This window comes from Uloborus diversus, chromosome 3, assembly GCF_026930045.1.
Source record: "Uloborus diversus isolate 005 chromosome 3, Udiv.v.3.1, whole genome shotgun sequence".
Lineage (NCBI taxonomy): Eukaryota > Metazoa > Arthropoda > Arachnida > Araneae > Uloboridae > Uloborus > Uloborus diversus.
Genome location: NC_072733.1, coordinates 94,720,468 through 94,863,695, shown reverse-complemented (window position 1 = coordinate 94,863,695; position 143,228 = coordinate 94,720,468). Strand labels below are relative to the sequence as shown.

The 143,228-nt window shown below is 32.8% G+C and overlaps 1 protein-coding gene across 2 annotated transcripts; it reads left to right on the top strand.

Moving 5' to 3' along the window:
• The first annotated feature begins 36,011 nt into the window (after positions 1-36,011).
• LOC129219290 (V-type proton ATPase subunit C 1-B-like) lies at positions 36,012-127,947 on the top strand. Of its 2 annotated transcripts, none has more exons than XM_054853627.1 (11): positions 36,012-36,075; positions 37,474-37,606; positions 52,027-52,180; positions 59,475-59,661; positions 59,828-59,926; positions 110,275-110,343; positions 110,419-110,511; positions 111,586-111,679; positions 113,894-113,991; positions 118,447-118,573; positions 122,149-127,947. In XM_054853627.1, the coding sequence occupies exons 2-11, from the start codon at positions 37,481-37,483 to the stop codon at positions 122,254-122,256; spliced, it is 1,155 nt and encodes a 384-aa protein (XP_054709602.1). In that variant the 5' UTR covers positions 36,012-36,075; positions 37,474-37,480; the 3' UTR covers positions 122,257-127,947. The 2 variants fall into 2 exon arrangements, with proteins under 2 accessions (XP_054709602.1, XP_054709603.1); XM_054853628.1 differs by having other exon boundaries at positions 36,020-36,080.
• Positions 127,948-143,228: the final 15,281 nt, after the last annotated feature.

The following is a 143,228-nucleotide window of genomic DNA, read 5'->3' as shown; positions in this document are numbered from 1 at the left end:
GTAACTAAGGTGGGGCGGAGGGGTTGGTCCGCCCCGGGCAGCATTTTGTTGGGGGGGGGGTGGCAATTTCATGCTCTTGATGTGAAAAAAGTTCAACATTTGCCAATAGGGAAATCATGCTTCTGATCCATTACTGGAGGCAAAAAAAATTTTTTTCGTTATAATATGAAACTAGCACTTGATTTTAAGAAAGTTACTCGAAAACTACCTTATTAAAAAAAAAACTATTTTTTGAGGAAAGTTACAACAAGAGTAAGAAAAGAGGGGTCTGAAATGGTGGGCAATTAATTGCTCATGTTTGGGGTAGCATTATCTGTTTCAGAAATTGCTTTAATTTGTCACTTATTACAAAACTTTTATTCAGAACAGAATTAGTTTTATGTTTATCTTATAAAAGTACTTACTCACAACTCAAATAATAACTGCGACTAATCTTACTGCTTTATATCAGTAAAATTCCTATAAACAGCGAGTTTCAAACTGAGACATTCATTAAAGCAGAAGGTTTTTAATTAGTGAATTGATTTCTAAGTAAACCTTTCACATTCAAATGGAAAGTAATGATTTTCGATGCACAACTTTTCCTTCTCATGAATCAGTATGGTTAATCGAACTTATAGGGCTCATTAATCTTATCACCCTGTATCAGTGAAAAAGAAAACCACTCAAATTCTGTAATATAGCAGTATTGGATCTAGGAAAGCGGCAATTTCCGAGTTTTTCAACATTAAGGCAGGCACCCCAGCACGGATCCGAAAGGATGTCATTACCCCCTTTGACAAGACCAAAGAAACCATAAAATTGCATACCTAGATCTTTAAATTAGGAAAATTTCCTGTGCAGAGCGTCGGCCTCTAAGCTCCTGCCTATTGTCACCAAAAGGTTAAAATGCATTCTTAGGGCTAATTTAGAAATTTTTCCTGAATAGAGCATATTCTTTATTTTTCTTTGTAATTAAGTTCTTATTTTTCCTTTAAATACTTTTGACTGTTTCTCAACCAAAGGGCGGCAAATTGAGGAATTGCCCCGGGCGGCAGAAAATGTAGCAACGCCACTGCCTCTGCACAAGATTTGATAAACTGTATTTGTGTAAGGAACCCCCCTCCCATGGTTGTTCACCGTGGGGTGAAACCCCTCATGTAAATTCTCAGGACCTTTGTGACAAATTTGGCAAAAATCTGGCCCTAATTGTGGATTTGTATAAGGACATAGCACACACAATCACTAACATACATCATATTTTGTTTAGATATATAGATTTTACTTTTATTGTTTATTTAACTTTTTCCATGATTTAATTGAAAAAAAATCAGTTTAAATTTTGAAAGAAACCACAATTTAAAAGTTACCTGAAAAAATCCAGGTGCTCCTTTAAAAATCCAGTTGGGGTTTTTACAAATGCTAGTTTTTACCGACCGCCTTGTCTGGTGGTCAAAGAAGTGACTATGGATGGGAAGTTACTGGGGGTCAAGACGCAGTCTGCACCATAGAAATGTTCAGAAGTGTATCTTTACGGTTTTTTTGAGCAATCATGATTGCTTATTGCTTTCATTTGACTGTTTTGATGTCCTATGATTTTATTTTCCCACCAGCACCCTCTGCAGCATCACCGTCGACCGGCTCTTCACGATGCTGCTCCCCTAGCGAAAACCGTCTCCAGGTTGCATCCATGTCATACATACACAACTACACGCACACATAAATACCCACACACTCATGCCTGCACACAGACACCACGCACACACAGACAGACTATACACACACCCATACACTCATGCCTGCACACAGACATATACACACACGCACACATTCACACACATACATACCCACACTCATGCCTGGACGCAAACACAAACCCCTACATACACACTCGTGATTGCGAAAAACATAATTCGAATTCAAAATGTCAAAATTCAAATTATTATTTTTTTTTTTTCGACTCTCGCTACTTGCAAGCACCAAAGGAATTGAATATAGAAACAACAAACACGTAGATAAATGTTTTACCCTCAGCTAAAGTTGATTAGCAAAACCAGAGGTTTAATTGTGAAGGATGTGAGAGGAAACTATTTTAAACATTGAAATTTTAGTCAGATGAAAGATGTTTATGGTTAGTTTTTATTCAATGATGGCAAGGGAAAAAACCCCTTGAAGATACCCCCTCCTGTATATAAACAGAAAAATATCAGATAAATATAGCTTAAAATGAACGTGCGTAACATGCATTGAGATTGTTTTCCTTTCTTCCACCCACCTTTCACTCTAGTTTGGCGCTCGCAAGTAACGCCTATCCTTTTCCAATGTTGATGTAGCTTTGGAAAGTAAGATATTGAACAAAGTTTTTGCATTCAATATTCTTATTATGAAGCCATCAAGCGAGTAATAACTTTCTTTTCAACTTCTGTTGAATGCTCATGAAAAACATTTATCAGGAAATTAAATAAAAAAGTTGTAGTTAACTTGTACACATTGTATTTAGTTTTATCATTATCATTAAATGTAAAATTTATACCTGTCTTTTTTTTCCGTAAACTCTGATTTTTAATAGAAGACCGCATAAACCGAAAACTATGGATGCACTGAATACCGAACATTCAGTTAAAATTCTATTCTCATCTTCAGCTGAATACTGAATATTTTGCCAAAATTTGTTGTTGTTTCAACATTAAGTACAATTGAGCAATGATTAAAAATAGGAGTGGAACAGAGCTTCAGCCCAGCCAAATCATGAACTGTTTCAGCACATAACAATTTCTCGTGAATATTTTTTTTTTACAATAACTAGCACATAATATTATGTTCCATAATAAGTTACGCACAATTATGCCCAAGAATAAAACACAGTAAATTTATTGTTACCATAGAAACGAAAGCATGTGACATCAATAGCCAATCACTGCACGTCGGACTTCGCTTTTCTGACTTGGAGTTGTGGACGATCCACAACCCATTCCCGACGAAGTCAGGCAGGTTTTGGAGGCGCGAAAACTGGTTTTCGAGCTCAAAATGACGTCACATGTCCGAAAGCGGGAACCGTGTAAATCGGCACTACGGCACTGATTTCGATGAAGTAAATTTCAAAGTGCAACTTCGAAATTGAACAACTACGTAAATCGTTGATAATCGTTCGAAACAAATGAGCCTCTTTTTTTATGAAGGACCATCATGCACTGGAAAAAAAAAGCGATTTTACACATGCTAGGAACTGCAGCGCAGCATCTATACGAATTAGCTGGGTAATTCTTATCGGCAGGATCATTTCTGTATATTCTGTCATAAAAATTATCTTGCTGGCAAAAAGAAGATATTATAATTTTATTCTTGCTTATGGAGGCAATGAGAAGATTTACTGGATTTTCAATGTTACACATAAAACCTTTTCAAGTAAGTATGATTGTCATTGTTTATCATACAAATACTTTGTGATATTACTTACACCTAGTATGTAATAAAAATTAAGACATTATTGTTTTCATTAGTAGCTAAAAGTGTTTAAACAATGTTTTATGCAATATTGTAATAGCTTCATTTCATAACAAATGAAATCTTTAAATAATAATCAACAAAAAATGTTGTAAAGTCACTTGTTTCTTAGCAACTTCCAAGTATAGGTACGTATTCTCAATTATGGGACTGCTTATAGTTCAACGTATTCTTATAAATTTACTGTGTTTTATTCTTGGGCATAATTGTGCGTAACTTATTATGGAACATAATATTATGTGCTAGTTATTGTAAAAAAAAAATATTCACGAGAAATTGTTATGTGCTGAAACAGTTCATGATTTGGCTGGGCTGAAGCTCTGTTCCACTCCTATTTTTAATCATTGCTCAATTGTACTTAATGTTGAAACAACAACAAATTTTGGCAAAATATTCAGTATTCAGCTGAAGATGAGAATAGAATTTTAACTGAATGTTCGGTATTCAGTGCATCCATAGTTTTCGGTTTATGCGGTCTTCTATTAAAAATCAGAGTTTACGGAAAAAAAAGACAGGTATAAATTTTACATTTAATGATAATGATAAAACTAAATACAATGTGTACAAGTTAACTACAACTTTTTTATTTAATTTCCTGATAAATGTTTTTCATGAGCATTCAACAGAAGTTGAAAAGAAAGTTATTACTCGCTTGATGGCTTCATAATAAGAATATTGAATGCAAAAACTTTGTTCAATATCTTACTTTCCAAAGCTACATCAACATTGGAAAAGGATAGGCGTTACTTGCGAGCGCCAAACTAGAGTGAAAGGTGGGTGGAAGAAAGGAAAACAATCTCAATGCATGTTACGCACGTTCATTTTAAGCTATATTTATCTGATATTTTTCTGTTTATATACAGGAGGGGGTATCTTCAAGGGGTTTTTTCCCTTGCCATCATTGAATAAAAACTAACCATAAACATCTTTCATCTGACTAAAATTTCAATGTTTAAAATAGTTTCCTCTCACATCCTTCACAATTAAACCTCTGGTTTTGCTAATCAACTTTAGCTGAGGGTAAAACATTTATCTACGTGTTTGTTGTTTCTATATTCAATTCCTTTGGTGCTTGCAAGTAGCGAGAGTCGAAAAAAAAAAAAAAATAATAATTTGAATTTTGACATTTTGAATTCGAATTATGTTTTTCGCAATCACGAGTGTGTATGTAGGGGTTTGTGTTTGCGTCCAGGCATGAGTGTGGGTATGTATGTGTGTGAATGTGTGCGTGTGTGTATATGTCTGTGTGCAGGCATGAGTGTATGGGTGTGTGTATAGTCTGTCTGTGTGTGCGTGGTGTCTGTGTGCAGGCATGAGTGTGTGGGTATTTATGTGTGCGTGTAGTTGTGTATGTATGACATGGATGCAACCTGGAGACGGTTTTCGCTAGGGGAGCAGCATCGTGAAGAGCCGGTCGACGGTGATGCTGCAGAGGGTGCTGGTGGGAAAATAAAATCATAGGACATCAAAACAGTCAAATGAAAGCAATAAGCAATCATGATTGCTCAAAAAAACCGTAAAGATACACTTCTGAACATTTCTATGGTGCAGACTGCGTCTTGACCCCCAGTAACTTCCCATCCATAGTCACTTCTTTGACCACCAGACAAGGCGGTCGGTAAAACTAGCATTTGTAAAAACCCCAACTGGATTTTTAAAGGAGCACCTGGATTTTTTCAGGTAACTTTTAAATTGTGGTTTCTTTCAAAATTTAAACTGATTTTTTTTCAATTAAATCATGGAAAAAGTTAAATAAACAATAAAAGTAAAATCTATATATCTAAACAAAATATGATGTATGTTAGTGATTGTGTGTGCTATGTCCTTATACAAATCCACAATTAGGGCCAGATTTTTGCCAAATTTGTCACAAAGGTCCTGAGAATTTACATGAGGGGTTTCACCCCACGGTGAACAACCATGGGAGGGGGGTTCCTTACACAAATACAGTTTATCAAATCTTGTGCAGAGGCAGTGGCGTTGCTACATTTTCTGCCGCCCGGGGCAATTCCTCAATTTGCCGCCCTTTGGTTGAGAAACAGTCAAAAGTATTTAAAGGAAAAATAAGAACTTAATTACAAAGAAAAATAAAGAATATGCTCTATTCAGGAAAAATTTCTAAATTAGCCCTAAGAATGCATTTTAACCTTTTGGTGACAATAGGCAGGAGCTTAGAGGCCGACGCTCTGCACAGGAAATTTTCCTAATTTAAAGATCTAGGTATGCAATTTTATGGTTTCTTTGGTCTTGTCAAAGGGGGGTAATGACATCCTTTCGGATCCGTGCTGGGGTGCCTGCCTTAATGTTGAAAAACTCGGAAATTGCCGCTTTCCTAGATCCAATACTGCTATATTACAGAATTTGAGTGGTTTTCTTTTTCACTGATACAGGGTGATAAGATTAATGAGCCCTATAAGTTCGATTAACCATACTGATTCATGAGAAGGAAAAGTTGTGCATCGAAAATCATTACTTTCCATTTGAATGTGAAAGGTTTACTTAGAAATCAATTCACTAATTAAAAACCTTCTGCTTTAATGAATGTCTCAGTTTGAAACTCGCTGTTTATAGGAATTTTACTGATATAAAGCAGTAAGATTAGTCGCAGTTATTATTTGAGTTGTGAGTAAGTACTTTTATAAGATAAACATAAAACTAATTCTGTTCTGAATAAAAGTTTTGTAATAAGTGACAAATTAAAGCAATTTCTGAAACAGATAATGCTACCCCAAACATGAGCAATTAATTGCCCACCATTTCAGACCCCTCTTTTCTTACTCTTGTTGTAACTTTCCTCAAAAAATAGTTTTTTTTTAATAAGGTAGTTTTCGAGTAACTTTCTTAAAATCAAGTGCTAGTTTCATATTATAACGAAAAAATTTTTTTTTGCCTCCAGTAATGGATCAGAAGCATGATTTCCCTATTGGCAAATGTTGAACTTTTTTCACATCAAGAGCATGAAATTGCCACCCCCCCCCCCCCAACAAAATGCTGCCCGGGGCGGACCAACCCCTCCGCCCCACCTTAGTTACGCCACTGTGCATAGCTCGTGCAATGCTTAGGAATACACACAGGAGGGTATTCGTCTACCTATGGGGGAGAAAGCCCCATAAGGAGTTTTCCTTATACAGCTCCATAACTTACAACAGATCTTTGCAAAATTTGGCGTCTTTTTGCGATTTTTAATTTGTGGTAATTCCTCTGCTTCATGTTATCATACATAAAAAATAGTTTGCTCATTTGTATATTATTTAGATGTGCGTAACATTTACTGTGAAAGACAAACATCCGTTTTACAGCCAGAAATGGACGAATCTATTATTTTTTATCGATGCCAGCTTTTGCAGAAGCAGATTCTCATTCAAATGAGTGGAATACGGGCATTAAATTTTTACTTTTCCCCCTTATTCACATAGGTTCGTCTTATCTGGACGTATAAAATTCCATGCAATCCATGGTTGGACAGTATGTACTTCGGAAAATAATTTAGGTTAACTTTTTAGTTTCGAAAAGTAATGACTTGACCATAATTATTCAATTCCCCTCCCCCTCCCTTTATTTCTTTTGCTAGTTGTGTATTAAAAAAAAACTTTGGAAGGACTACATATTTGTTTTAGATATTAAATTCAATGCCTCTTGTAACGGTTCCGTATTCTTGTAACGGCTGCATATTAGCCATTTCCCATTTTTCAAAAAAGTACTTATCAGACTAAAGTAAGCAATAATTATTTCAATCAAATTCCAAGATGTTTTTTTTTTAATTGTTGGGGGGAAATGCTTTGATTAACTGAAAATGGCCATCTTTTTTTATCAACAGCTCAATGCAAGGTTTCCAAGAGAAAAAGCCAGAATTCAAAAGTCAATTCCGATCACCCCTCCCTTACATCACCCTTACTCGAAACAACTTCGAGATGAAGAGATAACTAACTCCTGCTCAAAGGTAAAAACGTACACTGTGTTCCAAAATGAAATATATATATACATTGCTTTCCTTTTGATACATCAAATAAATGCCAAACGCATTTTTTCAATACTGCATTTGTCTATAAAACCTCACCCTAGGAGTTTACTAGAATTTTCTCGAACGTTAATGCATAAAGGCGCTCAAAAGACATTTGCACGATGGCGCCGATCAGGCTTGGTGCGGGCCTGCATACACGTAGATTTGCACATGTGTTAAATGTAGCCTCCCCCCCCCCCCGAAAAAATATTTCAACACCACTGTTAGTATTATTCCACAATAACATGCAAAGCAGTTCTAAAAAAATATACATTTTTATACATCACTACAAGCATTTTACTATACAGTGAAACCTCTCCGAGAAGCCACCCCTTCGTTCAGTGAAAATGTGGACACAGAAGGGGTGGCCATACTTAAGAGTTTTCATTATTGAACTCGAGCTGTACTATGAATTATATAATTCAACATTTTTTAATGATGTTTCAAGAAAATAAAGGGGTCAACATACACAGGTTTCACTGTATCACTAAATGAAAAAATGCTCCTCATCGAGTTCTGAAAATGTAATAGCAATAACACAGCAAAAATTATCAACTGTTGTTTTCCGAGCGGCTATCAGAAAGAAAAACTTTTGCACACTGAGAACAGTTGTGTTCCCATAGGGTATATTCCATGTATGCCGTATATTCTCAAATATTTTTTAGACATATAGCATATACCTTCAAGTTTCAAAAATTTCCATATAAAGACATATTATGTATATCGTTGCCTCAGAGCAACACTAAGACATCTAATCCCCGAAATAACACTAAGATATCCTACTGTTGCTCTGAGGCAACGATTTGATCGCATACAAATATTGTGCGTAATGGAATACTGGGAGTATACCCTCAGAAAAATAGATGGGAACATCACTGTATGAGAATAATTTGCACAAGCCAAAAACCTCATTTTTGAAATTGATTAAATAAGCAAATAAATATATGTTTCAGTATTCTAAAAATTGTTTTATTTATGAAATCCTTGTGCAATTTTATTTTTTCATGCATACAACAGCAGCATGATGTGATAAGATCCTAGAACATACACCATTCTATTTTTTAATTTAATCTTTGAATTTCAGGCGGGGGGGGGGGGGGGGGGGCGGGAGGGAATGCTTGTTCGATGAACCCAGAATTATCTTCTATTATTTTTTTAGCCTGGCTTAATTGTGCACATGTTATGTATTGAATATGCACACAGATTTAAAAAAAAAACAGCGGTAAACCATTACCGCGAAACACGGGAAAGCACTGTTTGGCAAATTTAGAATTTTTTACTTCTATTTTTTAGCGTGGCTCAAAAAAAGATTAAAAAATAAATCAGCGCTATCCAAGACATGTTTTCTAAAAAATAAACCTTCAACATTTACGGAAAACACTTCAATTCTTTAACAATTAAAAAAAAATAGTAGGAAATGACAGAAGATTCAACGGAAACGAATATAAACAAACAGGAGCAGACGCCCTGTCAAAACACCGAACCGGTTACGAAATTTGCATACGCATCCCGCTTTCCGCCTTCGTGTAAATGAGCAACGATTTTCTTCTGACTTGTGACGTCACATGTCTGCCGTCCGATGTCCGAAAGCGGGAATCGTGTAAAAGGGGTCAAAAAGTTAAAACGCTCGACACAGCTAGTTCTTTGAAAGAAATCGGCTTGATTTAATTAAATTATATACATTTTTAATGCCCTGTAGTCATAAGTTGGCTCATTAAAGATTTATAGATGGCTGATGCACCAAAAAAGATGCAGGAAGAGATGGTTAGGGTAAACTCTTCTATCATCAACTTTTAATGAAAATTTGACTATGTTGGATTTTAACGTGATTATTAATTAAATGACCTTCTCAAATACATTTGGGACATAATCTCAAAAATCGAGGCGGATGGCCACAGTAGAGTCCCTCCTTCCATTTCAATTTGTATAAAATTACATGAGAAAAATGTAAAACATTTGTCTGTTTTTTTCTGTAAACACAATAGTCGATCTGTACTTTTATTTTATGATTAGTTAATAATTGTGAACTTAGAAAAGTGGAGGCCAATGCCTCTTTACTTTTGAAAGTTTGGAAGCATTCGCTAGATAGAAAAACAGTAAGTAGTAACTGATTATCTTGATTATTTGTAGTTAGGTAATTAATGTGAAATAGTTTTTGCTCTCATGCATCACTAAAATCTCCCGCATAGTGCTTAAAAATAATGATTTCTGTAGGTTTCAGTTGTTTTTTTCGTTTTGAATGTGTTATTTTTTTTTTATTATTCATTTGCGAATGTTGATTCGAAAGTTTGTCAGCTAATATATTTTTCAGCTTGATATTTTCTTTAGACTTATGTTTGATTTTTTTAAAAAAAGGAGGAAATAATCAATGGTTTTGAAGAAAAATTATAAATTTTTTGCTTTGTACGAGATGCCTCGGAGATTAATGATTTTATGGTACATGTGGGGGCAAAAGGGGCAACTTTTTATCCACTTGGAATCATGAATTTTCAAAAAAAAAAAAAGGATTCCGATTTCCTTAGTACACAAGGTTTACCCTAGGTTAGCCTAGTACACAAGGCATACCGATTCACGCTTTTGGATTCAAGTTGGCACTGGTTGCCTTTGTTCACAGTACATGAAACTTTTTTAAAAAATGAAGCTTTCTACGCAGGCAATGTCATGAAAATTCTACAAAATTTGAGCGAAAATGAGAGTGTTCTGATTTTAAAATGTTGTATAAGTAAATAACACCATTGCTGTTGCTAAATAAAGAATTGTCTGCAGTAAAATTTGGAAATTGAAATTTAATTCCTTATTGATAAAATCTATATATATATATTTTTTTAACATTCTTTCGACTATTTATATTTTAGTAATATAGTCTTTTATTTGATGTGTGCAACTTTACACCACCTGGCAATAAATGTTCACTTTAAAAGATTAATGTATATAAATGCTGTATGAATAAACTTATTTTGTTATTACGAGAATTTTTCTTATTTCAATCTATGTTTTTTTCTGTAAAGCCTGTACCTTCACAAACACACACAAATAAAAAAAAAAGAAAAAAAATCAAAAGCATTTGCTTTTGAACAAATAAAAGAAAAATAATTATCATTAATATTTTCAGAATATTGACAATTAATGTTTTTAGTTTTCTCTAAAATTAAATTGTGTTTATAGAATTGACAGTGCTTCCATAAATCTCATACTGAAAATAGAACAGTGCTACAGTGTACAATTACTAGTGAATTGCCGGATCATAAAAATGTAGATCTGCAGACAATCATATAGATCATTCATGTCTAGATCCGCAAATACATATATGGACCTTGAAATTTTAACCCAATTTGATCCTTGTCCAAGTGTAAAATTTGTGATGAAAGGTACTCCCGTAAAGGTAAAAGCATGATTTATTTAAAAAATCAATCCGTAGCAGAAACATAATCAGGAATTTGATTTATTCTGAAAATAAGTTCTACGAAGAGAAGGGGAGAGTCGGTAAGAATGAGACTGCATTGCATTTAAGACGAAGTAAAATGTGAAAAATTATTTCTAGCTTGGTCTGTAGCTATACTAGTAGCTGCTACATCTGCTGGCTAGAAATAATATTTCGGCATATAAATGCTGTTGTTCCATTCCTTTTGACCTGCCCTTACCGACATAGCACTGCCAAGAACATCTTTACCAAGAGTAATGGAGAATTCTGTCTCAATTTTTCAAAGAATGACTGGAAAAGTCGATAGGAGGAATAGTACAATTCCTAAATTGGTATTAAAAAAATTGCTGAAATGCTACCTTATAATATCTTTAAAAAATGTAAAGCTAATTCAAATTTAATTGTATGTTATTTTATAGTTATTCACATGCAGAATTTCAAATATGTAATAAGAGTTTATGGCTAAAAATCCATTTAAGATCTACTAATCATGATATGGATACAGATCTTTATTTTCTTTTGGATATCTGGCACATCGCTATCAATTAAAGACATACAGTTAGGGCAAACCTAACCTGGCAGTATTGTAAAGGCTATGCAAATCTCAATCCTACCATTTCATTGCTGCCAGGTAAGGTTTTTCATAACTGTAGTGCTGCAAAGAAAGTCTTGCCCCTTCTCCTCCCCCCCCCCAGGAACATTTGGTTTTGATATATATTGTCATTCCAAAACTGTTATGACCAAAAAAAAAAAAAAAAATCAAACTGCACTAGTGCAAAATTTATAGCACATGTTTTTATTAAAATGAAAATATGCACTTGCTTATTCATTTAATTGCAAGAACTTAATAAGATCTTTGTAGGAAAATTTAGCTGAGTGCTAAGAACCATCAATATCTGCTCTTACTATTTATTTCAATGAAATCTTTATCACTAAGAAAAAAGAATTCATATTGTTTTGTTTGTGTTCAAAATATTAGAATGACTTTCTTTTTTTTTCTTTGAATTCAAGAATTTAGGCATGTAGGATTGTTTTTTTTAATTGATGAAACTGAAACGTATCAGAATATGCAGTTTTTAGTGCAGCATTATGTAGCACTAAAAAATGCTTACATTACAGTTATGAAAAAGATATTTAAAGTATGCTGTAAAAAAAAGTCAGCTTTAGTAGTTACTAACTAAAGTTGATGAACAGATACGTATAAAATTTTTAGCTTTTTTCTTTTGACAAGTATGAATAATGTGCTGCACAAGTTGGTTTTAGCCATATAAAAAAAAACCTCACCTTGAGTACAATCTATTGAATCTAACAACTGTTAATAAAACCTATTTATTTCATATTGTTACTTTTATAGGCTCTAATTTTTGAGAGTAGTGAGATCATACGAGTTAATCTTTTTCATTTCCAATTTCTTGTTCTCCTACCTGTGTTTACGAAACGCATTTTCACAAACAGTAATTGGTTTAAATAATACTGCTTTTATTTTACAATTTAAATTAAAAATTCCCTAAGTATTATTCAGTTGTGAGAAAATTATTGAAAAATCTTTGACCCTTGTCAGATTCATTCTCAACGGATGATTGTCATATTGTCTGCTTTCCTTTAAACATTATGCGTTTCATTCAAAACAAATACAATATGCATGTAGAACATATAACGCATTTCTTAAACGGCAACATTTTTACATTTAATTTGCTTTCTTTTCCAATTGTAGAACTAAAAGTTGAAAAACACAACCATTACACGAGAGAACATGATTTTATCAACAAAAACAAATATTGCATCACGATTTTCACCCCTCTGCTGCCTCTCAAACCCAGGGAGCTCAAATCTCATTGGTTGATATCAATTAGTCGCTTCAAGTACATGCGATCTCGACTTCCCACTCTAAGCGGGTTTTCACATTCACGATGCGATGGAACGGTCGAAAATCGGCGCGGTGCGATGGATTAGAGTCCCTATATGAAAACGTAGTTTTCAGAGTTGCGACAATAGCTACGCTCGGAAAACGCAACCGGTTACAGGGGGGAAGATAGGGTTGCCGCCGAGCTGCAAGATTGGCTCCTTGTTCGCTTTCGAGTTTCGTTACAAAAAATAGTCACAAGCGGGAGCGGGAAGAGTGGCTGAAACGGGTTCTGAAGGATGTAAAAGCACGCGGATTCGAAAATGCATGCAGTCAATCAATGAAACGCTCGATTTTGATTCAAACATTAAAAAAAGACAAAATGGCCCTATGCTAGCAAAATTAAGAGCAGATTTTTTTTCTTAAACCTTATTCTCTTAATACGATCAATTTTAAAATAATCAAAAGATTCCGAGACAACGAAAAATTATATTATAATTTTAATTGATTCAAAATGAATGAAAGAATAAAAACTGATTATGAAAATTAAAATAAATAAATAAACAACAAATAATGAACATAAAAAATTGCTTGTTTTTGCTACATTAAATTAAGCTTTATAAAGATTTTTGAACATAGAAATATTTCTTGTATTGATATCAAAAGCATTACTTATTTTTTTTCTATAAAAGGAAAAATATACACTTTTCTGATTTAAATGGAACAAAGTTTAGCATTAGCTTAAAAATTCCGAAAGGAAATATATGCCTAGGGTGCCCACTTACGGGGGGGGGGGGGCGGGGGTGCTGTTAGGGGTGTTACACCCATGTATATGCAAAGGAAAGTTTGAAAGAGTAATAAAAGATATGTAGAAGCTTAAAACAAGGTATCCTATCCAGGCCAGGATCCCATAGGCCTCCCTGCAACAAAATCTGTATAGCCCCTCCCCAGAGGCCATCAGTGTATATTTGTAACGTTAAATAAGTCTTAGTGCTAGGTTTTTTCAATTTTTTTCTTTAATTTCAGAGGCCGTTGGACCCCTTAAGACGTGGGGCACCCCACGCTGCTGGGATCCTATCTCGCCCCAACTCACTCCAAAAATAAAAAAAAGAGATTAAGAACCTCTGAATATTTTAATGGTTTAGTGGGCACACCTAGTTAATAGATTAATTTGTATAAAGTTGAAAACTGAAATTATATTAATCAGAGGTCATTTTTATCTGAAACTAGATGCAGATAGAAATATTCAGAAATAAATTGGGAAGTTAAGGAGGGGGGGGGGGGTGTATTTTGACATATTTTTTCAACATTCTTATATGCATAAGAAACAGATGTCTCCATTATTTTATATTTATTTCTTGAAAGTACACTATCTATTATTCAAAATTTTCAACAATATTTTTATACCAAAACAATACTAGAATGAAAGGTAGTTAGATAGTAGACATTTTTTTAATGAAACAAAATTAAAACAATTCAGAGCACTAAAAAAGGACTTGTACTTATTTTGAATTTTTATGACAAAGCAAAAACTAAAAACTGAAAACAATTTAGCATGAGTAAAACTCATTTATTTTATGCAAGTTTTCAGATCAATAGCATGATCTTATTGTTGTAATCTTGTTGTTGTTGTAAACAACATAGATCTCTGTTGTTCAATTTACTTTTTGGTTTTACTGTATCTATAAACTTTATTTAAAACACAAAATTTTCAGCATTTTCATTCGAAAAAGAAAACATTAGTTTAATTAAAAACTTCAGTCACTAATGGGCTAATCTTCAAAAAGTGCAACTTTGCTGTCACATGCCTTTTACAGTTAAAACAAAGGAATAATTTATTATTTTTTAATTTCAGCAAAAATATATCCATTTAAATCTGCCGATAGTTTTTTTTTTTTTTTTTTTTGTAATAATTTTTATTTCTTTTTTTTGGTTCGCAGCATGTGAATTCTCACCTCCATGTGTTAGAATTTAATTGATTGAAAATAAAAAAAGAGATAAAAAAAGGTAAGAAAATGAAAATAAATAAATGAACGACAGATAATGCACATTAGAAATTGCTTGTTTTTGTTTCGGAAAGGCAAACGTTGTAAAGAGTTTTAAATCTAAAAATATTTCCTGTAACCATCTAAAAAGCAATATCACTAATTAAAATGGCTTGCTATTAAAAAAAATGCTAATTAAAATTGAATGTTTAAGTTTACGCTGTACAATTTTCTGATTTAAATGTGATTAAGTTAAACATTAAATTAAAAATTTGAAAGAAAAAGATGCAAAGGAAAATTTGAAAGTTCAATACTAGAAATAGGTAGATGGTCAAAACGAGGTAACAGCCCCTCCCCCCCAAAAAAAAGAAAGAAACAATACCAAGAACCTCTAAATATTTTAGTGGTTCAGTAGGCACTCTTGGTTAAAATATTAATTTGAATAAAGTTGAAAATTATTACTTTAATTTGATGTAGATAGAAATATTCAGAAATATATTGAGGAGTTGAGGGGGTGTAATTTGAAACATGACTTATTTTCAACTCATATGAATAAGAAACAAATGTATCTATTGTTATTTATTTATTTCTCTGCATCACATCATGCATCTATTACTTACATTATGAACAATATTTTCAAATCAAAACAATATTATAAAGAAAAGAAAGTAGACAGTTTCTTAATGAAACAAAGAAAAAAATCATTCCCAGCACCAGTAGATGACTTGTACTTATTTTCAATGTTTGTGGAAAAGCAATGTTTACATTTAATTTTGACAGAGATTTTAAATACAACTTAGCATGAAGAAAACTCATTCATTCCATACTAACAGTTCAGGTCATTACCACATAAAGATTACAACAAAAGTCTCTAATGTTCAATTTATTTTTTGATGTGGTTACATCTGTAAACTTTATTACAAACATAGAATTTCTAACATTTTTGTGTTTTCTGAAATGCAACGTAACTTTAAGATATTCACATGTTCAAAATGTGGTTATTATTATCAAATTTTTAAAAATTATTTACTCCAAAGTATCATTTCCTAAAACTAATAACTATGGACAAAACACAAGTTTAATCAAAAATTTCAGTCGTTTATAAGCATAGAAAAATAAAGAAAATAAATTTTGTTATAGGCTTTACTCCCATCTACTCAATTAGGGAGTTTCGATTAGACAGGGCAAAATATACTGATGCTTGTAATTTATTTTCTTTTATACTATTTGTGAAGTGAATGTTTGTGGAAAAAAAAACCTTGATTGAAATAAATTGAATTTTTGTTCAGATTTTTTCATATAGATTGCAATTCCATTCATTACCCTGTATCATGGATGGATGAATATGACCTATATTCCAACATGCTGAAAAATGCTTCCAGAATTTAGTCAGAAACAGAGAAGGTGCATTGACACTCGGAAGTGGACTAAGAAAACAGTTGCTACCTATCCTTTCCAAAATTGGAGTTATTTGCAGTTATTCAAATCCTGTCCTGTAGTTTAAGTGGGGAGAAAAATCTCTTCTTGAGAGGGGGGGGGGGATTTCTGGATAACTACACAAAGAGAATAAGCATCAATGAACTGTTCATTTAATGCTGAAATAAACAAACCTAAATGTATCTTTCATAATTTTATGTATACCTGAATTTTTTAGCCTTGCATTGAATACCGAAAAATTTATTAAAAATCTAAATTGAAAACAATATTTTTACATGACAAACAAGCATAAACCTTAATGCATTTGTTTTACAAAACAAATTCAAAACTCTAAATTTAGAGACTCAAAACAGAATTCCAGCTATTTCTCAATTTCTGTTGCAAAATTATTGTTTGTTTTACCTTTTTACATTTCAATATTATTATACAAATGAATGATAATAAATATGATAATAAGCGTGACAAATCAGAAATACAGCACTGTTTGTATGAAGAAGATCAAAATTTCATTTAATTACACTATTTAGCATTTAAACACAGAATTTTTGTTGGTTTGCATGTCATTGCGGAAAGTCCAAAGACCATTTTAGCAACAAATTTCCTGAAGTCATCAGCATAATAAGAAGCATAACAAACATGAATGGCATATTATGTATGGAAGTTCATTATTTTTTTTAAACAACTTCATTAGTTTTGATAAAGCTGTCACGCTAAGAAAACTTGGAAAATGATTTCTGGACATCCTTGTAAACTAAATATTGGAGATCATCCTATTATACAATTCTTTAAGCGAACAGTACAATACTATCATGAGTTTTCTAGAACATCTGCATCAGGGCTATAGTTCAGCTAGTAGTTGAGCTTTCTTCAAGTTGCAGAATATCTGGAAGAAACTTAAAAAAACATTAAGGGTAAATAAATTTAAAAGCAGAAGTAAAACTCTTCAAATGTGCTAAATCATCAATATGGCTGAACACAAATTGGCAGGAATGTTTTTTTTAAACTAGTTCATAAAATTATAACTGGAAAATAAATAAACACACTTTAATTGAAATAGAGCTGTATTTCAACTACTTTGCATTAAGTGTTTTGTAAAATTTAATTTCAAATAACGGGGTGTGTTTTAAAAACACATATTACAGGGGAATATTTTACATAATTCATCAGTCTCTTTTGACTAGCATAGATTGTTTTTCATTTAATTATGTATATAAAATTATGTACATATTTGTTACTGTGCATCATCTTTGCCTTTAAGAAGAGAAATCATCAGTTTATGATGACTAAAATAAGTAATGAACGTTCGTAATTCTAAATTTTTTAGGAAACGTGAGAAAACTTGCTTGTTTTTTCTGCACCTCACTTAGGAATATTCACAACAAAATTGTAGAGGGAGGTGGGGCACGTTGGACAAAGGGACATGTTGTACGGGTTCCAATTATTTGAATAATATTAATATTTTTATTTTATTTTTTGATCAACAAATAGCTCCTATGGTCCTACAAATCCTATAATGAAATCACATGGTACAGTTATATTGAACAAATTTTATTCCAGAAAGTGTTATTTCAGCAGTCCGGAGTACTTTTCAGAAAATTATGAATTAATTTTTTTGATGGTTTTAGTCAAGATTGCGGGGAAAAAAAAATTGAACTCCTGTCTTAAACTTTTACGTGAATGCTACTACCTCATCAAAGTGCTTACTTGTGATTGTGATTGAAAAAATGTGAGTGCATACGAAAGAAGTTAATTATAAACTGTTTTTGTTTGTTTTTAATATATAAATTTAAGTGAAGAAAAAATATAGAGAATGCAATATACTGATGCTTGAATTTAAATTCTTTAAAATAAAGCCACATTTTTTAGTAAATTCATTTATCTATACCTGATATTTCAGCTGGCCACATGAATCAGTTTTGAAAGCCACCACTGTTTTAGAGCATTTGAATTCCCCTTTATTTCAATGTTCTATTTCCTGACAAAAGTATTGATTTTCTAAAGACTTCAACAAATTAAGATAAGCTCTAATAAATTGAATATTTATTTATTTATATATTTATTTTTATGAGTGGTTGAAATGAACTCGGATGCAATTGAATTACTTTTTGAGTGGGTGAGGCAAAATAATGAACATGTAATAAATGAATATAAATAATGGAAGAAAAATTACTTTTAAAGTTGATGCATTATAATAATAATATAAGAAAATAAATAACTCTGATTTAAGGAAGCAGTTACTAAACACTTTATTTTGCATTGGTTGAAAACATCGGATGAATATCAAAATATCCAATATACAGTCGACTCTCGCTACAAAGCGATCCGACTTACGCGAAATGGCTATAACGCGATTTTTTCAACAGTAAAGAATTTTTGAGCTAGCGCGAATTCCTCGCCCGCAACATGAAAATTTTCGGAAAGGAACTGCGGTGAGTCGTGAACGGACCTTCATCCCTTTAGAATCACTGAGAACAGAAGTGCCCACACTGTACTAGTCTTTTATCGCTTATATAAATAACTACTTCTCATTTTCCATTTTTTTTTTTCATTCTAAATGCGAAATTTAACGAAATATAACGACACCTAGGAGCGCTGCTTTATCTAAAGTTGGTGAAAATAGAAAGAAAAGAGAACGTTTCTGACAATTAAAGAAAAGGTAAAGCTTCTTGAAAAGCTGAAGCTGAACCAAAAAATGCTTCGAAGGGTAGCACAACAATTAGGTATGATGGTATGAGTGAATCTTCCATACGTACAATTAAAGGTCAAGAAAAGGAAATCCATAAAAGTTCACCGAGTAATAGTATCCAAGCAAAATGCAAAAATTATGAAAATGGAAGCTGTTTTTCATTGTAAATTAAAGAAACCAGGAAGAGGGGTAATGCCATAGATGGAAACTTTATAAAAGAACCAATGAAGCAACTGTATTTAAAAATAGGCAGTGGTTGCGGCACCGACCGCCGAAAATGCAATGAAGTACCGACCTCCTTCTGCGCATGCGCAGAGTAGAAATTACTGCCTTGGGGTCGGGATTGTTTTATGAACCCGACCAAGGGGGCGTTACGATGGGCGGGATCTAATTTCAACAGCCGACCAATGATATTCTATGCGGTCGGACGAATTATGTATGGCCGACCACACAAATTAAGATACTTTCCCAATGACCATGCTAAACGGTCGGACGAAATATGTATGGCCGACCACACAAATTAAGATTCTTTCCCAATGAGTCTAAGCGGTCGGACGAATTATGTATGGCAGACCACACAAATTAAGATACTTTCCCAATGACCATGCTGAGCGGTCGGACGAAATATGTATGGCCGACCACACAAATTAAGATTCTTTCCCAATGAGTCTAAGCGGTCGGACGAATTATGTATGGCAGACCACCACAAATTAAGATTCTTTCCCAATGACATTCTAAGCGGTCGGACGAGTAATATATGGCCGACTACGCAAATTAAGATATATACGCCGAGCGAAATGATAGTTCTGAAATTAATATAGATATTAAAACGGCATACACGATCTGTAATTATGCTTTAATCATAATTCAATTATTCGATGCGATACATCGACCATCTCCGACCCATGCCCTCGAGTGCCGCTGCTTTGGGTCGGACATGATTCAAATAGACCTTATGAAATTCTATGGAGGTCGTATGTATAATATGAGACTTAATATGAATTTCCAGTGAAATACTATATTTAGCAATAATTTAATAAGAATTAAGGTAGATTTACGGCGACTAACCGATGTGTGTCACCGCCGGTCGTATAATACGGCAGGAATTCTTTTCCGAAGTCTAACTCATGCCCTCGAGCGCGAAATTCTAGGGAGGAAATCCGTAAAGCTATTCATTTTGAACTCTTTTAAACAGTTTTCGAATATTCAATGTACGCTTTGAAACTCGCACCGCGTTCCATGATGCTAGCCATTTTTACACGAACCAAGCACGCACGCACATGGTCGGAAGTAGTTGGAACTAGTGACGTCGCTGGTGGAACCGCCGCGCCACGCGAAGCGAAGGAGGCGTGTCATTCCGTTGAAAGTGTCAGATTTGCGCATGCGCAAGTTTCTAGGTCGGATGCCGAATCCAGCTCCGACGGTCGGTGCCGCAACCACTGCGTTAAAGGCATATTACAATAATTGCAGCATAAATCATCATTTTCACTTTTTTCAAGTTACAAAAATCATTACTGAATCAACTGTACGGTACAACTATAGGGCATTTGTTCTCCTTACTACATGCCATACGTACAGTACTGGTTAATTTTATGTCTTTCTTTCCCATTGATCATTGTTTTTGTGCATCATAGCAGTATTTTATGTTGAATAAAACGGCTTTTTTTTAAATACAAATAAAAATTTAGTTCTTTATGTAAGAAACAGTAAGGTATGGTTAAGAAAAGGTTTTTAACTGTTTAAGGTTGTGTTTACACGTGTCTAAAATGATTGGCTATATTTATAAAAGTTTTTACACATACCTTTTTCCACAACGCGAAATTTCGACTTACGCGAGGTGTCTTGGAACGGATCCCTCGCGTAAGTCGGGACTCGACTGTATATCAAAATATCGGATATTTTCGAACCCTGATCTTTACAGATAATCTCAAAACCCCACGATGAGTCTTTATTTTAAAATGCAATTATACACTAATTAAAATTTAACTCCACATTAATTGAGATAGGATTATTTAAAAATCATTTTCCCACCAAATATCGAAATTTTTACGAACTTAATGTGGGGTGAGAGCTTCATGTACTTTATTTTTCTGCTGATCTAGAAGAGTAGAATTCTTCTAAAGTTTGATTCCAAGAAACAGGTTGTGTCATAATGACACACGATAGACGTGAAACATTTTAACTATTCATCAAATACTTTTGAACAGATTGTGTTTCTTATTCATATTTTTACATAAAATTATATACATGTGTCCACTGATAATGATCATCTTCTTCCTTCTTAAGAAGAGAAATGATCTGTTTGCGACAAATGTACATATTGATCTCCGTGCTGCCTGAACGCAGTACATGCAACCATACAAAATGAGAAAGGAAGCGAGAAGAGTGTAATGTCTCACTTTTCTCCAATACCTGAAGGCAAGCAAGCCACTGCTTTCCTTCGAACCGACATTGCTTATCCCCACCACTTTTCGTCACACAAAAAGATTGGATCATAACTTCAAAGCCCTTGCATAAAAAGTTTCACTTAAAAAACCTTTGATTCAGCATTTTATCATAAAAGTATTGATATTTCAACATGCAAAACTTTAAATATACCTAATTTCTGACAAACAAGAGCTGTGGCTGGGAGGACTTTTACAATCTCAAAAGCCCATGATAACGGTCCTGATCTCAAAGGTAATTCAACCCTTGTTAAAACTTAATTATGTATCAATCATGGCCATAATTATTTAAAAATCATTTTCTCAATAAAAATAGAAATTTTTACTAACCTGAAGCGGGGTGATAGCATGCACTTTATTCTTCAGGTGATAAAGAAAGAGTAGCATGTAAAGGAAATAACAAGGCAACCTAAAAATTAGTAACCCTAATTAGAGCATAATAAAAAGTACCAACACACTACTTGAAACGAACTTAGAACATCTCAGTTTTCTGTTTATGATGGATCACACAGAGAGTGACATGCTTGTTGAATAAAAAAGAGTAAATTACCAAAATAACCAAAACTGCCTACAATTCATTAAATTTTTAATAAAATAGTACATTTTAAATTGGCTCGCTCAACCTTAAAAAATCGATAAAAACTGCCGTGTGTCAAGCAAGTGTTCTACTTCATATCCACCTCAAACGCTTTTGCAAATTCATGTGGTGACATTAATTTCATAATTGAATTGACATTTTTTTAAACAATTTTTAACTAATAAATATTTGGCAGAAAATGATAACAAATCGTTTTTCCTTAAATCTAAATGTTATTACAAGATACTGCCAGCAAGCATTGAAAGTTCTATAATTTATAAGCATTTTACTTCCTCTGCATCTCCTTTCAAAAAACAAAAATTTGACACTGTAAATACTTACATTGCATAAAGAGAAGATTTAACTTGGAGTTTTATAGCTTGAAGGAATATTAAAAACGATACATAAGTCAATTTTTGTCAATGATCGGCAAAAATAAAAGCCCTAACATTAAAACATAAGTTAAAATGGGTTTTAATATCAAGTCACATTTATTTAAAAAGAAAAAATCTGCAACATACAGCATTTATAATACAAATCACATGCTAAGACATCCTCACGAACATCACAAGTGTGTGTTTTGTTTACTTCCACTCGTCGCCAAGCACGAAATTGATCGCGCCAAACCGAATACAGAGATCCATCGTTAAAAAAATTTAATTTACACAATTTAAACTTTTGCCTTGTCTTAAAGTGTTGTTTTTCAATCACGTTGTGATTGGAATAATCGATTTAACAGGAAAACTAACTATAAAAGACCATAATAAAGTGTCAGAAGGGAATTTTAGCACACCGGAACACATGTTCTTGATATAATTACGCATTAGGTAAAGAAATAGGAATGGACTCACTCAAGTAAAGCTACATACGTATAATTTGAACATTATAGAACAGTAATATGAGCATTAAAATCTTGGACTCACCTTTAATTTTCCAGATTCTGGGTTTTTCCACAGCAATGTCATTCGCTCCATGTTAATCCTACGGGAGAAGAAGAAACACTGCCTCAGGCGGTCTTCGACCAATAGGAAAATGATGCCGCGTTGTCGCAACTCTGAAAACTACGTTTTCATATAGGGACTCTACGATGGATTTCAGCTCGGCTGGATATCCAGCGAGCCGCGCCACGCCATCCAAATGGATGAGGCGTTCGGCATTCACGACCGGATTTTGGAGTGGTGCCGCGCCATTCGGATGGATGGAGCGCCCGTGAATGGCGGCCCTAGGATTAACATGGAGCGTATGACAGTGCTGTAGAAAAACCCAGAATCTGGAAAATTAAAGGTGAGTCCAAGATTTTAATACTCATATTACTGTTCTACAATGTTCAAATTATACGTGTGTAGCTTTACTTGAGTGAGTCCATTCCTGTTTCTTTAACTATCGCGTAATTATATCAAGATCATGTGTTCCGGTGTGCTAAAATTCCCTTCTGACACTTTATTTGGGTCAGAATAAAGTGATATAACTTTATAGTTAGTTTTCCTGTTAAATCGATGATTCCAATCACAACGTTATTGAAAAACAACACTTTAAGACAAGGCAAAAGTTTAAATTGTGTAAATTAAATTTTTTTAACGATAGATCTCTGTATTCGATTTGGCGCGATCAATTTCGTGCTTGGCGACGAGTGGAAGTAAACAAAACATACACTTGTGATGTACGTGAGGATGTCTTAATTTGTGATTTGTATTATAAATGCTGTATGTTGCAGAAATTTTTTTTAAAAATAAATGTGACTTGATATTAAAACCCATTTTAACTTATGTTTTAATGTTGGGGTTTTTATTTTTCCTGATCATTGACAAAAATTGACTTATGTATCGTTTTTAATATTCCTTCAAGCTATAAAACTCAAAAGTAAATATTCTCTTTATGCAACGTAAGTATTTACAGTGTCAAATTTTTGTTTTTTGAAAGGAGATGCAGAGGAAATAAAATGCTTATAGAACTTTTAATGCTTGCTGGCAGTATCTTTTAATAACATTTAGATTTAAGGAAAAACGATTTGTTATGATTTTTTGCCAAATATTTATTAGTTAAAAATTGTAAAAAAAATGTCAATTCGATTATGAAATTAATGTCACCACATGAATTTGCCAAAGCGTTTGAGGTGGATTCACCAAATTCCAAGCCACGCTTACTCTTTTGAACACTAGGTGGCAGGGCTGCACGGGGTCACTCAAAACTTCCGGCGGAAGTCTTATTTGTATTACTTCTTACGACGAATTGCTCTGTTTACGTATCTGTAATTTGATTGAATTTTTTAAATTAATCATGAATTTCAAAGGCGCAAAATTTTCGTAAAAAGAGGGGATGTTGTTCTGCTTTCGGGTACAGCATGAGGACAGGAGCAAATAAGATGTCAGAAATAAAGATGTTCAAATTTCTAAAGGTCCTGATCGTCGAATCAAAGCCAATGCTTTAAAGCGAAAGGATTGAATCTTAATGAATATTATGTAGTAAACACACTTTGTGCGAGGTATTTACGAGCTGGAAACATTCACCTCAATTTCATCAGCTTTGTATTTTTACTGTAATGTGTGAAGATCTATATTGATCTATATTAAATTGATTATTAGAAAAACTCAACCTGAACAATTTTTTATTTGCTTCCTGCAAAGCTGAAAGTTTCCAGTGTTTTGACGGGTTTCAAACAGTTTGATATATGTGATTAAAATAAAGAACCACTATTCATTACCTCATGAGAAAAAAACTTCCCATAGCTCGAACTATCAATAACTCGAACCATTTAGCCCGTCTCTTGAGACTTCGATTTATTGACGGTACTTTAATATTAGGCGCTCTAATTGTAAACAAATTTAGATATTCGACAATCGGTAAACAAACACATTAATTAAAGTTATAGCATAGTATCATAGTACAGGTATTGGTATTACATTCAAAGCAATTTTAACGCAGGAGAAAGCACTCGGAGATTAAATTTAAATTTTGTTATCTTTCAATTTTTTTTATGCCTATCAATCTTGCTACAGAAGCAAGTTGATTAAACAAAAAAAAAAGTGATGAACAAATATGTAATAAAATATATTAAATATCAAACCTGAAAATTAGGTAGCAACTGTAATAAGTGTGTGTGAACTGAAAAGCTACAACAGGAGAATTGATTGAATATGACACCAAAACTCCCTGTCATAGCCATTCTGTGTTAACACAGTGCAGAAAGCTTCCATCTTTGAAAAAATAGCTTCAACTTAAGAATAGGAATTACAATTCACAACGTACTTGCAATCCAGTAGATTTGTGATTTTTGAAAGCAGACTTTGTATCAACTTTATTTCTGTTTAGGAGGTATTCATAAATGCTTATCATTGAAATCGCGGTAATGATCGACAAACGAAGACTCGTTTTTTTTTTTTTTTCTTTTCTTATTTCTGTATTTAAAGGATCAGGAAAATCAGATCCGTTGATCGACAATTTTTGAGAATAGCAAAGCCTATTATACTCATTTCATGCATTAAAATACGCAAAAGACATGATTCTACCTAGAACTGAAAGAAAACAAAATTGCCTGAACACTGTAAACATCAATCGTTAGCAATAGATTCGCCATCCATCTCTAAAGGATCGGTAAGGTCACAGCCATTGAAAGATAATTTTTAACAATAACTAAGTTTGTCTTTCTTATTTAATGCATTGAAATACGCAGAAGACATTATTCTGCTTTTTAAAGAAGCAAAACAAAATCGCTTTCGCTATGAACACCTATCTCTAGCAATGGAGATTGGCTCTTAACCGGAAATAAGACTCGCTACTTCCGGTCTAAGTCAGTGGTTTGTTTGTTTATTTAGGATATTTGGTGAATATATGAAGTAGAACACTTGCTTGTCACATGGCAGTTTTTATTGATTTTTTAGGATGAGCGAGCCAATTTAAAATATACTAATTTATTAAAAATTTAATGAATTGTAGGCAGTTTTGGTTATTTTTTAATTTACTCTTTTTTATTCAACAAGCATGTCACTCGCTGTGTGTTCCATCATAAACAGAAAACTGAGATGTTCTAAGTTCGTTTCTAGTAGTGTGTTGGTACTTTTTATTATACTCTAATTAGGGTTTACTAATTTTTAGGTTGCCTAGTTATTTCCTTTACATGCTACTCTTTATCACCTAAAGAATAAAGTGCATGCTATCACCCCGCTTCCAGGTTAGTAAAAATTTCTATTTTTATTGAGAAAATGATTTTTAAATAATTATGGCCATGATTGATACATAATTAAGTTTTAACAAGTGTTGAATTACCTTTGAGATCAGGACCGTTATCATGGGTTTTTGAGATTGTAAAAGTATTCCCAGCCACAGCTCTTGTTTGTCAGAAATTAGGTACATTTAAAGTTTTGCGAGTTGAAATATCAATACTTTTATGATAAAATGCTAAATCAAAGATTTTTTTAAGTGAAACTTTTTATGCGAGGGCTTTGAAGTTATGATCCAACCTTTTTGTGTGACGAAAAGTGGTCGGGATAAGCAATGTCGGTTAGAAGGAAAGCAGTGGCTTGCTTGCCTTCAGGTATTGGAGAAAAGTGAGACATTACACTCTTCTCGCTTCCTTTCTCATTTTATATGGTTGCATGTACTGCGTTCACGCAGCTCGGAGATCAATATGTACATTTGTAATTACTTACTTTAGTTATCGTAAACAGATCATTTCTCTTCTTAAGAAGGAAGAAGATGATCATTATCAGTGGACACATGTATATAATTTTATGTAAAAATATGAATAAGAAAGACAATCTGAGTTCAAAAGTGTTTGATGAATAGTTAAAATGTTTCATGTCTATCGTGTGTCATTATGACACAACCTGTTTCTTGGAATCAAACTTTAGAAGAATTCTACTCTTCTAGATCAGCAGAAAAATAAAGTACGTGAAGCACACACCCCACATCAAGTTCGTAAAAATTTCGATATTTGGTGGGAAAATGATTTTTAAATAATCCTATCTCGATTAATGTGGAGTTAAATTTTAACTAGTGTGGAATTGCATTTTAAAATAAAGGCTGTCATCGTGGGGTTTTGACATTATCTGTAAAGATCATGGTTTGAAAATATCCGATATTTTGATATACAGTCGAGTCCCGACTTACGCGAGGGATGCGTTCCAAGACCCCTCGCGTAAGTCGAAATTTCGCGTTGTGGTAAAAGGTATGTGTAAAAACTTTTATAAACATAACCAATCATTTTAGACACGTGTAAACACAACCTTAAACAGTTAAAAACCTTTTCTTAACCATACCTTACTGTTTCTTACATAAAGAACTGAATTTTTATTTGTATTTAAAAAAAAAAAAAAGCCCTTTTATTCAACATCAAATACTGCTATGATGCACAAAAACAATGATCAATGGGAAAGAAAGACATAAAATAAACCAGTACTGTACGTACGGCATGTAGTAAGGAGAACAAATGCCCTATAGTTGTACCGTACAGTTGATTCAGTAATGATATTTGTAACTTAAAAAAAGTGAAAATGATGATTTATGCTGCAGTTATTCTAATATATTTTTAAATACAGTTGCTTCATTGGTTCTTTTATAAAGTTTCCATCTATGGCATTACCCCTCTTCCTGGTTTCTTTAATTTACAATAAAAAACAGCTTCAATTTTCACAATTTTTGCATTTTGCTTGGATACTATTACTCGGTGAACTTTTATGGATTTCCTTTTCTTGACTTTTAATTGTACATATGGAAGATTCACTCATACCGTCATACCTAATTGTTGTGCTACCCTTCGAAGCATTTTTTGGTTCTGCTTCAGCTTTTCAAGAAGCTTTACCTTTTCTTTAATCGTCAGAAACGTTCTCTTTTTCTTTCTATCTTCACCAACTTTAGATAAAGCAGCGCTCCTAGGTGTCGTTATATTTCGTTAACTTTCGCATTTAGAATGAAAAAAAAAATGGAAAATGAGAAGTAGTTATTTATATAAGCGATAAAAGACTAGTACAGTGTGGGTACTTCTGCTCTCAGTGATTCTAAAGGGATGAAGGTCCGTTCACGAAAACAACCTTACTCACCGCGGTTCCTTTCCGAAAATTTTTATGTTGCGGGCGAGGAATTCGCGCTAGCTCAAAAATTCTTTACTGTTGAAAAAATTGTGTTATAGCCATTTCGCGTAAGTCGGATCGCCTTATAGCGGGAGTCGACTGTATATTGGATATTTTTATATTTATCCGATGTTTTCAACCAATGCAAAATAAAGTGTTTAGTAACTGCTTCCTTAAATCAGAGTTATTTATTTTCTTATACTATTATTATAATGCATCAATTTTAAAAGTAATTTTTCTTTCATTATTTATATTCATTTATTACATGTTCATGATTTTGCCTCACCCACTCAAAAAGTAATTCAATTGCATCCGAGTTCATTTCAACCACTCATAAAAATAAATATATAAATAAATAAATATTCAATTTATCAGAGCTTATCTTAATTTGTTGAAGTCTTTAGAAAATCAATACTTTTGTCAGGAAATAGAACATTGAAATAAAGGGGAATTCAAATGCTCTAAAACAGTGGTGGCTTTTTCAAAACTGATTCATGTGGCCAGCTGAAATATCAGGTATAGATAAATGAATTTACTAAAAAATGTGGCTTTATTTTAAAGAATTTAAATTCAAGCATCAGTATATTGCATTCTCTATATTTTTACTTCACTTAAATTTATGTATTAAAAACAAACAAAAACAGTTTATAATTAATTTCTTTAGTATGCACTCACATTTTTTCAATCACAATCACAAGTAAGCGCTTTGATGAGGTAGTAGCATTCACGTAAAAGTTTAAGACAGGAGTTTAATTTTTTCCCCCGCAATCTTGACTAAAACCATTAAAAAAATTAATTCATAGTTTTCTGAAAAGTGCTCAGGACTGCTGAAATAACACTTTCTGGAATAAAATTTGTTCAATATAACTACCATGTGATTTCATTATAGGATTTGTAGGACCATAAGAGCTATTTGCTGGTCAAAAAATAAAATAAAAAATATTAATATTATTCAAATAATTGGAACCTGTACAACATGCCCCACTGTCCAACGTGCCCCACCTCCCCCTACAATTTTGTTGTGAATATTCCTAAGTGAGGTGCAGAAAATACAAGCAAGTTTTCTCACGGTTCCTAAAAAATTTAGAATCACGAACGTTCATTACTTATTTTAGTCATCATAAACTGATGATTTCTCTTCTTAAGAGCAAAGATGATGCACAGTAACAAATATGTACATAATTTTGTGTATATAAATGAATGAAAAACACAATCTATGCTAGTCAAAAGAGATTGATGAATTAAAATATTCCCCTGTAATATGTGTTTTACTTTTTCAAGTGTTTTTAAAACACATCCTGTTATTTGAAATTAAACTTTACAACACACTTAATGCAAAGTAGTTGAAATACAGCTCTATTTCAATTAAAGTGTGTTTGTTTATTTTCCATTTATAATTTTATGAACTACTTTAAAAAACATGCCTGCCATTTGTGTTCAGCCGTATTGATGATTTAGCACATTTGAAGAGTTTTACTTCTGCTTTTAAATTTATTTGCCCTTAATGTTTTTTAAGTTTCTTCCAGATATTCTGCAACTTGAAGAAATCTTAAATGCTAGTTGAATTATAGCCCTAATGGAAATCTTCTAGAAAACTCATGATAATCTTGTACTGTTTGCTTAAAAAATTGTATAGCAGAATGATCTCCAATATTAAGTTTACAAGGATGTCCAGAAATCATTTTCCAAGTTTTCTTAGCTTGACAGCTTTATCAAAACTAATTTTAATGAAGTTGTTTAAAAAAAATATATATACTTCCATACATAATATGCCATTCATGTTTGTTATGGTTCACATTATGCTGATGACTTCGGGAAATTTGTTGCCGAAACGGTCTTTGGACTTTCAACAACGACATACAAACCACAAAAATTTTGTGTTTAAATGCTAAATAGTGTAATTAAATGAAATTTTGATCTTCTTCATACAAACAATGCTGTATTTCTGATTTTTCACTCTTATTATCAAATTTATTATCATTCATTTGTATAATAATATATGTAAAGAGGTAAAACAAACAATAATTTTGCAACAGAAATTGAGAAATAGCTGGAATTCTGTTTTGATTCTCTAAATTTAGAGTTTTGAATTTGTTTTGTAAAACAAATGCTTTCTTAAGGTTCATGCTTGTTTGTCATGTAAGAATATTGTTTTCAATTTAGATTTTTAATAAATTTTTTGGTATTCAATGTAAGGCTAAACAATTTAGGTATACATAAAATTATGAAAGATGTATTTAGGTTTGTTTATTTCATGATTAAATGAACAGTTCATTGATGCTTATTCTCTTCCTGTAGTTATCCAGAAATCCCCCCCCCCTTTCAAGAAGAGATTTTTCTTCCCACTTAAACTACAGGACATGATTTGAATAACTGCAAATAACTCCAATTTTGGAAGGGATATAGGTAGCAACTGTTATCTCAGTCCACTTCCGACTGTCAATCAGGGTTGCCAGATTTTAGATCCGTAAATACGGGACAGGCATACGGGAGTAAGAGGGGGGGGGGGGGTGATATTTTTCAGGTTGAGGGCAGTTACTGGTTATGGTGCATTTTTAAGGGGTGATAAACAACCATGTTTTAATAGCTTTCGGAAGATTCCTTTCAGTATGTTTATGAGTGAACACATTTTTGGAGGAACTCGAACTCAAAGAATAAAGCAAGCAACAGAACGGATTTCAGTATTCAGATTGACGTTGATAGCAATGGTTTTTGAGGACGGATCAATCCTATGCCTTCAAAAACCATATTTGCTTTTTAATTTTTATCCTGTAACAATTCTTTTCAAAATTTTGTCTTCAAGTTGTTGTAAAATTCCTTGCAACTTGCGTTCAATGAATTGATAGCCAATATGTTATGCTTTAATTAACCGAACAGAACACCTGTTCGTACGTCAGTCCACTTCAAATTCAGATGCGAAAATACTCGTTCAACAAATGAATAAGATGGTGGAATGCTAAGCCAAAAGGAAAGAACTTTAAACAAAGACAGTGGCGTAGTTAGCAAGAGTGACACCCGGGGCGATATTTTTTCGTGTCACCTACAAAAGCAAAAGAAAAAAATATTTGAAAACATAAAATTCGTGCAATTTTCGGTGAAACAACTACATTTGTGTTAGAACGAAAGTTTAAGTGGGCTAATGTACAAAAAACAAATAAAATGGGGGTCGGAGGAACTAAATTTTTAAGACTTCAAATTTTTAAATTTGTAGTCTAAAAAATTATTTTAGCTTCATATTTTTCAAAAACTTGCAACTCCACTTTGGGTGTCACCCCCCCAGACAAGTGACACCCGGGGCGGAACCCTTAGTGACACCACTGGATATAGATCATCTACCGATACTTTATTTTCAAAATGTTACTGTTCCACAATAGCTGACGAGTCAGAAAACTTTACTTTAACCATTAAAGCCATTCGTCTTACAGCCAAAAGGGGATTTTTATCTATGAACTCAAACCACTTTCTTGCGGGTAATCACAGCTGTTTCAAGAAATTTCTGGTATCCCTCAGTACATTGTCTCAGTATATTACCAGTCAGACATTGTACGTTTCTACCGTTCAGACAGTGTTTAAGGTTTTAGTGCAGAACGATCCCTTCAAATCTGCTCTCTAGCTACTAAAAAAATTCACACAATTTTCTTTTTGGCTCCTTATTTCATATTTGCTGTTTTACTTTATTTTGTTCCGTTAAAATAATGTCTCGTTGTGTCAAATATTGTTATCAGCTAGAATACGGGACTTTAGCCGTCCCGTATGGGAGTTCCCCGGGACACGGGACAATTTTTCAAAATACGGGACTGTCCCTTGAAATCCGGGACGCCTGGCAACCCTGCTGTCAATGCACCTGTTCTGTTTCTGACTGAGTTCTGGAAGCATTTTTCAGGATGTTATAATATAGGTCATGTTCATCCATCCATGATGCAGAGTAATGAATGGAATTACAATCTATATGATAAAATCTGAACAAAAAATTCAATTTATGTCAATCAAGGTTTTTTTTTTCCTTCACAAAAATTCACTTTACAAATAGTATAAAAGAAAATAAATTACAAGCATTAGTATATTTTGCCTTGTCTAATCGAAACTCCCTAATTGAGTAAATGGGAGTAAAGCCTATAACAAAATTTATTATCTTTATGCTTATAAGTGACTGAAATTTTTGAATAAACTTATGTTTGTCCATAGTTATTAGTTTCAGGAAATGATACTTTAGAGTAAAGAATTTTTAAAAATTTGGTAATAATAACCACATTTTGAACAAATGAATATTTTGAAGTTACGTTGCATTTCAGAAAAGACGAAGATTAATCTTTGCTTATTTTGTTACTTAAGCAGTTGTTGACAACAATAGTTTGCCCCAAAATTTATAAAAACTAAAAATCCTGTATTGGTACCCTGAATTTGATTTTAATTGCCTCATTGAGAAAAATGTCTTCATTTCCTCTTTTTTTTCGTGTAAAAATGTTGGAAGTTCTATGTTTGAAATAAAGTTTAGTGTAACAACACCAAAAAATAAATTGAACATTTGAGACTTTTGTTTTAATCTTTATGTGGTAATGAACTGAAGACTTAGTATGGAATGAATGAGTTTTTTTCATGCTAAGTTGTATTTAAAATCTCTGTCAACATTAAATGTAAACATTGCTTTTCCACGAACATTGAAAATAAGTACAAGTCCTCTACTGGTGCTGTGAATGATATTTTTCTTTGTTTCATTAAGAAAGTGTCTACTTTCTTTTCTTTCTAATATTGTTTTGATGTGAAAATATTGTTCAAAATTTAAGTAATAGATGTATGATGCAGAGAAATAAATAAATAACAATAGATACATTTGTTTCTTATTTATATGAGTTGAAAATAAGTAATGTTTCAAATTACACCCCCTCAACCCCTCAATTTATTTCTGAATATTTCTATATACATCAAATTAAAGTAATAATTTTCAACTTTTATTCAAATTAATATTTTAAACAGGAATGCCTACTGAAGCACTAAAATATTTAGAGGTTCTTGGTATCTTTTCTTTCTTTTTTTTTTGGGGGGGGGGGGGGTTACCTCGTTTTAACCATCTACCTATTTCTAGTATTAAGCTTTCAAATTTTCCTTTGCATCAAATTTTTAATTTAATGTTTAACTTAAAATCACATTTAAATCAGAAAATTCTACAGGGTAAACTTAAACATGCAATTTTTTTAATAGCAAACCATTTTAATTAGTAATATTGCTTTTTCGATGGTTACAGGCAATATTTTTAGATTTAAAACTCTTTATAACGCTTTTGCCTTTCCAAAACAAAAACAAACTGTCGTTCCTTTATTTATTTTCATTTTCTTACCTTTTTTTTTTTATCTCTTCATTTATTTTGAATCAATTAAATTGTAATACATGGAGATGAGAATATACATGCTGCGAACCAAAAAAAAATTAATAAAAAATAAATAAATAAATAAATAAAATAAAAATTATTTAAAAAAAAAAAACTGTCAGCAGATTTAAATGGATATATTTTTGCTGAAATTAAAAAATAACAAATTATTTCTTAGTTTTAACTGTAAAAGGCATGTGACAGCAAAGTTGCACTTTTTGAAGATTAGCCCATTAGTGATTGAAGTTTTTAATTAAACTAATGTTTTCTTTTTCGAATGAAAATGCTGGAAATTTTGTGTTTTAAATGAAGTTTATAGATACAATAACACTAAAAAATTAAGTTGAACAATAGAAATCTATGTTCTTTACAATAACAACAAGATTACAACAATAAGATCATGCTATTGATCTGAAAACTTAGCATGAAATAAATGAGTTTTCCTCATGCTAAATTGTTTCTAATTTTTAGTTTTTGCTTTCTCATAAAAATTCAAAATACGTACAAGTCCTTTTTTGGTGCTCTGAATTGTTTTAATTTTGTTTCATTAAAAAAAATGTCTACTACCTAACTACCTTTCATTCTAGTATTGTTTTGGTATAAAAAAAATTGTTGAAAATTTTAAATAATAGATAGTATACTATCAAGAAATAAATATAAAATAATGGAGACATCTGTTTCTTATGCATATAAGAATGTTGAAAAAATATAATTTGTCAAAATACCCCCCCCCCCTCCTTAACTTCCCAATTTATTTATGAATATTTCTATCTGCATCTAGTTTCAAATAAAAATGACCTCTGATTAATATAATTTCAGTTTTCAACTTTATACAAATTAATCTATTAACTAGGTGTGCCCACTAAACCATTAAAATATTCAGAGGATCTTAGTCTCTTTTTTTTTTCGGACATGTGTTAACACCCCTCAAATTGTTTCAAACCGTTTCTTAGCTATATATTAACGTATGTTTTATAAAGAACTGACTTTTTACTGCATTTTAGAAAAAACATTACTATTTATAACATGATTACTCTGTTATGAGGCACAAAATCAATGATCAATAAGATACATGTACTTTTACAGTAGGGTACTAGCAGAAAGAACATTGCTGCATTATAATAGCACTGAACAGTAGATATCGTAATTTTAATTATAATTTTAAAATTAATGAAGTTTATGCAGTGTGGGAACACCACTATTTCTGGCCTGGCTTCCATTTTCATGATGTTTGTATTTTGCTCAGACACTACTCTGCGAGCTTCATTATTAAAACTAAGTTCTGTGAACTTTTGCGGATTTCCTTTTCTTGAACTTTAATTGTACGTATCGAAGATTAACTCATACCTAATTGTCGTGCTACCTTCGAGGCACTTTATAATTGTTTAAGTATCGAGAATCTTTACCTTTTCTTGCATTGTCAGAAACTTTCTGTTTTTCTTCCCACTTTTGCTAACTTGAGATGGAAGTCCTTGTTTGGGAACCATTCTGTTCTATCAACGTTCATAAGAAGGAAAAAAAAAACGTTCAGAATCGGAGCGGTAATTTGTATAAACTACAGCAAAGCGTTGTTTAGACTAATACAATGTGTGGACTTCCGCTGTTAGTGATGCTAAAGGAATGAAAGTCCATTCAAGAAACCAATATTTAGTGTCAACGTGTTTAAGTGAACCCATATTCTAATGCTCCGCTGCTCCTTTCCAAAAAATTTCATGTTGCAAGCGAGTAATTTGCGTCAGCAATAAAAAATTCGTTACTCATGAAAAAATCGCGTTATAGCCCTTTCGCGCAAGTCGGATCGCGTTGTAGCGGGATCCGACTGTACATGGGAGACCCCTAACAGCGCCCCCCCCCATCAGTAGGTAAGCATCCCAGGCATATATTTCCTTTCGGAATTTTTAAGCTAATGCTAAACTTGGTTCCATTTAAATTAGAAAATTGTATTTTTTTCCTTTTATAGAAAAAAAAATAAAGTAATGTTTTTGATACCAATACAAGAAATATTTCTATGTTCAAAAATCTTTATAAAGCTTAATTTAATGTAGCAAAAACAAGCAATTTTTTATGTTCGTTTTTTATTGCTTATTTATTTATTTATTTTTTTTTTCATTTTTTTAATCGGTTTTTATTCTTTTATTCATTTTGAATCAATTGAAACTATAATATAATTTTCGTTGTCTCGGAATCTTTTGATTAATTTAAAATTAATCGTATTAAAGAGAATAAGGTTTAAGAAAAAATCTGCTTTTAATTCTGCTAACACAGGGCCATCTTTTTTTAATGTTTGAATCAAAATCGAGCGTTTCATTTATTGACAGCATGCATTTTCGAATCCGCGGGCTTACATCCTTCAGAACCCGTTTCAGCCACTCCTCCCGCTCCCGCTTGTGACTATTTTTTTAAATGAAACTCGAAAGCAATCAGGGAGCCAATCTTGCAGCTCCGCGGCAACCCTACCTTCCCCCCCCTGTAACCGGTTGCGCTTTCCGAGCGTAGCTGTTGTCGCAACTCTGAAAATTACGTTTTCACATAGGGACTCTAGGGCGGAACAGCTGTCATTAGCCATTTCCGTACGCTCTGGGTGACACCGGTGCGATCATTCCCTCTTTTCGAACGTATCCTTTATCAAATGGTAAAATGAAGTGAAATAAAGATTCATTCTAATTTCATCAATAGGGAAAATAAAAGTGGCAACACTAAACATTGGCATTCCAAAACATCGGAGGACGGTGGTTTGTCAGTCACATGATTTGTTGAGCCCTTCTATCGGTGAGGTTTGTGCTTAATGTAAACTATTATTTTAGATTTCATGCCATTTTTACACTATGCTGATTTGTTTAAAGCTGTTGTTGTGGGATTTTCTGTTTAGAAATACCCCTGAAGAGATTTTGATCCGTAGTTAAATGTACAAGTTCATGTCATCTTTTAAAAACTAGCTCGATGACTTTGTGTCTATTGATGTTGAAATTACAAAAATAAACATCCATTTCTTTTCAGTATTTTTCGTGCTAAATTATGTTCTGATGATGTATATTTATGTATTTCCCCCTTCCACTGGTTTCAACCCTTTTCAACAGCTTCCGTTTACTCAGACAAAATAGTACTTTGATGAATAAAAGAATTCGCAGTTTCTAATTGGAAAAAGCTGAAGATATGTGGAGAACGTTTCAGAAAGAAACTAAATTAGTTTTAGTCATCTCTCAAATTTAGTCAATTTTATTAGTATTATTTTTAACCACAGAATCCTTTGCAAAATTCGACAGAGCATGCATTTTTAAAAAAAATCCAAATCAAAACTTTGTCCTAGATATGAGAGTTCACATCTATTTTTAAATGTACGAGATCATTAATAGCAGTAAAAAAATTACAATCTATAGGTACTTGTATTACGTGTTATTTAAATATTAACTCCTCTTCATTTGGCTTTAACTGGTAACTGTAATCAATGGAGCTCTGTATTGTTGTAACATAAACTATTCGACTTTGGTGCCTTTTGAATTGATAAAAGTTGCAATCGCATCTTTTTAAACTTTTAATTTAATATTATGGAAGCTAAAAAAAGACTTTGTAGTAAATAACATTTTTAAAATTTAGCAAAGCTTCTTTGACGCAAAAATGTTAACATTTATTCAAAAGAAATCACTAATCAATCTACTTACGTATTCAACCCTGTTTACCAACATTTTATCCGAAAAAATCATACAGAAATTTAAATAGATAAAAGTTGTAAAACCTTAATGTTTTTTCTTTTGAAATTTGGTTTTTGTGTGCAAATCTAAGAAAACTGTACAACACACTTTCATTTTTGTTTGTAAAGGGGTGGGGGGATCTCAGATTATATTTTGCATATTATCTCTTTCTTGAATTTCTTGGTCGTAATAAGAAAGAGAAATATAAAAAAGTTATATACCTGCCAACTATTACAAATTAAGAGTAAAATTTACATATTTTAGCTTTTTTTTTTCTTTTACACATTTTCCCCCATTTTTTACGCCTTACAAAATCTGATTGCATCTGTCTCAGTAAAACTTGCTCGTTCTTGTCTATTATGTGCTTCTACCACTTAAACATCTGTAAGTTTGAGTACAAACCCTGTTTTAAATTTTTGATGTTCCAAATGCAAATTTTGAGCTTGTTACGATTAAAAAAAAAAAATTTTTTTTCCAGTTCCAACATGCCTGAATTTTGGCTAATAAGTGCTCCTGGGGACAAAACGATTCAACAAACCTGGGAAAAGTTAAATTTAGCTACAAAACCAAACTTATCTATTAATTACAAGTTCCATATACCAGATTTAAAGGTGGGTACTTCTATAATTTGCTATAAGTAATGTCAATCTGCATTTTGTTGTTTTGAATATTTTGGGTTTGAGCAGCAAAATAGGCAGCCAAGTGAGCTTTTGCATTGCCACATTTGATGTAGTAAATTTACTGATGGTTCAATTCCCAGCCTACCCCTGCATGTAAATTTTCTCTCTTTGTGTTATAAATATTTCTATATATGTACTATTTGTATAAAGTAGTCTGCAATTATCAATAAGTTATTGTTACGTTAATGGCAAATATAAAAATTAATTTCATATATGAAGTGGCATATTTTTTGTTTGTCTGAGGAGGAAGCTTTTCTTCTGTGAAAAAACGTTTCTGAGTCATTTAGTACTTTTATCATAGTCGTCAAGTCATAGTGAAGTTCTGAATTTGACTTCCAGGTCTTCACCCTTGCTGTCTGACGACTCCACTAAGTTGGATATTTCTGGAACTTCTGTGATACTATTGCATTACAATCCTTAAATTCTTCAAAATTGAATTCAATGTTGAAAGAGTCATCAATATTTAATGAGTTAACCTTTTCTTCATCAGAGTCCCCATCCAATGTTAATGGAAATCTAGGCTTCATGCAACAATGAGCAATGCAGTTTTGAGTTAAATTCTTTCAGGCATAACATTGCCTCTAATGAATAATATACACTTTTCTCCATGCATTTCTTTAGTGGGATGAGAGAAGAGAAGTTATGACAGTGGTATGAACTAGGTTTTTGTTTTCAAAACTAATATAATTTTTAATTTGTTAGGGAAAAATGAGCAGAATCAAATTATCATTTATTTGGATTAAAACATTAAAGGCGGGAATAAGGTGAAAAGAATAATGTAATGAACGGGAAGAAATAACACTAACAACATTGAAGAAATTTGAGAAAAAAACCTTCAAATGTAAGAAAATATTAAATGCTGGAGATGTTAAATCAAGGACCAGCCTAGCTGGGCCCAGAGCCTGTTGCTGTTCGTCACTTTTGTATTTGTATAAGATTCTACTCTGTATGTATATATGTTATTATATTTTACATTACAGTATACTATGCAAATTGAATGTATATGTATATATATTTTTGTGCTAATAAGCTGTGTCAAACCTGTTAGTTCAAAAACAGAAATTGCTCTGCATTATCATGTATATTGGAATGCATAATATCAATTGAAATACTTTTCTACTGGAAAGGAGCTGGAAATTATACTTTTCAAGAAGACTTTTGCTCTTTATACAATTAAATCAGTTAGTACAATCCAACTAATGCATTCATGGTTTTGTTGCTTATTTTACAAGTGTGATGGAGGACTATCCGTGGGATTGCGTTGTCTAGATGTTAGCTCCTGCCATCACAGGTAAATTATCAGTTACGCTAAAGCTAAATCTGGCGTATAAATCAATTTATTTTGTCACTAAATACAGTACACTGATTCTGGGAGGAGAGGGAGTGTGGACTTACCCAAAACTCAACGGAGGAATACCTTCGACATCATTCTGCTGGAACTCCATGCTATGAGAGCAGCCGGTCACCAACGCAGAAGACGCACTACTCCAAGACCTCCTGGCTCACACCCTCGACTCCCTCTCAAGGGGTCTGTGTAGGGGGCAAACCCCTGATCAGTTTGGTGTGCTTCCTTAGCTGCTGGCGCCATCTATCGAGGTTCTCCTAAAACTTACTTCAATTACGGATTTCTCCGCCACACTCCTCCCCCCCTTTCAAAAATAACCACTCAACATGAAACTGGTTACACATAATACAAAATAGTTCAAAATGCTGTAAGTACATTTCAAGCGAAGTTTCTGGAATATATCATGCAATAATGTGTTAACAAATAATTATTAAAATACAAATGACTAAAGTTCAAAATCTGTGGATGAGAAAGTCATTTTTTTTCTTTCATAAAATGTCATCCATGTGTTTTGATGGAACATCAGCACTATTATAGTAAGGAAACCCACATGATGCCTATCTTATGTGAAAGTTCAACGTGGACACAGTAGCTTAGAGTGAATTTGTCTGAAGTCCGCTCAAAGATCTCAATATTTTCACTCGTTTTGAAGAACCAAGGAAATGTAACCTTTGTACCAATCTTTTCATAGAATCCAGTAGAGCAACTAGAGTCCGTCGGATGTAATAAGGCACAAGAGGTTTTGAAGATACTTCTGCGTTGATGTTGGTGTCAGTTTCTACGGCAGCACTCACTATAATGAACTATATTTAGGTCGATATAGCTTCTGTATCAGAGAGCTGGGCAGATGGAAGTCACAAAAAAAAATTCTTTTCGACGAGATTCACAGTTAAAAATTCGCAGTGGTGGGAAGTTTGCTTCTAAATCCAAGAGACTCACAACTCAACTTTGAAGACGTAGGTGACCTTCTCACTATTTTTCTGCAAGTGAGAATTTCCTTTTTTTTTTTTTTTATAATCTCTGACTTTTGCCACGGTAAGTCCACTACTCCCCAGTACATTTTTTTTTTTTAAATTTTACTAAAAATATCTAACATTGTAGAAAAAATCTAACATTGTAAACCATATGCAATTGGATGCTATTGTGAGAGTATTCGATTTTTTTTAAGGAAAACTACTAATTTTGCAATTAATAAAAAAAACAATGAAAAACATCTGTTGACTTTTTTTTTTTTTGAAGGAAGATTTAATTAAACAAGTTAAGGAAAACCTGCCACGCGGAGGCGAAAACTGAACCCCTGGCCCTGGTGATCAATTCCTACCTACAATGAACAGATTATTGACAAAAATTGACCAAGACAACACCAAGTGGCCAGCTCGATGAAATCAAAATCCCTATCTGTCAATCCCTCACATGTTTACAATTCTGCCATACTTAAAATTAATGAGCATGTACATGTGCGAGGAAAAAAAAACGCAATAACAATTTTAAAAAAAAATGGATGAATGAATGAACGATAAACATATCAACGAATGGGCAAAAATTCTACCTCGGTCTTAGGTTATACCTTTGCGAATGATTTTCTAATACATTTCTATCATGAGAATCACTTAACAAATTACTTGGCTGAACATCGCATGGTTTCTCTACCTGTGTGTCCTGAATAATGTTTTCATCTCCTGTCAAGTGTAAATAGCTAAACCTCTGAGTGTAAGGAATTAATCTATTGACATGGACCCTTAACACTTTTCTTGTATTCTCAACATGTCTAACCTTATAGTTAACATTTGTGTATCTCTCAATAACTCTGTATGGTCCCTCATATTTGGGTCTCAACTTAGCAGAAATATTTTTCTTTAAATTTGGGTTCTTTACAGAACAAAGCGACCCTACCTGATAATTGTAACATTCCTCTTTTTGACCTAGTCTGCTTCTATCTATATTTTTCTTCTCTTGCTCGTTCAAATTATGTAACGGCTGACTTTTGGAAAAATTTTATCCAATGACTCAATTAGGTGTGTTATATACTCTGACTGTGTGTCAAATTTTGGTGCGTTCCCCAGTGTATATGGGAGCCGAACATCCCTGCCATGTTCAAGAAAGAAGGGCGAGACCTGAGTGACTTCATGAATCGCGGAATTCATAGCTAACATAGTCTGAGGTAACTGAGTGTCCCATTCTTCACTGTCAGAAGACAAGGCTGCAAGGATATTTGCAAGGCTCTGGATTGTCCTCTCGATTTTTCCGTTGACGTTAGCGGAATACGCAGAGATGTGTCTTTTCTTAATACCCTGAGTCTTACAAAAATCTGAGAATTCAGAACAATAAAAATATTTTGCGTTGTCGGCTATAAGAACATGCGGGCAACCTCTATGTACTATGTAATTTTCGAAAAATGTTTGTGAGATTGTGTGCGCTCTCAAATTTGATAGGGGAGCAAGGTGTATGTATTTAGAGAATGCGTCAATCATAGAAAGCACATACATATTACCTGCCCGAGTGGTCTTTAATGGACCGAAAACATCGATGTGACATTTCTCTCCGGGTGACTCACTCTGATCTACCTGTTGTAACGGCGCAGAAGGTATTTTAAACGCGTTTCTCCTAGACAAACAAGTAGTACATGATCTTACGAAATTTTTTGTATCTCTGTACATGAAGGGCCAAAAGAAATTCTCAGTTAACCTGTTGTAAGTCTTTAAAAATTTCAAATGACCTCCCACTTGAGAATGAACAGACTCGAGAACTTTGGCTTTGAGCGAGTGAGGTACACAGATTTGGTGTTTTGGATCCCTTCTTGGTGATCTATTGTTGCGTGGTGAGACGTGAATTAGGACATTGTCCTCATTAAATATATAATTGGGATATCTATCACTCTCATTCTTTTCTAGTGCATGGATAATTTTGATTAATTTTGGATCTTCCTTTTGCATTTGTATTAGCTCGGCGTTATTTGGGAAAACGATGGTTACTGTGTTCACACATCTTGATAGGTGATCCGCGACCGCGTTAAATTTGGCTTTCACGTATTCTATGGAATAATTAAACTCCTCTAATGCTAATTTCCACCTGAGAATTTTAGAGGAAGAATTTTTGTTTGAAAGAAATCCTTCCAGTGGCTTATGATCGGAAAACACTTTGAACCTCCTGCCAATTAGAAATGCCCGAAAGAAAGACAAAGCACAATAAATAGCAAAAAACTCTAAAAATATGCACTATACTTTGATTGAGATGGGTTTAACTTTTTGGAGTAGAAATATAATGGTTTTACTTCCCCATTTTGATACTTTTGTTCAAGAACTGCCCCAATACCCAAAGCAGAAGCGTCTGTGGTGATTTGCAACTGTGCATTTGGGTCTGGCAAAGCTAGCACGGGAGGGCTTAATATCCTCAAAAGCATCTTGAGCCGCTTTATCCCAAACAAAGGGAGTATCTTTTCTAAGTAAATTAGTAAGAGGTAAAGCCCTTTTTGCGAAATTATTAATATATCTACGGTAAAAATTACAACATCCCAAAAATGACTTTACTGACCCCTGATCCTTAGGTGGTAAAAACTCATTTATAGTAACAGTTTTGTCTTTATCTATGTGCAAACCCTCGGGAGTTACAATAAATCCCAAAAATTTACAAGATTTAGTGAAAAATTGACATTTTGCTGGATTAAATTTTAGTCTAATTTTCTCAAATCGATGAAGAACTTCCTCAAGGAGTTTTAAGTGATTTTCCTGAGTTTTTGAATACAAGAGAATATCATCTATGTAGACTAGTGCTCCTTTGTGTAGTAAATCTCCTAATACATTTGTGGCAATTTGTTGGAACTCTTTCGGAGCATTTCGGAGACCAAAACAAACGCGATTAAACTCATACTTATTTCCGTCAGGAGTAGAAAAAGCTGTTTTGTGCCTATCTCTCCGGTCAATTGGAATTTGATTGAATGCAGTTTTTAAATCAAGAGAACTAAAATAATTAGATCCTGAAATTTCGTGCAAAATGTCGTCTAAAGTCGGAATTTCAAAGTCATGCGTTTCAGTAATTTCATTTAACTTTCTGAAATCAAGAACCATTCTCCATTTATTTGTTTGCCTAACAAAAAGAGCTGGGGCGTTATACAAAGATTTTGATTTTGAAATTATGCCAGCTGATTCTAAATCTTGAATTTGTCTCCTAAATTCTTCCCTTAAATTGAATGGAATTTTGTAAATGGGACATTTGATGGGGTGATTATGATGTAGCTGAATCTTATGAGGTTCTGTTCGTGCTTCCTGTAACTCCATTGTCGTCCTAGCAAAAGCAGATTCATGATCTTTTAAAATACTGAAAATTTTTGATTTTAAATTTGCACTCAATCCGCTCATGTTGAAATCTTTTTCCGTCAATGGTTCAGGTAAATCCCTTGAAACTGGGATGTCTGAGGGGAGCTCCTCAAAATTGCTTACATAGCAAATGTTAGTGTGTTTATTTAGAAAAATGCCTGAATCAGTGGTGTTATTAACTCTGATTGCCGCTTGTTTATTACTATGGTCAATCTTAATTTTATCACTGTCAAACGAGACACCTTTTAACTTGGAATTCTTCTTAATACTAGCACTAATGCAATTGTCTGTACAGATGGGCATTTCAACGTAAATAACTGAGCTCGAATGTGGCGGAATTAAAATTTTCTTATTAAGTTTTAATTTAATTTCCTCTCCCAAATCAATTATATTAACAACTGTGTTTCTCGATGTAATTGGTATCTTTGTGTTCATGATTTGCAAAGTGTTATCGTATAAGTTTAAATTTGCAGTTCTATATTGTAAAAAATCAAACCCTAGGATTCCTTGATAATTTTGGTTAAAGTCATGCTTAGTTGTGTAAAAAATTTGCTCTAAAGGTAAATTTTGAACTTTCAAAACAACTTTAAAACAACCCTGGATTTCTAAATTCCCCCCATTAATAGTTCTGGCTGAAATATTATATTTGATCTCTTGCAAATCTTTTTTCTCTAATTTTTCAAAAATACTGGGTCCGAGTAAAGAAATTGAGGCACCCGTGTCCAAAAGCCAATTATATTTTACACCGTTAATTTCGACATCAATCGTCGGCAAACTGTAATTAGGGTATGGGTTTGAGGAGGGAGAAGGGTGGACCCTGTAACTGCTAAAATTAATTAATGCCTTCTCCCCCTGAAGTTTAAATTTTGATTATTTCTCCCACGATAATTATTACGATCTCGTGAATTGGATCTATTCCTTGTTTGCCTTTGTTGTCTCATATCTCTATCTTTGACATAACACTCAGATAGCTTGTGATTTGCGCCTCCACAATAATGACATCTGAAGTTAAACTGGCCTCGTCCCCTATTGTGGGTAAACGAACCCCTACCTGTATGTGCGATGGTTCTGTAGGAATTCCCCCTAAACTCTGGATTACTATTCCCTTGCTCCTGCACATTAACCGCGTTCGTTTGAGCTCTTAGTGTTTGCACTTCGGTGCTTAATTTTGCTAATTGACTGGTCAATTCACTGATAATTTCGTTTTGTACTCTGTGTACATCACTAATTTCTGTTTGTTTTACTGACGCCTCGTGAATTTTATTGTTTTCCTCCTCTTGTGAAGCGATTGATATTGCTTCATCTAACGTTTGCGGGTTCTTACTCAAAACAAATCGCTGAATGTCTGCTTTCAATCCCGCTAGAAACCTTGCAAAAAGCAAATTCTGGCTTACTTCTGGCATTAGTACCATATTCCCTGCGCTATAAACCTGGGCTCCAACTTTCCTAATTCTTAGACCGAAATCAAATGCGTTTTCTGTTGGCTTTTGGGAGCATGTTGCCAAATCATGTAATGCACCTGTAATTGAAATTTTTCTTTCAAACCGTTCTATTAGCAAATTCGCAACCGTGTTGAAATCATTTTCTCCCGCGACTGTCGAAATAAACAATTCAGCTGCCCCGGTGAGTTTAAGTTTCAGAATGAACAATTTCTCTTCGTCCGACCAATCGCTTAACTGTCCTACTTCATTTATTTTGCTCAAAAATTTCTTTACGTTAATAGTGTCGTCCCCGGAAAACTTTGGAACTAAATCTATTAATGCCATATTTGCTGTATTGTTTTGAACAATTATGTTCTGTGCTGCTCTGCCCCTACGATACATTATGACACTTAACCTAACACACAATTAATTATTAGTAAGCTTCAGTAAAATTGAGAAATTAAATAAAAATTCCCACATCACTTAGCAAAGATTTTTCGTTACCCCAAAATGCACTTTATATGAAACATTTTGCGATTGCTTTACACAAAATAAATGCATTATAAAATAATAAATAAGTGAAAACAACCAAAAGCATGAGCAATTTATAGGAAAAAAAAACCGCTTAAATAAATAACTGTAGCGCAGAGTCAATTCAATGATCATTCAAAAACAATGCATGAAGCAAAAATTTTCAAACTCTTCTGAATCGTAATTTTATGGAAATATCTCAAAAATAATTGCATATTAAAGTAAGCGTTCACAAAATTGTTACAAATCTAAATTCAAATAAAACATATTTTGAAAACTCTCACAGATGCATCCAGATCGCATTAGGCTTAGAACCGGCATGGTCGACGTTCGATACCAGCATAGAATCTTCTAAACTATCTATTTTTTTTTCTCAAAAAAACGTATCGAACAACCACGGCGATTACTTTTCAAAATATTTTAGATTAAACGGCAGGAAAAAATGGTCACTGCACCAATGTGATGGAGGACTATCCGTGGGATTGCGTTGTGTAGATGTTAGCTCCTGCCATCACAGGTAAATTATCAGTTACGCTAAAGCTAAATCTGGCGTATAAATCAATTTATTTTGTCACTAAATACAGTACACTGATTCTGGGAGGAGAGGGAGTGTGGACTTACCCAAAACTCAATGGAGGAATACCTTCGACATCATTCTGCTGGAACTCCATGCTATGAGAGCAGCCGGTCACCAACGCAGAAGACGCACTACTCCGAGACCTCCTGGCTCACACCCTCAACTCCCTCTCAAGGGGTCTGTATAGGGGGCAAACCCCTGATCAGTTTGGTGTGCTTCCTTAGCTGCTGGCGCCATCTATCGAGGTTCTCCTAAAACTTACTTCAATTATGGATTTCTCCGCCACACAAGTTTTGATATTTCAGACATTTTGGATGTTGGAAAAGTTATTCCCCCCCCCCAATTTCCTCCCTTCAGATACAGTTCTACATTAAAAAATCTGTCCCTAAAATTTTGAAGTGGGCTGAGAATACTCCTTGTATTTAAATTTATTGTCATAAAATAGGCTTCTCTAAAATACCTGCTATTATGATAAAATTGCCGGAAAGCATTGTTGGGGGATTGAATTAGTTAGGAGAGCAGTCAGTGGTTGACATCCTCTTTGCGAGACTTGCAAAGCTCTCCCTGCAGATGGTAGAGGATTTAATAAATATTGAAGTGTTTATCATGAGTGTGTACACTTCTGAATATATAGTAGAGCACCGTTTATATGTTTTTGAATGGATTGTATGAAAAGAGCGTATAAATGAAAAAACGTATAATAGGTAAACGTTAATGTGTATTAGACTCTGCAGGGACCAATTTGAAAAACGTGTAATTGATAAAAACGTATAAAAGAGAAATGTATAAATGTTGCTACACTATGTATAGTTTTAGTGATTTTGAGTTTGCATTGACCAGGGCTGCAGAGTCGGAAGGAAAATGGCCGACTCCGACTCCTGGATTTTGAAACGCCGACTCCGACTCCCAATTTTTTAAAATTGTATTTTTCAATTCCTTCTCTCCCTTTAGGAGAAAAGGGAAAACCTCTAAACAGGAATTAAAATTTTAATTCCTTTTTATGAAAATTTCGCATTTTTTTTTGTAAACCCAAGACGCATACAGCGTTAGAAATTCAATTTAAAAATCAAATTTTCCAATAGTTACGAGTTTAAAAATGAGATGACTTAAAAATCCCTTCAAAAAAATTGAAAAGGATTACCTATAATTTGTCCCCCTTTAACATTTAACAAATAGATATTGATCAAATCGTGTGCTTTCAATTTTTGAAAGTTGTAATTTGAGAGAAAAAAAGCTTTTTTTTCCCTAAGTCCAAGTTCCTGAGATGGGGTGGTTTGCCCCGGGTGACACCCATGTGGTAGATGACACCGAAAGTAGATTTCAGAGTTTATAAAAATTATAAATACTTTAATTCTGAAAATGTTCCCTATTATATTTTAAGATATATTTCATCAATAAAATTTCAACGAAAATAATGCACATATGCATCAGGAGCAAAGTTTACACAAAATGTGGTGGTATACAGATTTGTACGAATAGTTTTTTCTATACCTATATTTCTTCTTTGCTAAATTTTTAATTTAAATTTTATTGGCTGCTTTAGAATTAACCTTAATATGAAGATTTTAAGATTAACTGCAATTATTGAGTATTATAATCAAGAAATCATTTATACTTATTTTGGGAACTGATGTGATATACCCCACCCTTGGCGACTTTTTTCTGTTGGCGCCAAGAAAGCGTAGCCAAGAAAACAATGTATGACGACATATGTCATACATCGTTCTTAGCGATGCTTTTTTAGCGCCAACAGGAAAAAGTCACATAAAAAAATATGATCAAAGCACTTCAGAACACAATATATATAAAAACAACATAAAACCACAACAAAAAACATCACGAATATACGCTTCAAAAATACCAGAAACCCACAAAGCAGAATTCTACTAAATTTGCGACGTACGTCGCAGAACAGATACCTCAGCTGCAGAACAATCCTGTTCAAATGTGAGAGGAAAACTGACATATTTTCTGCAGAAATGCTGCAAATTTCAGTGAAATTTCCACAGAAAATCTGCAGAAACCGCGGTGCAGAAAATCTGCAGAAACTGCGGTGTCCAAAATCTGCAGAAACCGCTGTGCCGAAAATCTGCAGAAAACGCTGTGCCGAAAATCTGCAGATACTGCAGTGCAGAAAAGCTGCAGAAACTGCAGATTTTCTACAAATATCTTCCAACTCAAGATAGAATTCTGCAGATTTCTTAAAATTAGAAGAAAATCTAAAATTCTAGCAAATTACGATAAAATAACGATAATATCTCGCAAATAACGATAATTTGGTGGAAAGCTTGCAATGTTGATTTCGATAAGTCCTTTGTAGGATTTTCCCAATCGATTTTCATCCACTGCAATTTCCGCCATACTCGTACATTTTAGAAACATGCCAACATTGGAACACGTCCATCACCGGAAATTGCCTGTCTTGTTTGAGATTTCAATCCCTTTGCATCCAGAAAATATTTAAATTATTCAGAGAGTTTTGAATTGTTTTATTATATGCAACCCAAACTCGACTCATTTTATTTATTATTTCAGTAATTTATTTGTTTAGTAACATTATTTTAATTGCTCCTTCATGCCATGCAAAATTAACCAAAAAATGTGGTTTGATACTTACGTTCGAATTTTTATAAAATTTTGTATCTTTGCTCTTTCTATGCATTTTAGAAAGCATATAAACTATTTTTGGAGAATCTCAATCGGTTTAGGTTTGACACCCTGTTAAAGTTTTTTTTTGATTTTATATAGTTTTCATGATCAACTAATTTTCCAAATTCAGTGCTCTTTAATTAATCATTTGGTTGAAAGCTGTGATGTTTCCGGAAATATCTCAATTCCACAGAAATAAATAGCAACAGACCAGTTAAAAAAAAAAAAAAAAAAAAAAAAAAAAAAACCCTGTATGAAACAATTTTGAATTTGGCACCCAATTTGTGGAAATGTCACGTTTTTTCGCGCACAATGCTTGAAGTGCTTGCAGAACAATTTTTGTCAAATGATTTTGCATTGCAGAACATCGTAAAGTATTCTGCTTTGGGGCCAGAAACTAGAAAGTTTTGGACACAAAGAACAATTACTAGAAAGTATTTAAAATGCTTAAATTGACAAATTACTATAACAGCTCACCAATGAAATATGTACCAATAGAAATAAAAGCTATTTTCCATCATGCATCTCATCGAACAAAAACTTTTCTAATACTCTGCTAAAAAAGAGCAAAGCGATTCAAATTGTGATGTTTAAAGCGGAAAACATCCCCAAAATCAATAACTATTTCAGCCAAAAAAAGCGCTTCGTTACTCAAATTTCGATGTATGAAAAGTAGAAATGTCTCAACAAAACATCCTAAACATAAACAGTACAAAAATACCATACAGTTATTTGCTATGCAGACATGCTTTCAAAATACCTATTATATTTTACATAAAATAACACCTTTATATTTTTATAAAATGCTGGAGTCAACTTATTTTCAGAAATTCAGTACCTAAAGTAAGCACGTTAATAGAATGTCTAAATAATTCGTGGCATCGATAAGAATTAACTTTTAGAACAAAATAACCGTACTATTTTTGTAAAATTAATTTACACACAGTAAAAATAAAGTTAAAACTACAAGAACCCCTCAAGGATTTGTAAAAACAAAGAATTTTTCATAATTTTGTTTTACTGTAAATCTCTGATCGCGCTTTGTTGACTTTGCTGGTTAACCTTTTCCTACCTTGTTTTCGATCCAATTCTTTTCTTTAAAACATTTTATCAAGCACTTCACTATAGAATGGTATAAATCAACTAATTTAAAGACATTTCGTACCAATTTACTGCTACTGTGAGCAAAAAAAATCAAATTTAGAATGATGTTTGTGGTTTTTACGAATACCAGTCATTTTAAAGTAATAAGCACAATATTCAGGAATAATTAAGCAAAAAATTAAAGCTAAATGACTTTTAAGGGTCAACACAATGCAAAAATAATAAAAAAAGACATATGATAATCTTAATCATGAATTTATTCGAAAATATTTCAGTGCACGATCGACTTTTGTGTCATGTTATTTCTCTGTCTCTTTGTTATTTGACCCATTTCAAAAAAAAGGATCCGTCAATATTTTGAAAAAACTACATGGTTTTATTTAGAATGACATAGGAATGATGTGAAAAAATATTGGACTTCATATTCAAATTCAGTTTTGCGTTATTTTGGTTTTACTAAACACTTTCAAAGTGTACAAACACTTTTGGGAGGCACTGTATGCTGAATTTTGAAATGTTCAATTATTGAAGTGCTGATTTTCTAACAGCATAGCATATTAAGAAAAATGGAATGTTAGAGCACATTGTGTTGATCCATTATCCATTAATATCGACTCTTTACACGCATGTTACATTTGGTTGCAAAAACAGTCGAGGAGATTGGAGAGACAATGGAAAATTGCGACTCCACTGAGAGTCAAACATATATGATCTACATTTTTAATTTCCTTCTTTACAGCAATTTTTTCTAATTAAAATCATATATTAACTGCCTGGTTTCAGATGAGATAGGAGGACAGGGCCCTTGCCCCTCTAAAAATGATGGCTCCAAAATCCAAAATGTCTTTTCTGGGGACAGCTGTTCCTACCGTCATCAAAAATTGCTCAATGACTTTTTCAAAATATTTGTGGTGAAGGGCCCCCGAAATCCATTTCCTAACATTACTACCAAAGATGGTCTGAATTAGCGTCTCACTTAACTTATTCAAAAACGAACTAAAATTACGTTTTTCAATCATCAGTTTCGAAGAACTTTTGGGGATGTACCCCGGATCCCCTTTTTCTCCAACATAATCGCTATAGTTCAAAATTTCGTTTTTAGACTGTTCCGTAGAGCCACCAACCCCTTCTGGCCTAAACTAGCCTGAAATTGACTGCAGTTTCAAAATACAGTTCATGGGGGCACACTGAACCCCCGCCAGTTTTATAACATCGTTATCAAACAATGCCTAAAATACGATTTTGGGACTTCAATTTCTAAAAAGTTCCGGATGGCTTTTGTAAATTTTCAAGCCGCTGGGGCATCCAGCATCCCCCATCAATCGCCGAGGAGGTGGAGAAAAGTCTTTAGTTGTAATTTTCAAATATTAATATCAAAAAATATTCAGAAAGATTCGCTGAAGCTTCCCAGTTTCCTTAATGTCACAAAAGATAGTTCAAAATTGAGCTTTTAGAAATATCCGCTTGGGAGCCCCAAAACCCTTCCTTCACAAAAAATAGCCTAAATTTGATTTTAGTTCCCAAAAATATTTCAGTTTGGAACATTTTCCCGTTTCCCCTATCGTGTACAAATATAGCCAAAAATGTGTTTTTGAAACAGTAGTGTGATAAATTATTGTAGGAAAGATGCCAGACCCCCTACCGTCACCAAAGACAGCCTAAATTAGAGTTTTAAACTTCAATTTCGAAAACTTTGGATGTTAGACGACCCTTCAGCAACGTCAACAAAGATAACCCAAAATTGTGTGTTTGAAACTTCTGTTTTAGGAAATTTTTGTGAAGAGTGCCAATCTTTCCTAAGCTAAGGTCACAAAAAATAGCTGCAAACTGAGATCAACTTTGAAAGAATTTTAGGACAGAACTCCAACATTACTTTCCCCTCAAGTCTCGAAAAATTTCCTAAAATTGAGATTTTTGACAGTCAATATTGAAAATTTCTCCATGGACCTTGAATGTTCTCTACTCTTTTGTCCTTGCAACCAAACACAGCCAAAGATTAATTACAGTTATTTTTCATACGCCAATTTCAAATATTTTCTGGGGGTGATCCCCCAACCTTTTTGAACCTTTTCCCTTACTCCTTTAAATTAAAGTATGCTGTTTTCTTGATTAAACTTCTGCCCCCCCCCCACTTCTATCTATGGCTGCAAATGCTCATTATGGAGTTCACAGCTTACAGCGTCTCTCCTCTTATTCTATACTTCTTGCATCTTGTAGACCATTTACTTCACATGATGACATCCCTTTCATGACACTCTTATGGTTGAATGTTGATAAGAGGATATGTTTCTTTATGGGGGGGGGGGAGGATACTTGTTATTAATATTGTTAAATACTTTTTGTGTTGCTCGTCTCATTTTGAACACTGATTGTTGAATTTTAATTTTTAAATTTTTTAATTCATTACCCAGGTTGGTACTCTGGATACACTTGTTGGACTTACTGATGACCTACATAAATTAGATTCTTATGTTGAAGGAATATTGAGGAAATTAGTATCGTACATGGAAGAAATTTTGGAGGAACAAAAAGACAAATTGAAAGAAAATCTCCTGGTGAACAATGGTAATAAAAACTTAATTTTTAATGAATCTTCTCTTCATATTTTGATAAAGGACAATCGAAAAAGATATTTTGTGCTGACATTCAGCTGCAATAGCTTTTTTCCCCAGAACAATATTTTTTGCCTGTATTTTATGATCTTTTTGAGCAACAAATTCTAGATGAAAAATCTATAACATTATTCTTTAAAATAACAGATGTGGTACCTGATAGAACTGAATGATACATTTTAAAATATTGATATCACATTATCATTACCACATTTATATTTGTGGTTCATCCTGAACCTCATCAAAATGTTGCATAATCATGGTCGTTTAGTCGCTTATAATTGATGCTCCAATAATGATTGTCATAGCTGTGGCTATTCCTCATTTGTTTTGAGCAATTGAATGTTTCTCTCTTAAAGTTTTTATCTTGGCAGAGCTGTAGATGAAATTAAGGATACCTTACCAATGATGTAATATATTCAGCTGAATGTCTAAGAATTGGCCACAAGTTATACTTTAATTTCAAATTAGAACTGTTAAAAATATAAAAATAGGTTGTTTTGTATGAATTTCAAATAAGGATGTTTGGACCTCTATAAACATTTAAATGCATGTAGAAACTTTATTTTTCAATGCACACATAAACTGATTTTTTGATATCAAATATATAGTAGTTACTAATTTATTATATGCAAAAAGTTAAAAAACAAGTTTCACTATTCTCTGTCAATTTTTCCCGTCATTTCTTGTTAAGAGATATTTTTTAAAAAATCTCATAACAGTATTTGATAATGTGTACTAAAGTATTTAAAGTTTTTTCTTAATTGGTTTCAATCATTCCTAAATGCTCATGTATATACTTCTTTTACAAAATATTTGGCTAAAAATTTTAACATTTCCTTATGCAAGCTATGATTTCATAAAGCTTTCAAAATAACTGTTTAAGAACATTTAACGTTAAGAAATGCATACATTATTAATATGTACATTTAAATTATTAAATTACTCTTGAGTAAAAAGCTTGAATTTGCTGATTGGAGGAATAACAATTTTACTATATTACTGCGCAAGATTTTTGTTTCAAAAATTCTTGAATTAGTGTAAGGAAATTTTAATGCTAGTTGTAATATTCTTGAATTACCTAAAAAAAAAAACTTTTTGCCAAACTAGCAATTAAAAAAATATATATTGCAGTGAGGAGCAGTTCTACTTTCCTTTGTTAGTTATATACATCAAGTTCAGCATAAAAAGAATCCTTTCTTTATTGTACAAGAACCTCCTTTGTTTATTTGATACATTTTTGTTCATCATAAACAGTTCTTTAAAACATACTCAGTTTTTATGGCAAAGTGAAGCATTATTGTTTCAATTGAAGGTTTGGCATTAGTCTAAAGGAAGACATTTTAAGAAACTTTTAGTGTTAAAAATGTGCTTTTTGAATACTCGATAAATTGTTGGTGTTGCAATTTATGATATATATCCTAGAAATTTCCTGAAGGCAGAGATCTCTTGGATACTAGAGATGCATTTGGGCTCATTTTTGAAAGCCTAAGCCCCGGTGATATTGTCAATCACCAATTAAACTGACAACTGTTCCTTGCCACCAAAATCAGAGCCTGAACAAAACTCTCTTGCATCAAAAACCGTGTTCACTATAGTCCGATATCTATACTTATATTATAAAGAGAGAGAGTGGATTTTTTTCTATGTTCATATGTTCAAGGTAATCTCCAGAACGATTGCAATTATTTGGGAAATTTTTTCACTATACAAAAGGTGTATTCTTACTGAGTGACACAGTCTATAATTTATGCATATATGTATTTATACAATTTTTTGATACCAATAGTTTGTCTTCATTACCCATTTCTGTTTCATACTTATATACGTAAAAACTAACTTCCATTGCCCCGTATCCGCAATGGCAGAATGGTTAAAAGCTCTCTTTGAACGAAATGCTGAGGGATGGGAACATGTGAAAAAAAAATAAAATCACGATGTGAATATGAGAGCTGCCAAAAGCTTTACATGTATTTAAGCTGCTGGAGAACTGTTCTTCATGATGACCGTATTTCAGCATTTAAAAACTATATACTTAAGTAATATAGCTCACAAATAGCCCATCAAAAAGAAAGTACCAAAAAAAAATGTGAAGGCATATGAAAAAAACAAGTTTTTCAACGAGTACAAGAGGTTGAAAGACATCTCAGGATTGAGAAAGAGTCGCCTCTTAGTAGAATGTACAATATTCATCCTACTATCCCTTTGGATTTTTGTCACATAAGAATTCATTTGGAACATTTTCATGGTCCTACATACTTTCAAAGTCGTTTGACAGTCAAGGATTCTGCCAGCCTATCAAGCAGCATGTAAAGAACTTGGTCTTATAGACGACGACTAACCTTTGGAACTAACTTTAGTTGATACATGTAACTTTCTGACTCTGCTCCTAAACTCAGAGAACTGTTAACAACTATTTTAACTTTTATGTCAACTTTTGATCCTATTGCTTTATGGCAAACATTTAAAAAAGATCTGTGACAACATATTGCAAGGAGAGCGTCAGCAGAAATACTATGATTGTTGTTCAATATTAAGTGGTATCACAATTAAAGGCAAAATTTTTTTAATAAAGTGGACACTCAATAGGGGACCTTTTCTTTGCCACTGCCGCAGAGAATAAACAAAACATGATTGGCACATGAAAACTAGGAACGTAAATTAATGTTGATTGTGGAACTGGAAAAAATTAATAAACTCAACGATATCTAAAACTCAATCAACAGGCTTTTGCAATATTTTTTTACGCAACTGCCAGGAATTTACTTAGAGGTGTAAAAACTGGCCATTCTACATTTAAACTACTTTGAATATCTCCTTGAAAGACTCTGTATGTTTAACAAGAGAAAGATGGGCAATTGGAAGAATTTCTTCAATAGGGTACTTCTCAGGACTTTGTTTCATAATTTTAAAATTAAAGGCACTATCCCAGTAATTTTATTGCACAACTTCAATTTGTCTAATCCTAATGTATGCAATGGAATTCAATCCCAATTGAATTCACTACGGAATAATATGATTTCGAGCATTGTTCTTACAGCACCAGCAGCAGATCAGTTGGCTCATAATTCTTGAATCCCCATGGTGTCCCTGTATATTTCCTTTTCCAATTTAAGTGATAACAATATACAAGAAAAATTTCTTATTCCATTGCCATCATCAAATCTGAAGCTCAAATGTACAACTATACAATATGTAGTAAAAGGTTACATACAGGAAAATTGTATTGTTCAGTGATAATTATGTTGGTCTCTTGATCAGGAAATGAGGTAAATCAATTTGTTTCAAACCTCATAAAAACGAAACAAAAGATGTTGCTTGCTATTAATTTTCAAATAAAAAATACCTTTGTAATATTTATTTAAGATATTTTTTTTACCCAACTGGGTCGGGATGAGCCTCTAGTGATTTAATGAAATGTAAGTATTAGCTGTTGTTTTACGTCAACTGAATATGGGTACTTATTTTGCAACTGTGATTGGTTCAATTTTTTTCTTTTTATAAATCTTTCAATGAATAAAGAATATTTTATTAAAATTTTTTCAAAATGTTCCCCTTACTGTATGATATAGTGTAATAGTAATTGAAACAAACCTATTATGAATTAGTGTTAATTTATTTTCTGCTTTTATTCTTATTAAATTATCGTGTGAGGTAAATATCCATTCAAATATCTTAATATTAAACCTCTGAGCTACCTACTGTCAGACCCGAGCCAAGCTCGGTTCACGCCTATTGGATACACAAAGAATAATCTATAAAAGCATTGATAGAAATGTTGTATAATAATTCAAAACCTAAGGTCATTACAAGGATAGACCAAGAGTTCATTCTAATATCCTCTGGGTATTTTTATAACATAGTGAAATGTTCTGGAAACCAATGTGTTTGCCCTAATCATAACCTATGCACTAGGGTGGGCCGAAAAAACAGTTTTTTCTAATCAATTTCTAATAGTGCGGAAAACTTGTGCATTGGCATCCTGATAGCGGGAAAAATAATTGAAAAATTTATAATAAATTTTTGAAATGGCGCAAGAGCCCTCAAGTTGAGAAAAAATAGAAAAAAATCGGCAATTTTCAAAGATGTAAATTTTTTTCAAAAAGCAATTTACTTCATTTCTAATAGTATAAAAAACACACTTTGTAGTTACTGAAATGTGTAGAAAAAACTTGGAGGCACATTGTTGATCATTTGAGTTTGTGCAGAAAGCCTTAAAATACATTTTTAAAGTAAAAGTCATATCATTTCAAAAAATTCTTAAGATGACATAAAGCTATAGAAATGTACCATTAAACATACGTTTTAACTTTTTACATACATTCCAATTATGCTGAAATGACTCAGGACTCACCATGGTGCATGCCCGTCATTTCAAATTTTTCCAGGGGGGGGAGGGGCTCAATGGGTGCAATTTCAATGGAAGTTTCAACGGAAAACAGCAAAAATCACGCCCACACAAATGTAAATACATTTATTTTTCAAAGCCACAATGGAGGGCAATAAACCATACTCTGATCCCCTAAATGATGAGTCTAATCAGGTAGCGATAGCAGCAAGTCGAGTCCAACTCACTACCCTACGCAATCAACCAAACAATTTGAGTGTGATTCACTTTAAATTTTGACTTTGTATCAAATGTTCTTGCTCTGATTGTTATTTACTATGAAAATCTTCTGTGTTTTCATGCTTGCAACAGTTTCTCGCAGCCTCTGTCACAAGTTTTGCTCATTTCTCTACCGATTTAGTGTGGTATCAAATATTAAAGCTATGGCAGGGCTTTGACTTTCAATGAAATTCAAATTCTTCTGTTGCCATAGTTGACAACAACGGTAGTGGTATCAGCTTACACTTGAGCTGATCAATGACCTTTATATTATCTGAATGACCTTTAGTATATGCTTCAGACCATGTTTTACGGTGTAATGCACCTTAATATCAAACCAAACAGGAGCGTAGGTCTTTGCTATAAGTTTTCCGGTATCAGCATTACGCTTGTTGGAATAATTTGGGATATATTAAGTCCTAACACGGCAGTTAGCGCAGTTAACTGTTGAGAGTACCTGAGGAATCTGGGTTTCTTGACAGCTAATTCTGGATCACTTGTTGGAATGTGTTCGAGGTATAGAAATTTCAACGAAAAGATGAAATTTCCATGCCGTACTCAATCAGTAGAAAGATGTGTAAAACTTGTGACAGAGACTGGTGGAAAAGTTTGCGAGCGTGAAAACACACATGGTTTTACTAAGTAGACAGCATTCAAGTGAAGATCTTGGATGAAAAATTTGATACTAAGTCAGAATTTAAAGAACTTTAACACAAAACTCACACATAAATTGGTTGGTTGGGTATTTGCGGGGAAGAGGCCGGGAGGGGGGGGAGAGAGAACGGGAATTGCTACTACCTCCACATGGTGGGTCCTAAGATATTTTAACAAAATGGGAAAATAAGTAAAGCATTAAAACGGATGTTTAATATTCATTGAAAGCCAAAGCCCTGCCGTAACTTGAATATTTGATACAATGCTCAATCGGTAGAGAGATGAGCAAAACTGGTGACAGAGGCTGAAGGAAAATGTCGCAAGCGTGAAAACCGAGAAGGTTTTCATAGTAAATACGAATCAGATCAAGAACATTTGATAGGAATTGAGAATTTAAAGAACTTCAGCATAATGAATGACATCTAAATATGTTGGTCGATTGGTTAGGGTGGTGAGTGGGACTCAACTTGCTGCCACCGCCATGTGATTAGGCCTGTCATTTAGGGGGTTGGGGTGGTTCATCCCCCCCCCCCGCATTGAGAAATAAGTCTTTGAAATTGGTTGGGAGTGATTTTTGCTGTTTTCCGTTGAAATCCATTAAATTTGCACCCCATTGCATCCCCCCTGGAAAATTTCAAATGACGGCCTGCATGTGGTGAGCCCTGAGTCATTTCAGCATAAGAGAAATGTATGTAAAACATTAAAATGAATGTTTAATACTACATTTTTATTGCTTTATGTCAGCTTAAGAATTCTTGAAATAATATGACTTTTACTTTAAAAATGGCATTTAAAGCTGTCTGCGGGAAATCAAATGGTTGACAACGTGTCCCCAAGTTTTTGTATACATTTAGGAATTAACAAACTGTATTAGAAATGAAGTAGATTATTTTTTGAAAAGAATATGTCTTTAAAAATTGCCGATTTTTTTTCTATTTTTTCTTAATTTGAGGGCTCTTGCGCAATTTCAAAAATTAATTGTAAATTTTAAAATTATTTTTAGGATGCCAATGCGCAAGTTTTCCGCACTATTAGAATTTGATTAGAAAAAAAGTTTTTCAACCCACCGTACTATATGCTAGACATCGGTAAACAATATTCGACCACGTTCTCATTCCTAATGTAATGTAAAATCGACTTTATTCAGATTAGATTAACTTCTCAACTCTTTCGGCATGAGTAAAGTTTCAGTTTTAGGTTGGCATCCTTTGATGCCCAATCATATGCAAAAAAGGCAAGTATAAATAGTGAACGATTCCAATCGTTCTCTCTCCTTTTTTGCTTGTCAACCTCTTGTGTGTTAGGTCTGGTAGGTGTTGGGGAGTTGTGAACTCTTGTGGTATTATTTCTGCTTGAATAAACATGTAATATTGTTGTCTGACTTACGAAACTTAGCCTTTCAGCTTTTCGTTTAAACATTGTAAGTTATCACTATACACATAGAAAAGGTCCTAGAAATCATTCTAGAACATCTTTTGGGCGCTCTGATATATTGTGCCTTTAATGCCCTGCTGATCTCAGAATAAGTGTCCTCAAAAGATAGCCTAAGAAGTACTGGATATTCGTTAGATCTCTTAAAATTTCTTTAGGGCACTTTGTTTTTTATTTTAAACATCATGGAGACCATACAATGCATGTATCCTAATGAGAGCCCAAACTTGAGCACACAAATTCACTAAAACTATTTACAGACAGACAATTTCTTGGCATTTACTGAGATATCTTTTGTACATCATGGGATCAAAAACACGTGTTCCTCAGACAATCTTTTTTTTTTTTGACAGCGCTCATCATTTTTGTATACAAAAGACAAAATTGTGTTGTCTGCAATTTTTGCTTTTAATTGTCTCCATGTTCGTTCCCTTTGACTGGCAATTTTTCATAATCACGTGATTATCAAAAGTGATGATTATTTTTGTTCATAGTATTAATCATTAACATCTTTATACTGTTTTTTTCCTTTGTTTATTCCCAACTTGTTTTGCAGTGGATGTGTCCACCTATTTAACAAAATTTACATGGGACATGGCAAAATATCCATCAAGGCAGCCTTTATTGAATATATCTGAAATAATCCAAAAGCAAGTGCAACAAATTGAGACTGATTTAAAACAAAAAGCATCTTCATTCAACAGCCTTAAAAATAGTTTGCAAAATTTGGAGCGGAAGCAAACGTAAGTTTTCAAATATTATATTTTTATGGCAGTTGAAAGATGTCTCAATATTTTTGTAGTGGCTAACTACCTATTACATTTTATATTTTAAACTTATTTATATTTATTTGTATGTACATGTATTTCTTTGTCATCTGACTGAAAATCTGTTTATAATTGCTTTTAGTGGCAGTTTACTTCTCAGGTCTTTGGGTGATTTAGTGAAAAAAGAGCACTTCATCTTAAATTCTGAATACCTGACTACCCTTTTGGTTGTGATCCCAAGGTAAGAAGTCTGTCTACATTTTTCATTAATAATATTAAAGCTATTCTTTTATTATCAACTAGCTGCAAGTGGCTAGATGCAGTTTGCTCTTTATGTCATTCACCTTTGAACGCCAAGATTGCCACCTTTGATGGCTGTTTAAATAAATCTGGCAATGCTATTAATCAATCGACATTTTCTATATCTACATTAATTTGAATAATTTTTTTTATATATCTATCTCCAATCCTCCAGAACCAAGTAGTGGGGGGAGCAAGGAGTGCAAACTCAATGTAAATTATTATGTGAAAGCATTTTTTCAAATGCAGGGAGGGAGGGGGGCACTTGACCTCCTCTGTATATTTTTTACTGTCTTTCTTCCAATATCAATCTCCATATTCATCTATCTATTAATTTTAGCTTACCGCCCTGACAAAATCAAAAATAATGCAAAAGACATCACTTTTTATTCGTTTAATTCAAATAGAACAAAAAAGAAACGAGAGCTGCCTCTGTGTCCTCCATAGTATGTAAGAATATAGTGTTTGCAAGGAGAAAAAAAAATCACTGCTTTTATTGAATTAAAATGCGCTAATGTTTGACTTAAACTAAATGTAGTAAAATGCCCAAAAGTAAAAAAAAAAGTTGGAAAAAATAAAGAAATGAAATCTTTAAATGTAAAAAAAAAAATAATAATGAAAAACAAACAATGCTAGTGAGATGACATGGGCCTGACGTCATGAAGTAAGATTGTAAACCTTTCTGGCAAAGCGTATGGCTTGTTTCCTTGTTCTGCTGAGATAACATTGTAAAAAGTAAGCTATTACACCTTTTGGAAAACATTTTTTTCTGAAGAGGGTGAGGAAAAACATGAAATCTTGGGAAAAATGCAAAATAAAAGTTTTTTTTTCACCTATTCGAAAACTTTATTTTCCAACCTTTTTTTCCCCATCATGATGGAAACTAAATTTTCTACTCTGGGATATGAAAAATATTTCTGTGACACGATTAGCACAGGGTCTGTGCGTGAAAAGTTCTAAAATTTGCCAAAAATTACATAAAATATTAAATAACTTTTTTAAAATTAACTTATCAAAAATAAGCTCTGGGGTGCACAACCAGAGCCAAATTAGCCATAGAGCAGTAGTAGCAAGTGCTACGTTCCCCGCGCTTCTGGGGGCCCTTTTAACATGTGCAAAGTATGTTCAAAGAAAAAAAATCTCATTTAAACTTATTTCTTCACTTTCTCACTTTTTTTTCGGATACAGCTTTTCTCAGCAAAAGTAAATTTCCAGATGAATTTAAAAGTATTTTTTCTATAAAAGCGCAGATTCGTAACGCCTGTCAGATAAAACCATCTTGACCATTTCCATCAGCTCTGGGCGACGGTGCTTCTTGTGTCTTGGAGACGAGAAGAACCTTCAAAATAACAAGGATTGAGAACATGTCTCGCATTCCTTTAACTATGATGTGTATGTCCTTTTACCCTTACATAGGTCTGCTGAAACCCTTGAGAGGATTGACCTTTCGGTGTGGGCTTAGGACTTTGACTTAAGGTGGAGGGGGTGGTCAGCCCCAGGTCGCACTTTTTTTTTTTGGGTGGTGGGGGCATCACACCTTTGATGCGAAAAAATTATACGCGTTATCCCAATCAGTAAATCATGCTTTTGATCTATTGCTGGAGGAAAAAAAAAAAAAAGTCTTCAAATTATAAGGTTTTAGTACGACTGTGATAGTAAAATTACTCTAATACAAAACATATATTTTTTCTTATGATACATCTCAGCACTGCTGTTTGTTTTTCTCTTCCTTTCTCTGAAGCTACAGACTGAGGGAGGTGGTAGTGTACAGTCAAGGGACCATGTTTTATTCATTTATTTAATTTTTTGCTGTTAAGGTAAACTGTTATGAAGGAATCAATAAATTTCATTACCTTTCATTATATGATGAAGCAACCACTTGATTTTAAGTAAGTTCTGAGGAAACCACCGTATTAAATTAAAAAAATAATTAAAAAAAAAGATTTTTTCAAAGGAAAGTGACAATAATAGTAAAAGGAGAGAGGTCTCAAATGGTGGGCGATTTCTTGCTCATTTTCAGAATAGCATTATATGTTTAAACAATTGCTTAGATTAGTTATTAAACCAATGACAAAATTATCATTAAGACAGGATGAATTTTATGTTCTTTTTATTAAAAAATTATTCACAACTCGAATAATAATTCCTTGTACTACTGCATTATATCAACTAATTCCTTTACACAATGAGTTTCACATTTAGTCATTCATTTTAAGGAAAGGTTTTGAATTAGTAAAATAATCTCTAGGAAAAACCTTTCACATTTCAACCTCTATTAGTGAAAAAGAGAATCATCCAAATTTGGTCTCGAAACATTTCTAAGGAGTAATGCCCACCCCATCCCTTCACATCTCATCTTTTAGCCTAATATTGATTATTGAGTTTTTATAACATCAATACCAACAAATTCCTGAGGGCGGTCAAACCCATGAATCTCCCTGTATAATGATTAAAGATAGTCTAAACTGTGTATTTAGAACATCATTAAACTTTAAAATCCCCATCTCATCTAATGTTTCCAAAAATAGCTTAAAGTTGGATTTTTGAAATTAAAACTTCAGAAACATTCTAAGACGCGTGAACGACGTGCATGAAATTACCTAACCTCTCTCATTACAGTGGGCTCCAAATTTCATTTTTAGAAATGTCTGAGGGAAGACCGCAAACCTTTTTTTCTCTGTGGTTAAGAGCTTAAAATGAGCAACAGTTTTTCGAAAAAGATTTCGGGTGGGAAAGTCCCCTTCGAACTCTCTCTCATAGCATTGTCAGTCAAACAACGGCCGAAGCCGCGTTTTTAGGACTTCATTTTCAAAAAGTCTTAAGGGGAAATAGAAAAACCATCTGACTTCCCAACATTTTTGGAAACATTTGGAAAACGTCAGAGATAGCCTACAATTGCGTTTTTGAAACTTCGGCATCGGAAAATTTCCAGAGTGCTCCTGAACGTTTCCTATTCTCTTTAACGTCATCAAAGATAGACTAAAATTGATTTAAAGTTAAAAAATATTTCATGAGAAAAATCCAATCTTTGTTGGAGTTAGACTCTTACACTACTAGACCTACATTTACGTGTTTTTCAATTTTGTTGAAACGCTTTCCGAACAGCGCTCCTGAACTTTCCCCAATATCTTCACGTATCCAAAGATAGCCTAAAATTGCTTTTTTAACACTTCAGTTTCGAAACATTTTCTTGAGAAGACCTGACCTCCTAACGTCACCAAAGAATGCATAAAACTAATTTTAATTTTGAAAAAAAAAAAAAAAAATGGAGGGAGCTCTGGTCATCTTTTCTATAAGCGTCACTAAAAATTGCTTAACATTCTGAATTTTGATTTAACATTTGGAATGTTTCGGTGGGGCTCTGAGTTACTTTTTTTTTTCTTCTGCAATAAAAATAAGAAGAGAAAAAATTTTTTCTTTTCTTGTTTATGAAAATATTATTAAAATACTCTTGACTCTTTAATGTGTTAACTATTTTACATCAAAAAGGCCGGCAAATTGAGGAACCGTCCCTGGCGGCAGAAATTGTAGCTACGCCACTGCTTTATCATCCTCAAATCATCATAGATTTTATAAAATTGCACTTTTAGAGCCTATAATTTCGGAAGTTTTCCAGGTGGTCCAAAAAAGGCCTTTTTAAAAAAATTTCTGATTTTTACTATTCTTAGCCTCCCATTTGGTTCCACTTATGTAAAAAATAAATATTGTGGAGTTTCAGCTCATAATTTTAACTTTTAGAGGTAGCTCAATATCCTTAAAGTTCTGTTAATAATTGATTTAACTCAATAAACGCATATGGGAAGAAAGAAAAAGGCTGAAAAAAGCAATACAACTATACAGTCGTCCCTCTCTACTTTGCGCTTTGACTTTCGCGGTTTCACTACATCGCGTTATTTTTTTTCAATTATAGCAATGAGCCTTTTTTATGTTCTCGTGTAAACTTTTTCTTACAAAAGAATTTACAAATTATGTCTTTTAAGTAAGGTAAGCTCTTCTTAGGGACTGTAGTTGTACTAGTTGAGGGAGTGGAGGTTTAAAATCACCTAAGAAAGTTTATCTCTATTTAACCTTAAACGCAAACTGTAAAGTATAAATCACTGTATTTTTACTAGGGGATAAATACATCTCTAATGGTGTTCAACAACGTACTACTAGCTTTTTAAACTGTATGCATACTACCTTTGAGGATAAATGTAGAGGAAGAAAGGGGGTACATACGGTCACTAACTGGAAATTAATTCATCATTGAACAAGTTCAAGTTGAGCTATTTTCATAGGTTAGTAGTAGTGTGAGAACTGCATGTGTATGTGTGTGTGTACTTTATTTCCCAATATATAATTAATGTGATATGGATTCCGTCTAATATATCTCGTTTTCTCATATTTTGTGCAATATATTAAGTAATACAAATGTAATGCTGGATAAGGGTGTTGTTTCATGTCTAGGGGGCTCTAACTTTGCTAAAAAATTATTTAAATTGTCGTCAGTAAGTTTTATGCCCTCTAATTAGGAAAATATTCGGCATTATTGAGCATTATGTTAAATTATTTTAATTATAAATTAATATTAATGAAAAACGTAATCTCAGCTGTCTTTTTTAATTAGATTATATAAAAAAACTATGTTGTTATTTTCTACATTATTATAACACAGACAATTTTTCAGTTTTTATAAGTTTTATTAGGTTTTCTCCAGTTTTTGCCACTGTCCTGGAAAAAATAAAAATAAAGCATTTTGCGGAAAAAACAACCAACCCAATCGAAAATTTAAATTAGTTGATTTTTTTTCTGATTTCATTTAGATTATCATTTTTAAAAAAACTTTGTCAGAAGTTAGATGAATAATATAGAAACTAACTATGACTTTTTTCCTTCTAAAGAAATAATATGCATTTTTTCTCCTTAAGTAAGGAAATAGATGTCTGAGGAAAGTATTTGAGAAAGGTACATCATAGGTAGGCTTTCATTGAGCTATAAAAATTCAAAACGATCTGAATTATCTCAAACAGAAAAAGACATGAAAATTTTCATGTCCATCTTGTATTTGCATCATGTCTAAATAAACTAACAAACATTTTCTTTTAAAAGAAAGAAAAATCATTTTTTGTAACTACAATAATGTTTAACATAAATAGTGCAACTTATAATTTGAAATTAAAAAAAAAAAAAAAAAAAAAAAAAACAGGGTTAGAAAACTGATTCATAAAACCATTTTCTTTCCTTCGTAACCATCATAATATTTTGCAATTTTGGCAGTGAGAAGCAAAGAGATGTTAAATGCCAAAATTAAAAATTTTGAAATAATCTGATCAAATGGTAGAAGAACCTCTCCTCTGCTTTGGGACAAGAGACAGAACTAGTATCCCTAGTAGGTGCTGCTATACAGCAGGATTTAGAAAAGAATTTCAATTTAATTAAAATTCAGTGAGTTTTAATTCTTTTCTTATATATATATATATATAGAGAGAGAGAGAGAGAGACGTTCACCGAGTTTCGAAGCCACGGAGAAGTTCACCGCGTATTGAAGCCAGTTTTAAACGGCTTCATAACGCGGTGAACTTCTCTGGTTTTTTTATATACAAAGACGTTTACCGCGTTTCGAAGCCAGTTTTAAACGATTGCGCTGTATAAAGCGTTTGCAAACCAAATTCGTGAAATAATTCTAAATTACTGTTTTATAGTCAGAAGGAAATATATCGTTACATTTATGCTGTTAATTTTGCTAAAATTGCTCACTGCAGAATCAAAACACTACATAAAGTTATACATAGGCGCATCGGTTAATGTAATCGTTTTAATATAAAGGTACACCGTTTATTATACTCACAAAATGGATCATGCATTGACTTTTGATTTTTTTTTTGTTGAGGTGGTATAGAGTTCGCCTGAAAAACCTGAAGACATGTCATATTTGATGAAGTTACAGTGAAATAAATTCACGTGATAAATTGATACGACCCATGGTTTGATATAATCGCTTTAACATAAAATCACATCGTTTATATATGACGCCTCAGTGGCGTATTTGAATGAAAATATTGGCCAAGAATATTTTCGCGCGTTTTAAGCTACAATCTTTTTTTGTTGAGTTTCGCTCGCTTTATGTTTGTCATTACACTTGATTTATTATATCAGTAAATAAATAAACGTATTTTTAATGTATACACATTGTTCAAAAACGTTGTTTTAGTATTAGTGAACGCAAGAAAAAGATAGGTGATGTATGTAAGATTGCATACGTGTAAAATTTTGACGGAGTATTTTTGAGTATTATTCAATTTTTGAGGGGGCCAAGAGTCAGGTGAAGGAAGGATGAACACTTTACTGCTACCTTTCAATAAAAAAACATTACACTATAGAAATCTCTTCGCTATCTTTCGTGCCGAAATCCGTGCGTTCTTTAACTATAATGTTGAAAATGTTTTAGTGAATTGTTGAGTAAGTTTCAATCAGCATCTGGACACTTGGTCATACTAGCAACTTAACTCTCCAAAAATTCAAGCTTTTATCGATTGAAGCAATTCGTACAATTTTAATCTCATGAATTCTTTCTCCATTTTTACAAATAATAAATCGGTTTGTTATGAGTAGCTCTCTTTTCTGCATGAACTTGGTCTGAATCACTTGATCCCCCGATCCTCGATCTTTGACCGGATGTACATTAGGGTGGGCCGAAAAAAAAAAAAAGAAAATATATATATATATATATATATATATATATATATATATATATATATATATATATGTATATATATATATATATATATATTTTTCGAAATCTGTTTTTGGATAGTGCGGAAAAGTTGCTACATGGGCCTGTTATTACCCTCAAAACATTTCTCTAAATGTGTTTAATATTTAGCCAGCCCTATTAGGCTTTGAAAAACTGAAAAAAAGGGCAAAAATGCACTTTTTTCAAAAAAAAAAAAAAGGGGGGGGTGGTCAAAAATAAAAGTTTGAAACTAGTTTTAGCAAACAGTAGAAGTATCTGTCAGTGAATTATTTGCAACCCTCAAAGTCTTTTATACATTTCGTAGAATATTTAGCTATGCTCCTTTTAGACTGAAACAAGGAAAAAATGATTTTTTTGAAAAAAGTAGTTTCGAAATAAGTAAATACTGAAATGTTACGTAATGCGTTATTTAGAAAACACTTTGAAAATTCAATCAATTTTATGCCACATTTGTTCGCCAATTTTTAAAAATGCACACACTCAAATAAAAAATAGTTATACAAGATGCTAATGTTTTAATCTTTGGTTCTAATTGTTTCTCCTGGTTAATAAACGGCGCTCAACTGTTTTTTTTATTCCTAAGATTATGGTATAACTATTTTATATGTATTTGACAAATAGAGCCCTTGAGTATTAAAAAAAATGTAAATCCTCTGAAGTCCTTTAAACTGACCAATTGAATTGAAAGTAAATATTCCTTTTCTCAAGTCATTTCTTCCTCTCGATTTTACGACCCACTTAGAGACGAAACCCCCTGACAGGAAACGCTGTAATTCTACACCTCCACAGCTGGGAGTATTAGCAATTAAAGGGTTCCTCTCTTGTGTCCCAGTGTCCATCTTGGGGGAAAGAAGTTTCCCGACCGGCTGTGCTCTGCGCTTCAATCAGAACGAAATTCTGAGCATTCAATTGTTCACTGGAGAACGTTTGTTAAAGAGAAATTCTGAATGTCATTGCATTATTATTTTTTTTTTGTTTCGGGATACAACACGACTGTTATGGAGAAACGTGTGAAAAAGAAACGCGAGCAAGCACAAATGGTTTTCTATTTGGACCTGGAAAAGATTTATCTCCTCCCGATGCTTTATTTCTTCCAACATTTTAGAACATGATTAGACGCTGATGCTATCAGGTCACTAGAATGCAAATAAATAGGGTCGATCCTAGCAGGTTTGCGGTGTGCACCGCTCGCGGGCGGTCAAAGCAAGGGGCGGCTGCAGGCTGCATCATATAATTCTTTTAATCAATCAAAATTCCTCAAGAATTTCTCACAAGATAACTTATAATAAGTCGAATAAATATGCTGAATTTTAAATGTTCAGTTATCAAAGTAAGTAAACCAACAGCAAAGCATATTGAGAAAAATGGAATGTTAGAGCACATTGTGTTGGTCATTCATCCATTAATATCAACTCTTTGCACACATGCTTCATTTGGTTGCAAAATTTGTGACAGAACTGGTAATCAGGCATGGATACAAGGGAGGCGCAATGACGGAAATCTCCCCCCCCCCGAAGCATGAAAGGGTGCCTTCTAATGCTTACCCCCGCCTCCCCCAAGCTTTTATTGACTCTTAAACAATGAAGAAATATTTTACATAAAAAATACTATACTGATAAGATACTCTCGCAAATATTTCAAACAACAAATTATGTGTTCAACAGTCGTGGATGTGTGGAGACTAGAGAGACAATGGAGAATTGCGACTCCCCTGAGTTTCAAACATATATGATTTACGAACTAAAATTTTTAATTTTCCCCCTTTACAACAATTTTTTCTAATTAGAATCACGAATGAACTGCCCAGTTTCAGATCAGGTAGGAGGACAGGGCCCTTGCCCCGGGTAATAAATTTAAGTTTGGCTCCAAAACGAAGATCAAAAAGGATGCCATCACCTCCTTGACGAGACAAAAGGAGGCTTCAAACTGTTTGGAAAATTTCGCTAGTTGAGCCACAGATCTTGAGGATCCAATTATGTCTTTTATTCATCCTTTCTACCTTATTTTAATCAAACATAGCTTAAAAAGGATGGCTCCAAAATCCAAAGTGTCTTGTCTGGGGACAGCCCTTCCTAACGTCATCAAATATTGCTCAATGGCATTTTTCGAATTTCTGTTTCAAAATTTTTGTGGTAGAGGGCCCTGAAATCCATTGCCTAACATTACTTTCAAAGATTGTCTGAATTAGCATCTCTAGAGAGGCCAAAAAACTCATCCCCTCTCACTTAACGTATTCAAAAACAAACTAAAATTGCATTTTTCAATCATCAGTTTCGAAGAACTATCGGGGAAATACCCCGGGTCCCCCTTTTCTCCAACGTAATCACTATAGCTCAAAATTTCGTCCTTAGATGGTTCCGTGGAGCCACCAAACCCTTCCTGCCTAAACTAGCCTGAAATTGACTTCAGTTTCAAAAAACAGTTCGTGGGGGCACAATGAATCCCCGCCCGCTCTTTGTACCTTCAATATCAAACAATGCCTATAAAATACGATTTTGAGACTTCAATTTCTAAAAAAAATTCGTTCTTTCTAAAAAATTCCGACAGGCATTCCCCATCAATTGCCGAGGTGAGGTGGAGAAAAGTCTTTAGTTGTATTTTTCAGACATTAATATCGAAAAATATTCAGAAAGATCTGCTGAACCTTTCCAGTTTCCTTAACGTCACCAAAGATATTACACAATTGCGCTTTTAGAAATATCCGCTTGGGAGCTCCAGAACCCTTCCTTCATAAAAATAGCCTAAAATTGATTTTAGTTCCGAAAAATATTTCAGTTCGGAACATTTTCCCGTTTCCCCTATCTTGTCCAAATATAACCAAAAATGTGTTTGTGAAACAATAGTGTCGATAAATTAGCGGATGAAAGATGCTAAACCCCCTACTGTCACCAAAGACAGCCTAAATTTGAATTTTTAACTTAAATTTAGAAAACTTTCGATAGGAGACGACCGAATCTCCCTCCCTCCAGCAACGTCAACAAAGATAACCCAAAATTGCGTGTTTAAAACTTCTGTTTCAGAAAAAATTTCGGGAAGAGCGTCGATCCTTCATAAGATAAGGTCAAAAAATAGCTGAAAATTGACATCAATTTTGAAAATTTTTTTTTAAAGAACTTCAACATTACTTTTCCCCTCAAGTCTCGAAAAATTTCCTATAATTGCGATTTTTGACGTCAATATTGAAAATTTCTCCATGGACCTTGAATGTTTCCGACTCTTTTGTCCTTGCAACCAAACACAACCAAAGATTAATTATAGCTATTTTTTATACGCCAATTTCGAATATTTTCTGAGGGCGATCCCCCTACCCCGTTTCCTCCCTTATAAACACCCCTCAAACTACTGTAAAGCATTCCTTAACCATACACTACAGCTTCTTGCATAAAGAACTAAATTTTTACTGCATCTAAAAAATAAATAACTGTTATTCAACATGAAATACTTTAAGATGCACAAAACGAATGACCAATGGGAATGAAAGACATAAAATAAAACACGGTACGCACAGCATGTAGTAAAATCAAAATGATGCACTATAATAGTACAGTAGATAAAGCAACAATATTTAAGAGTTAAAAAAGAAAGATAGGGATTTATGCTCCATGATCAGATCGTTATTCTTTTTTAATATATTTTTAAGTACGGTTGCGCCTTTTCTTTTATAACGTTTCAATTTGTGGTTATTAATCCACGTTACAAGAGCAGTTAAATTTTCATAATATTTACTTTGTTAAACTGCTCTCCAAGCTTCAATATTAAAACTAAGTTATGAACTTTTACGGATATCTCTTTGTTTTGACTTTTAGTTGTACGTATGGAAGATTAACTCATACTTATTGTCGTGCTACCGTCGAGGTTTCGTAGTTGTTCAAGCATATCGATAATCTTAGCCTTTTTAAATTTTTTTATCAGAAACTTTCTTTTTCTTCCCACTTTCACAAACTTTAGATGAAGGTGAGATTGTTTCATAAACTTTTATATTTAGAATAAAAAAAAAAGATGATAAAGATGATGAGTGGTTATTTGATGCACTAGACTAGTTTGTAGCGGGAACTTTGACTGTCAGTGATTCTTAAAGGGATGTAATAACATTCACTTAATCAATATTTAGTATCCAATAACGAAACTGATACTTCCTTCCAAAAAATTTCGTGTTGTAGTCGAAAAATTCGCGTTAGCTCTAAAATTGTTACACGTGAAAAATTCGCGTTATAGCCATTTCGCGTTATAGCCGTAAGTCGAATCGAGTTGTAGCAGGAGTCGACTGTAGTCAATAAAAACAAAGTAAGGAGGGAAGTTGATAAAAAAAAGAACGAGCTAAGAGAAAAAGTTTTAAGAGCAGTTAAAGGGGCAGTTATAAAGAGTTTGTATTTTGACGGCCACAAAGATGACACCCTTTTCAAAAGACATCTGGCCATCAAAAATTAGCATATGAAGCACATGTAGTACTGATAGAAGAACCAGGTAGCAAATATATCGATCATTTATCGCTAACAGTGAAAGTGCTAAAGAAATTTCGCAATTTATAATAGGCTTTGCAAAAAAAGTATAATATGAGCTTGCTTAACTTATCGGTTATTGGATGCGACGGAACAAATGTAAATACGGGATGGGTATGTGGGCTAATTCGTTTACTTGAGACATATCTCAAACGACCTTTACAGTGGAACATACACTGTTAAAAATTCAGGAAGATTTTTCTGGTAATTGTTACTGTAAAATGGCGGACTTAACGCATTGCTGATTTATGCCGGAAAAATAAGCGATCCCAGTTCCAATTGGTTGCTGTGGCCTACCGAGGAAACCGTAAAATTTTACAGTAACATTCGATTTTTACGGTAATAGTTACTGGCAACATGGATGCCAGAAACAATTACCGTAAATTTTCCGGAAAATTTTTAACAGTGTATTTCTGCTGCATACTAATGCGTTGCCACTGAGGTATCTTATTCTGGAATTTGACGGTTGCACAAAGGGATCACATTCATATTCTGGAGCTATTGGACAACTTCTTAGAGATTGTAAAGAAAATCCGGTGGTCAAATTTAATAAAATTGACTGCAATCTTCTGGTTTTGGACATGAAAGGTATACAAAATTTAAGTAACTGAACAACAATATTTGTATAGAATCTGTCTTGCCGTAAAAGATGGTAGTTGTCCTTCTAGCGTGGCTGACAGTAGCCCAGGCAAACTCAGTCATGCGCGATGGTTGACAACTGCAAACCGTTTGTTACGCTTGTATATAAGCACTCCAACTCCATCAGAAAATCTTACACTGCTTGTAAAGTATGTAATGTTAGTTTATGCTCCAATGTGGTTTGAAATAAAAATAAAACCGAACTGCCAGTATGGTGCCCATCATTTTTGAAAAATTATTTCTCTTGCAAGGCAGTTTCCAGACAACGTTAAGGAGAAATTTTCAAAGTTTTTTTCAAATAATGCATATTTCGCTCATCCCGAACAATTACTGTTGACAATGTTGTTTGACTCAAGAAAATACATTCGGGAATTAGCTGTTAGGCGCATTCTGAACTCTAGAAATAAGAAGACGAAGAGCACGGATGGTGTACGATGTTTTAAGCGTTCTAAACTCAATTTTGAAGCAGTTGATTATGTTGATTTAGTTGATTGGGCAAACTGTGTTGTAACAGAGTCACCTTTTACAATTCATCTAAAAGACCAAGACTTGAAAGAAATGTGCAAAGAACAGCCTACAGAGTTAACTTTCGAGAAATTTCATTGTCACACGCAAGCTGTGAAACGTTGTGTGAAACGAATAACCAAAGCTGCAATAAAAGTTTGTGGTGAAACTGCACGAGATGGACATATTCGTGCCAAACTTCAAGCTAGGAAAGAACTTCCATCATTTGATAACAAGAGACAATATTATTAGAAAAAATAATATTCATTATGCATGAGGTATTATAAATCAAATTTTTCTTTAATTTTTGATGCCAGAAAGGTGCGGTTAAATGTTCATTAAAATCAGTTAAACATTTTATAGGCATGAACTGGCTCATTATATAACAGTTTCGATGCAGTCCAGCAAAATATTTGAAATGTATTTAAAAAAAAAATTTTTGACAAAAATTCATTTTTCCTTTTTTTTTTTGATTTTTCAGTGTCAAATAGGGCCATCTAGAAATTCTTTAATGTCCAAGAAATTTTTCGTGAGTGCTAACTAGCTCATTACTCAACTTTTCCGTGCTATCCAAAAATTGATTTCGAAAAAAAATTTTTTTTTTGGCTAATTTTGGCCCACCCTAATGTACGTACCAGATTTCTTGAGGGTGGGGTCGAGCGTGATTTAAATGCTTGGAAAAGTTTCGTATATGTCTTAAAATATTATGCTGCAAACTCTAGCGGGTTGCTAAGGCCCCAATTAATGCCTGAGTGTATATATGCGTATTAGCTTTATTATATGTAATGCATCTTAATCCATTAAAAATAATATTGCTACAAACTTGGGAGTAAATACCTATTGTCATTGCTAAGCGAGCACAAAAATTATCCCATAACTAATAACGCACCCACGATTTTATTGTTTATGAAATCATGATTGTGTGGTAACATTACTAGAAACAATATTTAAAAAATGCTTATTATTTGATTATGCCACCCTATTTCACGAAAGAAAACCTCTTTAGTCAATTACTTCTTATTTCCAAAAGTAACAATAAATTTATTGAATAAAATATGTACTAGCCTGCAAATAAAAAAAAAAAATACATTTTTTGAAATTACGAAACCACATAAATAACTAGTGAAAAAAATCTACTTATGAACGCGAAAATAAGCGCATAAAGCAAAATAAAATTGCAGATATTTACTTTACGAGTACAAAAGGACATTTTGTCAATGCATTAAGATGTGAATTATAGAATAATTTTAAAATTGTTATCTTGATTTTCACATATGAATTCATCTATTAAGCATTGATAAAATGGTTTCTTACAGCCCAAAAAACACGTTTCCTCATCTTTGTTTTCCATTGATATGATAAATAATGTAATACTTCAAGTAATACTTTGTATGTAAACATAATTATCATAAGTTTAGTAGATCTTAAGTACTAAATTTGCTTAAAAACTCGATCTTGTAGTAAGATTTTCAGATGCACACTATTTTTAATTATTTATTTTTTAAGGGGGGGGGGACAAGTTAGGGCAACATTTTTTTCTTGGAATATAATTCTTGAGACTGTATACAACAAAACCCTTGTCTCCAAATAGCTAGCATCGGGAGGCAACACGTTAAAATGCTTCCTCTTTTAAAATGTTACATAAAACTTCTCTTAAAAGTACTTCCATAAAAGTTTTATTTATTTTTATAGCATTAAAAAAAAACTAGTTATGTAAAAACAACTTTTAAAACAAAGATCATACTTTATTTAGTACGTAGAACTCATTTACTGTTAAATTATTGAATAGTAAATTTGTAAAAAGTCTGCATATAAACATGATAATTTGGCAGAAACGCAAAAAATGTCCCTAACTCGCTAAAAAATTTCAACTTCCACTCTAGCCTGTTCACATTGTATAAGAAACATGTTTTCCAAAGAGATGTTTCCAATGAGAGGTGGAGAAAGAGATGTTATCCAATGCTCTAGAGGGGTTCCCAATCAGTGGGTTGCGACCCCCAAGGGGATCGTGACATTATCCCTACATTTAAAATATCTCATTGCATAGTTTAAATATTAAAATGCATAGGGGAAAAAAGTCCCATTTTAGAGTAGCATCAATACTTGAGTGCAGGGGCGAATCCAGAAGAGGGCCTAGGGAGTTGCAGGAGCCCCCCCCCCCTTATACCAGAGTACCTTATCCCCCAACGTCCTCAAAGATTATTCTGCATTTTGGTTTAGGGACTTCCATCCCTGCAAATTTCTGCGAAGGAGTCTAACCTCTAACATCATCTAAAATTTCCTTTCTGGAACTTCGATTTGGAATAATTTCGGTGAGAGATTCTGTAAACGCCAACGCTTATCATCAAAGATGGGCTATAATTGCGTTTTTCAGACTAAATTTTGGAAATATTCCCGGAAGAACCCCGAACCCCATCCTGTCCCTTAATTTCATCAAAAATAGTCTAAAAATAAGCTTTTAGGAGTTAATTTCGAAAAAAAATTTCAGTGGAGTGCCTACTATCCCCTTCACGCAATTAAAGATCGCATAAAATTTCGTTTTTAGAATTTAAGTTTCAAAAAAAAAATTCATGAGTAGTAAATTCATCTCATTTTGAGATGTTTTTTTTTAATTTCTAAAATCATTTTGCGTTACCCCCATTAAGCATAAATAGAATAACGCTTCAAGCATCTTGTGTTATTATCTTTTTACTAATAAAAAAGCTAAAAGTCTCTCTGTCTGGATGTCCGGAGGATGTCTGGATGTCTGTAGGATGTCTAGATCTCTGTGACGCGCATAGCGCCTAGACCGTTCGGCCGATTTTCATGAAATTTGGCACAAAGTTTTTAGCGTGGGGGTGTGCAACTCGTAGCGATTTTTCGAAAATTCGGTGTGGTTCTTTTTCTATTCCAATTTTAAGAACAAAACTGTCATACGATGGACGAGTAAATTATGAAATTATCATAACGTGGAACCGTAACATGGTCACAAGCCAATTCGCGAGATACAAAATTATCGTAACGTTGAACCGTAACATGGGTACAAGCCAATTGGCGAGAAAATTCACCACACATTATTTGTAAATATACAGGCGAACCAAAAGACCTTTTAATTTTTCTATTACGGGAAAAGCCGTGCGGGTACAACTAGTGTGAAATATGCACAATGTCTGCGCATTCTCAACACACATATAAATATGTGCCGAACACATAGGGTCGCAGGCTGTTTAGTTGCTGAAAAAGAGGTTATGACGTGAAAAAGGTTAGGAACCACTGTTCTAGTTAATCAGTTATTATAAAATGCACTTTTCACAAGTTTTTGGCAAATTTACATTTTAGGACTCTTTTGGCTGGATTTTCACCCAAACACTTCACAGTGACGCAGAGAGTAGGTAACCATATTTTAGTAATGTAACCATATTTTAAAAAACTCAAAACGGAACGTCGGTTTATTTACGCGATTTAATTGAAATGCGGTAGGGAAAAAATTAAAATTTTATTTTATTTATCAAAGTAATATTTATTGGGAATTAAAAGGTTATAAAACATAAATTCAATAATTTTTATATTTGTCAGAGGAGCAATTTCCTTTATAACAGCAAGTGATTGTTGAAAATGAATCCTTTCAACGTCTTTATTTAAGTACTTCATTTTTAATAAATTTTTGTAATAAATTATTAAACTAATTCACATACTTATTAGCAATAAGCACGTTAGTAATAATGATTATTTTTCTACTATTTTTTTTTTTAAAGATTATACTCTAAACCCAACTTATGTACAAAATTACGAATAACATCATCAACAATAAGAAAAAAGTACAATTACATCAACGTTGAAAGCATAATTACACAACATATCTGATGACACGTGTTTTGGGGTTACAAGGAACCTTTTCCAAAAAAAAAAAAAAAAAAACAGAGCTTATGAATCATGCATAAGTTATTTCTTTATATATATTTTTTTCATTGAAAAAGGTTTCTTGGTAACCCCAAAACACGTGTCAGCAGATCTATTTTGTATTTGTGCTTTTAACGTTGAATGTAACTGTACAATCTCAGCACAAAGGTATTTATGTTTATTCCGTAGGAAAATAAGTTTTAAACTTTGTAAAAGGGGACAAAAGGGCACCCAGAAGCTGTCTGTTGGGGCAATGGGACAAACAATTCAAAAACGGGACAGCCGCGTTCCAAACGGGACGTCTGGTTGCATTTGTTCTGAGGCTACTTTTCATATTTGTTAGTGGGGTGGGGTGGGATTAGTTGGAAGAACCAGTGTACGTGTAATGGATTACACTGAAATGGAGTAATTCTTTTTGCGGGGTGGTCAACATCTGCGATATGTTTCATTGTTACACTGCAATTAAGCATTATTTACTTATTAGAACACATCCTGTTTTAATTTTTGTTTTGCGTTGTTTCGCTTAAGCTTCTCCTTACCCGTCTCAAGTATATCTTGGAGAAAAAAAGAGTAAAAACATTTTAAAAGAATTTGACTAAATTTATCGGGGGAGGTTAAAATGATGAGACACTTGAAAACTAAGGAAAAATCTGCAAAACTTCAGCATCAAAAAAAAAAAAAAAAAAAAGGAGGGGGGGGGGGGGGGGTACAAGAAGGTTTCATTTAATTTACTTTCTGCATTTATTTTCCCTTTTTTTTTCTTTGATATTATTACTCATATAAACGATGCTCCACGGCAATTACAAGAAAGTCATATTTAATTCCACAGTTCAAAATATAACGTTAATGTCATCCTTGGTCCCCTTTTCTTAACAGACCATTTTTGTTAACAACTTTTTGAAACATAAAATATATTCATAGAATTAGTTTCATTTCTCAAGGATTGAAAGAAGAGGTTTTTAATCTTAAACTGTATTTAGATTCTTTTAGTTTAAATAAAGAATATTCTATAAAACATGCTTGAAAAAGACATCAAAATTTGATTTGGGTTGAAAAAATTACATAAAAGACTGCATGAAAGAAAAAATAGATGAATGCATTTACTGAATTCTCATAATAGGGTAATAAGTTTATGGAAAACAAGAGTCTGTAAAAAATGGCAACTTTTAATTTAAATGTGTATTTAAAATGTTAGCAACTTAGAGGAGTTTACATTTTCTTGAATTGCAAAATGTTTTCTTTCTAACAAAATCTTAGACATTAAGTATATACAGTAGGTCGGGCCGAAAAACACTTTTTTACATCGCTACTTTAATAGTGTGTAAAACTGTTCTTGCTGGGTAAAATAGTTTTTTGATCGAATAATATCTTCTGCCCCCACATACCATTAGAATTTTGGAAGTTATAGTGAAAAATAAATTTTTTTTCTCTCAGTATTTAGGAAATAATTATTCCTTAATATTGCTATTGCAATGGCGAAGAAAAAGTTTCTACTTAGTTTTGTGGTCGTGTCCAGAGATTTGAACAGCAGTCCAAGTCGGATAAAATTTATCTCAACGCCCATGAACAGTTTTTTATTGATCCAAACGTATCAAAAGTAGTTTCGTATGGAATTTAAACAAAGACCATTGCTTTATTTTTGGGTTTATAGCATAACGCTACAAATACGTAACATACAGTTACACTCGGAAGCATGATTTTTTCGCCTAAAATTTCATAATGCAATCAATAATTTTTGTCGGAGTGTTTCTTTGGCTTGTTTCCCCGGACTTCCTGTCGTTTCCCCTTTTGACCATCTGTATGCTATAAGCTATAATTGAAAGGGTCCGACAATTCCTTTGGTCTGTCCACTATCTTAGCGTTCGGATAGATTTGTTGAGCGGTGCTTGTTCTTAAATTTCATTTCCGTTCGGTACGGCTTCTCGTGCAGCCGATACCGCACGCGCGGCGGACGATTCCTCATTCCCTTCTCGTTAAAAAAGAGTGACAAGCGGCCGGTGTGCGGTTCTTTTTCCATGCGGTCACTCAAAATAGAACGGATGCGCTTCCGCTGCGGGAGAGCTCTGCCCTGAGGAACCCTTGCTTTTAATCGAAAATGGAGACATCCTTCGTGATACATGAGAGGGGTTAGGCAATAAACTGTTTTACCAGCTGGACCGGGTGTCTTTCTGGACACATACCCTTAACTAAAAGCGGGATGTTTCTTATCGGGTAAAGATGCCGCCACGGAATTGAGTAAATAAGGGAGAACGTGTTTGTAAATTTTCTCATAGTACAGGGGTAGCATAAAAGAATATCCCAGTTTTCAAAATTTATATTTCATAAAGTATTACACATACCACTATAAATGATACATAAAATAAAGATAAACTGTCCCTTTTTTTTAAATGTATGTAACTACTTAAACATGCACGTTCCGCACTAGCGCAGCCAACTATTCCTTCTGGTGGGGGGTTTTTTGGTCACGAGTCCTTACACGTTGTATTAACTACTATATTAAGATTGGCAATAATGTTAAATCTAAGACCTCTAAGGGTTAAATCTAAGACCTTTAAACCCCCCACTTTGCTGCGCCACTGACGATCCACAACGCTAGATTGGCCGTGCAGGTGATGATGATTTACCCTTTATGCGTTCGCTAGCCAGATCACCAAACCCCGCGTGATTGTTTTTAAGGGGTTTCGTCAAAGACAGTGTTTATACACCACCATTGCCGACAACATTATACAAACTGAAAGTTCACGTAAGTGTAGCAATACGAAAAATTGACAGTAAAACACTCCAAAATGTATGTTAGATGTGTGTCGCGTTGTGAAAGGGCACATCTTACATTTGTGAGTGAAAAGAAACTAGGGCAGTTTATGATCATTTATAGTGCTAAGTGTACGAGTTTATGAAACATAAATTTTTAAAACCGGGATGCTAACCCTGTATATTGCCTTCGTTTTTTAAGGCTTTCTATGCCGCATCCTTGGAGCTCTGCCAGTATCGTATTTCTGGCTGTATTGTATTTTCCTTTTACCAAGCAAAGGAAATCCAAAGGATGCATTTAGCTCCCCCCCCCCCCCCCGCCCATCCAATCTTCCATACTGATATAGTATATGGGCATAATCATTGCTGAATTGACTTTTAATTTTGATTGTTTACTTGTTAAAAACCAGTAATTTGTTTGAATCGTTGTTGGTCTTGGTCTAAAAAAAAAAAAAAAAAAAAAAAATCCAGCGTAGCACCAGTGAGGTTGTTTCCTTCAGTCAAAAGTGCTACCTACTTTTAGTCACTGAAATTGATAGAATAAGCAAAAAAATAAATAAATAAATAAATAAAATTTAAAATAATAATAAATAAATAAAGAAATAATATGGAACGAGAAAAAACTTTCCTTTCCACACGCTTAATTTTAAAGTTTATTTTTAAAATTTCCTATTTTGAAAAGGCGTGGTTTTTAGAAGCGTATTAAGTATTGTGCTCTACGCTTGCTATCAACCATATTGTTGCCAACACATGCGAGTAAAGAAGCTAATTAAATATTGTGCTCTTTGAATGTCATCAGTAAATAGCACTTCATCATTTGTGATGTCATCGGCAGAAGCATAAGCAATGAAAGTGGACTGATTAAAGTAATTTTTTTTAAATATTAAACTTAGTGAAGTTATTTAAAAAAATAGTCAGATCCAATGTTATTAAACATGCTCTTTTAGAAAAAAAAGCCTTTTAAAATTACGGAAACGACCCCATTACAAGCTTGCCAGATGAAGAAAATTGAAATAAGAGCCAGACGAATTTTTGACCATCCTCATATATATAATAGGAATGATCGAGTAACGCTCCTGACGTCATCAACAATGAAAACTCGTGTCACAGCATGATAATTTGATAATATTGTTTTGTAATTTTGACATGCAGGGAAATCCTTTACTTTGATAAGGCTGTTTTGGATCCGGGCAACTTAACTGTTTTACTGGTAAGACTCATTTTAGGAGAATGAACGTTATCTACTGGAGTTTTAGGGTTAATTCACTGGAGTTAAGGTTAAAATGTCAACTATTAAATATATCACCAAACAGAGCAATTTCTTTCTAAAATGTTAAAAGCAGTTTTCACCCGCCATGCCTTGATGGGCGACTTTCTAGTTAAGAAATATAATTCAATCAGAGACAGTTATATTAGAGTTTAATAAAACAATGAGAAACAGCAAAAACGATGAAGTCCATGAATCGAAAAAAAAAAGTGTCATCCCTTTCTTGATTCCGAATTTTATTCTAAAAACTACTCCAAAATGATCAGGGGGGTCCTCATGCTCCAAAAATCTGCCCGGAGAAAAGTAGCAACAGATAACAATTTCTTCTGTCAAGAAATAGTGCTCATTTCTGTGATTTTGTAAGATAAATTACCCCATAAGAGCAGATACGGATCAAGAATGTTGGGGTCCCCTGAAAGTCCAGGATAATGTAGTGGAATGCAAAGGTATAGAATGAAAAGTTGGTAATTTAAAACTGTTCGCAAAAATGCATTTTCTATCACAAAAAAAAAACAATAATAATAATAATAATAAAGTGAAGTAATTTAGAGACAGTCGACATTTAATAATAACACTTGTAGTTTTTTTCTTACCTATAGTAAACAAAATAGACCTTCAGGTCAGGCTCCGTTCCCGGCTCTTAAAAGCTAGCGAACTCCTGTGAGATGGTGTGTCCTGTGTGTGTGTTAATAGATCAATACACTGTAAAAAACTTCCAAAACAATTTTTGACCAAACGCAAAGGGTTTCGAATAAATCATAGTTGTTGTTGGTGTCGAGTGACCAGCTAGGTTTAGTCCCAATATGGGGTGCGCTACTCCACTATTTCAACTGAGGCAGGAACAAAAGTATCCTTAAACTTCTATTCTTCTTGCTTTGAAAAAGGTGTTTTTTGTAACCCCGAAACACGTGTAAACAGATAACTGAGAATTTGTGCTTTTACGTTGCATAGTATTGATTTCCTTAGCACAAATGTATTGATTTTATTTCTTAATTTTTACTTAATTATCCCCATTGTGTATCATGCCAAAATTAAAAGCGGTACACTTTTAATTAGGAGCATTAGTTTATGTATCTGATTTTAACTATAGTCGAATAAAAAATTTGTAACCAGGTTTCTTCAAATAAGAAAGGGTTCACAAATTAGGAATATTTTGTAAAAGGAAAAAAAAAATATTGAAGTCACATTTTAACCTTGTAATTTAAAAATGTAGTTTAGTGAGTAAAACATTGTTCGCCAAAATAAAGCAGTAAACAGCTCTTAAATTCTATTGTTTGGAATTCAATGAATAAATTTGAAAACAAGATAAAGCAAATTTTACTAACAGGATGTGATTTTTTCCTCATTAGGAAAATTTTTCTTTGAAACCGAATAAGCACAATACGGAATCGTTTTTTCTGGGCATACCAACTCAAGTCCTGCGTCTAAAAAGCATAGAAGCATAAAAAGCAGAGTTTTAAATCTTGCATGTCACGGGACAAAACCTTGTATTACGTTCACCTCTGAAAAGCAACATTTGCTCACTTACTTAATTTTACCTCATTCAATATAGATATTCAATTGTTCAATAATGAAAGCGCGTTATTGTATCGTATAACGCTCCATTTTTGATTACCCTAAACTCTCAGCTGTCAAATTGTTCTTTTTTCAGGGTTGCCAACCATTTATTGCAAAAATGGCGGCAAATTCAAATCTTGCGTTAATTTTGTGACACCCTTTACAGTTAAAATTTAGTTCTTTATGCGAAACAGCAATGCATAGTTGAGGAATGGTTTGAAACAGTTAGAAATGGTGTTTACAAGTATCTAAAATAATTGGTATGTTTATTTAATTTCGTACACATACTCTTTTCCACAACGCGAAATTTCGACTTACACGAGGGGTCTTGGGACGCATCCCTTGCATAAGTCGAAACTCGACTGTACTTTCAATTTTTGAAAGCTGTAACTTGATAGAACAAAAGCTTCTTGGTTAAGTCAAGAAACCTTTCTTGGGGGGGGGGGGAGGATCTCTACCCCGGGGTAACACCCCAAGTAAATTTCGGAGTTTATAAAAAACATTAACATTTTAACGCCGAAAAATTTTTCGAATAAATTTTAGATTAGATTTCCTCTATAAAATTTCAAGAAAAATAAGGTCTATATTGCGGAGAGAGAGAGAGAGAACGGGTACATATACGTCTTTGGCAAATTTTACACAAAATGCAGCCGTATACTTCTTTGTGCGAATAGCTTTTTCTACACCTATATATCTTCTTCGCTCAATTTTTAATTTTAATTTTATTGGCTGCTTCAGAATTAACCTTAATGTGAAGATTTTAAGATAAATTGCAATTATTGAGTGTTGTAGCCAGGAAATTATATTCTTATTTTGTTTAATACTTTTTAGTGCAAACTAAACTTATAGTCTTAAATTTAAAAAACAGATATATATTATCGGATCTTTTGGATTCACGCATTCTCGCCAACACTTATTTGAATTTACCGAACAGCCTCGGAAGTTTCCTCCATAGCTATGAATCCCGACTTGATCAAGGGATACACTGCTTTTACTATTTTATAACTTAGATAGAAGTAAAAAATATATTATTATTATTATTTGAAAGTGATTACTTTCAAAATGATAGGCAACAAAACCACTAGCTTACAGTTGCTATTAGTTAAGGAGAGTTAAAAAACAAGCGAACTAGGTGTCGGCATAAGTAGCTATTGCAGAAAGTTCGATAAAAAAAATCAAGTCAGCTGGTTGCCAATGACAATTATTATCTCATTACAAGGCCTTTATATGCGTAATCGAACGAATTGGTAGGCAGTTTTTTTTTAATAAAAATGCAAGGAGAGTCTGAATATTAATATAAAAAAAAGAAGCCCGGAGTCGGCCTGTTTTCTAACAACTCTGACTCCTTAACCCCAAAACCAGCCCGACTCTGACTCCACACCCCTGTTACATATAATAATGGTTAATTCGGATAATGCAAATGTTTTGCTTGGGTTCATCTAGTAAGTAGTAAAATTTATTCGAGTAACGTGTATTGGAACGTTATTTCACAGTTACACAAAAATTCAGCAAAATATTGTGTATTAAATCATAAGGAGTAAGGGCTAGGAGTAATCGCTAGGAGTAATTAATGTGAACCATTTACGTTTTCTGAGAAATTGTAGTTTTAATCTTAGGTTTATGCAGTGTTTATAACAAAGTACAAAGTTGTAGATAAAGCAAATTTATCTCGAAAGTCCTTAGACATAGTGCGTAAACTAAAGACAAAGCTTGGATGTGGATGTTAAGCAGTAAGTTAGTCCTTAAGTCAGAGCAAAGGGAGAACTAAATGAAAAAAAAATCCAACAGCTCGATTGTCTCATCCAGAGACTGCGCTTGCGTCCTTGTTTGGACTCATCAGACATAAACTGAACTAAGTTGAGATTGACAACAAATTGGTGCAGAATTTCGATAGTCTGTAACTGGAAAAAAAAATCTTGTAAATTATAAAAAAAATATTGAAGTTGACTAAAAATCATGAACAAACCATAGTTATTGTTTCACTAATATACTGTTAGTGTGTAATGTATACGAATATTATTTAATTGCAGGACTTGTTGTAGACTCAAGAATAATTGCATTTGCATTTTTAATTGATCTGTGGTTTTACGTGTAGTTTTATGTGTAATAAATGCACTGACTTTAAAAGTTATGTCTAAAGAAACATTGAATCAATAATTGTATGAAAAGTTTGGATGTTTCTACTCAGTATTTAAAATATTTAAAAAAAAAAATTGAATAGCTTATGCGTCTGCTTCAAAGTTATGATGGTCATGATCTGTCAAAAGTTATGATGGAAAACTATTTAATGCTTCTATTTTGCTTATTTTCACAATTCGATTAATTGCTCAATCGCGACAAAAAAGCGATTCTTGATAGCCAAAAATGTCTATTTGAGAAATATTCTCAACAGTTCATTTTGAAAGCTAAGTGTAAACTAAGTAAATGTTTTTACTCACTTGTATTTTCTTTATTAATGAAAAGGCAGTTAATCTTGTCCCTTAAAGGACACTTGTTTCAAATCGCGTATCGGGAGAATCAATGTGTAAACATCAGAACGACTTCGAACGACGTGTTTCGTCAGGAGAAGGATGTGACGTCAGAGCACGAGCGGAGATGATGTAATCTCCTGATAGCTCCGCAGCAAATCGAATGTTCTGGAAGCATCCAAACTGAGCTCTTACATAGGCACATCCGGCATGAAGTGCATTGAGTGCGCTGTATTATATAAGCAGGGGGAAATAGGAAGGAAATCACTTCTTCTGCTCGCGTTTCTCATTTTCGACTGACGATAGTCGTATTTTTGAGAGGATCGTTCGCTGTTGAGGCGACGTCCTGCACGTAGGAGATGGCTTTTAGAATTTCGCCATGAGAGTTAGGGACTTAAAATTTTTGAAACATTTTTAGAATAATTCATGTTAGGGTGTCAAATGTTTTTTGAAAAGATGTTCTTTTGGAACATGAAGATTGTTTTTGAGTAGTGTTGAAATCCCTCATACTTGTTTATATCATTTATCAATGTTAAAGATTATTTACAGTTGTTAATTATTGGATTTATTAATAAAATGATTTAGCCTTTCAACTTGAACTCTGACATTTCATTTCACTTGATAGCTACAGAAATGTGAAATAGAAAGGCATCTGCTAAACTTGGTGTTTACCTTCCTTGCGGGAGTTAGACACAATTTGTTAGGTCAACAATTCTCTTCAATGAGGGAAAGATTTTCCTCTGTGGGGGTGTCACTTGATCACGTGATGTTCGGCGAGGGATGTTGACGTGCGCTCTGAGGAGAAAAGAGGGGAAAAGTCACTGTTTTAAGATCTATGACTTTGTAATGCCGATCCAATACCATGCTGGTGATGTTGCTTATTTACGAATCAGGATCATGGAGTGTTGCCAAAAAATTATTCGGACTTTGATTTGTCCACGAGTTGGACAAAAAGAAGCGCCTTTTCCACTTAATGCTAAACATATTGGTTTCTATTCGAGGGTGCTCGACAAAGCGCTAATTCCTTGCGCCTCTTCATGTGCGCGGTTCGCTACGCGCTCGCGTTGTGCGTACTTCGCTATATAGCTATCAACGGAAAAAATTTTTTGGACTGAAAAAAGTTATCAAGAAATCAACACAAGAAAAACATAGTTTGTAATTACCAGCAATGGATTTACCTCGGAGAAGAAAAGAAAACATAACGAGTAGAGGAAACACAATAGTGAATGTTGCTTCAGATAAAAAAGGTAAGCAAAATTCTTATTTTCAATTTTATTCATTAAATCTTTAAAACTCTGCTATTTCAACATTTTACATTTTTTATTGTTTTACAGACATTATTGTTTTAAGTTAATTTTAAAACATTAACTATATGATTTTAGCAATCTTACTGCTTAGGTGCTTCTTTTTTAATGTCCTACGTTTAGGCTAAGATTGACATTGCTTTTATTTTTCCCTATGTTCTTCCATTTGTAACTATATTTTTTTCTACATTGAATTAGCAGTTTGGAATAATCCCATGACATGTGTATGTAATTGCTTACAATTTTTTTTAATAATACTTAATTTATTGTAATTGATAAGAAATGAGAAAGAACATTCTAAATAAAAAGGATACATTATTGAAAAAATTGCCTTAAAATAATCGATTTTTAAACTTTTGTCTAAAAAAATCTTTCCAATGTTTTCTTTATATGTTTCGAATCTTATTTTGAGATATAAAACAGGAAAAAAAAAAATTTTAAGTGATTTGTTAACACTATGTCTGCTATTATTAGTCTTAATTTCCACATTTTCATTTGTAGTTCGAAAATTTATTAACTCAAAATGCATTTTTCTCAGTTTCTAAATTTTGCATTGCTTAAGTTACTTAAAATGCAGAGGCTTTTTTTTTTTTTTGTGCATTTGAGATAGAACTTCGGAATCGTTTGTACTTATTGATAAGTATTTGCTTCCCATAAATGGGTATGGATTAATCCTTTAGTGAAGTATTTGTTTACAAATAATTAAATTAAAAAATAACAGATTTTTACCGTTTTGTTTTTCAAATGTGCTGTATAAAGCAAATCATAAATATATATATATATATACCTCATTTCAAAACTCGTAACCAATTTCGTATATAAGGTCTAAATAGTGTTTTTAAAAATAGATTTGAAACAACTAAAATTATTGAAGAAGATGGCTTTTTAAAATTGTTTTTTAAAAAATTGAGGTTTTAAATAGTGTTTTAACTTACGGATTTACATGGTATTTTTGGTTAAATTATTTTGAATTAGAAACATAAAATCATAAAACGTTGCGTGTTCAAATGAATATTATTATTTTTTCGACACTACTTCCCCTTAACATAGTTTAGTTTTGTATGAATTAAAGCCCAAAATTATTTCTGGATTTTTATTTGTTTGCCACATGACTTTGTGTTACTTTCTTGAAAAAAACAGCTACTTAATTTATGTTTTATATTTTAGCACTCAATGATAAAAGAGAACTTGATCATTCCGATGATAGCAGTCTACAGCCAGAAGTTTCTTTTCAGCATTCAGGTGAATATTTTCAAAGTGAAATTTTCATTCATAAATTAACTGTTAAGAAAGTATTCTAAATTTTGTTCATATTTACGATTTTCACAACACAATATTGTTCTAATACATATAGTTGTTTTTTGTCGAAGTGATGTTTTTTACAAAATTTCGTTTTTGATTTAACTATTTAAAAAGTAACGCACGTTAGGTCTAGTTAAAGTTTTTGTGTTAGTTTTGTTTTGTGTGTTTTGAAAAAAAAAAAAAATACAAATTCTGAGTTTTTATACTTAAACGAAAATCAAACAATGTAAAATAGGAATCGTTTGGCGCAGTATAGCCCCCAAGGGCTCTTGCACCATCAAAATAAAATAAACTAACCAAACCATAGAAAACAAATGTCACATAAGTGATAAGAAACCTTAGTAATAGTTTAAAGGATAAGTTTAAGAGATCAAGTCTTTTTGCTACGATGCATAAATTCCAAATCAAGTTTAGGAGCTGAAGTTGTAATCAAAATATATTTAATATTATATTTTTCTGCATTATCACCCAGTTTTTATAAGTAGAACATTTGTAATGGAAAATATTCTTTAGGCGATGAAGTTCAAGAAAGTCCTACTTTGGAAACGCAAGATGACATTTTGGCTTCTGATAAAAGACGAAACGAAGGTATCAATATTTTTATCCTTTAAGATTTTAATTTAATCTTTTTTTTTAATACTGCAACAACACTGTGTTGAAGATGTCATAGCATTGAATTATTCTCTTTCCCTTTTTTTCGGTAACTATTTTTAACTTGAACGAGATGAACCCGTGGTTGAATAAAACTGTTTGGATCTAAGTTGCTTGTTTTTATTCATGTAAAGAAGTGTTAATGGGAACTGATGAAAGCCTTCTAATCATAAATTTGCCAATGAAAAATTAATTTTACTGTGCAAACATTCATCTCGACGGAATTCAAATGTCGCCCATTTTTAGTTCAGATTTTTAGTAACATACACTGTTTCGGGGATGATACTTTTCCGGACGAAGGCCTGAAATCCGGATTTTTTCGTCTTCCGGGTCTGGAATTGCGGTTTTTTTTAATTCTATTGCTATCAGTTTTTCGATTTATGTAACGCTGCATTGAGAATCGGTTCTCAACAGTTTTTTTCGCTGTGCGTTTGCTGCCCCAATTGAGGTTCCAACACTTTTCATATGTCATAATTACATCCTAATTAAGGAGCAACAAGAGCAGTTTAAATCCTATCGTTTTTTTTTTTACCGATACGCTGGATGTAATGGGCAGAAGCCAACTACACAGCGATTGAAATTTTTGAATCACTGAGCTATTTTTTTTTTTTAATTTCTTTTCATTCAGAATAATTAACGACCAGTTTAATTTAACTCCACTGTCTATTGATAAAAAAAACCTTCTTCTTCTAGGAAAATTATTGAAATGTAATGCATTGGAAAATCTAGGGCATGCTTCTATTATTCAAATTGTTAATGCTTTTAAGCAGTATAATATATAATTAAGTAATATATATAATGTACATTTATTGTCTAAAACGCTGTTTCATCATACCCTGAAAATGTGTTTCCGGATTTTTTATAGTCGTTCAGTACCATTCTAGACTGTTATCTTTTATGGTAACATTTAGTAATGGGTTCTATGTTCTTGCTATTTTTCTGATACTAAAAAAAAAACATTCTACTATTAAACATTCTGCTATAAATATGCATTTATTCTTTTGTGAAATATCAAAGATCACTTCAATGAACTTTTTTAATACTAACATGTGTCACAAGTTTTAATCGCATATAATATCACATGTAATTACAAAAATGCATCAAATTTTTAATAAAAAAGAAAAGAGAAATTTCTACTGTTTGTTAATGTTTTCTGATGTTGATACCATGAATTAAGGACTCTTTCTTGAGTTACGTTAAAAATGCTAAGTATCTTGGATACACATTAGATCAAGAGATTACAAGTAATAAACATATTGAAGGCCAAGCAATTAAGGCAAGGAAGAGGCTCAATATTCTCAAATTTATTTCTGGACGAAACTGGGGTGCGGAGGCCAGTACCCTCCGTACTACCTATATTTCTATCATTAGACCAGTACTGGAGTTCGGCTTCCCAGTTTACTCCTGTGCTTCAGAGACCAATCTCAATAAACTTGAAAGAGTACAGCTTAGCGCAGCTAGAATTATTGCCGGACTTAGACATAGTTGTCGAAATGATATAGTGCTCTTTGAGAGCAACTTGCCTGCCCTTGCAAAAAGAAGACAGTGTGGCCTTACAAGGTATTTTAGCAAATTATATAGTTATAGAGAACAACACCGGACTTCAGCCTACCTTCTTGCATGGAATGATAATACTCGTTTGAAGAAACATAGCCCCTTCTCCTATGCAAGGTCATTGAACTTACCTCCCTCCGATGTGGAAACACATTTCCTGGGTTACGCAGGAGCTGGTTTGGAGCTTGAGGGAATTTATTTCCATGACGAGCTCCTGACTAGTGTGATCAAGAGTTCAGATCCACCGGACCTAGTTAAACAAATGGCCCTGGAAACTATACATAATATACCACATTTCTCCTTGAAAATCTATACAGATGGAAGCAGGGGAGAAGATGGCGTTTCGGGCAGTGGAGTATTCATTCCTACTCCCTCTGGGGCCTTGGAATTTAAAATCAGAAACCCGAATTTCTGTTCAGTATTTAGATCAGAACTGATTGCTATCAGGAAGGGTCTGCAGTGTGCTGTTCAGCAGGAGGAGTGTTTCCAGGAAATCTGGATTTTGACTGACAGTCGTGCCTCAATTCAGCACCTCGCTAATTGGAGTAATGTGGGCGACAAGACCAGCCTGGACATTCTGAGTCTACTACATACTCTTTCATCAGGACATACAATTCACTTTCAATGGATCCCTTCCCACGTTGGAGTTGAGGGTAACGAAAGGGCTGACTTCTTGGCTAGATCTGCTGCTGCGGAGGGTGTGAGCCCTTGTGGAGATCTTACTTTCAGTGAGATCTCCACAATTTCAAAAATGGAGCTCAATCGCCAATTTAAAACACCTCCCAGACACGCCTGGTATTTTGCAAAATGTCCTGGTGAGTCCTTTAGACTCAAGGGTAGACTCCTCCAGACAACATATTCGAGATTCCTGAGTGGCCACACAAAAGCTCTTAGATTCTCTGGGAATATCAAGACTTTTCCGGAGTGTCACTGGTGCTCTGCTGGAGAGGTTTCACCTGAGCACATTCTATCTTGTTTGGGTTTTACGAAGGATGAGGTCCTTAGTGACCCATTGCTGTTCTTGGATTTTTTGCAGATATTTGGATTCATGGGGGTTGTTTAGCATTGCTAAACATGCCCGAGATAAGTCAAAAAAGGACTCTTTCAAAAAAAAAAAAATGTTGAATTTTATTTTTAAAAAGAGTCAAAAAAAAAAAAAAAAAAACAAATAACTAAATATGTAACAAATTTTATGGTAAATATTTTAGATTAAATATATACAAATGTTATTTTAATGTAATATACTGTAACAGATAAAAGTAAATCATTTTTTTTTCTCCGTAAGAAAAAAAGATTAAAATAAATTTAGTTGCCTAATACTAAAGAGAAGCTTCATTTATCAATGCATGATTTAGAATACACTTTACATTATTTCAATAATTATATTTGTTATTTGGAAAATGAAGCTCTTTTTTTTGTTCCTATTTTATTATTGTTCTTCCCGTATATTCTCCCATACTCCTCGCAAAAAAGTTGATCATCATTCTGTTAAAACTGTAAACAAAGACTATTTGATAATTCATGATTAAAAGTTTACAAATATTAGTTAATAGAAATATTCAAAATAAAAATTTTGATATAGTACTAAATTTACAAATGGATAGCGACCAGAGTTACAGTAATCTCATTCTTGCATATTAGGAAAATGAGCTGAAGACTGATTGCCATGACTTTTATGCTTTTAAATTCTCTTTCATTTGTAACTTTATTTTTTCTGCATGGAGGTAAATCCCATGACACGTGTTTGCAATCGCTTCAAATTTTGGTTTATTATGCTGCATTTATTGTTAATTGCTAAGAAATGAGAAAGAACATTCTAGATAAAGAGGATACAGTATCGAAAACGTTGCCTTAAAATTGTCAATTTTTTCACTTTTGTCTGTACTGTATAAAACGAATCATAACTATTTTTCTATCTCTTTGATATTAAAACCTATACCCATTTTTTTATAAAAAGTTTTTAATAATATTTAAAAAAAAATAGATTTTAAACGACTAAAATTGATGGAGGAGATAGCTTTGTAAAACTGTTGAAAAAAATTAAATGTTATTTTTAAATAGCGTTTTAACTCATGAATGTACATGGTATTTTTGGCTAAATTATTTTGAATGAGAAACATATGTTCAAATGAATATTCATTTTTTAAAATCTTTGATACTATGTCCCTTAACATTGGTTAGTTTTGTATGAATTAAAGCCCAAAACTATCTGTGGATTTTTTATTTGTTTGCCAGATGACTTTGTATTACGTTCTTAAAAAAACAGCTACTGAATTTATGTTTTATATTTTAGCATTCGATGATAAAAGAGAATCAGATCATTCTGATGATTGCAGTCTACGGCTAGAAATTTCTTATCAGCATTCAGGTGAATATTTTCAAAATGAAATTTTCGTTTATAAATTTAACTGTAAAAAAGTAATCTAAATTTTGTTCATGTTTAGGATTTTCACAATACAATATTGTTCTCATTTATACATATAGTTGTTTTTTTGTCGAAGTGATATTTTTTACGAAATTTCATTCTTGATTTAACAATTTTCAAAGCAAAGCATGTTAGGGTCTGGTTTTAAAGTTTTTGTGTTAGTTTGTTTTATACGTTTTTAAAACACCAAATGTTACGTAAGTGATGAGAATGCAAAAGAAAGCTTAGAAATAGTTTAAAAGATAAGTTTAAAAGATAGTCTTTTTGTTACGTTACATAAATTCCAAATTAAGTTTAGGACCTGAAGTTGTAATCAAAATCGGTTTAATATTATATTTTCCTGCATTATCACCCAGTTTTTATAAGTAGAATAACATTTATAATGGAAAATATTCTTTAGGGAATGAATTTCAAGGAAGTCCTACTTTGAAAACTCAAGATGAAATTTTGGCATCTGATAAAAGAGAAAATGAAGGTATCATTTTGCTCCTTTAAGATTTCATTTAATCTTTTCTTTAACACTGCAAGAACACTGTTGAAGATCTCATAGCTTTGAATTATTCCTTTCCTCTTTCCTTTTTTTTTCTTCTTTTTTTTAGCAAATTTTTTAAATTTGAACTAAATGAACTTGCGATGGAATAAGAATTTTTTGGATACATTAACAGGTTTTCGTTCATGCAAAGAAGTGGTATTGGGAACTGATGATAGCCTTCAAATCATAAATTTGGCAAAGAGAAATTGATTTCACCGTGCAAAAATTATCCTTGTCTGAATTTAGACCAGATCGTTGGTTCAGATTGTCTTTTATGGTAATTTTTGGAATGGTCAAATGTTCTTCCCATTTTGCAGATACTATAAACAACATTCTATTGCTAAATTCGCTATAAAATTTACATTTCTTATTTTTTGTTACAAACCGTAGAATATGATCGGGGAAGCAATAAACGAGTACTATCTTAGATAATAGCCGATTAGGCAATTATTTAGCAAAAATATTTTGTAAAATGGTTGTAACTGAAATATGTCAGACGTCGATACGCGCTGAATGTAGTACTACGTGGTAGAATTTATATATTATACTACATGGTACGATTTATATATTATGTCGAAACAAAAGTATTCAAGACTTTAAATTAATTTTTAGCTTAGTCTAAAAATAAGAGATTATAGAATTTATTATGTGAGTCAGTGGCGTACCTAGCATGGGTGACACCCAGGTCGGTAATTTGGGGTTTCACCTCCCCCCCCCCCTTAAAAAGCGCAAAAGAAAAAATAAATAAATTTTATGCAAACATGAAATTTTTAGAAAAAAATACATTGGCATTGTAACGAAATTTGTAGTTGGCTAATGTACAAAAAATAAATAAAAGTGAGGGGTCAGGGGGTTTCAGTTCGCCGTTGTAGTACGCGCTAAAGTTCATCAGTTGTGACTAGGATACAGTGGCTCCCAAAAGTCTTCGTACACCTACGACTTTTAAAGAAATAGGCCCCAAATCATTGGTTAGAATTAATATTTCGGAATAGGTATTTAATTATAAGATCTATGATCAATTTTTAACAAAACTACATAAAAAGTTTTTAAAAAATATTAAAACTTAATTTTTAAAAAATGAAAAACCGAAAAGTGCCGGAAATTTTATCTCACAAAAGTCTTCGTACACTTTATAAAATGTCTATATATTAATGAATAATCTAACTTTTGATTAAGTTATTAATAAGTAGAATATCATACAGTATTCATAACACCTTTTAAACGTCTGGGAATAGATTTCATTCTTTTTCTTTCTTTTTTTAGCGTAATTTCTGAGTAAGTGTTCTACCACACTTCGAGTATTATTACTTCTAGCTCTATTTTCGTTTTAAAGCCCTATTTTCGTAATCTAGCCTCCAGATATCTCTAAATACGTTACATTAAGTTACAATCTGGAGATTGAGGTGGTATTTTCTAAACTTTAGGACAATTTTCGAGGCACTAGACGCAAACGTTGAAAACCGTGTGCTTCTTATCGTTATCTTGATAAAAAACAAAGTTGTTTCCAATAACCAAATTTTTGGCTAAGAGTTCAAAATTGGTTTTTAAAATATTTAAAGGAACAGCATGATTCATTATTCCATCAAAAAATTACAACCTACCAAGTCCTGATGCTGATATGCACCCTCACACTAAAACACCTTCACAGTCCTGATTAACTGATCCAACTAAGTTTTTAAGATTAAGTTCCTAATTTTTTCTTCCACTTACAGTTATACAACAATTTAACCAAAAATGATGAATTACTTTTAATCTGTAAGTAAGACATGATTCTAAACTGTTTTTAGCTTATTTATCAATGATTTTGGGACGAAAAGCGTAAACTTTCTGTTTTTTGCACGACCAAGAAAATTTCTGCGGAAAGAGGTTCTATTTAATCCAGCTAATCAAAGAACTTGGCGAACAATTTGAGGTGAAAATTAAATGTTAAATGTTTTATTTAACCCTACAGAAACTTTTACAGTACTCAAATGTGTATTCTTCATAAATTTTTTAACTTTAAATCTACAATCACGTTTTGTCAACTTTGCCGGTTGACCTTTTCTTACCTTGTTTTCGGTCCGATTTCTTTCTTTAAAGCATTTTATCAAGCACTTTACTATACAAACAAATAAATTAACTAATTTAGAGACATTTCAAACCAATTTACCACTGCTGTGGGAAAAAAATTCAAATTTTAATGGCATTTGCGGTTTTTTACGAATACCAGCCATTTTATAGTAATAAGCAATATATTATGGAATAAATAAACAAAAAATTAAAGCCAAATGACTTATAAGGGTCAACACAATGCAAAAATACTAATAAAATGGCATATGACAATTTTAATCATGAGTTTTTTCGAAAATATTTGAGTGTACGATGACTTTTGTTGTGTGTTATTTCTCTGTCTCTTCGTTTTCTGACCCATTTCAAAAAGAAGATCCGTCAATACTTTGAAAAATCCAATGGATTACATTTAGAATAACATAGGAATGATGTGAAAAAATATTGGACTTTATATTAGAATTCAGTTTTGAGTTATTTTGGTTTTACTAAAAAATTTCAAAGTGTACGAACACTTTTGGGAGCCACTGTATGTCATTAAAAAAAAAATTGAACTCTAACTTTTGCACATTTAGGATGCACTCTATTTGCACCCAAGAAATTCATTTCTGGTATTAGTTTTGAAAAATATTAAGGTTTAGCACTGTGCATCTCTTTGTTGAAAATGCAAATATATTTTATTGCATCAATAACCGAAAACATACCACAAGGATGTGGTTGCACTGTAATCTCCACTGTGACCTTCCCATCCACAGAACCAAGAAGGATAGTCATTACAGGACTTGCATTTACACTTACTGTACGATTTTAAACAAATTTCAATGTTAGGACCAGGGTATGAATTCGTACTTGTAACTCAGTTTCGGTATTATGATCGTAAGGATAAAGTTGTTCTCATGAATTCATCTCCTGCGTCTTTTGCCTCTAATCTAATGCCTTTCTCTAATTCAAATCCTTTATAGTTTGACTGTCGTAGGGTATGACATCAAAATGCATATTTATTTTTGACTTGGAACGTACATTTTCCTGTGTATTTACCCCTTTTGAGTTGATAGTTTAAAAAAAAAAAAAAAAAAAAAATGGGAAAACAAGTTTAGCTACTGCAAAAATATAATTTACAAAAACTCCAGGTTTTCTTTCAACAAGTCCAAATGCATAAAATACAAATGCATAAAATTTTTGTTCTAATACCATTCAAATGCTTCTCACATGTCTGAATGATTTCTTGTTCTAAAACAGCCTTCCTTTACAGTTTTTGGTTCTTCCATAAACCGTAAAAATTCGTTAAATTAACCAAAACCGATGTTTTTTAGCTTTTTCTGCTCATCGAAATATTTTATTTTATAGTCCAGTTATAATTTTTTCGCTATAAATGTGTACTATGCAGCTCTTTGTTGCAAATGCAATTATATTTCAAGTACATTAACAACCCTACCACCACTCGGAGGTGGCTGCATTTTGAGTTCCATCCTGCCCTTCCCATCCAACCAGCCAAGTTATTTACGTATTTGCGATTACTATCTGACTTTTTAAATACTTTTCTACTTTTGAGTACAGGTTTGAAGTTGGATTTTGATTCAGTTTTAGCATTGAGATGATCGCAAGTATAATGTTTTTCTTATAAATATTCTCTAAATACCAATTTACCTACTCTTTAACCAGTTTCATTCCCCTGCAGCAGCCAAAGTGTGAAATGGCTACTATGCGAATTTGAAGAACTGGTTATTGGTCTTGGCAGTGAGCAACAGTCAAAATGTTTGGCAGTAGAATCAGAGAAAGGTATGCGAGGCAAAATATCAGGTAGACGCAAGAGATGGAAGAGCAACTTTATACTTACGATCATAATGACAAAACTGAATCATTAGTACAACTTCATAACCTGGTCCAAACATTGAAATTCGTTTAAAATCGTGCAGTAAGTGTAAATGTAAGTCTTGTAATGACTATCCGTCTTGCTTCGGTGGATGGGAAGGTTACAGTAGAGATTGTAGTGCAACCACATCCTTGTGGTATGTTCTCGGTTATTGATGTGAAAAAATATATATGCATTTTCAACAAAGAGATGCACAGTGCGCATTTATTGAGAAAAAAATATACTGGACCATGTGTAAGAGGAGAAATATCTCAATATACGAAAAATGGTAATAAAATAGATTTTTGTTTAATTTCACGAAAATGCACGGTTTATTCAAACAGAAAAAACTGCAAAGGAATGTAGTTAATCATAAAGGTATGTGAAAAGGGTGTTAAATGGAAGCATTTGAGTGGTTTTAGAACAAGAATTTTAAACATTTGTATTTTCATAAATATTTTTGGAAATTGCCATTTTTTTGCCTTTTTTCCAAACTCTCAAACTTCTTTTCCGGTAGTTAAACCTCTTTTTAAAAACTAATACTAGAAATGAATTTAGTGCAAATAGTGCATCCTAAATGTGCAAGTCAAATAATAATAATAATAATGACATACCCTACTTGTGACGTCATAAAGACCACGCCTTGTTTGAAAAATTGGACATTTAAAAAAATTAATTAAAAATTATACGTTTTGAAGAGAAAAGATTTTTTCCGCTCCACGCTATTTTTCTTCAGTTACTAAAAGTAGTACTTTCGACTGATGGAAACAACCACATTATGAAAATTTACTTTTTTTTGACTTTTATTTAATGAAATAAAAGTCAATAACGCATTGAAAATACTATGGAAAAAATGCAAAAAAAAAAAAAAAAAGGCTCTTCTCAGAAAAAAACAAATCCCTAAAATTCCAAGATTTTAGAATAAATAAAAGCTTAGGAAAAATAGTAAGCAATATATAGAGGAGGGTGGCTCAAAGTGGGTAGGTTTTTGAAGAACGCTCAAAAGTTGTAGTTTTTGGATTTTCATGGCAACAATTTTGGTTTTATTTAGCAGGGTTCTTGAATTTCCAAATAAAAAGTGATTTTTGTATTATTTCAAACCTAATATTTATTTATTATCAAACATTACAAACGCTTGAGAAACCTGCTTTGCCCTACCAGGGGGCCCAAAGCGGTAAGCTTAACAAATTGTGATTTGGTACATTTTCCAATCAAAGATGAAGTTATAAATGATTAAAATAATTGACTAGCTACCTGCCATTATGAAAAAAAAAAGTTGTACTTATCCAATTTAAAGTTAGCACATTTGTTTATAAAACATAAAGAAATAACTGATTGAATTAACAGACTAATTAATTGTCATCCTAAAAAATAACTTTTAAAAGTTATACTAATCATATTGAAATAGAAAACCTAAGTCAGCACATGTGTCAGAAATTAAAAATAAATGTATGATTAAATCTATACACGCTTTGCCCGAAGGCACGTTTTTTTTTTATTCCAATAATTATTTTCTTAAATTAAAAAAAAAAGACCATCGTAGTTTGTAGGTGAATGGTGTCAGATTAACATAATATTATTGACAATCAAAAAAATAAGCTGGTCTTCGTCTAAGCAAAAAGTTTTTTTTTTAGAAATGTATCATTTTTTTTTAATTTTAAGCCCTGTTGTGCCATACCGCTTCACTGCTGCTTCGCTGGGACTGATTAAAACTCGAAACTCAGAGGTGTTCGGGTAAACACGACATACGTACGCATCGGCGCTTACATACCATCGGGGCTAGGGGGGGCATACGAATTCCTGCCCGCTTTTGGGCAGCCAACCTGCTTTGGACCACCATCCCCAATGTGTATACTTAGCGACGATAAAAGTGTTAACGTAGAGATGCTATGATTTAATCTATTGAACACATGGAAGTATTGTAACCTTCTACATGTACGGTATACTTAACAGTCAACAAACCATTAAATCTATACCTTTTAGGTGATACTTAATGCGGAGCCCAATAAAAATCTTGGAGGACATACTAGTGGATTTACCATGGATATTTCTATCACCGATTACTATAGATTAGTAAAGACTTGAAAACAAATAATTGTGAATGTTTTGCATTACTTTCAATATGCCAACGTATGTAATTTAATGCTTCTCTTATTCGCATTTCATTTTTCTGATTTATTTGATATAATACTTATCAGTTTAGTATTTTGAAGAGAAGTTGCGGTGTTCCCGAAGGCGTGGGGCCTGTATGATCGTATAGTTTGCACATCCCAAGCTATGAGCCTCCAAATTAGTAGCACTTTAGGGATGGTATAATCTGAACATTACTTTTTTCTTCAACAAGATTTTTTTGCTACCAAAAGCAAATCGTATAACAATAATATAACAGTGATGTTGCCTTAAATAATAGGGACAAGTTGTTGAAATGTTTATTTAGAAATTTAGATTTCCTCATTTTGAGTGTGATATTTTGAAAATATTTTGCACAAAGTAAAAATTTCAAGTTGTTCAATTTCATACTCTCTAAAACGTTAATATATCCCAATAATACAAATTCCTTGCTATTACATTGCTTCAAACTAACTGCTGCATCTAAAAAGAATAAATAAGATGTAATTGTAACAGTAATGTATACTAAAAATATACACATTTTTCTTCATTTTTCCCTAGGTCAAAATTCACCAGCTGGCAGTACTGCTTCATCAGTTTGTGTTAAAAAAAAAAGGGAAGGTCAAGCAAATACAAAAAATACTACTGCTTGTTTTGCAGAAAGCTAGTTGACCACTTTCCAAGACATTTGATGACTAAACATAAAGAAGAAACCGACGTGAAAACCATTATGTCGCTGGAGGCCAGATCCAAAGATCAGAAAGATCTTATATCAAAACTAAGAGGAGAAGGAGCTGTAATCTACAATTCTTCACCTGAATTGAATAAAGGGAGTTTGATTGTTGCGCGGAGACGGAAGCAATCTAAAACGAACGAAAGTTTAACACCTTGCACTCGCTGTCATAACTATTTTAGAAAAAACTATTTGTGGAGACATCACCGCATATGCAGAGGAGAAAAGGTTCCAAGAAATTTGCAAATCATGTCCGGGGGTGTGAAAATGATTTATAATGAGAAGAAGTTATACAGAAGATTGAAACTTGAAATTTTACCGGGAATGATAAAAGATCACGTTCATTCCCATGTAATGAAGGATAACATAATATTAGAGTATGGAAATTTTTTGTGTAATAAATACAAATTAGACAAACACCTGAACAATATAATTCGAACTAAATTAAGGCAATTAGCAAAATTGACCCTTGAAATGATGAATATTAACGATGGTATTACCTCTCTTATCGATGCCTTTAATGCGAAATACTACGATTGCTTCATCGAAGCCGTAAATGTAGTTTGCGGTTTCGATGGAGAGCAGTATCGCTCTCCATCGCTGGTTGGCGAGATTGGGAGAGCAATGAAGTTTGTTGCCAACCGGCAAATCATTGAATGCATAAAAGTTAATGACAGAGAAAGGAAACAAGAAGTAGAAAATTGGATTCATGTTTACAAACATGATTATTATCATAACATCGGAAAATCCGCCTTAAATGCCATTCAAAAAAGAAAATGGGGTAAAACTCAGTTAGTTCCACTAATGGAAGATGTTATGCAATTAAACCAATATTTGGAAAAATATATAAAAGACGCTGAAGATGTTTTAATCAAAAATTTTAATCTGGAAGCATTTAACTCATTAAACAAAGGGCTTATGTCACAAATTCAAATCTTTAATCGCAAAAGAGCGGGAGAAATAGAGCTTTTTGAAATAAAAGACTTTGAAAATAGGCACAATATTCAAAAAAATTCCTTATTCTACAAAACACTCACGATTTCTGAAAAAATAATAGCAGGGAACATGCGGGTAGAAACAAGAGGGAAATTGCATTTAAAGCCAGCATCCATGCTGTTAAGCTTGAAACAAATTGAATTAATCCAATTAGTTTTAAAGCACAGAGAAGATGCTGTCGTTGAATCAGCTAACAAGTACGTGTTTGGAAAAAAACGGATGTTTTAAAGCTTACGCTGCCTTAAAAGAAATTGCATATGCATCCGACGCCAAACAACCAGATCTTTTTGTTGGTTTGTTGGTACTCTTTTGAGAAAGCAAATTGCAACAACAGCGCAAGCACTAAATTTCACTGAAAATGACATGACCAATCTGGCAGCTTTTCTTGGTCACGATATAAAAATGCACAGAAAGTTCTATAGATTGCCCAATGAAGCAATCCACTTAGCAAAAATTTCGAGACTGCTGATGGCAGTTGATGATGGGACAATTGACCAGTTCCATGGCAAATCGCTTAATGAAATCAATGTAAACGTGGAGGTGGGAGAAGATCCTGGAAGCAAAGAGGAAAATATTGATCCTGGATATTCTGATGAAGATTTGGATGATCCTGAAGTGACAGCTAGTAGCAACATTTTTAAGAATATTTTGCCTCCACAAGCATCAGCAGCAAGAAAAGCAGAAAAACCAAAGGAAACTTCTGTTTCATTTGATCCAAATGCTCCAAGCTGCAGTTACATTAGCACAACTCAAACATTGCCCCCTCAAATATCACACACTAGAAAGCAGAAAATAATTACTCCTCAAAAAGTAATCACAAAAAAATCTTTTTCCACACCAGAAAGACATAAGGCAAGAGAAATTTTTAAAAAATATTTACAATCCACAACAGCTCCTTTGCCAACTCCAATGGAATGCAGAGAGGCTATTAAAAAAAACAAAGAACTACAAGGAAGAACCATGAATCAAGTAAAAGGATGGATACAAAGCGAACGCAAAAGATTAATGAAGAAAAACAATATTTAAAATCATAGCCAATCATTTATATAAAATTTTAATCTGGTTTCTGTCTCATAAGGCGTTTTATTTTCTGCATTCTGAAAAAGATTAGCTCTAATGCTGAATCATGGGGCAACCTTTTGTAAATGTGTACATTATCTATGTTCTTATTTGTTGCCTAATATATTTCACTTAAGATTTTTGTTTAGTTTTCATTTTAAATTGTTCTTAAATTTATGTATTTGTATTGTCTGTATTTCAAGGATGTACTCTTTGTTTCTTTTTAATGAATTCCATTGTTCTCCCATGTCTCAATATCATGAGAAAAAAGTGCTTTTTTGTCAAACATTTATTTTATATGTATTTGATTTTAAGCGTACATAATTCATTTACCAAGTTCGAGACACCTCTTTTTGCAACATACGCTACTTAAAACTGCTGTTGCAATTTAAGTTTTTTTCCTAACATTAAACTGTACTCATTACATAAAACTACAAATAAGTTTTAATTGTGGATTTTTGTCTAGCAAAATGATATTGTGTTTCACTTCTATTTTAGAAATAACCCTTTCCTTCTAAAATTTAAATGTACTCATAAAAACAGTAAAAAAAAAAAACGCGGTTCTACATTTTTTCTTTCGTTTGAGGAAAAAAAGAAAATAAAACAACATAAAAAGTTTGTCATTATCTTTAATTTATGCTTATTTTTTTTCACTTGTGCATATGCAGTAATTGTAAATGTCCTATAAATCCACTTAAAGTAAAATCTATTATGTGTGTTCGTTTTCTGTATTATTGTTTGGAAATAGTGTATGTCGTTTATTTCTCGAAATTCTTTTTTTTCTCTCTGCTGGAACTAGTGCTCGCGGTTAAGAAAACAGCTTACATGATGTTTAAAGAACCAAAGTTGAAATGTATAAAATTATGAAAACATTTTCTGAAATCAGGGAAAATTTGTCGACATTTTTTCTGACATTATTCAAAATCTTTTTTTTTTTTTCACTTTCCAGCATTGTGTAAGTTTAATAGCAGTGTCACCAATTTGAAACAGTGATCATATTGGTTCATTTTTGATCTTTTTATACTTTGTTAAAGATTGAATAAATAAAATTTCTTTTTATGCTTGTTAAAACAATATTTGAATTTCAAAGCTGAATTTGTAGTTCAAACATATTCATTTAAAAGAATCAAATTTTTAATTATTGGATTAAGATTCGTAATCTTACTACTATTATATATGCGAAAGTTTGTCTGTATGGATGTATGGATGTATGGATTTTTTTTACTCTTTCACGCAAAAACTACTGAACGGATTTTGATGAAACTTTACAATATAGCTTATGCATCAGAATAACACATAGGGTAGTTTTCGTCCCGTTATGGGGGGTAAAACCCCCTTAGGGGAGCAATAAAATACAATTTTTGTACAAATTCTCTAATATAGGGATGAAAAAATACTTGCACATATTTACATTATATGTTCATCGAAAGCTCTGATTTTTCTGCTGAAGATGGCACCTATTCGAAATTTCTAAGTAGAATAAAAAGCGAGTTATGAGCTTTTCAGTTCCATGTTCGAAGGCTTTCCTCAACTCAATACAGTATTTAGTGTATCATCTCAACTCCCTGTCGATAGCGACAACTGTTGTATTGTTGACTATCTTGCTTCTCGTGACTGTTCAAGGCTTTTCTCAAGACAAATCTTGAAGTAAGATTTTTGCACAAGATTGGCAAATAATATATGATTTGGCTGATCATTTTCCATTTAAACGGAACTTTAGTAATTAATGGTTTTTATTATTATTTATGCTGATTGAACACTTACTCATTATCCAACCAACCAGCAGATCGCCAAAATTTTTGCAGAAAGATTTCCGTAGCTGATGCATTTGGCAGTTTTTTTCAACGTCACTGTTTTTGAAGCCGAAGACCACGTCATAATGTTTCTCAGCTTTCACCATGTGAACAAAATATCGCCAATCAAAGAATCTTTAAAATTTTTTTTTACTGTGTTAAATAATCCAGCAACTAAATTAGGCAAATCCATAAACAGCACAAAAACTTCCATTAATTTTCCTTTTTGCACAACTTCAAACACTCTCCAAATTTTACTACTTATTTTGGAAACATTTCGGATGAAACTCTTCAGCGCCATTTTATGGTGACCAAAAGTATCTCAGCACCTGGCGATAATATCTTTGTAACGAAAATTAATATCATATCGTTTTACAAAGTAAGGAAAGAAGGAGGGAGCATCATCGAAGGTATCCCAAAACAGTTCCCGCAAATTCGGTAAAATCGCACCAAGAGCCCACAATGAGTGAAATTTCCCAAAATAACTAAAGCAAGTATAAGGGGATTACGAGCAACCTTCAATAGCAATACAGAGAAGGTTTTAGACTCCATGTTTAAAAAAAAAAAAAGTATCAACAGATTAATCTTTTTAAACATGAGAAGAATAATTTCATGTTTTGGAAATTTGTATATGCTTAAATATAGTGCTTTCGTTTCTCAATCAATACTATTTTGTTCTTTATACTTATTGCTATTTTACTTTTATGGGTAAGGAAGAAACTCGATTTTTAATCACGTCAAAAAGATGTGTTTTAAATTCTTTCACTTAAACCAGAAAACAAAAGCAAGTAACGATTTTTTCTCATAATTATTACTGACCAAGGCAACGCCGGGTATTTTTGCTAGTACATGCATATTTCTGATCACCCAAGGGGAAAAAACTGCAAATGAAGAATGAAACTGAATTTCTTAAAATTTTAAAAAGTTGAAACACAAAAAAAAGTTATAATGTATATTTATCGCCATTTACTGATTGTGCATGTCAAGAACATAGTATAATATTCTTTAACCGTAGATTTTTACTAAATAAATATTTATTTATTGTTTTGCTCAAGAAGAAAAGTTTAACACCCAATTTTGAAAAATACCTGCAAGTAGGCATCTTGATGAAAGTAAGGTCCACCGTAAGGCTTAAAACACGTGTCTAGAAAAACCTTACAAATTCGCTTTTTGAACGCTGCTTATAATACTTTATTTCCTGCTTAAAGAGTTTTATTTTTGTTTATGTATTGAATTTTTAAAATGTTATTTTAAAAATTAAAAGGGTGAACTTACTTTTCTTCCCAGTCAACATTTTTGTGAAATCTTGGAATAAATTTTTATTTGGTTCATCAGGGGGAACCAAGTTACCAAGTAACGGAACAACGCTATATCTTTTTCTAATTTTATAAAGACAAGTTTCTTCATTCTCTTAAACTTTTTTCCCTATCCAGATTAAAACCGTTCTAATTTTAAACTTGTATCCGGGAACTATTCTAAGTATTTTTTGCACGTGGTCTTGACATTCATACTTTGTAATAATAAAACGAACTTTGTTAATTAGCAATTCTAAATTTTAATCACAAGATATCAATCTCGATTACTAATTTTAGTTTAATACCGTAAAGTAATATTTAAGCTTATATAAAATATTCACAGAAATTTATAAAAAAAATCAGTTTTGTTTTCTTTCACAACTAAATTACTAAAGTAACTTTGCAATTATAACGACTCAGAGAAGAATTCAAGTATTTGTTTACCTTTTTTTTAATTTAATTTCTATTCTTTCAGTAATTTTGATACAAAAATTAACCCTGACAGTAGAAGTTACACTCTCTTTGAATCATTGGTTTATTATAATAACGCATAATTGCGCCGGTTGCTTCACTGAAACTTAAATTTTTCTGAAAATTTCTTTTATAGAAAATATTGTCCTTGAAGCTGTGTTCAGTTGTTATTCATTGAAAATAAAAGTGGATTGTTTATTTAATTTAAAAAATTTCTGTATATTACTCTTTTGGAACTCAAAAACACTCGATTACTATTGTTTCACTGAACCATTTTTAAAAGACTTCCGTTCTCTTTACGGTAAATATCAATGCGCCCTGCTCTCATATTTTTATCTCTCTATGTGCTGTTAATATTTTTAAATATTACAACAATTAATTATAAAAGCAAACAGCATTTTCCAGTGGCAGATTGGTAAAAGAAATCGGCCCTGGCATAAAGGGATGTCGCGGCCCCATAGCTTCTATAGATAATCATTTTTACAAAAATGATTGGGAAACGATATCACTTAAATAGAGGAAACTATTCAAAAAAAATCAATACTTTCTTTTAAACAAAATTTAACAGATGGGATTCTTTTCTGTGTTTTAATGGTGAACAATTGATACACGATAAGCTAAACCTTTGTAAAAAAAAAAAGGTGATTGTAATGATCTATTTTAAGTATTTTTAAGTTGCCTGGTGCTGTATTGATTATTTCCGTAATGATATCTTCTAACATTACTTCAGTTAGAATAGGGAAGTTATTAGGGAGGCAAGGGGTGTCTGTGTGCGATCCCTTAATTTTTTCAAACACATGTATCAATACAGAGAGAGATAGGGAGTAGATTGATTTTCTTGCATATGAGAGTTATTAAATATTAGCATTAGAAACCTAATGGTAAGTTACATTGAGTCAGAAATACAAGGTCCTGGGGTCTCCCCCCCCCCCCCCGAAAAATTTCCAAGTTGTAGTCCTAAAAATGCATATTTAGATGATCTCTGGTGATGTTAGAGAGAGCGGAGGCTCAAGGGTCCTCTTCCGGCATTTTTTTGGAAGTGAAACTCCGAACTTGCATTTATATATTATCGTCAATTATGTTAGGAAGATGGGGTCCGGGAAAATTTCAAAATATTAGCTCTGAAAACGCAGTTTTAAAAGAGTTTGGGTCAGTGGCGTAGCTAGACCCGACTTTCGGGGGGGGGGGGGTTACTTTTTTTATATCTATCTATCTATATATATATATATATATATATATATATATATATATATATATATATATATATATATATATATAATATATATGTATATATATATATATATATATATATATATATATATGTGTGTGTAATCGCTTGGAATTTTTTCCTTTTCTTCTTTTTTTTCTTTCTCTTCTCTCTTCTTTTTCTCTTTTTTTTTTGAGACTAACTTTTCGGGGGGGGTTTTGTCCCCAAAACCCCCCCCTTAGCTACGCCCCTGGTTTGGGTGATGCTAGGGAAAGGAAAGATTTGAGCAACATCCACCAAGAATTTTTTTAAAATTAAAATCTTAGAAAGGTAATTGTAAGCTTTTTTTTTTTTTGATAAAAACTAGGACGTAGACAGTTATTTAAAAGTTAAATTCCAAAAACAAAACTTTTACCGACCTTCGATGATTTTAGGAGGAGGAGTTTTGGCGAGGCTCTCCTTGAAATTTTTTCGAAATTGAGGCATCAAGGACGAGATTTCTGACTTGCTTTACTGATGATGACGAAGGGGGAGGGGGGACTTTTTTTGAAATTTTTCGATGCTGTAGATTCGAAAACAAAGTTATAAACGATCTTCCTTAGTGTTACTAGGAAGAGAGGATCGAGGGCTTTCAACCGGTAAACAATCGAAACTAGAAATTAGAGGGGTAATATTTAATGCGGAAAGTTGAGGTTAATGGACAGTGGAAGTTATAAAGGTCTGGTGTACCCGTGAGTCCATGACACCATGACATGGACTTTTAGGTGATACAGAATCTGAAAGTGAGAAACGAAGTAAATCGATAGGGAAAGGACTCTGGCCAGTTACAAAAATTGCTTGGTGTGTGGTGTTTAGATTTAAGTTTGAGGTTTTAATTAAATTTTTGGGAATAGGTCAAAAAATCTTCTGTCATGATGTTATGGGGATTTGGGGGTTTTCCTTTTTTTTTTTTTTTTTTTGTTTTTTGAGATTGAAGTCCAAAAAAAGGTAATTTTAGACGATCTTCGATGATATTATGGAAAGGAGATGCTTAAGGGGCCTCCGAAATTTTTTCGACACTGATTTATGACGCTCTTTAATGATGGGGTGGGGACGTTTCTAAGTCGATTGCGGCGGAAATACTCTCCTCGAAGTTTTTTGAAGCTGAAATTCCAAATACGCTGTTGTAGGCCATCTTTAATGACGTTAAACTAAGGAATGGAGTTCGGGAGTTTTTCCCAGGAATTCCTTAAAAAGCTAAGTTTCAAAAACGCACATCAGTTAAGTTTTGGTGACTAAAAGGAAGATATAAGCTTTTTGATCCCTCTCCTCCCCCCTTTTGACTACGTACCAATCTTTTATTTATTTTATTGATAAAAAATATGAAACACCCTCCAACAGTGTTCTCCTTCAAAATCATTTACATTTAGATTTTCCATAATAAAATTTTTAATTTCCAGCCTAGTATTTTTATTTACTTGAAATACAAACCATCTGCGGCCCCAGGTAAAAAAAAATTTTTTCTTGAACTGATCTGCTGCTTTGGTGATCTTAAATAACCTTAATGATCTTTGGACTTTTTTTTTCACATTTTATTTTAAATATCATTCCTTCTTCACTTCTTGACAAAGTTTTGTTTCAATTTTCAATTCATACACGATTTTTGCATTCACTTAGAACTACTGGTGTGACTAATAATTTTAATATTTTCAATATTTCTCGCTATATTTTAATTTTTCTCCTATTTAAACTATATTTCTGGGGCCTGTGTATTTTTCTATGTAAAAACTCTGATTGTCAGGATGATATTTTTCATTTTAAAAAATAGGAGAAGTAAATGGTTTAAAAGTTTGGTGTGTCGGCGGCCGCTGAGAATCATAGTTTTTTATATTATAATTTTTAAATTGAAGGGTCTTCAACCATTTGATTAAACCCTTCGAGGGATATTGAGGGAGAAAAACTGAATATCTTTTTTTGCAAAAAAAAAAAATGTTAGAAACGCACATTTAAGAGGTCTTTACTTAAATAATCTTTATAATACAGAACTTTTAATGCTCAAATTGTGTTTAAAGATTGCCTTTTCTGTTAAAGCTTTATTGAAAAAATACTTTTCGTCACTTTCATTGCAATTGTTTTGAACTACATATTACAATTGTGAATTGCCATTCATAAGTAAAGTTAATGTAAATTGCAATTCATTCATGAAATTGAAAAATGGATAAAAGTATTTGAACTTTTAAATACCGCTCTTGTTTTTCTGTTTTTTATTGCATTACTAAAATGAAATTGGCGGCCCCATTTCTGAAAACATGGGCTGGTGTAGCACCCCCACGGCCCCCTTGGCAACATGCTTGCACCCTCCATCCGCGGGCTTGAGCCCATGCGTAAAGAGGAATTGAAGCTAGAGAATGTACGTAGCGGTATTTACATTTTACTTTTTGTAGACAGGGCAACTGATGGGCCCGAAACATGACCGGCCCATCGGGCAAATGCCTGGTTGTCCGCCGGGTGTATCCGCCGCTGCCTTTTTCTCACATCCAAGAAAAAAAAATCTCCCTCCTAAAACGTACCTGCCTCCCTCGTTTCCATTTCCCCCTAGAACGATAAAAAGGTCTTTCTCATCTTCCTCTGCAAACCATGAAATGTTTTCTTTTAGAGAAAAAGTTTTTTCTTCCAGCAACGTTCCAATACTCTCCCTGTCATATTGACACAACTCCCCAATTGAATACTAGTTGATTATAGAAATGTATCTAAATGAAAAAATTTACTTCATCATTAATTTCAAATGTGCTTAGTTCAAAAAATTCCATAAAAGTTCCAACTGTTTCAAATGTTACTCCGGAATTTCAGCGTTCTTCTTCTCGTGTACGAGCACCAATCTCTATGTTTGTGTTACTTTTCTTTCTCTTTCCTAAATTTTTCGGCCTATTCGCATGTATGCATGGAGATGTACCTAAGCAATCCTGTGAAAAGAAAAATCATCGGAAAAAAATAGCTATCAAGTCGAGTTTTAATGGTAGGAAAAAATGGGAAAGCTTTGCGACAAATTTATAAATAACCGTCCTATAAAAGAAAAATAATGAATTAAATAAGAATTTTACCAGTTCATAACATGCCAATTGTATATATGAGTAAAAAAGTCGTGCTTTTTAAATCACGAATACAGTTAGATCGTTTTACGATATTCTTGCTTAGTGTTTTGATTCTAATCAAATACCAGTAAATTAAAAACTATAAGTATAATATTTTGTTTATTGATCAAGTTTTTTCACGAACTGCTCTTTTGAAGCTATGTACAACCTAGCGAAATTTTGAAAAACTTTAATTTGGCGATTCCGCAATATAGTGGATATACAATTAAATTGAAATTTAACATTTCAGAGGGAACTAGAATGTGATTAGAAAAAAAATAGTACTGTCGTACAAATTTAACTAATAAAAATATTTTTTTAAAGAATCTTCTTTTAAAATGTCTCTCATTTTATTTACTTTGAAATAAACCGGAAAATGTGACCCGAAAATCTATTTGAAAATTTCTTTTTCTTTTTTTTTTTCTCAAATATTTACTGTAAAGGTTACTTTTACTAGCTATATCTTCATCAGTAGCTGTGGTTAACTAGACAACATTTTCTCTTTTATTAAAACATTAATTAAAATAATCCAAAGTATTTTCTTTTGCAATGTTTTCTGCATAAGAATTTGTCATTTTTAAGAAAAATGTATAAAACATTGTCAAGGAAAAACTAAAGTGCTGAACTTAGTTTCAAAGTCATACATCACTTGAAAACGGCACAAAATAAATTATAAAAGATTAATAGAGCAAAAAAAAAAATCTTTCAATATGCCTTTTTTTTAAGGCTATCGGGCTGCAAATTCCGCTATGGCTTCAAAACGCGGTGTATACCTCTAAAAAAACCTACCTTTTGAAGCCACGATAAATGGCTCCAAAACGCGGTGTGTGGTTAGAGACCGATTTTTGAAGCCAGTGGTTTCGAAACGCGGCGAACGTCTCTACTGGCTTCATTAAGCGGTGAATGTCTCTAAAATACCGACGCATTGAAGCCAACGTTGTGAAGCCAAAAATTGGCTTCGAAACGCGGTGAGCCATTAGAAGTTGGCTTCAAAACGCGGTGAACTCAATTGTATGTATATATATATATATATATATATATATATATATATATATATATATATATATATATATATGATGTCTCACATTCAAATACTTTCTATCACCTGTGATGCTCATTTAGAATCTTCAGAAAAGCTTAATCCCCCCAAAAACATAGAAAGGAAAAAAACAGGGCGCACTTTTACATTAATGAGTCAAAATTAGTGAGTGAGTAACTAAAAACAATGGTACGGCAATTTTTGTGGTCTCAAGAAAAATGTTATTTTTTGAAATGTACTGTAACTGAGAAATTAACATAAAGTGTGTTTAGTATCTCTTAATAATTTTTAGATGTAATCATTTCTTACTTTGAAATAGATGGGTATTATTTTTATGAATTGAAATCATGTAAAAATACATTCATAACTGCTTAAATTAAAAATTCAGCTGTACTAGGTACATTATATTTATCCTTTTTATCTAGTATGAGTTTTAATTCATGTAAGAACATGTTTCTTACTAGTTAGATAAAGAATTTAATTTTACTGGATTTAATATACTTATGTTTTTTAGTGCATCAAGTAAAGAATGGGAACGTACATATGAGAGTTTGGCCGAGTATGTTGCTCCAAGGTCAAGCGTGTATGTATTTCTAAATAATTGTATTATTGAATAAAAATACGTCTTCAGTGCTCTGATATGTGTCATTTACTGTAGGAAAATTTATGAAGACAATGAACACTGTTTGTATAACGTGTCCCTGTTCACAAAAAGTGTAGAGGAATTCAAAACTAAAGCAAGAGAAAAGAAGTAAGAGTGTTTATTGATTGTTTTTGTATTGATGTATGGGTGCATTTGATTTTTGAAACACAGTTATTTAAATCAGCTTGTTCTCATTATCAGTCATTTACCTGAAATACAGTTGGACCTCCATTTATTGAAGTAGCAAAATGTCGAGAAAATATTCGACATATAGAAATTTCGATACACAGAAACAATCTTAGTTTATCACAAAAATCTCCTAAAACATTAGAATTAAAGCTAATTTTCACGTATGAAACTCAATTTCTAATTTATAGAAGCATCAGATTAAATGAAAGTTAATAATTAAAAAAAAAATGTGAAACATTTACTCAGCACTGAATAGTGCTTTAATGCTGTGCTGTTTCATGTTTTGAGTGAAAGTTTTTTGTAAGTTTCAGTACTTTTATTACAGCTTGCCAATTTCTCATAATAGCAGGCACTCTACTTGCAGAAATACTATATTTACCAGAGGTAACATTTTTGCTTCTTCATACCTCTTCATTCTTCGGCTATTCAACTTGATCCGCAACATTAGGGGATTTTCATTTTGACAATGTAATCAAGAGAAACGAAAAAAATCAATCTAATTTCCTTGAATGATTTTCACTGTAGCCAAAAAGACTAGGAATGATAATCAGCAGACAAAAAGAATAACTTGAAACTGATATCACTGTATTACTGTTTGCAACTAAGATTTGAAATAAACTTGAGGGAATTTGAGAAATCCAGAATTTAACTACCTATCTACACAGTACACACCCCTCAACCCCAGATTCCTTGTGAGTTTTGTATTAACTTTTAGTGAACATAATTTTCTCCCCTAACCTTCATTTTTCATGAGAAAAACAGTCTGAAGTGGAAAAAAAAATCTAAGAATGTGTCGAGAAAAATTTCGATATGTAGAGTCCTTTGATACATAGAAACAATTTTTCTGTGTAATGGACATATAAATTTGCTGGGATTTTAATGCATAGAAAACTTTGATATGTGAAAGTTTGATGTATGGAGGTTCAACTGTATTCATTTTAGGTAAATTCTATAATTACTTGTTGAATTTTGAGCAAAGCTTTTGTCATGCAGATTCATTGTTCGAGACTTCAAATACTCAGAAGAGGAACTGGCTGCAGGCAAAAGTCAGCATGCAAAACTTAAGATGGACAAAAACAAACAGCTGGTAAGTTTTATTTATTAAGGAATTTTTTTTTTCTGGACTCGCATAGGCAGAATTGCTATTTTGTCCACTCTTTTGTAAAATGTCCAAAAAATTGGACAAAATGAAATTCTACAAAAATGTTTCATATGTTTCATATATGTAATAATTGGGATGATGTACTAGAATTAATAATGTGATACCATTATTTATTAAAACAAACTCTTCTATAGCAATCATTTAGTAGAAATATAATCATTGTACTAAAATCATAATCTAATAAATTTACACTTTTATGCAACATATTATTGTGCAAATAATGCAATGTGTTATTTTCATTCCTTAGCTTTATTTTTCATGCAGAATAATACTCAATTTTCTTACAATGTGACAGAAATGAATATTTCTTCCAAATATGACGTGTGACAAAATAATCGGGAAGAACGTAAATCTGAAGTTACATTCGTCATGGTTGCTGAAGTCCATTTTAGAAATAGACTTATTTTGTTTTTTAGACCATTGCATGTCTCAATATTAATTAATAAGTAAGCATTGATACTGAAGCCCAGTGGCTCAGTGGTAATGCATCACACTCCCGTGCTACAGGCCCAGGGTTCTATTCCCGTGTTGGGCATGGTTGACTCAGCTGTTCTTCCCTTCAGTGGGTCAATAAAAGGAGTACCAAGTATACTTGGTAACCAAAAACCTGAGACTTCCTTGTTAGGCTGACCACCTAACCGAGACGCTCCTGGTCAGGAAATGTACTGGAATTAATAATTTGATTACATTATTTATTAAAACAAACTCTTTTATAGTAATCAATTAGTAGAAATGTAATCATTTTACTAAAATCATAGTCTAATAAATATGCACTTTTATGCAACATATTATTGTGCAAACAATGCAATGTGTTATTTTCATTCCTTAACTTTATTTTTCATGCAGAATAATACTGAATTTTCTTATAATGCAACATAAATGAATATTTTTTCCGAATGTGACGTGGGACGAAAATAATCGGGAAGAAAGTAAATCTGAAGCTACATTCATCACATGGTTACTGAAGTCCATTTTAGAAATAGACTCGTTTTGTTTTTTTGACCATTACGTGTCTAAATATTAATTAATAAGTAAGCTCTGATACTGAAGCCAATTAGCTCAGTAGTAGTGCATCGAGCTCCTGTGCTACAGGCACGGGGTTCTATTCCCGTTTTGGGTGTGGTTGACTCTGCCGATCTTCCCTTCAGTGGGTCAATAAAAGGAGTACCAAGTATACTTGGTAACCAAACACTGGGGGTTCTGCGTTAGGCCGACCACCTAACCAGAACGCTCCTGGTAAGGAAAACTGAGTTGGGCACAGTAGGCCTTGGCCCTCACGGGCTGTCATGCCACATGGATTTTAAGCAGATACTTTGTCTTAAAATTAATGCTTCTATCAACAAATTTTCACTCTGCATTAAATAAATGCTTTTTGCAAAATTTATTATCTTCTCCTCAATTTTGAAGTGGAACTTTTTATGCAAGAATTTTGAATTTCTGATCCCCAACGGTACTTGGTAACCAAACACTGTGGTCTCCTCGTTAGGCCGACCACCTAACCGCGATGCTCCTAGTCAGGAAAACTGAGTTGGGCACAGTAGGCCTTTGCCTTCATGGGCTGTCGTGCCACATGGATTTTAAGCACTGATACTTCGTCTTAAAATTAATGTTTCTATCAACAAATATTCACTATGCATTAAATAAATGCTTTGTGCAAAATTTATTTCTTTCTCCTCTGTTTTGAAGTGGAACTTTTTATGCGAGAGCTTTGAATTTCTGATCCTCAATGTTTTTGTATGACAGAAGTGAGGAAGTTGTTTTTAAATTAATGCCAAAAATAATGAAAAGTGATAGTATTTGTAAATTTAATTTTGATCATAAAATTAACAATTTAATTTAAAGGCAAACTTAAGTAAGCATATATTTGTGGATTTTGGTCACTTTAAATGCTTCAAATAATGCAGGTTTTCAAGGATTTCTTTGATTTTTCTCATTTACAAATGACCATAAAACGTTTTATTTGGATAAAATATGTAACAAAAAACCACCTGGTGGTAGTCTCCATTTTGATAAAATTGCGCCCCCCCCCCCCCCAGGTATGACATCTGAATCGATTATTTTAGAAGGGGGTAATTCCCACTAATAAAACTTTTCAGAATTCAGTAAAAATATCTTGATTATTTATCTTCTTTTTGACAGTCCTTGTTATTCCGTTGGCTGAAGCTAAATTTCTCTGAATGCTTTGTTGCTTGGATCCATTTAAAGGCTCTACGAGTGTTCGTGGAAAGTGTACTCAGGTATTTAAATTTGTTTTTATATGTAAGAATACCAATATGCTACTGCTTTTACAGTGAAATCCTATACAATGAATTTTATGGAAAGGCAGGTTTTGTTCATTGTAACGGGAATTTGTTGTGATGGAACTCAGGCAATGTAATGAAAATTAAATCGTGACTGAAAAATTATTTTGTTCAAACAAATATTTCGTTGTATTGGTAATATTTGCCACAGAATTTCACTATTTATCTAAACCATATTTTCAAATAAAGGGATCTTTTGTTAACTTTAGCATCCAAAACTCAAAAGTTTTACAGTAACTGCCTTTTTACAAAATCGTTTGATATGGAAGTCGGGTGTGAATGCTTATGACACAGCTCTGTAAATTATTTTTAAAAACAGAGTTAAGCAAGTAATCTATTATTTATGTGTGTCAAACTTGTTTTGTTTCTTAGCTATTGTAGTGAATCTTAAATATTAAGTTTGAGAAGCAAAAAAAAAAAAAAAAAAAAATTATAAACGGCCAAAAAATATTGTATTTGGAACAAGAATGAGAATATTAGATGTACCAGCTTCAAATCATTAGAAATTAAAATTTGTTGTAAAATTGTGCTGAAGGTCTAAAACAATACAATATAAGTTAGTTTTTCTACCTAAAAGAGTTTTGTTATTTATGTCCAAACGTTTTCTATGATTCATAATGTCGATGCTGTTACAGTCCTTTTGAAAATAAAAATGTCATTGAAACTGGTAATATTTTAAAGAGTTCAAAGTACACTATATGACCAAAAGTATTGGGACACTTTCAAAAAATCGCATTTTTAAGGATTTCTCGAGAAATGAGAGACAATTGCTTTGCAACTTTTGTCACATTAAAGGTATATTCCAGCTGTCATTTTCCGACTGCAATATCCGACAGTTATATCACCCATGCATTTAGAAGAGCAGCAACAAAATGAGGAAAAAAAAATGTATTTTGATCATCATGTATCGTAAATAGCTGAGAATGAGTTATAAATTCCAGAAATTAGTTACCTTACTTTGTACAATCATTTTACGTACTTTTGAGAAAATATCACTGCTATTCATGTAGAACTAAGCATTTCTTTCAAAACTACAAATTTTATTTGAAGGTTTTTGGCTCATAACACACAAAGTTTTTCATCGAAATTTACTAAACTTTCAGAAAAATTGAAAGCATCCAAAAGAAGTATAATACTAAACTTTGAAATTAAAATGTTAAAATTTGATGAAATATGAACATTTAAAGCAATTACTTTTTCTCTGTGTATGCATGAAAGATAGCAATTTATAACTTTCATAATCTAAACCCCAACTAGATTCCTCAACTCATAATAAAATTTCAGTTCAATGTCTGAAAAATTCTGAAAGTTATCAGCGATCTAATGAGCCAAATTTGAATAACTCTTTGGTAGGCGACTAATTTTGAGGGATGGTTCCCAAATCGTTTTTTATCATAAATCATACTAAGCAATTGCAAGCAAATACTGCAATTTTGCAAACAACCCCTAACAAGTCATCGCCTATCCAAAAGCTATTCAAATTCAGCTCATTAGATCTCTGATAACTTTCCAAATTTTTAAGAAATTGAGCTGGCATTTTACTATAAGTTGGAGAATCTAGTTGGGATTTAGTTTATGAAAGTCATAAATTACTATCTTTCGCGCATGCTAAGAGAAAGATTAATTGCTTTAAATATTCACATTTCATCAAATTTTCAACATTTTAATTTCAAATTTTAGTAATTTACTTCTCTTGTATGCTGTCGAGTTTTCTGAAAGTTTGGTAAGCTTTGATTTGAAATTTTGTATGTTATGAGCCAAAAACCTTCAAATAAAATTCGTAGTTCTGAAAGAAATGTTTATATCTTCATGAATATTAGTGATATTTTCTCAAATTCTTAAAATAATTGTACATAGTAAGGTGACTAATTTCTGAAACTTTTTAGCTTATTCTCAGCCATTTATAATGGTCAAAAAATATTTCTGTTTTTCTGTACTTGTTACTGATCCCCTAAATGCATAGGTGATATATTTTTAATGGAAAATCACAGCTGAAACATACCTTTTATCTGACAAAAGTTACTGAGCAATTGGTCTCTAATTTCTCGAAATCCTCAAAGGATTGAATTTTTGAAAGTGTCCCAATACTTTTGGTCATTTTGTGTATTATAATATGTGCTTAGTTAGCCTCTTTGAATTCTACAGGGAACAAAGAAGGTTTGAGGGTGGGGGGGGGGGGGGTCAACAGATAAGGTCAGCCTTAGTCTTCTTTTTAGATAGTTAATTTGAATTGTTGAATATACAATCTGCTGTATTTAAGATGATGATTAAAAATATATATATATACTTGAAACTGCAAGCAGAATAAGTTTTAGAATTGCTGTTTCATTTTTTGCTTCTTCTGTAATTTTAACTTTTCTTTGATATTGGAACAATTTTTTAAATACTCATTTGTCCACTCTGTTGCACAGAATGGTCAACAGTTTTAAGCCTTTCATGAATTACTTATAAACAAATGCAGAATCAATAAAAAATGAAATTAATTGGTGGAAATTATTAAAGTTGATGAAATCCAAAACTGCTGGAAATGATTTGTAATATTTTTGTGAGAATAATCCTAAAAAAGTATCTATTATGTATCATTAATTGTTCTGTGACCTTGTTAATTCGTAAAATATTACATTTGTGAAATTGTGCATTTTTCTTTTAAGAACAACTTCAATTTGTCGTGGTTCAAAGTAATCTCATTTTAAGTACAACATGGAACTCCATATCCCAAACTTTCAGTGCTTTGACCTTTTTGGATTTCAGAATTTTCCTCATTTTTGATCTTGAGTTGTAAGCTAAGGAAAATTATTGTAACAGGTGATATTAGGCACATTTTTTTCCAAACTTTATTAATGTTCATGCTGATTGTTCTATAGAAAGTTTGTTTTTCTTTATCTTAATGAAAGCAATTCAGAAAAACAGTTTTTGGGGGTATAAAAGAGGGTTTATCTCTTTTGATAGAGTAGATTGAAAGAAATTAAAATTACCAAATTTTATGTCTTTTGATGCTAGTTGTGAAGTTTACAAATAGTGGCCACAGTCTAGGCCCAGACAAGGGAAGGTCAAAAAGTGATAAATTGTTTTTGGAGTATAAATTTCACAAATTACTTTAAAAGATATTTATGTAGGTAACAATACCTTACAGTGCCACTTTTAGGTTTTTTTTTTTTTGTATTTTAGAAGTAATTCTGTGACTGATTTATTTTTAATAGTTAATGTAAAACATGAAAGTTTTTTTTTTGAATTTTGGTAAAATTTTTCGAAAATATCCAACCCCAACTAAAAGTACTTGCCAACCCTTGTTCTAGTTGCAAAATCTGAACAGAATAGAAAAGGTGTTTTTTAATCATTAAACCAATAACCGACAAGGCACCAGTAACAGACAAGGGTCCAGTTACAGAAAGTCGTAAGTTTGGATTCAAATAATAAACATTTTAGGCTGGTAAAACTGATGTTGCTGCGACCCATGAATGCGGTGCAACCATCTAGTATCAAAGTGAATTTTATGAGCCAGTTGGTATTTACAAGGCAAGTGGTTCATTTGAATTTAATAAGGTTTTAAATCTAAAAATAATGAACTTTTGCACATTTTGAAGAGAAAAGGGGAATTCTGTCCAACACTCATCCTTTCCTCATCCTATTTGTTACTGGGTATCATCAGAATTGTCGGTGTCTGTTACTGGGGGTCGGACCTTCTTTTCGAAATTAAGAGAATAAAAATAGAATTAACTAATTCAGAGGATCCAGAAGCAGACAAACGTTAGATGAGATGTACTTGCATGACAGAAAAATAGTTTTAAAAGTCTAAATACATTAAAGGGCTCAGAAAATAGAGTTTACCTGAGAGCAATGTCTTAATCATGTCTGTTACTGGTGCCGTTACCATATGCTTAGAACAGGAGTTCTGACCTTTAGAATGTCAGTACAGTTTTCTCTACTTGTGTCACGTATCCAGTAACGAAGTCACAGTGAAGTGATGACAAATGTCACAGATTTTTGAGAAAGAGTGGTAACGACAAAAAACTTGAATACATAATCACATTTATACTACAAATAAGCTTTATGCTTTGCTCAATATGCTTTGTATTGTATACTAATAAGAGGTGCTGTAAACCAGTAGCAGATACCAAAGGATTGCTGCACAGTCACAGCAAAATGCTTGCTAATATAACGCATGACCCGTGGCATCAAAGAGATGTAACAATAAGTTGTAAGTAACAGGTTTGCAACACATTATAGATGAATTTAAACAATTTTGAGCTTTTAAAATGAAAAAATAAAATAAAATAAATAAATAAATAAAAAGGAGAAAGTTCCTGGTTTTTGGTCTGGATTTCAAAATTGGGGTCCTATGCTGTATTAAATTATTTATTTAAAACTCCGACTTTATTTTATCTCTCTTAGATATGGTCTTCCAGTGAATTTCTGTTGTATGTTACTTCAGCCATTAAAAAGTCCAAAAAAGCTGCGAGAAGTTTTAAACAAAATCTACAGCCATCTAGACAGCAGCTTAGCTTCAGGTTCTATTGAGGCAAGCATTTAAAGTTTTTTTAACACATAAGTTAGCGTAAATTTATCTTTCACTGTATTTTTTGATCAATTAAATCCATTTTTTGATGTATAGAAGCCTTCACTGACCACTTCCTTTTCCCCCCATCCTTGAAAATGAAGCATATAAAACATTTATTATCTTATTTTATATTTAAAAGCTTTTTTGGATAGCACGCTCTGTTTTACACTTTTTGTGGTAGAATCGTGATCAAAGCTTGGAGCATAGATGGAAGGAGGAGAAGAGTCACTCACAGCATTTGCCATTTCCTTTTTCTTTTCTTTTGTGTGTGTGCTTTGCCTAGGCATGTAGAAAGCATTTTAGTTGTCTCTTATGCAAAAATGTTAAATGTTTTTCTTTGCATATGTTTATAGAGAAAAGATCAAAATGTAATTTTTTCACTAAAAACTGCATTTATTGATTCACAATGCTTGGAAATTTATTGAAAAATTAAAAGAGAGGCATCTCATCAAAAGCATAGAATAAATGTTAAAAACAGAGAGTTAGCAAGCCAAAAATAGCTTCCGACAAATGGAGGAAAAATGTAACCATTTTACTTGCTTTATTATTAAATTTGATGGACGAAGGGGAGGTTTGTGAAGGCTTGTCACATTTCATAAGATTAATTTATTAACAGTAGACCTTCATTTTATGAGGGTGCAGATCTTATTGTATGCAATTTAAAATTTGGAGTCTTTATTTTATTTTACCCGGATGAGTTTTGGTTTTACATGGGTAGGGCATTGCAAACAGAAAATTTCCCCTATTTTAATCCCTCCTGAAATTGCTTATATAAAATGAAATAAACTGCATTTTGGTGCATTAATTAACAAGTTTGGGCCACTGGAAACATTTTTTTGCGATTGGTTCTGGAACTCTCTCCAGAAGTAAAGTTATTAAACTTACACAATTCAGAGCTTGCTGAAAGAAGAGCTTTTAAAAGTGAAAAAATGATAATGAAACCAATGAAGATGCTGAAATCAATGACACATAAATAAAACTTTCAGATTGAAAATTTTGACATTCATTGACAATTGCAAATGAGCTTTCTGATTTGTTTATAAAGGAAGATCCTATCAATGATGTGAAGAGAGTGATTATGGATGCGTTAATGCTCTACAAAGAACTACAGAGAAAAATGATTAATGACTAATGACTGCCAAAAGAATATCATAGAAAACTCTTTTTTAAAAAAACTGTTAATTCATGTTTCCTTATGCACATTGTGTATAAATATCAATATAAGTACACGTTAAACTTATATATTTATCTTAACTGAAATGAGGTTTTTACAATGGAACCTAACCCCTATTTAAACACTACTATTAAGTCTTAATTTAGGCAGTGTTGACTTGCGCGGCTTTTCAACAAACAGAAGGTAACCTCCATGTAGAATGAAGATCTGCTGTACTTAATTAAAAACTGATAAAACTTTCAACTTAGGACAATTTTTGTTTGAAATGAAGTTTTGTATTGAGCATCTACCCTTTTCTTCAGATTTTGTACTTGTTTAGACATGATAATGCATGCATAAGCAAAAAAAGGATATAAAGTATAAGATAAAAACATTTTCAGTTTATTTTAAAGTTGCAATTGTTTGGGGGTGAGAGCTTTTCTTTTCTTTTTTTTTCAGTGTGTGTGAAAAATCCTTGGATGATGGGGGAAAAATGAAAGGCATTTCCAGATTCAGTTTTGAAAAATATATCATAATCAATTTATAAAACTTAAGCATGACACAATTGAAATTTATAGTGTATTTTCTGAAAATCATTAGAACTTAATAACACGATAAGCTGGTGTCACAGGTGTGACAGACCCATATACACTTGACTCTTGATAACTCAAAGCCTTATGTCTCGAATATTCCTTTATCTCAAAGTTTTCATTCAGTCCCAAAATTATTTAGTGTATTTAATATAAAGTTGCCTCAAAATTTCGAATCTACTTCTTTTAAGTTTTTATGAGAGTTTTGATTCCATTTTGCAGTAAAATGTAGCCTTAATAAGAAAAAAAAGTTTTATTTTACCTTAAATTGATTGGCTTATCAGTTTGTGTGACAGAGATTATTTATTAACGATAGTGTTCCTTAATGCACCCAGCGTTGCAAGATTAAGTGAGAAATAACCGATTGGGCTACTTTTTGCCATGATCGACGGTCTGAAATTTTAATGCTAGCTAATCTTTGAGAAACTTGAAACTTTGGCAAAAATTTAAAAAAAAAAAGCCTTTTCTTTCTGCATTACTCAAATAATCTGCTCTTAGTACAAAAAGATGTTTAAAAGCAATATGAATTGAAATCAAGAGAAAAGAAATAGGGCCTAACACATACAAGCTTGTTGACTGTTTAAGATGCAAAAAAGAATGTAAGCAATAAAAAATAACTTCCTTTTTCGAAGTGTTTTAGTAAAATTTATTCTCTGTAATGACATTTTTACATAAAACTAATAATTAATTTTTTCCTTACTGAAACTGTTATAGTCTATCCTCTTTGCACTATCCCTGAAAAAGAAAATGAAAATTATTCTTCAGAACTGAGAAGGAAAGAAACTTCTGATAACTCAAACTACCGATGACTCAAAGGTTTTTGCTGGTCCCTTGGTACTTTGAGTTATAGAGAGTTGACTTCTTCCTCATTTTGATGCTTTTCACTTATAATGACTAGTAAAGCATTTCTAAAAAAGTAATGCAGATGCATAGTTTAAGAAACGTTTTATAGCCCCTGAAATATATCTAGCATTTAATGATCACATAGTAGTGCCCTAACTTTCTAGCAAAACTACATTGTCTCTTCCTTGTCAACGCATACAGATGGTTTGTTAGTCATCACTCCCATCTTTCCAGCAACTCAATGACATCAAATTAAACTCATCTATTTAAATTCTTGCAACAAGTATTTTATTTGTGTGAGAAAAGTAATTATTTTGTTGAGTATTAAAAATCATCCATCCTTTCTTCCTTAAGTTAAAAATGAAAAAATATTGTTTTAAAGTCATTGTTTTAGCTATGCATGCCTCATAAATTTTAAACTAAACAGCACATTATTGAATATAGGATTTATTGGTTGTCTGGATAAATCAAAGAGGCAATAAAATCAAGTGATCTGCAAGAAATCAATGTAATAGTCAAGGTTATATTAATTTTTAAATGAAACAAGATCAATAGCAATGTCACTTTGTCTGATATGGACATAAGCGTGTGAAAATGATCAAAAGAAAAATTTGGAACCTTTAAATTTTAGCTTTTTTTGAGAAGCTAGTTTTGTGCCTTCAAAATTATATTTATTATGTTTTGAACTTAAACTAGAGGGTGGCTTCCAAACTTGGGACGAAAAGAGGGAAAAAAATTTCTGTACTATTTTATGATTGATTTCTTGGACTGATATACAAGCAAGAAAAATTAATCATTATTTTTTTTTGGAAATTCTTCTAGTTTAACAAATTGTTCCTATGATGTTCACTATTTATGATGTTCTCTGTTTTCAATTTTTTGTTTCTGTTCAAAAATAATTATTGTTAATTCTAACAATAATCCAACAATATGTTTCTCCCTATCTTTAGGATATTCCTGGGGGCTTATCTGGCTTTGGCGTTGAAGATTACTATCCGTATGTGTATTTTAAAATCAATGTTGATATGACAGATGATTCAAGCAAAAGTAAAGTCTAAAATGTAGCATCAATATTTGCTTAACTTCAAAATTTGTTTTGAGCTCATGAGCACAAGGCAATGAAAATGCATTCCTATATTCGGAATTAAAACTTTATTTTACTCAAGTCACTAGATGTCTTTGAAAAGGATGTATAGGTTAATAAATAGATCATGAGTTTGTGTCATGTATGTACTGTAGTGTATGCATTCCATATCCTAGGAAAATTAGAAGCTTTATTTATCTCATTGGTCAGTGTTGACCAAAATTATAAATAAGTAAACAAACATTCCTTCATGTTATCAAAGAAATATTTATACCAAAAATAATTTATTTTGTAATTTTTAAAATTAAAAGCAGGGAAGAGTGTTGTACCTTGGGTCACTTTTCACATTTTAATTTTTAACGTCAATTATTTTAATCAAATTGTAAATCTAAAAGTCACATTAAAACCACCCAACATAATTCTCTGCAATATATATTTTTTTAATTCAGACAGTTTGAAATTAAAATATTGCCAGCCATTTAAAGTAAGAGTTCCAAACTGTCCCAAGGTACAACATCCTATTATACCTTGGGAAACTCTTCATGATTCAGGAAACAGCCATATACTGAAGTATACCGTAAAATCGCGAAAGTAACCCCCCCTATTTTCAAAACAAAACTTGTTGATTTCAGAAGGGGGGTTATAATCGAGATTTTTCTGAAAAATTAGCCAAAATAATTGTTTCCAGTAGTATTAATTTTAGAGAACAGAAAAGAAATAATAAGTAAATAAGAGTTAATATTAATGAAGAGAGAGAAATTAATTAATAAAAGCCTGTCATAATTTTCTAGTAGTAATAAATTTGCGTGAGGACGCCATTTTTTTTTCGAAAGAAATAATTTTGCACCTTAAGTTGTCAAAACCCCTATAGTTTATCGCTTGAAAATTCATTATGTACTGAATGTAATAAGGATACAGTAAAATAAGCAAAATCTTAATGTTATTGTTTCAGAATAGAAGCAAAAATCGCAATCACAGCCGCAAATTCATTACAAAAATCGTAATTTCGAAAACTGAGCTTTAGAAAGTTCGCGAACGCAAACACAGAGAAATCTCTTACTCGATTTAGTAAAATTTACATTTCTGATGATCCTAAACTCGTTCAATTACATTATTTCTCCTTTAAAAAAGGTTATTTTTAAGTTTCGCACTACTTTTTAAGCAACACGTTTCCAAAATGGCGTCACGTTTTCAAAATGGCGCTGTGTTGAAGATTGTTCAGTTTCACAAATCGGAACAAAAATGCTCCTCCCAAAATGAATAAAAAGCAGTACAATCATATAAATTTCTTTTGTAATACTTATGAACCAAAAGAAAAAGTGCCCTTGCATCAAAAGGAGTCTAGACATTTTGGAAGGAATAAACCGTGGAGACAATTTTTTTTCTTTTTTGTTTAAATCATTGTGTTTTCTTTTCTTTTCTTTTCTTTTTTTTTAGAAAAGCAAAACTGCACATGGAGGGGGAAATTAAACCTTTGTAAATGCTTTCCAAGTAAAACAGAAAATGTTATCCTTCTTTTTTTGGATGATGAAGATGATAAGAAAATGTTCAGGTGAAGGGGGGGGGGGGTATATTCAGGATTTTAAAGTGATTTCACTTTCCACAAAAAAAGGGGGGCTATAATCAATAGGGGGGTTACTTTCAGGATTTTACTATGGCCAACAAATACCAATTTTACCCCAAAAAATGGTGGCAATGAATAATGAATTATTATCTATCATTAAATGTGTTTAGAAGACTACATCATATTAGAACACTTTTCCATGTTCATAAACATATCTTACTTATTAAGAACCATACATATGTTGTACCTTAGGGCTTGTCCTGAAGTACAATATGTTTAGCTGTTCTAAGGCACAATCACCACATGAATTAAGAAAAAACAAAATGGTAATCAATCCAGATGCACTATCATCAATTTCTCATAACCAAAATATTTAAAGTACTTCTCTTTTACAGCAAAATAAAATTCAGTTCATTAGTTTTATGAATACAAAGACAAAAAATGAAATAAAAAATGAAGAAAATATTTACTTTGGAGTCATGAAATTTTCTTTCTCTCACAAAATCATTAATTTAACTCATTTGATGCCACTTGTTACTATGGCACATTTAGTGGTGAAGGTTACAATTGGAGATTACAAAAAACATGGCTGCTGAAAATAGATTCTTAGAAATTAGTACTGTACCAAGGTACAAGCATCCCAAGGTACAACACTCTCCCCCTACATAAGCTTAAATGGATTTTAAAAAATATGTTGGACTTATTCTGATGTAATCAGAAACGTTTATAGTCATCATTGTGTTTTAATAAGCTATTCAAATTTTATTTAAAAAATCATTTTATTTGAGCAAATAAAATGAGCACTTCAAATTTCATTCATACATAAACATCTGCATTAATTGTTCAACAAACAAAAAGGAGCAAACGTCACAATACCTAATGTAAACTGAATTTTTCTTGATTGCTGCGTTACAAGACATGATCAGTGATGGTATGCATGGTTGTATTTGCTGCCCCTACCAGTGTTGAATGATTTAAATCATGAATTAAATGAGTTGATTTTTTCAAAAAAAATCATTGATTTAAACCATTATTTTTAAACATTAACATTGTAAAAGTTCTGAAGAATGAATTCGACGGGCATGAAATTCGGAGTATTTTTATTAGAAAAAAATAAACAAATATTACTAAAAGAAAAAAGAATGACTCATATTGTTGTTAAATGAAGTAAAATAAAACTGATGATTGATAAAAAAATATCCTTATAGCAATAAAATTTTTAAAAAATGAACTTCCAAAGGATATATGAAACATGTTTTTTTTTCAATGAAATTAAGCATAATAAATTAGATTAGATACTTATCTGTTAAGAGTTAAGCTATTTAATTATTCATTTAACCCGTAACAGGGGAGGTGAAAAAGTAGAATGTAACAGGGGAGGTGAGGTCTCAGAGACCGCTCCATTTACATTTTTTTGTTTGTTTAAATCCTGTAATTAAGATACATTCCTGTAATTTCTCTTAGATGTTCTTTGAACTTTTATCAGCACAGGGAAAAAATATATTTGAATTTTGAATCGAAATATTCCTTTTTCTGAGAAAATTATGCTAGAGTCTTAAGATTTTTTGAGAAAATCATACACTGCATTAAATAACTAACTACTCTTAATAAGAAAAAATCTATTAGTTTTTAATGATTTCATTTTAGTTCTTTAATATATACAGAACATTTTAGTACCAGAAAATTGATTATATTACGAAATGGAAAAATTTTGACAGCCTTTTAACTATTAGCATTTCGTTTCATATTTTGAGGAATAATTCAGCTGTCATTATCCCTAGAACATCATTGCGTAATGTTTGTAAACATTTCAAACAAATCTCAATCTCATATAGAATATTTTGTATCTCTTCCACGTAACGCGGATAAGATAAATGAACCTATATCCGTGGTTCTAATGTTAAAAGCCGTGCCGAAAAATTTAACACTGAATTGGAGGTGCGGTCTCACAGACCACTTCTAAAGAATGCAATGAAATTTAAACCAGATGCACAAGCCTAAAGATACTGATAAGCAAGGGAGTGTTCAAGGTCACAAAACAAAAAGCTATTGGGGAAAAACCATTCAATCGGACTGAAAATGAAATAGGGTTGATGGGATGAACTTTTGAGCAGTCTCTACGACCGCATCTCCCTTGTTAAGGGTTAAAAAATGAACTTATCGTACAATCCTTTTCAACTTCCATGAAATCAAAACAATGAAACGAAATATGCATCTTAATAAAAATAATTCTTAAAAAAAAAAAAGGCTGTCCGCTTTTCAGTCTTTGATTTTCATTGAAGATTTTAAAGTCAAGAAGCAAGCATATTCTCCTTTTTTTCAATGATGCATTTTATTTTAATGTTCTTTTTAAAAAAAACATTATTTGAGTTAAAAAATTCAATGCTCTACATTACTTTTATTCTTTGTTGCCACAGTTAATATAATTCTATATTATTTTTAAATTAATTATTTTTCAAAGAAAAGTGGGAAAATGTTGTTTATTTAATTATTGAGAAATGTCTTGAAAATAGACCCATCTGGATATGGGACTTGATATTGTAGCAAGTTTTTGTGAAACTCAGATATGCACCTACAGTTCATGGTTGACAGATGTGGCTAAAATTGTGATCTGGCCAACTGTAATTTTTATGTATATAAAAAAAAAATCTAATTTAACATCTAACTTGAACAGTTTAATTTGTTAGTATCAAATGTTACTTAAATACATTTAAATTTCAAAATTTATATTTAAACCAAAAAAATTCAATTTAAATTTTTAAAAAATGATTTTTTTAAAAAACAAATCGTGATTTTTGTCAACTTTGGTCTCTACAGGTTTTAAATTGATTAAGATTTACGTTTATACTTAAGTGGAGAAAGTAAATGATCAAGCTGTGTCAATAGTTTTAGTACTTATAATGCAAATTATGTTTTCTTCAAATTAAAGGAAGTAAATTTTTTTGTAGTTATAATAATTTTGACTAAATGTAGGTCTTAACTGTTATTTTGTTATTAATTTATTTCATATCATTGTATTTTGAAATCTTTTCATAAAATTGTTTTAGACTTTTGTGCGATTAAACTTCTGATACAGTAGACCCTTGTTTACGTTCCTTGAAAATACCGCGTAAATCAAAACCGCTTAAATTAAGACTTAATATAAGTGCTAAAATAAGGGTTAGGTACCATAGATATAAAAAAAGCCCTTCATTCTAGCGATGACTAAATGTGTAATAAGTTTAATGTGTACTTATATTGATTTCTCTGCATAGCATGCATAAAGAAAACTCTAGCTTAGTGTTTTTGAAAAGGAGCTGGCTTTGATAGTCTTTTGGTACTCAAGAATTTTTTTCTGTAGTTCTTTGCAGAGCATTAATGCATCCATGATCATTTTCATGATAGAATCTTCCTTCACTAACAAATCAGAAAGATTACTGTCACAGAATGGCTCAAAATTTTCAATGTTAGCGTTTTTGGTTCTGTGTCATCCATGTCGGTATCTTCGTTGCTTTTGTTCTCCTTTTTCGCTCTTAAAAACTCTTCTTCCAGTGAGTTCTGAACTGTGGACATCTGAAAAGAGCTTTGGAACCAATCGCATAAAATGTCTGCAGTAACCCAAGCTTGATTATTAGCACATCAAAATGTAGTTGATTACGCATAATCTGCACTCTTAAGGAGTTTGAAAGAGAGGAAAATTTTATCTGTTTGCATTGCCGCATCCACGTGAAACCGAAACTCATCCACATAAAATAAAATAAAGGTGTTAAGTCTTACACTGCGTAAAATAAACCAGCGTAAATTGAGAGTCTACTGTATTTGTTTCTTGTGGCCTGAATGTTTCAAAAAAAAAAAGGCCTGGCAAAAATTATGAATTAAAAATCAGATTGGTTACGTGTAACTGACATTTGAAGTTATCTGGAAGAATGTCAAAATGTGTTTAAACTTATGTTATAAGATTCAATATTTGTTAAAGTCATATTATACAGTTTAAAGTGAAAAACTTTGTTTTAATTTTTTCCTTCAAATGCAGTTGGTTATTAAGAGATTTATTTACTGTTACTCTTTGTAATTTCTCAAATAAGTGTCTTGTGTGTGTAATAAATGTAATGTTATGCCAAACAGAGTTTTTGTATTTCACGACTAATTTTGTAAACAATCTATGCACCCCATAAAACAAAAATAAAAAAACCACAATATAAAAGTTAACTTTTGAGATTTTAAAGGTAAAGTCAACTTTGGTTTCTAAGAAATTAGAGATTTGAATTAAAAAAAAAAGACATTTAAATGTCTCATTCATTCAGAATGATTTCCTGCAAAGGTTAAAAATAAAATTTAAAATTTTTGTTCAATAGTACCTAATAGTGCACATTTGTATCAGTAAAATCAGATGAAACTTTTCTGGGGCTACACTGTAATTTCAGGATTTTTTTCTAACTAATTACGGTATTCAAAATTTTTTTTATTCTTTTTTTGAATGGAAATATGTATGGTCAGTTACATTTATAGAAAATTCATCACTCAATGCAATGCCAATTTTTTTTAATGAAAAATAAAGCTAAGCCAGGGTCGGACTAAGCATTTGGGCAAATACCTGGTGTACAGCTCTAGTTTTTGGTGAAAGCGCCGGTGAACCGACATTTTTTTTTCTTCTACTGGTGAATGTTTCTTTTGTGAAATAAAAAAAAATGCTTGTTGGAAAAAGAAATTTTCCAGGAAAAAAAATCTACGACCACTCATAACTGTAATTTTCCTCTCCAACACTTTAGGCAGGTTTCCAAGGGTGTCGCTACAGGGGGTGCTTGCAATTTCTTTTCTTAAGACCATAGCAGTGAAGATGAAATGCCTCACATGCCGATCCTTTTAAAATTGAGCCAGTGCACCCCTTAAAAAATTATTCAGTTAAGGGCTGAAAATTGCTCCTCAATTATACAGATAACGTTAGATTTGCACATTGTGCTACAGAGTCTCCTTAGCTCAATGGACTCGCATGTGAGCTTGATTGTTATTTTGTTTTCTAAAAGTGCCTTCTCTCCAGTACGCTGTAAATTGTTAAACACTTTTGAACTCAGACACTTATCTCCTTTTTTAGAATACTCTGAGCACGCTTTTCAGAAGTTTTCAAAACAATTCCGAGAACTCTTTTTAACTCTTTTGGGAGCACATTTAAGAGCATTTTTTGAACACTCGCATATGTCCCCCTAATTTGAACACTTTAGCTCAGGTTTTGGAATACTTGTAGCACACTTATGGAACATTCTTCTTTTTCGAAATGTGTTACATTTTGGGTCATTCCATACAAAATGAGCAAAATTCACAAAATAGTGGCCGCATGGTAACAGATTTTTATGAAATTTGTTGGGGGATTTGTCTTCTGTTTTTACCTTAAGTTCATTGAACTAAATAAAAGGTTTACAGAACCCCAACATCAAAAAGCCATGCAGTTTGTCAGTAAGAAATAAAACATACTCAAAAAAGTTTAAATAAATAATATTTATTCAAAAATATCACAGTGTACAATATGAAAAATGTTTTGTTAAATACCAAAATTAATTTAGATTGTAAACCCCCAATTATCACAAAAATTTAAAAGTTTAATTGTTAAACAAACATATTTGAAAAACGCGATATATATTGAAGAAATTGTAAAATGTCACCTTCCTGCGCCAAATGCGCATGTTTACTTCGCGGAAGAATTTTGAACAAAGCATCAATAGCGTAACAGAGTTGAGGGTTCAGCAAACAGTCCCATCATTTACCAGCCTTTAGGCTTGCTTGGTTCGAGAAGAACTTCCCCATATACCGGAACAACAACTTGAGCACACACTGGGATATCACCAGAAACTTCGGGAAATTTTGTTGGAATAACCAGGATATTCAGTCAGGAACGTAACTCTGTTGTACATCGATGATTTAAACTGAAGGCAGTTCCATTCAACCATAGAAGCACCGGTAAGTCGATCCGGGTACAGGCCAAGTTTAAGAATTAGGCCTAGTTGCTGTAAGCTACAGATATTTAACAACTACTGCATACCCCTTCAGCAATGGTGACATTCTAAACCACCAAAAGGAGTAATTTAAAACTTTTAAATAACACTTAACACTGAGTAAAACTTATTTCAAGCCCTGCTTGAATTCAAAACATTACTTCAACAGAGACTCGATCACGCCGCAACTTCCATCAACGACAACCCAGCACGGTTGCGAAACCGTCAAAGACCAATCCCTGATTGGTCAACAAAAAATGGCAAGATGCCAATGGGGAGTAAATACTGGTAATCATGCACTGAAAATATTTCGAACAATCTATTTATACGTTTCATGATCGCGATACGTCATCCCATGACACACCCTATTTTGCATTGAAGATATACATCTCAACTATTCCTGATTGAGTGATTTAACAATCTTTCTATTCGTTCTTTCGGCTCAAAGTAGCCAAAAACATCTCAACCATCGGGTGTTACGTCATAGGACGAGACGCGGAGTGGCAAAACTAGAGTCCCTATATGAAAACGTAGTTTTTAGAGTTGCGACAACGCGGCATCATTTTCCTATTGGTCGAAGACCGCCTGAGGCAGTGTTTTTTCTTCTCCCGTAGGATTAACATGGAGCGCATAACAGTGCTGTGGAAAAACCCAGAATCTGGAAAATTAAAGGTGAGTCCAAGATTTTAATGCTCATATTACTGTTCTACAATGTTCAAATTATACGTGTGTAGCTTTACTTGAGTGAGTCCATTCCTATTTCTTTAACTAATGTGTAATTATATCAAGAACATGTGTTCCGGTGTGCTAAAATTCCCTTCTGACACTTTATTTGGGCCTTTTATAGTTAGTTTTCCTGTTAAATCGATTATTTCAATCACAACGTTATTGAAAAACAACACTTTAAGGCAAGGCAAAAGTTTAAATTGTGTAAATTAAATTTTTTTAACGATAGATCTCTGTATTCGGTTTGGCGCGATCAATTTCGTGCTTGGCGACGAGTGGAAGTAAACAAAACATACACTTGTGATGTACGTGAGGATGTCCTAACTTGTGATTTGTATTATAAATGCTGTATGTTGCAGAAATTTTTTTAAAAAATAAATGTGACTTGATATTAAAACCCATTTTAACTTATGTTTTAATGTTAGGGTTTTTATTTTTCCTGATCATTGACAAAAATTGACTTATGTATCGTTTTTAATATTCCTTCAAGCTATAAAACTCCAAGTTAAATCTTCTCTTTATGCAACGTAAGTATTTAGTGTCAAATTTTTGTTTTTTGAAAGGAGATGCAGAGGAAATAAAATGCTTATAAATTATAGAACTTTCAATGCTTGCTGGCAGTATCTTTTAATAACATTTAGATTTAAGGAAAAACAATTTGTTGTGATTTTCTGCCAAATATTTATTAGTTAAAAATTGGAAAAAAAAATGTCAATTCGATTATGAAATTAATGTCGCCACATGAATTTGCCAAAGTGTTTGAGGTGGATATGAAGTAGAACACTTGCTTGACACACGGCAGTTTTTATCGATTTTTTAGGTTGAGCGAGCCAATTTAAAATGTACTATTTTATTAAAAATTTAATGAATTGTAGTTTTGGTTATTTTGGTAATTTACTCTTTTTAATTGAACAAGCATGTCACTTGCTGTGTGTTCCATCATAAACAGAAAACTGAGATGTTCTAAGTTCGTTTCAAGTAGTGTGTTGGTACTTTTTATTATGCTCTAATTAGGGTTTACTAATTTTTAGGTTGCCTAGTTATTTCCTTTACATGCTACTCTTTCTTTATCACCTGAAGAATAAAGTGCATGCTATCACCTCGCTTCAGGTTAGTAAAAATTTCTATTTTTATTGAGAAAATGATTTTTAAATAATTATGGCCATGATTGATACATAATTAAGTTGTAACAAGTGTTGAATTACCTTTGAGATCAGGACCGTTATCATGGGTTTTTGAGATTGTAAAAGTCCTCCCAGCCACAGCTCATGTTTGTCGGAAATTAGGTACATTTAAAGTTTTGCATGTTGAAATATCAATACTTTTATGATAAAATGCTGAATCAAAGATTTTTTAAGTGAAACTTTTTATGCGAGGGCTTTGAAGTTATGATCCAACCTTTTTGTGTGACGAAAAGTGGTGAGGATAAACAATGTTGGTTAGAAGGAAAGCAGTGGCTTGCTTTTCTTCAGGTATTGGAGAAAAGTGAGACATTACACTTTTCTCCCTTCCTTTCTCATTTTGTATGGTTGCATGTACTGCGTTCAGGCAGCGCGGAGATCAATATGTACATTTGTAATTACTTACTTTAGTTATCATAAACAGATCATTTCTCTTCTTAAGAAGGAAGAAGATGATCATTATCAGTGGACACATGTAAATAATTTTATGTAAAAATATGAATAAGAAACACAATCTGTTCAAAAGTGTTTGATGAATAGTTAAAATATTTCACGTCTATCATGTGTCATTTGACACAACCTGTTTCTTGGAATCAAACTTTAGAAGAATTCTACTCTTCTAGATCAGCAGAAAAATTAAGTACATGAAGCTCTCATGCCACATCAAGTTCGTGAAAATTTTGATATTTGGTGGGAAAATGATTTTTAAATAATCCTATCTCGATTAATGTGGAGTTAAATTTTAACTAGTGTGGAATTGCATTTTAAAATAAAGGCTGTCATCGTGGGGTTTTGAGATTATCTGTAAAGATCAGGGTTCGAAAATATCCGATATTTTGATATACAGTCAAGTCCTGACTTACGCGAGGGATGCGTTCCAAGATCCCTCGCGTAAGTCGAAATTTCGCGTTGTGGAAAAAGGTATGTGTAAAAACTTTTATAAACATAACCAATCATTTTAGACATGTGTAAACACAACCTTAAGCAGTTAAAAACCTTTTCTTAACCATACCTTACTGTTTCTTACATATTGAACTGAATTTTTATTTGTATTTAAAAAAAAGCCGTTTTATTCAACATAAAATACTGCTATGATGCAGAAAAACAATGATCAATGGGAAAGAAAGACATAAAATAAAACAGCAGTGTACGTATGGCATGTAGTAAGGAGAACAAATGCCCTATAGTTGTACCGTACAGTTGATTCAGTAATGATATTTGTAACTTAAAAAAAGTGAAAATGATGATTTATGCTGTAGTTATTCTAATATATTTTTAAATACAGTTGCTTCATTGGTTCTTTTATAAAGTTTCCATCTATGGCATTACCCCTCTTCCTGGTTTCTTTAATTTACAATAAAAAAACAGCTTCCATTTCAACAGTTTTTGCATTTTGGTTGGATACTATTACTCGGTGAACTTTTATAGATTTTCTTTTCTTGACTTTTAATTGTACGTATGGAAGATTCACTCATACCGTCATACCTAATTGTTGTGCTACCCTTTGAAGCATTTTTTGGTTCAGCTTCAGCTTTTCAAGAAGCTTTACCTTTTCTTTAATTGTCAGAAATGTTCTCTTTTTCTTTCTGTCTTCACCAACACTCCTGATAAAGCAGCACTCCTAGGTGTCGTTATATTTCGTTAACTTTCGCAATTAGAATGAAAAAAAATAATGGAAAATGAGAAGTAGTTATTTATATAAGCGATAAAAGACTAGTACAGTGTGGGTACTTCTGCTCTCAGTGATTCTAAAGGGATGAAGGTCCATTCACAAAAACAACTTACTCACCGCTGTTCCTTTCCGCAAAATTTTCATGTTGCGGGCGAGGAATTCGCGCTAGCTCAAAAATTCTTTACTGTTGAAAAAATCGCGTTATATTCATTTCGCGTAAGTCAGATCGCTTTGTAGCGGGGAGTCAACTGTATATTGGATATTTTGATATTTATCCAATGTTTTCAACCAATGCAAAATAAAGTGTTTAGTAACTGCTTCCTTAAATCAGAGTTATTTATTTTCTTATATTGTTATTATAATCCATCAACTTTAAAAGTAATTTTTCTTTCATTATTTATATTCATTTATTATATGTTCATGATTTTGCCTCACCCACTCAAAAAGTAATTCAATTACATCCGAGTGCATTTCAACCACTCATAAAAATAAATATATAAATAAATAAATATTCAATTTATCAGAGCTTATCTTAATTTGTTGAAATCTTTAGAAAATCAATACTTTTGTCAGGAAATAGAACATTGAAATAAAGGGGAATTCAAATGCTCTAAAACAATGGTGTCCAATATACGGTTTTCAAAGCTGATTCATATGACCAGCTGAAATATCTGGTACAGACTAATGAATTTACTGAAAAATGTGTGGCTTTATTTTAAATAATATAAATTTAAGCATCAGTATATTGCATTCTCTATATTTTTGCTAAATTGGGAAATAGCTGGAATTCTGTTTTGATTCTCTAAATTTAGAGTTTTGAATTTGTTTTGTAAAACAAATGCTTTAAGGTTTATGCTTGTTTGTCATGTAAAAATATTGTTTTCAATTTAGATTTTTAATACATTTTTCGATATTCAATGCAAGGCTATAAAATATAGGTATACATAAAATTATGAAAGATATATTTAGGTTTGTTTATTTCAGCATTAAATGAACAGTTCATTGATGCTTATTCTCTTTGTGTAGTTATCCAGAAATCCCCCCCCCCTCTCAAGAAGAGATTTTTCTCCCCACTTAAACTACAGGACAGGATTTGAATAACTGCAAATAACTCCAATTTTGGAAAGGATAGGTAGCAACTGTTATCTTAGTCCACTTCCGACTGTCAATGCACCTTCTCTGTTTCTGACTAAATTCTGGAAGCATTTTTCAGGATGTTAGAATATAGGTCATGTTCATCCATCCATGATACAGGGTAATGAATGGAATTGCAATCTATATGAAAAAATCTGAACAAAAAGCGTAGCTGTTGTCGCAACTCTGAAAACTACGTTTTCATATAGGGACTCTAGGCAAAACATAACGGAGGTAAGTTTCAAAAATACTTAAACATTTGTAATCAAATTAAAAGTGCTCCAAGATACTGAATAAAGGCTTCGAAGCCCAACAAAATTTGGTATACAGGTTCCTTTTATGCCTCTAAAATATTTTGACTTAATATTTTTTATTTTAGTAGTTACATGCGATTGAAAATTGGTCAAATTGAACAGCATTCTTATAAATGCTAAATGATACATTTTTGAAGGCGTGTATTTTATTACATATTTAATCAAAACATAAAAGTTATATATTGTTGTAATCTATGGAGTAGGGCAATTCATCCGATATGAGTAAAATTTTCAAAATTATTATAGTTAACTTTTAACCGAGTTTAAAAAACGGAAAATATTTCAGTTTTCTCATAATTAGGCATTTTATTTTTTAATCTCATTCTTTAAGGAATGTATTAGCTTTGCTGAAATTAATACCCAATAACATGCTAAGTAACATAAAAGTAATACCTTACTTTTGAAGTTGTATTTTAACTCCTTTGTCTTCAAAATCAGTTTTAAACTTAGTGACATTTTGTAAAATGATGATTTTCTGCTTCACATAGACACAAAAATTTAAATGAGGGAAAAATCAGACAACTTTAAATTTTTGCAAGAATATACAGCAGTAAGCAATAAATAAATACCTTTTTGCCGAGGAATAACAGGAAATATCCAACGTTGTTTAGCAAAAATAAACAGATTTCAGAATACACGTGTTTCGAGGTTTCAAGGAACCCCTTTTTCAATTCAAAGGTGTGAGCTTCTAGATGTAAAGACACCTGTCTTTATCTAGTTTGTTTATCTCTTTTGTTTATCTAGTTTGGCGGGAAGCTTTTCTAGTTGAGGTGGGTTGCTTGGTAAGTAAAAAGCTTCCCGCCAAACTAAATAAACAATTTAAAGGATCTATCCATATTTCTGAGGAGTTAAAGGTGGGAAGAGGATCTAACTGAAGTAGGTATGATGAAAGAGGAGAACAGGAAGGATGATAGTTTGGCATATACTTGGCGGGCGAACTAGATATCATGACTTTTTAAGGCTGAGGTTTTTTTTTTTTTGGTTTAGGATGAAGGCTTTCTTTTTTATGGGGAAAAGTTAAAAGTTTTCTTGGCGGGAAAATTTTTACAACAGGGTTGTTTTTGCTGAGATATCACATCTTTTTGCATTGATATTATTACTTTGTCTGTATTTTAGAATTGAGAATTTCAAGTCATAAATATTCAATTGAAACAGCGTTGTTTTGTGTTTTTAAGGAACGATAATGTCAAGCTTAATTTTGCGTCATGTTATTTTCTGACCAGTAAGATTCTATGTTCGTTTGGTGAGAATTGGGCCGTTTCAATTTTATTGCAATCCTTGTATCTTCTCTGCTGCAAAGAAAACTGCTTGGATAATAAAATACTATATATTTAATTATATTGTTTTCAAGTATTTTACAAGTTCGCCATAAATTCTATTACAGTTTTTTTATTTGGTGGATTATTCAACATTTTCATGAAGGTTCTTTTTTTTTTATAAATGTTTTACAACTTGCGGTTTATATCAATCTAGCTTTTATTTAATGACTTCTTTTCTTAAATCGCGGATTATTTTACGTTTTATGGGATAATTTCAATTGTTGGGTAATTTGTCTTTCTTTTGATGGAACTCTTTGTCTTGTTTAATACCTAGTTTTGTTTAAAAGTTCACTACAAAGACAAAATAACGTATGTTACGACCAAGCAAAAAAAAAAAAAAAACAAGTCTTTAAATATTTTAAATTTGAATGAGTCAGAAGATGTATGCAACTGTACTCTACGTCAAATCGCGGATATCACAAATTTGCCACAGCGACTGCGTATTCGCGTGGACTTAGCTCATTTCAAAAGTCTAGCTTAAATTAATTGCAAAAATTTTGTCTGTTAACAAATTACTGCAAAACACGGATATCCACACACATATATTTTATATTTCAATTCATAATGTGTTATATTTGTGAAAAATGCATTAATTTAGAAAATAAGCAAAACAATAAATAAGTGCTATTCTTTGCTCTCAATTATAAAGTTAGATGTATCATATACGTAGAGTTACATATAATATGTCACGCAAAATATTTTCATGGTTTAACCCCACCTTCGCGAAATTTAAAATTTCTTCCCCCTTAAATATATCAAAACTGAAAAACAAGAAAAGAAATTTCGTATCGGCGAAATTGGGGTTGGGGGAGGGGGGGGGGGCTGTATTTTAATCTTATTCTTAAATGTTTCTCTGCTTAAGTATAAACCAACTACTTAGAATCTTAAAACAGAAAGCCCAATGAGCTAAGTCTGCGCGCATGCGCAGTCGCTGTGGCAAATTTGTGATATCCGCGATTTAACTTCTAGGATGGACTGTTGGATCTGTTTTATTAGTCTTGATTAAATTTCATTTCCATAGACAACTTTTGAATAATCGTTAGATCTTAGATCTGTTCTAGCCTTGCAATTGCAGTCAGAGATTAACAAACCCTATAAGCTGAGAGTATGTACATATGAATTTAGGGGAAATTAGTGATTTTCAAACTTTATTACTTAATTACTCCGGCCCATTATGTCCCTGGGGTTCGAAATTTTGTATATGTCCTCAATGCCCCCCAAAGAATATGTATACAGAAAATTATTGCCGTTGCCCCCCGGGGGGCTGGTGCAGAACCCCGGGAAGGTACGATTTGTTGGGTAAAAACGAGGGGGAGGGGGGTCAAATGACACAAAAGACACATCAGTAGGGCACAAGGAATGAGTGTGCGAAATTTCAACTTGATTCCTTTTTTCGTCTGGGCTGTAGCCCTGTCAAAGAAAGCGAAAACTTTTTTGAACAGCGATTTTTTAACTTTAATACCTCCTCCCTCTGATGGTCCAGGGGATTGTATTTTGTTTTACAGCGTCAGGGGCCACTAGAGATTGAGTGTACCAAAAATCAACTCCGGTGGTCTTCATGGGGCTGAGATACAGAGGGGTGAAAAACCCCAACTTTTTCTGTCGTGTAATCTTGTTCTTGGTCGCTTTTATTTTCTTTCGTCTTTTGCGATGGATCTGCTTCTGTTGGCTGCTGACGTTTGGTTTCCTTCACGGGACGCTCCCGCGTCCCGTGATCTTAGTTTTTTTTCCATCAATGCTCAGACTTGTAACGTATACGAGATAATACACCATCCTGACTATTATGATCGGTGCTTGGAGGAGAGGGGGAGGGCGAGTCTTGTGTTATTTGGAGACGGTTAGAGCCTTCAAACTGACAAAGATTGAAAACACTCACAGCTTTTTAATTCCACATGTGTGTCCATTAACCCATGTAGGCAGCAGAGGCTTTGAAGTAACGATATCTTTAGCCACGTCAGAAGAAGCACGAAGGGGAGGAGGGGAATCGATGGATACTTTCCAGGAATTTCTCTAAGTTGAAGTCTTAAAAACGAAATTTTAGTTAATCTTTCTTGGTAGGAAAAGCTCAGTTGGTTCAGGAAATTTTCAAAACTGACCTAAAAGTTACAATTTAAGGCAATGTTTGGTAGGACTAGGAGAATGGAAGATAGGCTTCTCTATATATTTTTTTTTAAGTTGAAGTCAATTTTAATGTATCTTTAAAAAGTTAAGGAAGTCAGGGATTCTTCCTACGATTTTCAGCTATTCAAGTCTAAAAAAAGCAAATTTAGGTAGTTTGATAACACATGATAATAACAGAGGAAAGAGGAAGATGTTCTTTTATGAAATTGAGTTTTCAAGCTATATGGGAAATTTAGAGAAAGGGATGAGGAACTAAACTCACCCTTAGAGCAGGAATTAGTAAATGGAGGGAGCAAGTCGAATCACTGGTTTAGCGATCGAAAGCTGAGGCGAAAAAAAAACCAATAATGTGACTCAACTACAACGCTGGCGCAGTATAGCCCTCAAGGGCTCTTGCGCCATAAAAACTAGCGAAAAAAACCTGATTTCTTCCAGTGCTTTGCTTTAAAATCTGTCACGTGACTTGTGTTCTTTGTTTTACGAATGAAAGTCTTCACTCCCTCCATTTCATTTCTTCTCAGTGAACTCACCCAGTAAAATGTCTAAATTGAAATTTCAAACTGCCATTTTAGATTATCACTGGAGACGTAACAAGGGGGGGGGGGGGAGGGGGCACGAATTTGCTTCGCAAAATGTTAGCTTACGTCTTTAAGATTTCAATTTCTACCTTTAGCAATAACTTTAGGTAAAGAGTAGTGGTTAGGAACAATTCCCCCCGAAGATTGAGAAGCTCGAGAAGTGGGTGGGCATTCCCCTTTGGAAATTTTTTGAAATTGAAAGTTTAAAAATACACTTTCTCAAGGTAATTTTGAGAATGAGGAACGAAACGAGGAGGTTCAAGGGATCTCTCCGGAATTTTTCGGAGTTTAGGCCCTGAATACGCAATTCTAAGACGCGCATAGCGCCTAGATCTTTCGGCCGATTTTCATGAAATTTGGCACAAAGTTAGTTTGTAGCATGGGGGTGTTCACCTCGAACGGATTTTTCAAAAATTCGATTTTGTTCTTTTTCTATTCCAATTTTAAGAACATTTTTCCGGGCAAAATTATCATAAGATGGACGAGTAAATTACCAAGTTATCATAACTTGGAACCGTAACATGGGCAAGCCAATTAGCGAGAAATTCACCATACATTTATTTGTAAATATACAGGCGACCAAAAGACCTTTTAATTTTCTACTACGGGCAAAGCTGTGTGGGTGCCCCTAGTATCTTATAAAAAGGAGGGCCCCTATGAAACACGGGCTTTGCTACGGGCTCCGCGCTGTCTTAATCCGGCACTGTTTTCAACCCCTGGCAACCCTGATTAGGTCACGTGAAAGAGGTAGAAATTCTTACTTTCACGTTTTATTTACAACTTTTACTCTTCATCTACGGAACACTTTCAGGAAACTCGATGAGGGTTTCGATTTCAGTGTGAGTGGTTTGAATCGCTTCATAGGTCAGGCAAGATCGTCCTAAAACTTTTTTTTAAGGGAGTTTTGACGAAACGCACCATGCGCTCCCAAAACCCACCCCACCAGCTGGCTCTAGGTACAATAAATTTCCACACAATACAGTTTTTAGTAAAATACTATTAAACCTCAGCTTTGGAAATCCTATTCCAAATTTCCTTCAGTGAACTATCAGTTTTGATGGATGTTTTTGCATTGTCACTGTATACAATTTTACACAGTCCTCTCCGTGAAACAAATCTTTTGAATGCTAAAATGAAGGTTTCAGTGCTGAGGTTAGATGCAACTTCCAGATGAACAGCTCTGGTAATTTCACAGGTGAAAAGCACAATGTAAGCTTTTTCAGAGCCCTCTTTAGTTTTCACAAAAATATGGCCGGTGAAATCAACAGCAGAGGTCTGAAACGGGGGTGATTCAATTATTCTATCCTTCGATAAAGGAGCTATTTTTTCCTTGTCAGGTCTAACTTTAAATCTTTTGCAAATAATGCAAGATTTCAGAACAGATATAATATATTTCCTTCCTTTGATGATGTAATATGTCTCGAAGATGAGCCAAGGTGATGGCTGTTCCATAATGATAAACCTTTTCATGGGCCTGAAGAATTAGCAGTTTGGTGTAATACTCCCCGCTCGGGAGTATCCAATAATTTTTTGCCTTACTAGAGACAGATCAGATAAGCGAAGTCTTCCCGATAAATATAATAAACCGTCTTCATCTAATTTAGGATTTAAATTGTATAAAGAAGAATTTTTATAGATAGGTTCTTCATGTTTCAGGGCTGCTTCCATCTCAAGATTGAACACAGTTTGTTGAGTTAACTTTAACCAATATTTTTCTGCTTTTGTAATTTCTGCAGTAGTATCCTCACCTGATTGCTTAGACTTTTTCTTATTAATGTTATTTAAGAGTCTAAAAATCCACGCGGTGATGTTGTATACACGATTAAGTTTGCTAAATTTTCCTAAATCCAGCAATGGTTCTGTAAGTAATTTGGCACTACAGGAAAACTGAAAAGAATTTAAATTAGACCTCTTTTCAATCAAATTATCATTATTACTGGGAAGAATATCATGCTTCGGCCACATGTCTTTAAGCATTGATAACCAATCTGGACCTTTAAACCATAAAGTATTTTCTACAAGTCTAGTTAAACTTTCTCTTCTGGTCAACAAATCTGCAGGATTAGTTTTACCTGAAGTAAAATTCCAAGTTCTTGGGTTAGTCAAAGAATATTTCTTCTACCCTGTTCGCCACAAAAGACTTCCAGTTTATCGGTGAACCTTTTATCCAATGTAACGCAACAGTGGCATTTGACCAAATAATGGACACCTAAATCATGAGAACCAAAAGCACGTTTTTTAAATATTTGCACACCCTAGAAACTATTACCGCACCCATTAGTTCGAGGCGAGGGATTGTCAAACGTTTTATAGGGGAAACCCTACATTTCGCTCAAACAAGGAAACAAGACTAGTCCAAATTTTCTTATAATTTGTGACGCATCAAAAATATGCAACTGCACCATAATCCTTAGGACTTGTATCAGAAAAAATATGAAGTTTTATGGTGTCAAAGTTTTCTAAACCGTCCTGAAAATAATTACGAGGTATCTCAAACTTTTTTAGGTAAATGATCAATTTCTGAACATCAACTTTCCCACTCATATTTTAGATTACTTTTCTCCGCATACACCCCACCACTTAGCTGTAAGCCTTAGGTTCCACTGTCCGGGGAGGGGGTCCGCGTAGCGGGCTCCCCGCACGGCTGGGTGTGACAGTCGATCATTGAGACAGCTCAATGCAGTCGATAGGCGTCTGGTCGCTACGGACAGTCTTAGTGCTTATTACGACGGGGAAGGTCCCCTTGCTGGGCGTCGGCCCATAGGGCGCTAGTGATATTTAAAGAGTTAGAGAGAGAATCCCATTAAAATTGCAATAATAGGGAAATAGCATTAAATTGGTGTAAAAGGAAGTCATGTGATGCACACATCAGCTCGTTTTTTTTTAACCTAAAAACCTTGCTGATATGAAGACTTGAAGTGACTTTGTGCTAAATTACTTCGGAATTGTACGTTTTTTTACTTCCTTTTACAAAAAAGGAAGTATTGTATTCGCGAAAAAATTTTCACTCAAAAATCGCCCTTAATTTCCATTTTGCTCACCCCCAAATGAATGTTGAGTTTTTTTTTCGATTCGACCACATGCGGAAAAGTGCCTAAGAATGTATAGACACGCGAAATATCCATTTCGACCATCACCGAGGTAATTACAACGACTTTTCTCGTGACGTCTGTATGTATGTGCGTATGTGCATATGTATCTCGCATAACTCAAAAATGGTATGTCCTAGAAAGTTGAAATTTGGTACATAGACTCGTAGTGGGGTCTAGTTGTGCACCTCCCCTTTTGGTTGCTTTCGGATGTTCCTAAGGGTGTCTTTTGCACCTTTTTGGGGGGAAATCATTGTTAATTTCGATGTAAACTCAAGTGGCGTTATAATTTGTCGGACACTTGGCGATATATCGCCAGTCTTTTGGTCGCCAAGTTTTGTCGCCAACTTGGCGACAAATTTGGCGGAGTTTTTTTTTTGGTTTCAATTTGGCCATTGTTGGTGATATTTAGAGAATAAATATTGAATCACATTAAAATAGCGAATAATGGGGAAATGACATTAAATTGGAGTAAAAGGAAGTCATGTGATGCACACATCAGCTCGTTTTTTTTTCTTTTTAAGCTTTGGCTCTGGTAAGAAAATTAAAGCATAATGTAAGCGAAAATATAAGTAACAGGTTTAAGATTTCAGACTACAATAGAATTGTTTTTTGTTCAGAAAAAAATAATAAATCGTATATTGAAATATATATTCTTCTAATGAGTTTTTGACTCTTTGTACAAATAAAAAAATTACTACCCCAATTTGAAGGGTAAAATATAGATTTTTTCTTCTTTTTGCAAAAAAACAAATAGCTTATCACATTTTTACTACATTCGAAAAGCTACGCTTAAAAAAGAGCATAGTTCAATTTATTTTTTGTTTTAACCGTACTGTTAAATGATGAACACGTGCTGACATCTTAACAAATTGTAAAAATTTTCAAGAATAAAAAAAAAAATTCTTCAATATCTTATCTTATATATTATTCCCTTCTCATTTTAAAACTTATCAGGCTGGCTAATTAAGAAAACTTACGGTTGAAATATCAAGTTTTCGAAAACGCCCCTTGTTTCAAAACCTTGATGCTGCCTGTAGTTCTTATGCATTTTTTAAAAGCAAAGTTCTAATGCAGTTTTCCATTTTTTACGTCGCTTTCGGCAAAAAAAAAAAAAAAAAAATAGCCCGTGTGTGTGTTCATATTTTAATAAAACTTAAAAGCACTGGACTTAGTTGTTCGGTTAAATTGATAAGTTTTTTTCGGTAGAGCGTTCGGCTATAAAGTATCTGAACTTCGGGCAAGTTTGGGCTGTCCGAAAGAATATCAAATTTATATTACT

Bases quoted from the DNA above. Each gene is read 5' to 3' on its own strand.
- LOC129219290 (XM_054853627.1), top strand. From the start codon at position 37,481: ATGCCTGAATTTTGGCTAATAAGTGCTCCTGGGGACAAAACGATTCAA. The intron at 59,662-59,827 runs GTAAGTTTTCAA...AATTGCTTTTAG, and splicing joins AATTTGGAGCGGAAGCAAAC to TGGCAGTTTACTTCTCAGGT. The intron at 118,574-122,148 runs GCAAGCATTTAA...CCCTATCTTTAG, and splicing joins TAGCTTCAGGTTCTATTGAG to GATATTCCTGGGGGCTTATC.